This window comes from Gossypium raimondii, chromosome 8, assembly GCF_025698545.1.
Source record: "Gossypium raimondii isolate GPD5lz chromosome 8, ASM2569854v1, whole genome shotgun sequence".
NCBI classification, from domain to species: Eukaryota; Viridiplantae; Streptophyta; class Magnoliopsida; order Malvales; family Malvaceae; genus Gossypium; species Gossypium raimondii.
Window position 1 is genome coordinate 61,266,547 of NC_068572.1, and position 111,480 is coordinate 61,378,026.

Here is a 111,480-nt window from a genome sequence, read left to right on the forward strand (position 1 = left end):
TCCACATATACTTTTCGTTAAGTTTTTAGATTTTTATAAACTTATTTTAAAAATATTTTTATAATTTTTAAACTATTTGTTGTCATGGTATATAAGAAAAATAGTGACATATTAGAATGAAGGACACATGAACTATCACTCGAGTTACCATGCTAACATCGTTAAAAAATTGATGTTTTAATCAACATTTTCAATAAAGAAAAACGATTTGACCTTTTTGAAAGGTTAATAGCTAAATTTTGCTAAAAAGAATAAAGGTCAAATTGAAAAAGAAGTAAACATTGATAACTAAATTTATCATTATGCCAAGTAAATATTTGTCTTAACTTGTATGAAGCAATAGTTAAAATTTTTATCGAGATATATTTGACGCATGTTTAAATCCCGTCACCCCAATTCCCACCTGCAACATTATACCAAAATATATTTAAATGCAAAACTTAACTTAGTTATGAGGTGACATTTAAACAAATTTAACATTAAATTTCTAGCAAATTCGAATTTGAATCCCATTTTCTAACATCTATATATAATAAATACAAATTTGAATCTCAACATTAAAATATTTATTTTTCTAATAAATTTGAAATTCAATTTCATCATATTCAAATTTTTCTTAAATTGAAATTACAACTATCTTATTGTAGGTTCGATCATATTTATTTATTTATTTTACATGATGCTTAAAATTACTTATAATCTCTTCTCAACCCATAAATAGGAGAATAATGCACTTCAACGTACTTAAACCCACGTCTTCCTACGTTGATAACAATACACGTGTCAATCAAATTAAGATTTGATGGGCAAAATTAATTAAATTTTAAAACTAAAGATGATGACAATGATTTCAATTGATATTATTAATATTCTTAAAAGCCAAAAAGAACCTACCCAATGAACAAGACTTAACATCCACCTCACAAAGTGAAAACAAAAAAGAAAATTTGAGTTAATTGATGAATCCCCTTTGAGAGAAACCACACATAATGTCACATCCCCTTTAGCTACCTTACCAAACGAATTTACATTTTAAATTATTCAATTTAATCATAATGGATTTTTTATTTATTTGTTAATATATTTTTTTATACTTGTTAATTTGTCTATTTAATATTAACAATTAGGACCTTCGATTTTTATTTTTATAGAATTTTAAAATTTCACAAATATATTTACTGTTCTTTATTTTTATTTTTGCCTTTTAAAATTACTCTATCTTTTTCTTTTTAGTATGACGTGATTTTGATAGGTTTTTTACGTGTCACAAAGGGGTAAAGTCGAGAAATTTTTCTCTAAGGTGGGGAGAGGAGCAAAGTTAAATATTTTATGGGAGTTAAAATATAATTTTATCATCATATTAACTTATAACTTTATTGTTTTTAATAAGGATTAAAACATAAAATTATTATTCTTGGAGATAATTTGCAAATTTACCATATATTTTAAGTTTTACAAATTTTAAAGGGCTTAAAAGAAAATTTTCCATCCTGACCAGCTCCCTTAGCATCGCCGTTGGTGTCACAATTTGATTTGTTAGTTGATGAAGTAAGATTAACAATTCGTGCAAAATAAAAGTAGAAGCCAAAATTCTTTAGCACCAAGGGTTTTAGAACTTAACCTATCAGCCCACTAGTTTGTCGATTCAATCGGTTTATTTGGTTCGATTAAATAAATTATTAAAATAATCATAAAAATTAAAAAAAATTGAAATATTGATTCAATTGATTTGTATCAGTTACCGATCAACCATCTCAATACCTTTCTTCGAATTGGATACCCTTATCAATTTTTGGTCCAATTGGTCTGAATGGATGAACCGATCTGATTCAAACAACCTTGTTTATCACCAACGTAGTTTGAAAAAACGAACATGAGATTGAACTGATTGAACCTCTAGTTTTCAATTCAATTGGTTAAACTGGTTAATTCAATCATTTAGAAAATATAAAAGATATAAATTACTAATAATTTAAAAATTAAAGAAAAGATAAAAAATAAGAAAATTTGGAAAATTATATTTAAAAAAACCAAAGTTTAACATGAATAAAAAACAATGAAACGCTTATTTTTATAAAATATATTTAAAAAACTTTTTTTCCATTCCAATTCTCAATTTTTATTGGTTCCTATCAAATCTTTGATTTTATTTAATGAGTTATTAAAATTAATTAATTTTTAATTCAACCGATTGAAATAATCAGTTTAATTTTTACAACTCTGACTACTAAACTAAAAATCAAGTACAACTATAGGGACTAATTGAATATTTAACTTTTTTAATGCGAAAAAAGTTTCCAATTTATGATAAAATCTAAATTTATTAAATGTAACTCTTATTATTCAGGTTTTACTTAAACTTTCTTTACCAATTAAATAAAATTTATTCTCCCATCCCACTAAAATTTTCACATTTTGACTTTTAGCATCCAAAATGTTTCAACTTTGACTTACTTATTTCTTAAAGTTTATCATAGACAAAAATTGAAAAATATATTATGAAAACTCTGAATGATTTAGTTTTTAAATATGTTTTAAAAATTTTAATTAATTAAAGTATTTGAAATAACTGAGGTCAAAGTATGACCCAAAATGTCAACTATGGCAAAGAGTAATAGAATATAGATTAAAATATGCTATAGGTCTCTATATTATTCTAAAATTTAGAATTTAGTCTCTATATTTTTATTTCTAAAATTTTAGTCTCTTTATTTTAAAATTTTAAAATTCAGGTTCAATAATTAATATTGTAACTTTTTTTGTTAAATTTGTTAGTGTGACATTTTGAAATAAAAAGAATGCTTATTTGATAGCAATGTAACTAAAAGATGACGTTGTAATGAACCTAAATTTAATAAAATAATTTAACAGTGTTAACAATTTGATATGAATTTTTAGATTTAGAAATTAAAGAGACTAAACTCTTGGAAATAAAAATATAAAGACTAAATTTCAAATAATCAAATAATACAGGGACTTATAGCACATTTTAATCTAATATATATAGGTGTGCGAAGTCCAAATCAAATGGGGTATTAAAATAATTTTATTTTTTCCCCATAAATTTATATTAATGCAATTTAAATGTTATTAGTTGGTTTATTTGATTGCAACTTAAAGTAATGTTTTTAATTGGCAATGAATTTAATTGTTTTGTTGGTAGTGATTTTGATGTATTGTAAATTTCTCCCTGGTTTTGGAAATTTTAAAATTAATATCAACTTTTCCATAATTAAATATTTTTAACAATCAACACTAACAATGTTTTTTTTTTCACTAGGTTAAATACGAGAAATTATTTTATGCACCCTTCTCACCACATCATTCATGGTCCTTTTCCAATTATTTAACGACATTTTAGTAATTTTTGACCCTCAAATCTTAAACCCTGAACCTGAACTCGAGTTTCGAGTTTAAAGTTTGGGTTTAGGTTCAGGTTTAGGATTCGGGGTGAAAAAATTACTAAAATTATGTATTAATGATATGGAAAAAATTGTTAAAATATCATTAAATAATTAGAAAGAAACCATGAATGATGTGGTGGGAATGATTCATAAAATAACTTCTCAATAAATACAATACAATTGTAAACCTAATTAAAATATATCAATTATTTTAATAAATTAAATAGTATAATAAAATAAATTTTAATTATTATTAAACCATTTCTACGGTATTAAAAATTTGATATACTAAAAATTAGTACCGAGTGTTCTTCAATTCTCATTTTATTATTTTCTTAATAGTAAATAAATTTATCATAATAGTTTGTAAATAATATATAATTAGTATAATTATAATATATTAGATTAGATTATATAATTATGTTATTTCTAAAGTTTTAGATATGAAATATGAAATATAAAATTATTTATTATATAAATAACTAAAATTTGATACTTAAAACTAAAGTAATATAATATATATTTTAAATTTTCTAGTTAATGAAAAATTTAATAGTTTAAAGAAAAAAGTTTATTTAACTAAAATATTCTAACAAAAGCAGAACTCTCTAGTGTAATAATTTTTGGGTAACCTACTATTAATAAATTTATGTTTTGGTTATTTAATTTCAAAAATTACAAAGTAGTCGTTCAACTATTAAAAAGTTTTTGTTTAAGTCACTAACTATTAGAAAGTTTTTATTTAAGTCATTGAATCGTTCGAACATTTTTTATTTAAGTTATTGGACTGTTAAATTTTTTTAAAATTTCGGATAGCGAGTTCCAAGTGATGATTCAAGTTCGACGATCGGTATGGTGGATTAATACCCATTGAAGAGTAGAAAAATATAACTTAGATTTAAGCCGATTTGACAGTCAGTGTCAAAGATTAGGGAAGAGAATTGTTTGGGTTTTGGTTCGCAAATTTGTGACATTTAAAGTCGTTTCATGAAAAATAAACTATAGAATAAAAGGGGAATGAGCGCTTTCGATTGGTGTAGGCGATGCGAACAGAGTATACCATACAACAACGATTTTAACAGTTCAATGACTTAAATAAAAAAATCGAATAGTTCAATGTCCAAAAACGTAGAATTACTAATAATTTAGTAACACGGGATGTAGTTTAACGTAATTTTTTATCAAATAAATACGATAAGCTTCATAAGTAATAAAAATATATTTAAAATGATAAAATCAAAGGATGATATAATTTGTGGCTCATGAAATTGGCAACTAGGTCCATTTTGATACTTATTCCATTTTGGTCGTTAAACTTAGTAATTAGATCCATTTTGGTCATTGAACTTGGATACTGTCAATATCTAATGATGTGTGACTAGTGTTATTGGAATAAAACCAGATCTGACAAATTGTGAACTAATTAGTATAACAGTCCAAATAAAAAGTTTGAATCAATTGACTCGAAAACTACTTGAAATTGGTAAATCTCGAAAATTAGGACAAAAATCGACAGTTAAACAAGATGAACCGATTTAATAAAATCTCTTATTTTTTTCTTATAAAATTTTAATTATTGTTGGTTAGATGGTCAAACCAATCAAACTGGTTGAATCGAAAATTGATGGTATAACTTGTTCAACCAATTGTCCAATTATTAAAACACTGAATATGTCACTCTGATATTGTACCGCATTATCTTGAACCTAATTATTAAGTTAGGGGCTAAAAATTATATTATGTCTAAAATCAACCATATATGAATTAGTTATTTTTTAAATTCATCCTTTTATAAATTTATTAAATATTTCCTGAAAAACTAAATTAACAATAAATAAGTAAATAAATGTAAAAAAGAAAATGTCAATAAAAGTAGGTGGCGCGAAAACAACTGCCTTACTCAGTTTTCTTCTCTCTCTCAACTGAAAAAAAAAAAAAACAGTTTCCTGCCTTTTTCCCTCATCTTTTATTCAAACTTTTTTATTTAAATTTCTTTTATTTTTTCCTCGAATTTATCACTTTATTTTCGCCTTTTTTTTTGTGAGTTAAATCTCTCTTCTTTTTTTCTCTCGTAAAGAAACTGAAAATTTTTTTCAATACGTTTCCATCTCCCGCCGGAATATTCCTTCTCCGATCACCCTCCAGTTATCCGTCCTTTCTTCTCCGGCGATCACTCGTATTGGTTGCTTCTTCTTCTTCTTTTTATCTTGAATCTCAACGAATTACAGTTAATTCTCTTTGATTGAATCGCTTTGGAATATAAATTTTTTCCAGATCGGTAAGAGGTGAGATTTTATTTATTTAATTTAATAATTTTTTTTTCTTTCTTCTTTATCTTGAGATTTGTTTTACAAGTAATTTTCAGCTTTCTGCTTTAAAATTTCTTCTTGCTTTGTTGACTACTTGTATTAGTATAAAACACCAAAATAAATAAAAATTAATTAGTTTAAATTTATCGTGAGATTTGTTTTTCAAGTAATTTTCAGCTTTCTGCTTTAAAATTTGTTTCTTACTTTGTTAATCGCTTTGATTAGTATGAAAACACAATAATGATTACGAATAAAATTAGTTTAAATTTAATGTTTCTTTTATTTTGGTTGCTATTTTTAGCAGTTGGATTCAAATGAACAAACCTCTGCAACTTTGTCACTGATAGATTTGCATAAAACAGTTATTTTTTAATCACTCTATTTTTGTCTTCAATTTCAGAGACATAACACTGTCAAATCCAGACACTACATGATTTTGGATTCTTTTCATTTTAAAAAATTTAAACCCTCGTTTAAAATTTTAAAATCTCTACACTATCCTGTGATTTTCCATTGATTTTCGTTCCTCAATCAATAATTTTAAAAAATATATAAAAATATTTATACGGATGAATACTATGTTTTTATCTGTATATTTACAGTTTTTATTTATATAACAAATTTTAAACTATTATTTAAAGTTTTCACTGTTAATTCATGGGGATGGACACTGATCTTCTTGCACGTGGTCCTCCATCTCTTTCCCCATATCATTCACCAACATTAGCACCGCAAGAAAACTTCAATTTTGTTCTTTTCTTTATCCAATTATTTAATTTCTTAAACCAATTAGGATACAAACAAACAATCCTACATATTTTTCGTAGTTTGTTGAACTGCACTTAAAATTTTAATTTATTGTTAATTTTTACTGTCAGTTAGTTAATCAAACATGTGATCCCAGGTAAAAAAAAATCCCATGTGATCAATGTATGTATTTTTATGGGAAGATAGGACATTTAAAAAAAAATTAAAAATTGATTCGATTGTTTGTTGTGATCGTTTTCATTGAATTCCTTTTCATGGAAAGTGGGTGAGAAAGAAGGGAAAGAAGCCAGCGTGGGCTGTTTTATTTATTTTTGTGAGTGAAAAAAATCAATGAACCCTTCATTGTGGTTATTGTACCAGCCCCGCTGACCATGCATTCCCGTGACAAAAGTAGATATATTAACATTATAAAAATTAATTGACAATTAGAGTGAAATTGGTTTCTTTTTATGTTACTCAGGTACTTAAAATTTAGATATGTATTTGATGATTTCATGAAAAGTTAATTTAGATATGTATTTGATGATTTCATGAAAAGTTATACTTCATACTTTTATAGCGGTAATGCATCGAATTAGTGTTTTAAACATGAATATTTGAGGAAAAATGAAAAGTTGGAGTAATTTTTATATGTATGTATATATATATATTCTTTTTTCTCTCTCCCCTAAGCACCTTTCTTCTAGCTGTCTTCTTATCCTACACCCCCCACCACCAGGAAACAAAAGACCAGTGGAGAGTTTGACAGTATAGTTTCTCCAATATTCCCATAGGGGACCTCTTAGTGCAATTGCATTTGCAAATTTGTGTGAGATTTTGATTTAACCAGAAGCCATAGTGATGACCGTTAATCTATGTTGGATAGAATTCTACTGTAATTTCTGAACCCCCTCCAACCCCGATTGTGCCCGATGCTGTTTTATCTTCTCAGTCTCATTCTTATGGCTTGATCTGCTTGGATTTGGGCTTTTCTTGATTAATAAGCTATGCCCATTTCAGTTAATTTCTTGTAATTCTCTAATTCTTTTATCAGTCAGATCTGGGTATCTGTAAAGATGTCCTCTTTTTTTTTTTCCTATGGTGTTTGTAATTATAACTTTGCTTTCTGCCATTCTGTAAGCATCTAACTTTTGGCTTATGCATTTGTGGCAGATTTATTGAAGGGGAAAGCATCTTCTTTTTAAGCTGCTGGAGTTATTCCAGTTATGTGTGGGATTCATGTAAAGGTTAGGCTGTTAAATGTAGTTTAGTTCTATTTATAGAAAATCCCATCAATGTGGTCTAGTTTGGAAGGTTTGGATGGATATATGTGAATCAGAGAGACGATTGCCAAAGCTTGCAGCTGTGGATACCACAAGGCCTCCTCTTGTTCCTGCTGAAAAAAACAATGCACCACTCACGACTCGACAGCCTCGAACTAGGGAAGTTAGTTCGAGGTTTAAAGCACCTAGTCCTTCGACAACGTTTGGTCCCAGGCGTTGTCCATCTCCAAACCTTACTAGAGCAACCTCTACTCCTTCCCAGTTGCCGCAAAATAGAGCTGTATCGGCTGAGAGGAAACGCCCCTCAACACCACCTTCGCCTCGAAGTCCATCTACACCAGTTCATGATTCATCAATAGCTGTGCAGATACCATCTAGAAGGCTATCAACAGGCCGCACACCTGAAAGTTTATGGCCTTCTACTATGAGAAGTCTTAGTGTTTCATTTCAGTCTGATACGATTTCAATTCCTGTTAGCAAAAAGGAAAAAGAAAAACCAGTTACTAATGTTTCATTGGATCGTACTTTGAGACCTTCTTCAAATGTGTCTCATAGACAACAGTCTGAGAAATCTACCTTATCACGCAAGCCTACTCCAGAGAGAAAGAGTAGTCCTCTTAAAGGGAAGAATGCACCTGATCAATCTGAAAATGCTAAGCCAGTTGAAGGTTTGCCTGGCCGATTGATAGATCAGCATAGATGGCCTAGTAGAATTCGTGGGAAATTATCTTCCAATTCATTGAATGGAAGTGTGGATCTGGGTGATAATAGGATTGTCAAAAGTTTATCCACTCCAGTTCCAGGAACTGGGTTATCTTCACCGAAGAGAATGCCAATGTCTGATAGTTCGGGTAAACCTCTAAAGAAATTTGCTAACGACACTACCAGTTTGTTATCACTCAGTGAAATTAGTCGAATAAGACCTGAGGTAATTTCAATCGATGATAAATCTCTGCGAGTATCTGGACCTGCAAGGCTCCTTTCTGCAAGTTCATTGGACAAAATGGCACTGGCAACTCATGCGCTCAAATCTCTGTCTTTGTCTGCTCCTGGATCACGACCTCACACACCAAATAGGACCTCTGTTTCTAGGGGTGCCAGTCCTTCTCGGGCAAGACCTTCCACTCCACCTCCAAGAGGGGTCAGTGCAACTACAAGGGGAGTCAGTCCATCTCGGATGAGGACATCCACCTTATCTAGTCAATCCCACAGCTCAACTTCAGTTCTTAGTTTTATTGCAGATATTAAGAAGGGAAGAAAAGGTGCAAACTACATAGAGGATGCTCATCAACTCCGTCTTCTTTATAATCGATATTTGCAGTGGCGATTTGCTAATGCCCGAGCAGAAGCTGTGCTGTACATTCAGAAAGTTACTGTAGAGGTAGAATTCTGCTCTAAACAAACAACTCTGCCCTGAAAAATATTAGCATATGCAAGGGAGATAGTCTTTGATGGTTTGAATAGGATAAATTTTCAATTGTTTGCTTCTTTCTATCACGATCCACAATGATCAGCTTCCTACCGTGATGAATTTCTTGACAGTATAGTATGCCTGTATGCACTTAGAGTACAGAAATGGCATGGGTAGTGAATTTTCAATTCTATCCTATGTTTATCAATGAAAATTTTGATCTGTTGTTGCAGGAAATTTTGTACAATGTCTGGAAGGCTACTTTGGGTCTATGGGATGCCGTGATCAAGAAAAAGATCAATTTGCAGCAGTTGAAGTTAGAGCTCAAGCTGAACACGGTTTTGAATGATCAAGTAATGCCTGCCTCTATTTCTTCTTTGATAGCAAACTTTTATTCCCCTCATACATGTTCGATGTTAGAAGTGCTTTTATATTTATGTTTGAACTTGTACTAATAGTCTATGTGCATTTTTAGTTGTGCAACTCCTGGTAAAGATACAGGAAGTTATTCAGTGCATGCTTATGTATCTGCTTTATACCTTCAGGTCTAAACAGTTATATTTTAAGGAAATGAGGGTTCAAACTTGAATACGCCTTTTATGTGTCAAGTGTGTATTGGTGCCTTCAGTAAGGGAACAAATTTCGGTTAAATGTGATAACATATCGCAACTGACTCTCTGTTGCATAAACACGAAAAGTATGCAAGTCAAGGTGTCAAGTGTGTATTGGTACCCTTCAGTAAGGATTTTCCTTGCCAACCTGGTCTGGCCCTGCCCATGACACCTCCTTTCCGAAGTGGCCTTCACTTGATAACTATTATTATTATTCTAACTGTTACTGTTACAAGGACATCACAGTTACAACTTTTAGATAAACACCTTTTATGTTTATTGATATCGAATAGATGGAAGACAAAAAATTTATTATCTACATAAATTATATAGTCTTATATTTGGTTAAACAGTTTATGATCAACTGCTTATGTCTCCAAAAGTTCGATATAAGGTCTTATCTCACTCATTTTAAGAATATTTACTGACAGTTGGCATATTAGTATAGATACTTTTTCACTGAATTTCCATTATCTAAATGCATGTGTATCTGATTCATGCAGATGGGATATCTCAACAATTGGGCACTACTTGAAAGAGATCATATAAGTTCTTTAGCTGGAGCAGTAGAAGATCTGGAGGCAAGCACTCTGCGTCTTCCCGTAGCTGGAGGGGCAAGGGTAAGTTAGTTTACAAGAATACTTCGGATTGATATCTGAAAAGAGACAATATTGACATCAATACTGCATTTCGTGCTCTTCAGGCAGATATCGAATCATTGAAAGCTGCTATTTCCTCTGCTGTTGATGTGATGCAGGCTATGGGCTCCTCCATTTGTTCTTTACTCTCAAAGGTGTTTTACCTTCCTAATCTACTTATTTCCCCTGTTTCTCGACCTAAATCCCTGACATTATAAGGAGAGAAAACAAATATCAATGCCGTAGTTGATTTTATCCCGTGCTGCTCCAATGTGTGACAGATGGTTGATTCCGATATTAGCTTGAGGTTTTTCTTGCTGATTTATCTTTGATTTGGTTGTGGAAGCTTAATTGTATTTCAACATTATATGTGATGTAGGTTGAAGGAATAAACAATTTGGTCTCCGAACTTGCTGCAATAGCTACTCTAGAGAAAAACATGCTCGACCAATGTGAAGCTCTCATGGCTTCAACAGCGGCTATGCAGGTGAGGACACATTACATGCTTGCCGATCTCCAAATTCTTGGATTGTAAATATCATGCATGTAATGAGAAATATGGCAAGGCATGAGAATAGGATTGAAAGCTATTTTCCTCTTAAAGAGAGCGAGAAGAGTTAAGGAGGGTTGAATTTGATGTTTCAAGTGGTACTTGTCATCTTCCACATGGAACATGACATATTCGGATCCCTTTTGGCCAAAGCCAACCTTCTTGTGGAAGAAAGGCTTTAACTCAGTATCAAGTTAACTCAGTTTAGTTAATCATGCTGAAGTAGAAGTTTCTTTCATGTGTTAATGGGGGATATGAAAGAAAAATTTCAGCATGAAGCTTGATAGGTAATAGTTGGAATGCTCATACATGCGTGCCATGTGAGATCTTCCTTATGCTTACCTGATTAGCTTACTTGGACTCGGGTCTGTGTTAGATACGGATCTGTATCGGACACGAATTTATGGGTAAAAGTATCATGGAGGCTCTTATACTATGAGTTAGATTGCATTTTTGCCTTTTTTACTTAAAAAATAGACAAATTAGTTTCTGTACGTTAGATTAAAGAGTAAATTGATCGTTCTGTTAAAAATTTCATACATTTCTACTTTTAAAAATTGGTGCTTATACATCAGCATGAGGTACATGTGGCACGCCATGTGTCATTTATTTGGTTTTTAGCAATAGAAATGGATCAAATTTTTAATAGAAAGGATTTTTGCTCTTTGATTTATTGTACAGGTCTTAATTTGCACCTTTTTAAATAGAGAGGGCAAAATGCAATCTTGACATTTAGTATAGACTTCCATGGTATTTTTACCTGAACTTATAGTTCATAGAGGGTCAATATCTTCAAACTTATAGTTCATAGAGGGTCAATATCTTCATAACAATATTCAAATATAAATCGAACATGTATACTATTAGACATAGATACTTAAAGAAAAAATATGGATATCCATCCCCAATATGCCATCGCTATCGAATTGGCTGGCTGGCTATTGTCAGCTCATCCCATACATGTGCCACCTGAGCTGGCTAAAATGGATTTCTGCAATTTGCAAACTTATTCTAATGCATATAGTTACTTTGTCTTATTTCACATGCATGGATGGATGCATGCATGTATGTATGTATGTATTTGACAGTTTTTGGTGGTGTAATTGAACAGTTAGAAGAGTACAGTCTTAGGTCTCATCTCATACAAACAAAACAAGCTTTGGAGAGGAATAAGCAACCAATGATGGCAGCCAAAACATTATTTCCATGGCCATAAAAAAAAAACCAGCTGGTAAGCTAATAATATTCTGCCAATATATTATTATTATCATTTAAAGTGAGATAAAAATTAATTACAAAATCTCTGCTCTGCCAGCCCCGGTAAAATGTAAATTTCCCCCCCTTTTGTTTCTATTTTCCTTTTTTAACTTAAATGGTAATTTTTTCTTCTTTCATTTTTTTTACCCTTTCAAAAGATGGAGTTACTGGCTCTATTCTTTTTCCCTACGTGTAATTTTTGTATTACCATATGAAGAAAAAAAAAAGGCAAAGGAAGCAAAATATTTGAGTTCAATGCTGAGGTAAATTTTAATTCGAGTTTTAACCTAGTTAATTTATGTAGTTATTTCTAAAAAATGGTATTTAATAAATTTAAGGTTCGTATTTTAGCATTTGTAAAATGTATTCAAGTCATGAACCTAATGTGAATTAAAATTTCAAATCAACATTGAATTATTTTGTCATTAAATCAATGTAATTTGACGTATTAATTAAAATTAGTATATAAAAATTTTATGATTAAAACTAATTTTGACATAGAGTAAATGATGATTAAAAGAATTGAAGTTTTGTATTAAATTAATTTGGCCACCATCTCATTATTGAGAATTCTTCAAGCTTGAATGGTAAAAAGACTAATACAATTTTAATTTATTCAATTTTAGTATATGTCTCGAGGTAAGGTTAAATTATAAGAGGTGTTTATGAATGGAATGGTTGATTTAATTTGGTCAATTTAGTTTACTTTGGGTAGGGTTTGGGTTTTCAATATCTGATTGGCTTCGTTCAGCTCGTATTAATATTGAAAAATAATAAAACATAAAAATTATATATTTTATAATTAAATTTAAATTTAATTCAAGTTTGATTTGATTTAATTCGTGAACATTTCTAAACCACACAAAATTTAACTTATAATAAGTATTTACTCAAATTTGAAAACATTGAAGTCATCTCAAATAAACTTTTTGAGAAGATTAGTACGAGTCTTTTTATTACTTTCCAAAACTAATAACTCTGATTAGTCACATCAAGTTAAATTGGTAGTTCTCACTTTAAACAATTATCATTTTAGAATTTCCATCTAAGAGACTCATAGAATGTCTCCAAACCTTTTATCAAGGTTGTTTGAATCCAATTGTATCAATTAGTTGGATCAAGAATTGATCGAAGTATCAATTTGGAGAAAGGTAATGAACCGATTGATCTAGAACTGATAAGAACCGGTTAAATTGGGCAAAAATTTTGATTAAATCAAATTTTTAATATTTTTTATATATTTTTAATAATTTATTTAATCAAACTGATCAAATTGATCAAACTGAAAAATTGTTGGTCTAACCGGTTCAGCCACTAACTCGGTATCAGAAACCTTCCCCTTAACTAAAACCCCTGTCTTACAAGGTGGGCTTTCTTTATATCAATACTCTCTGCACATCTTGTCAACTTTTGTATCATCGGATTTTAAGTTATAATTGTGTTAAAAAGATTAAATAAAATTTTTATTCAAATTAAACTGATTGAAAAATCGAAAGTATGTCTTATACATTTTAAAGTAAAAATTGATTGGGCTGATTACCCTATTTTTTAGGTGAATTTTGTAAGTTTACAAGTAAAGTTAAAATTTATTATTTTTAAATATAATATAATATAAGGACTATATATCAATTTATAAACTTAATCAAAAGTCCTGCCCCAAAAGCTCAACTTATATTAACCTTAGACAAAAAATTCATAAGCTGGAACCCAGCACATATTCATATTTATTAATTAAAATTTTATTTAAGTCTAATTGAAAATATAAAAATATATTTATAAAAATAAAATTTTATAATAATAATTAAAAGTCTCCAACTGATTTTTCTAAAATTCCATAAAACTTGTTTCAATTTTTTCTATAAAACTGATCAGTTCATTTGGTCGAAAGCATAACTAAAATGAATATTAATAATATTTAATACATATTGGATTTTATTTTAATTGAATTAAAGTATTGGTTCTGATTTATTTCAGAGCATGCAAAATAAGGTTCTAACTATTAAGAATGAAGGGCAAAGTTGTCAATCAATGCCAAAGAAATCTACACAAACAAGGATAACGATAACGTATGAAAAGATTAATTTCACAAGACATGCTCAAACTATAATGAATATTTTAACTTGGTCCCTAAATTTTAAATTATTCTAATTAAATCCTCAAAATATTAGTGTTATATCAACCAGGTCCTTCTGTCCACTAGCCTAACTATCAATTTAGGTGTTTAATGGTTTAGATCTAACGTGATGCATATTAGAAGTGTATTATTATAAGGACAATTTGGATCTAACGAATTAAAGAAATAAAATAACATCATAAATTTTGTTGACACATTTTCTTTTAAACATATCATATCTAAGTCAATGATTTTTGGAACTAAATCAGTGGTCATATTGATTAGGCCACCGATTCTTGATTCAATCGACAAAAAAAACTGAAATAAGAAATCGAAAAAAAAATAAAAACATAGATACATATAACAATAATGACGTTAACATCAATTATACACTCCTATTTAAGTTAGTTTTTTCTCATTTTTAATATTTTTTAACATCAATTCTTTTATCGGTTTACCACTTGCGATTCAACTCCGATTCGGAGTGGTTCATTCTAAAATTGGTTTAACTCCTTCGTCAAAACTGATATATTGTTCAGTTCTTGTCTTTCTGGTCTAACTGGTTGGTCTAAATCAATTTAAACAGGATAGACACACATGTTTACAATACAATTCACATGTTTTAAATACACATAATGTCAAATATGGACCAACATTTAACACTTAAATTTATGGTTATGCTAAGTGAAGAACTTGAATTAGGTTGAACCGATATTGTACACCTATTAGGTTGATTGAAGGAACTTAAATGATACAACATTAATATTTTGAGGATTAAATTAGAATACATAAAATTTAGAGACCAATTTAAAATTTAGACAATAGTTTAAGGATGTCTCGTTAATTAACCCAAAATAAATTAAAAATAAAAAAATCCATTGTTTTTCATCTTTACCATCTTCGTGTAGCTCCTTTCTTCTCCTTTTGGTTCTTAAAAAGAGAAAGAAAGAAAATCACTTTCATCGCTTCTCTCTCTAGAATCCATTTTTAAAAAAAAATATTATTATCTTTCTATTTGTATTCAGATTCAGCGTTTTACAAATCCTCGATTTATCTGTTTTTTTTTTCTAAATTTTTGTTGTAATCCGACGGTGGAGATTGAATCTCACGTGAAAAAAGATCGAGGTATGCAGCAAGGTGATCAGACGGTGTTGAGCTTAAGGCCTGGTGGTGGTCGAGGGGGCAGACTCTTCGGTGGTCCTTCATCATCATCGTCGTCGTCGTCGTCTTCTTCCCTAGCCTTTGGTTCTGTTTCTTCTGATCTTCTTCTCTTTCGTCCTCATGGCGGTGCTTCCCCTTTCTCTATTAAGGTTCATCTCTTTCCCGATCTAATCCTTTTTGATGTTATATTCACATATATATAATATATGCATATATGTGATGTTTTTATATTGATTTGGATTTGATTTGAATTTTATATTTTCTTTGCTATTGGAATTAGTTAGGCTTTTTTTTTTTAATTTAAAAATTGTTAGTGTAGCTGCTATTAGGTAATGTTTTTTCTTTTTGGTTTAATATAAGATCCTTAGCAAGTACATTTTATTTTTATCATTAATATTGTTGGATTCTATATCTTCAATTGCCTGATTGATTCTTCTGGATTGTTAATCTGAATATTAACATGCTTTATATTGAAATATTGTTGATCAATTGCTTTACTGTTTTAGGCTGGAGACTCACGATTCGAGGGTCGTGAACGTGTGCGGTACACTAGGGACCAGCTTCTACAGCTTAGGGAGGTGATTGTCCAATCTTGTTCTTTGTACTATACTTCATATGTGAATCAGAAATATATTATTGTTGCATTTTTCTTTAGAAATCAACCAGGAAAGAACAAGAACATGTTTTTATTTGTATGCAAGGAAGTTGTCCAACATTTTTCGCATTCTGCTTCAGTTATATCGAGTTGGTCATGCAAATAAGTTGTTCATAGGTGTTTGTTTTTTGTTTCAGTTTTATTTGGTTGAGACCATACAATGGCACTTTGCTTGATACGGTATCTGATTATATCCTGCTTGCCTTCTCTTAGGCGGTAGAAGTTATTGATGAGATTCTTAAAATCAAAGGAGAAATCAAGTTGGAGCTCTTTGGTGAAGATCAAAACAGGGGTCGTGCTGAAAGCATTGTAAGCCTTCTCTTGCCTTCATGGAATTACTGTATTGCAAATATATCCACCAAGTCATCATTCTTTGTTAATACTTGTTGCTTTGGTTTCTGAACTTTTTGCTAGCCATCATCAAATCAGAGTCAGAATCGTTACTCTGAACCTGATAATCGTGATTGGCGTAACCGTTCAGCACAGTTTCCTTCTTCTGGAGAGGAGAGGTCCTGGGAAGCTCTTCGGGACAGAGAATCTGGAAACCGATATGACTTTAGACAACCCGAAGCTAATCAATTTAATCGTCATGATCAACTCAATTCTCAGTTCTCAAAGGCCTCTTATGATCAAAGGGTAATTAAAATAAAAAGATACAAACCTTTTTTCTCTATAGAGTTCCCTCTATCTTCAGATTTTTACTGTTTGCCTTTGACGTTGTCTGAATTATTAAAATGCTACTTTTTTTGTTCTTGGAGGTGTTGGGTATGTATTTGAAGCATCTTGCAACATATTACTTTGTCATTAGAATGTTTAAAAGCTAGGCATCATCGTGCTGGAATCAGCAGTTCTGCTCCACTTGATTCCTTAACCTCTACGTATTTATATGGAGTCAGAGTAATTGTTCAATAAGTTGAGTCTGTAATGACTACTCTGAATTTTATTTAAATGTGTTTTTTATGATGATGAGATGGTTCAGAACCTTACATTTTGGGAATTTCTTTCTTTTATTTGTTAACCCATTTGTTTCAGGGTCATTGCAATAGTATTAGTTATGAAGCATGTCAGGTACTTGGCTCAGACACCAATTCCCGTATTGATAATATTCAAGGAACTCTATCACTTGTAGTGTCTTGTTTTAATTTTTAGCTTTGTATTTATTCCTTTTAAGAACTGAGTTTATCCCCGTACACTATGGCTGCCATTTGGGTTTGGCATTTCATCTGGTTTCCTTTGTTGATATAGGGAGGACCAACTCCAACTTTGATCAAGGCTGAGGTACCATGGTCAGCTAGAAGGGGAAACCTTTCAGAGAAGGAGCGTGTTCTAAAGACTGTAAAAGGGTAAATATGTTGAAAATATATTTTCTGCATCATATATGTGTCTAATTTTGTTACAAACCATAAAAGCGTGTTTCTTGCATTATATATGTATCTCTGATTTCTATTGAGAAACCATAAAGATATATTTTATGCAGGATTTAATCTTAGATTAGGCATAATTACTCCCTAAAAATCTATGCAGCAAATAGACGTTGCAGTACATTTCTTTTTGTTTCTTAATAAGTTACTGAAACAAGGCTTTATTGTGAACATCTGCCATTCAAATTTATTAAGGTCTATGAAGTTCTTAAATTCAGAGTTTATTTATTTATTTCTTTTTACTGTAGTTGGTAACTAACACTTTAGTTTTGGAAGTTGCTAAATATGAAAAAGAGCAAATATATCATCTGATTATCCCTTGCAAGCATTGGATTCCATTGTAAAGAAAAAACTTACCAAACCATTTTTTAAATTCTATCGAGTTCTCAACTTTGGAGTCTAATATGTTTTCTCAGCATGTTTGGTATCTCTTTTTTTTTTTTTTTTGGAGCTACTGATGTGGGTGCTTTAATGATGACAAAATTTGTCAGTGGTTTTTATTTTGTTAACCATGCTTGATAGGAACCAAGGCAATTCTTTCCTTCTCACTGAATTTTGTGCAATTAACAATGAATTATTGGTTTTCTCTGAATGGATCTGTTCTCTGTGTAGGATATTGAACAAGCTTACTCCAGAGAAGTATGACCTTCTTAAGGGTCAACTTATTGATTCTGGTATCACATCAGCTGATATCTTGAAGGTTGTTATTTGCTTGATTCTGTTATTCTTTTTGGAAATGCTATACTGTGCTCTTTTCCTGTTACCAGCGCAAGATAAAACTAATGATGGTATTTGTGTGTGTTTTTTTACAGGAGGTTATTTCTATAATATTTGACAAGGCTGTTTTGGAACCCACGTTTTGCCCTATGTATGCTCGATTTTGTGCTGATCTTAACGATAAGCTTCCCTCATTCCCACCCGAAGAACCTGGTGGAAAAGAAATAACATTCAAGCGAGTCCTCTTGAATAACTGCCAAGAAGCATTTGAGGGAGCTGACAAGCTCAGGGAAGAAGTGAGGCTGATGACTGCCCCTGAGCAAGAGATGGAGCGTAGGGATAAAGAAAGGATGGTCAAGCTTCGTACCCTTGGTAACATTCGTTTAATTGGTGAGCTTTTGAAGCAGAAAATGGTACCTGAAAAGATAGTCCATCACATTGTACAGGTTATTGCCAATTCTTCCTTTCTCATCAATGGCACTTGGATTTCTAGAAAGTTATGGGAAATCATTTGTTGCTTATTCTGTCAAATAGGAACTTTTGGGGCCCGATACTAAAGCTTGCCCTGCAGAGGAGAATGTTGAAGCCATCTGTCAGTTCTTCAACACTATTGGAAAGCAGCTTGATGAGAGCCCAAAATCACGGCGCATAAATGATTCGTACTTCAGCAGACTGAAGGAATTGACTGCAAATCCTCAACTAGCACCAAGACTGAGATTTATGGTTCGTGATGTTCTTGATCTTCGCGCAAACAACTGGGTCCCCAGGCGTGAAGAGGTCAGCTAATAGATGCCATCAAATTTTTTGGGTTAGATTAGATAGAAGTTTCTGTTATGTCCTTGTGAACAGGTTTTAACTCCCAGCTATTTTTCGTATTTGTTTTTCTGCAGGTGAAAGCCAAAACAATTACTGAAATCCATTCCGAGGCTGAAAAAAATCTCGGGTTACGTCCAGGTGCTACTGCAAGCATTAGAAATAGTCCTGTTTCTGGTGGTCCTATAAGTCCTGGTACCTGGGGTATGATGCCTGGAATGCCGGGAACTCGAAGAATGCCTGGTATGCCTGGAATAGACAATGATAATTGGGAAGTCCCTAGGACCCGATCAATGCCAAGGGGAGATAAATCTGGAGGACATATCCCGTCACCATTAGTCGATAAATCATCTTTAATGAATCCAAGGCTGTTGCCTCAAGGCAGTGCTGGCCTAATGACTGGTAGGACAAGTGCCCTGTTACAGGGAAGTTCGACTCCTCCTGCTCAGCCATCCAACTCTCTTTTGGGTGCTGAGCCTCCAGCCCAACCTACCAGAACTGTGCCTGTGGCTGCTGTTTCTCCCGTTGTGGAGAAACCACTAGATCCGGCTGCTAAACTAAATACAGACGAGCTTTGGAGGAAAACACAGGCACTGTTAGAGGAATATTTCAGTGTTAGGCTGCTTGATGAAGCATTACAATGCGTGGAAGAACTAAAATCTCCGTTGTACCACCCTGAGTTTGTGAAAGAAGCTATCTCGATTGCCTTGGAGAAAAGCCCACCTTGTGTTGAACCAGTTTCGAAGCTTCTAGAATACTTGTTTATTAAGAAAGTTCTTACAGCTACAGACCTAGGGACCGGATGCTTGCTCTACGGTGCCTTATTGGATGATATCGGCATTGATTTACCCAAAGCACCGAACAACTTCGGAGAAATAATTGGGACTCTCGTTTTGGTTGGGGGATTAGATATTAAAGTGTTGAAAGAAGTTCTTAAGAAGATGGAAGACGACCTATACAAGAAAGCTGTATTTAATGCAACAATGAGGATCATTAGCTCAAATCCTTCAGGACAAGCCATATTGGATGCACAGGCATCCGAGGTCGAGGCCAGTCAGAATCTACTCTAATGTCTCGATACAATGAACTTCCACTTATCTCCACTTCAACACAACATTGTCCACGGATTTCCCCCTGTTTTTGAGGCCAGCAACTTGTATTCTGAAGTGGAACTGCACAAGGACAGGTAAAGTTCTTATCGAGTTGTACATTTCTCCGAGGTCATAGCGTATTATTAAAGAAACAAAAAAGAAGGAACGAACCGTAATGCCACAGAATTTTCGCTCGGCCTCAGATCTAGCTAATATATGCCAAAAAAGTAGTGAAGGGAAGAATGGATACCCCTTTTAAGGAATCTAGTTGTTTTGTATTTGATTAGTTTTTCTTTTTAAGTTTGGTTGACTTAAGAACTCAGTCCCATAAATCTCCTTAAACCACTGAATTTTCCTGGTTTTTTTTTTTTTCTTGGCATATGATGTTTCATTTTTTCACAGTTTGGGAATCAATGCATTCACTGAATCCATGACTTAGGGACCTAAAGGTTCATGTATTTGTTTTGTGTTTTTGAGATATTTTTATGTTTATGTGAAATTTTGATACGTTAATAATTTGTATTATATAAATTTTGAGATATTCATGGTATTCGAAATGTTATTTTCTCATGTCGCATTCGTTTTGCGGTAACTCGTGTCTACTTCTTGATGCATAGGGTCTTATTATGTAATATTTCGATTTTGATTTTGGTTATAATTTTAAATAAATAAATAAAATTGATTTTTATAGGTTTGGATTAATTTGGTTGGACTTGAATATCATTTATTTAAGAACTTAAATCTAACTTATTTGAACTTGAATATGAATATATACTCAAGTTGATATTTCAAGTGTATTTGTTTGTAAAATAAATTATATTATTTTAAAGATATATTTTATCATTTTATGTTTTTCGTATCTTTTATTATTTATATTTAACATTTTTATAATTTTTACTAAAACTAATTTCGACATCTTAAAATGGTAACAGTAAAATGTCAATCAAGGAAAAAGATTGGATGCTCAATAGCTAAAATAAGAGCACTAAAATGTTTTGATTTGAAACAAGAAAATATATCAAAACATAGAGAGAAGAAAATGAAGCCAACATACATTCATCTAAAACATAAATCAATCCAAGCCATAAGTGTCACATAGTTTCAACTGTTCCACACCATGTTAAAACTAAGGAATTAGCAACAAATATTAATTTTGAATAACAAAGCGGAGCCCCCAGCAGTATTTTTACAAAAAAGTTCCTAAAAAAAATTTAAAATTATCATCCATACCTGGTCCCATTACAGTCAAAACCAAGAAAAAAACAACTGTTTAAAAGGATCAAAGTAACAATCTTAGCTTTGCTCCTCGTTTTCCAAAGCATCCTCAGCCGCAGCAGCTGCCATCAACTCATCGAATTTCTCCGATTTCCCCAGAAGTATTTCAATCTATACAGAAAAATTGACCTGATGATGTTAGCCTCTGAATATTAAGGCAAAGTTCAACCATCTTTTGAGAATATAAGAGCAGAGCATATATGATTAACCCCAATGCTTTTGCCATAAGGACATAACTCGTCATGGACTTCGTACTAATACGAGAGTAAATGCATATCCAAAACAGTCGCCTAAGCTAATTAATAGAGGTATGGGTTTCAATGATGACAGCAACTGTTCAGCCCTAGTGCCTAAAACTTCTAAAATTTCTTTTTTACGAGCAGGTAAGTATCAACGGTTCCATCATGGCTTACAAGTGAATTTTCCAATCCCAATCCCAAAAGAGGCCAACGTTGTACCATGCCGTGAGTTTGAAAAGACCAACAAATGAGAAAAATAATAAATTGCTGTTTCATCCCATTTTTCTATTGCAGAAGTGATGTCTCAGCACTTCATGACAGCCATTGGTTTGATTTTATTGATACCCTACTGAAAGCAATGGGGTCAATATGATAGGCTACGTCGCTCCGACTCCTTATTTTTCTTGAAATAATGATGTCCAATGCATATCCGGACAATAGGTATATACAGATGAGACCCTTGAGGATTCTACTACTACATGCATACCGGTATGTATCTCCGTAAACCTATGTCTGAGTAACATCATATGAACCGGGTCATAAATGTAATTTAAAGTAAACCATTTCAATTATGTTAGCAACTTACTTTTGCTTTTTGAACAGGTCGTCCCCCCAATTCCTCTCGCATATCAATGGTAGAAGTCATAATTTCTGGTATACAATACATATAGTAAGTTCAAGTTCTCAACACGAGATTGAATGCTAAAAGCTATCTTATTAAGGTTAAAGAACCTCACTTTTCTCAATAGCCAGTCCGTTGTTCTTCAATATCTCGGCAATGGTAACGACCGTAGCAATAGCTGCAGCCAGCATTTAAATGCATGTCGTAAGGAAAAGAAATAGTAAAGCAATTTTTTTCCCAACACATTTTCATACGTGCACACCAACTCTAGTACACAAGCCGATGTGAGATTCATAGCTTCTCTCTAGGACCATGATACATAGCAACACATCCATGAATTACAAAACCACAAGCGATGTACACATATTTGGACATACGTTCGAGAAAATATAACACACGAAAGATGCTCGAAATACATAAAAAATAAAATTGAACATACATCCAACCAGGGGCGAAGGGAGGTCCCCCCCCCCTCCCAATGAAAAATGGCAGCTTTAGACCACAAAATTCATAAAATCCTAAGTTAATATATGGTAAAATTATAGTTTGGCACCAAAAATGCTAGAATTTCGATTTAGTCCTTTTGAAAACCACAAATATATAAAGATATAATCCAATATAAGGACGAAATTACATTTTAACTCTTCATAACAGTAAAAAAAAAAAGTGCAAAGAAGAATACCCATTCCAAGAGCAGAGAGTTCCACTTCATTGTATTGCTGCATATATCTCTGCCAAAAATGGAATCCGAAAAAAACATAAATAATTAAGAAAATTATGGGTTTTTTCACATCAAGCAATGAAATAAAATGACATTTAAAAAACCCAAAATCATATACTAAAACACTAACAACAAAAAATCAAAAACTAAAACACTGCTACTACAGTTCAAGCAGGCAAAAGCAGATCAACAAGGGGAAAACAGAGAGATTTAAGCAAAAATAAATAAAACCCAGAAAAGATAAGCAAAAAGGGTATTAAACAGTGAAACCTTAGCAAGATTAACGTAGAAAAAGAGGGGTTTTTTAGTATTGGAGACTTGAATACGGTTCTTCTTGTTGTTGTTGTTTGAAGCTGATGAATCCATGATGTTCAAGTTGTTTACTCCCTCTGTTATGCCCTCCATTTTTTGTTCCTTCAAATAAAAGAGATCCCCAACTAGCTATGTAACTGCTCCCTCACCAAAGTAAATGAAAAAAAAAAAAAAGCTTAAAGGGGAAGAACAAGGTTTCAGTTTAAAGGCTCAAAAACCCTTGAATTTGGCCCCCTTTTTCACCAGTTCTCCTCCTCCCCTTTCAACCTTTGTTCCCTTTTTCTTTTTCTTTTTTTTTAAATATTTGCACTACAAAACAAAGTCGTTTTAAGTTTATCTAGAGGCTCAACATTTATGAGCCTAGCCCTAGAGTTTTAAAGAATTCGGTAAACCACACCCAATTATGTTTTTTACCACTAATTATGAAAAATTATAAAAACGGTTATGTAATTATTTGATTTTTTCTTTTTTGATCACCCAATTATCTTAAATTTTTAGGTATTTTTATTTTAATATTAGTCAGCTGGTGATTAAAAAGACAAAATTCAATAGTTAAATGACTTTTTTGTAACGTTTCTATTAGAAGAACCGAATTATATTAATTATTTTATTATTAAATTGATTGATTTAGTATATTTATATTTAACATAATTAATATTTTGAAAGGAATCAACTTTTTTATTTAACAGAGTTAATATTTTAATTTTTTTTATAATTTTACAAATTTAAACTCTTTTTTTTATAATTTGGCTTTATTGCATTCATTTTAATATTAATTTGAAAGAAATTAATTTAATTCAACCGTTAAAAAGCCCTCATGGATCACCAGTGGGCTCCAATGTGAGGTGTTTGGCAGCACACCAGTGAGCATAAAGCTCCGGTAGACTGATTTAGAAGTCCAAAAACAGGGTAATTATTATTTTACTTCTCTAATTCTTCTTTTATTATTTATTTTATTTAATACACATGTCATAATTTTAATATGTCATTATTTAATATAATTTAATTTTTAATATTTTTAATATTTTTATTTATAATTTAACATAAATACAGTTAATTAATTGTATTATTTGATTTAAATATAATTTATAAAATATTTTATACATTTTAATTTAATATCATCAATAGTCGTTTTATATTTTTATTTCACGGCTAACGTTGTGTTTGCCCACCACTAGTTTTTATCAATTTGATTATCATTATTTAAACTTTAGTCAATTTGTATTTTTTTAGATGAAATTTTGATTAAACAATTAAAATTTTAATGACACTTATGTGACGGCCTGTTTAATAATCGATGTGTTTAAACAAAACTTTTTTCCCTCTTTATAGCCTTTTAATTTAACTTTCTTGTTTTGAAGTTACAAATACAAACAATACACATTTGAATCTCTAATCAAAGACCAACGACACAAAAGCACAATCAAATCAATAATAAAAATATATCTGAATATAATCTAGAATAAACATAGATAAAATGTACGCATGGTAAACAAAATTAAAATCTCGATTTACAAAATCCAAACATAAAATTTACAAGTTATCACAATTTCAACCTCTGCCATTTTAACTTTTAAATGTTAATGTATTTCAACTTTAACCTAATGTTTTTAAAACCAAAGGGTGGTTCAATCGATTAAACTGTTATTTATTAATCTAATCTATTTGTTCGGTTCAATTGATTAAAGTATTAAAAATATTAAAAACAAAAAAAATCAATTCAATCGATCCAACTAACAATTCCAATCAGTCTAAACTTTTCTTACGATTCAATCCTCAATCAATTTCAATCATCAATCTATATGGTCATGTAAATAAAATGTTTCACTTGAAATTGAAAATAATAAATTTCAAAATATTTAAATAATATAAAATTAAATTAATCAATTTGATAATAAAACAATTAATTTAATCCAATCCCTCACAAACTTGGCCAATACTTCTTCAATCGTATCGTCGAAACAATTTTAAAAATTTTTAACGTCAATGCCTTAATGAATGTGAAATAGATACTCTGAGGAGGATGTTGGCATTTCGTACTCTGCCTGTCATTCGTGAATCGTGACAATGGGCTCACTTTTCATAAATATTCAAATAAACAATACAATAAATAATATCTATTATTATTAAATGGTTAAAACCCTAAAATAAATAACCATTTTTTCCATTCCATCGTTCTATATAAATTAACTTTTACAAATTTTTTTACTTGTACCCAGTAAACGACAATATTTTAATTATTACCGAATCAATAATTAAATCATTAAATTTTTTATTCTAACAGAAATTTAATAATTAATTTAAAATTTAAAATTCATAAAATCTTCTACAACTTAATTTGCAAAATAATAATTAACGTTAAAAGCAAAATATTTGAATCAGACTAAACCAACCAATCAGAACAAAAATTGACAAAACACCAACCTTCAGAAAAATAATATCGAACCAATTGAAATGTAATGTAAATCATTACATCACGAACCATTTTTAAATAAATTTTTAATAATTAGCTTAGCCGATTCATCCACCTTCCGGTTTTAAAACACTAATTAAAATCTAAATTACTGGTCTACCTAAACAAAATATTAATGTTTAAAATACTTCTTTTAATATTTATAATATGATAAAATAAATTGATGCAAAAATCATAAATTGTAATGTACGTAGCATCTAAGATGATTATTATTTTCCCCAAAAAAGATGATTAATATTCTTTTGATAATTTACTTTTATGATTAAGATTAGAGAGAACCAAAGTTCCAATTGTCATGTTTTGCTACTTCATTGCATTGCTAATAGAGGTTTTTTTCCTAAAGCATAAAATTAATATATTTTTAAAAAATCCCTTTATAATTTTTTATACCCATGCATTTCCTTTAAAGGGTTCCATCAGCTGCATTTGAACTGCCATTTCCACCTCTCCTGCTAGCAGTTGTGTTCTTCACTATCTGCATCCACATTTAAAATATTTAATATTTAAACAAAATATTTCAATTTCACAAACATTTTAACTATTTAAAATTTAACGTCTAAAAATGATAAAAATACCATGAAAATTCTTATACTAAAAGCCAAATTACATTTTCCCTTATTTATGTTAGATCAAAGAATTATTTGATATTTTTAATAAAAACTTCGTTCATTTCTATTGTCAAAAATTAATCATTGCATATTAACATGATATACTATCTGAATTTTTCGTCAACCATACCGAACGTTAACTATAAAAATAGATTAAATTTGTATTAAAAGCAATCAATTTGCTTTTTATCTACTTTATAAGGATTAATTTACTTATTTTTAAGTAGAAAAATAAAATTCAATTGAACTCCTAATACTACTCTATAGTAATTTTACCGTTTAGCCCTTCTTCCTAACTTACCTAACTCCTGACACTGCATCTGCAATATGCTATTCCTATTTACTTTAGGAAATTTCTAAAAAGGAAAAACTCTTGAACTTTCCATAAGCTTAAAATTGGGTAAGAAATCCTATAATTTTATAAGAACATTACAATATTCATCGTATTTTTGAGAAAATCCTTAACTATATTCTATTTCAAGTAATGGATTTTAAGGTTGAAAACACTGTATATTTGTGTTCGAAATGTAATTTTCAACTTCAAGGTCCCGACAAAGAATACTAAATATCCCAAATGCTTCCAATTAGAATGATAATTATGAGGTGAAAGTGATGTTACGTGGTGGTGATGATGATCATGTTACGTTGATGTATGGATGGATTTAAAGAGAAAAAAAGATGATAAAAAATTAATTTACTTGTCGAAGCATCTGATTCTCATTGTGCAACGTGGATAGCCTCTCTTCTAGTTCAGAGTTCTTCTTCTCCAAGTCTCTAACTCTGGTTTCCAGTTCATTCAAGTACGCCTTTTTCCTTTCCCTTGCTTGTTGCGCTGATACTCTGTTCCTCAACAACCTATTTTCAAAACAATAAAATGTATATTGTTAATTTACCATAATGCCACTACCAAGGGTAAAACGGTAATTCCCAGATATAGTTTTACCTCTTTAAGCGCTTGTTTTCTTTATCCGCTGGGCTTCTCCCTCTCTTTCTCTGACCGCCTTCACCCGATGGTTGAGGCCGGTCCGGTCGGGTCAGTGAACAGGGTTCGCGACCGGCGGCCGGAGCTGCTGATGCTTCGCCTCCTATCTCAGGCACTCTCCGGATCTCTTCATCACTTTCCATACCTTTGAAACAAAAAAAAGAAAAAGAAAAACAAATATACAGATCAAATTTTCAGTGCAATCAATGAAAATGCGGTTGATCTGGATCGATTTTCTCGAGAAAATAAAAAGAAAAATACACAAAAAAGGCTAAAAGTTTTACAAATACCATTTTCTACTAACGAATTGCCGGGTGATGAGTTTAGTAACTCTTTTTTCATAATAAAGAACAAAAAAACGAACCATATAAATCATTTTCTCATGAAATTTTGAAATTTAAACGTCGTTTTATAGCTTAAAAAAATGGGTAACCTTCTTTGACTTCAACTTGAAGAGCAGAGCTTGAAGATCTTTCACTGCTTGAAGGTAAGGAACTAGCTGCTATTGAACTCGTTCCTTGTTCTTGCATTTCTTCGTTATAGAAAAAATAAAATAAAATTTAAAAAAAATCCGAGAGATTTTTTGGGGAAATGGGAAGAAAAGCGGGATATCTATTAATGTTAATGGAACAAAAATTAGAAAGTGTTTGCAGTGTTGCAGAAAGAATTTTAGCCGTTGGATTTGTTATGAATCTAAGGGATGTTAGTGAATGAACGTGGAGTTATGGTAGCCATGAGGAGTGTCGTTAATCAAAGGCTAAGGGAAGATAAACGTGGAGGAATGATATCCGTTTGATTTGGAATTGATCGTACGGTTGGGTGGGAACTGAGAGGATGGGATGCAATGAATTGGGACCACGTTGTGCTGGCTGACTTCTGCAAATATATTTTTTGTTACAATATGAGTCGAGACTCGAGTCCCGTTTTTTTCGTATCTTTTGGATTTAGTTTTTTTACTTTTGGAATAAGTATATAAAATATTTTATTAAATTTATATTTATTACAATATTATTCTTTTATTACATATATTCTAAATGAATATGTTTAACATTAAAATATTATACTTGCGAATTTAACAACAACAAAAATAATATTTGTGTATAATTTGATTAAAATATCCTTTTATTTAAGAAGAACAATATAAACCAATAATAAATCTGACTTGAGCCTATTACACAAATATTTTAAAGTTATAAATTTAATATTTTAACCAATATTTCTTTTAATTTTTATAAATATATTTTTACATAATTATTTTTGACCCTCAGTGTACCATAATTTAATCGTATATATTACTGAATTATTTTTATAATAAAAATTTCACGTACAATTTTGGAATGATGTACATAAAATAAATTAAAATACGATACAATAGGATTAAAACTAATATAAGTTGATAATTATATTAATATTAAAAATATAAATATCTTCAATCAAAATATATAAATATCTGAATTATTGATCCAATAAATATATATATATATATATATATATATATGGTCACGTGCACGAACGTGTTTTTTGCACTGTAAGATTTTTATTACAATAAAAATATATATAAAAATAACCTACGTTGTCCAAAAGGGCAAGGATTATTAAATATAATAAAAATAGGGTTTTATTTTTAAAATAAGTAAATTAATTTTTAATATTTTGATACTCAAAATTAAATTTTCCATTGAATGTCCTAAAACTCAATATTATCTGCATTTTTCTGAATATATATGTGCCCAAGAAAAATACATTTAATATTCATATAGAAATATATGCAATTTTATCATATGAAACCCCCAAAATATCTTTTGTTTTCTTTTATTATTATTATAAAATTTGTGTGATGATTTAATATGTCTAAATAATGAAGCCAGCTGCTGCAAAACCCATGATAGTTAATTGTTAGCTACAAAATTATGTATTCATCCCTATTCTAACTTTGGTAAGAAATTTTGGGGTTTAGTTGAAATTTAATGAATTTTTTATCGAGTTTAATTTAGTACAAAGATCAATTTGCTCGAGTTTGCTGGATTAAACTCATTTACCTAAAAACTTTTTCCTATAATCAACGAATTTTTAATATTAATTATTTTTAAAAGTTAAGTGAGAAAGAATTGAACCATATGCCAATGAAGTAATACATATATAATGCATAATTAAAATTTATATTTAAGATTAATGTAATTTTTTACCCTTAAATTTGAAATTAGATTCATTTTGATACCTCAACTTTTTTTGAGGGTTCACTTCGATACATATGTCTTTTTGTTCACTTTGGTACCTGAACTTAACAACTAGGTCTATTTTGATCCATAAACTTAGAAAAATGTAAAAGTTTAATGATGCGATGTTGAAAGATCATGCTATGTCACTACCTAAAAATAAAAAATTTTAAACTTTTCAAATGATAACTAATACAATCTCAGAGTGACATCACGTCGAAGCTTAACAGAATTCAAGTTTGAGAATCAAAACAGAATTAGTTGTTAAATTCAGATATCATAATGGACAAGAACATATAAGTATCAGAGTGGAACAAGTTGTCAAATTTAATGACTAAAATTGATATTAACCCTTATCTATATTGAATTAAGATTTTCATTTATGTTAGATAATAATTAAATTTAGATTTATATTAAAAAATAAATTAACAAAAAAGAGAAAGTTAAAAGAAAAATATTACGTCGATGCATCGAGTGATAAAGAGTTTAATATATTATTGAGTAAAATATCGAATTCAAATATCATAATTGAAAAAAACAACTCTGACGCCATTTATAAGTTCTATCCGGTTCAATTTCAAATTTAACTAAAGTTTGTACCCTTAAACCTTGAAATCAACCAAAAAGTGATTGAAATAAACTTCCTTTAAAAATTATAGCAATGGAAAAGCCATTTTTCACACCCCAAACCCTAAAAAGATTTGGATTCTTTTCTCATTGCTTGGATTTTTGCTTTTAATAAATCCAAACCCATTAAAATTTTCCCCAAAAAAGTAGGAAATTTTACCCATTTTATACAATTTTAAAGTCTAAATGAATGAATTATTTTGGGTAGAAACTTGCACGTGATATTTGGGCAATGCCATTAATGGCTATGACTTGTATAGGGAGAACATTATATGTTAAATTTGCAATTAGTTAGTTGAAACCTAAGATCCATTAGTTCACATGTAGTAATTAATATCGTATAAACGTGATATACGTAATAAATCAACACCACGTCGCGTTTTAAACACAGTAAAGTTATAACAGTTTTTACAAGCACTAAACTGAATAATTAACAACCAAATCAATTCAAACTAATTACACCAACTAACCAAAACAAATCCGAAAGAGAAATCGCATATTTACATGTTTAACACACGCATCATATTTATATTTGTGTTTTGATAATTTATATCGTATTTATATTAGCACCATTAATACGAAAAAAATTATAACACGTTTCATGCATATATGAATTGCCAATATACCACTTAAAAAAAGAACTAAACACGATAAACTTGCAATTACGACAAACACGAAATGAAAATGTGACTAATTTATGTCACTCAGACTCAGGTGTGAGGGCTAGATTTAGGTTTTTCTAAGTTTTTTGTTGTGTCTCGGACATAATATACTTCAAGAAAAATGAAGAGTACGAATGACTTAAACTATAACCCCCTAATTTAAATCTCCGCTCTTGAATGGAACTGTAGAGTTCTAGTTGGAAACGACGACATTAAGCTGAAACCGGGTTATCTAAGTTAGCAGAATGAGGTTAGATAAAGCAGATTTGGGAAACAAAATAGATTCGAATAATGAATATCTAAAGATTCGGTCAAAGTGTCATAAAAGCTCCTGTACTAAGAGTTAGATTGCATTTTGCACATCTATTAAAAAAATTGGATCAAAGAGCAAATTAATCATTTCTATAAAATAATTCATTTATTTATACTGTTAAAAACTGACGTGCCACGTGTACATCATATTGGTGTACAAAGATCAGCTTTTAACCGTAGGAACGGATGAAATTTTATCAGGACTAGCTCGCTTTTTGATCTAACCTACCAGAATTATTTTACCTATTTTTGGAGTAGAGGGCAAAATGCAATCTGACTCGGCTTCTATGATACTTTTACCCTAAAGATTCCTATCCGAATCCACAACAAATAATAAACCTTACATCACCACAGTAAAAGAACGCATTGAATAGTGTCGGTTACCCAATTTTTTACTATACATTGTCATCCCTAAACAGTAAACATCATTTTCCTGTTCAAATAGATTTGAGGAAACATAGGCTTTTCAGGAAATAAAGATTATTTACATTTCCGAGAAGCAGCGCACATGTAATGTAACCGCATTGTTCTAGATGCTGAACGTGCGGCTTGTTTCAATCCGAAAAAACTGTTTCAGAACCATACCTTCGATATGGCTGGCGATGCTCAGGAACTCCATCCTCGTTGCGCTTATCCTCGAACCATTTTACGACTCTTTTTCGGGGCAAATTTGTTACTTGCACGATGCTGCTAATCATTGTGTTCTGCATTGTTCATGGAGAGCATTTGATATGTGAGATCATGCTCCCACAAAACAAACTTTAAGGTCGAAAAGAGCAAAGAAAATACAGCATTTCTTCCCAGCATGATAAGCATATCGAAACAAACTAGGAAACCTGAGGCTTGACCGAACAGGCAGCATATATAGATATAGAAATAAGCATCATAGTATATGGATTACTCAAATGCTATGTTGCTCTGATTATTCATATTTGGACACCGGGTAATAGGGGTACAATCAGTTTACAAAAAAACTCAGAAAAATTGAGCTTGTATCCAATACTCAACCCCGAGTCAGAATTGTATTAGTTTTCTGATAATTCCCCACAGTTCGAAAGTACCCTAAATATAAACTTCTGAAATCAATTCCAATCCTCGAATAATATTAGCCCGAAACCACTCTATATTACTTCCAATAACTGCTCAGAGGCTCAAACACTCACCGACATTGACATGTACAATGATCAATTCAAGAACATAGATAAAGTGGTAGTAATATAAATGAATTTTCTTCAATTGGACTTACAGTAGGTCGCTTCGATCTTCGATAAACTTTTTCGAGGGTGTCGATTTGCACTTTCTTCAATCTCTTTTGAGCAGACCATCTTTGCTGCATCACATGGATAGGCTCTTTCACCTTGGGTTCATGTTTCACATTATCCATTGTTGTCTCAAATGCCAGAGTTTCTACATGTTTGGTTTCAGGCATTGGTTCCGGTTCTGGTTCTGATTCTGGTTCCGGTTCCTTCTTAACTGGTTCATCAGGCAACGTAGCACTTATCATTAGAAGCTCCGGGGGTGGCTCACGGAGCAATTCGAGGACCACAGCTCGGTCAAGACATAGCTCTGCAGCAAGAGTTTTAATCTAGGAAAGCAAGGAAAACAAAGATAGATTTAGCATTACAAAGCAACGATTTTTCAATGCTAATATGCTCCTTATATTTGAAGAATCAAACATAGATATCGAACATGGGTACTTTCATGAAGGAAAATGAAAAGTCCAAACAATAAGTATAATCAATGAAACAAGCATGATACTCCTTCCAGAGAAGTTTTTAAAGTATTGTCCGTCTAGAGTCAACGGATCTTTCAACGGGGTCGGGTTGGTATTGCTCCCGCCGTGAACTTGGCTCTTCAGGCAAACTCTTCAAGCATAATTCTAAAGGTAACATTCAAACATCTAAATTACTAAAAACAAGAAATCTGCCAAACCCAATTAAATTTGAGATAAAATTAACAATTGGGTTATCCGCTTTCAATTCATTGATTCACTTTGTGCAGCGATAAATGCAGTGTATACATGTATATATATATGAACAACTCACACTGGTTTTACGGCGGCCGACTTTGAGAGCAGCGGCCAATCTTCGAAGCTGCCAATTCTTAAGCTTGACAGGCCTTTCTTCTACTTCATCGTCGTTGCCGTCTTCCTCGCCGTCATCTTCCACCTCTTCTTTAGCATCGTTCGGGGCTGAGCTAAATCCTTCAAAATCGAAATCCCCAAATGCTTCAGCCAACTCATTCGCAAGCCTATCGATGTCTTCTTCATTTATCTCATCACCTTCATCATCGTCATCTTCCATGTCTGGATTATCATTCTTAAGGTCTTCTTCCAGCTGTTTGAAAAGAGCTTCGAACGGGTCTCCCTCAAAATCCTCCTCTTCCTTCTCCACTAATCCTTTTTTCTTCTCTTTCTTCAATCTCTTTTTCTTCTCAGTGCTGGCCGGCTGGTTGTTCCGGCGGCGAGAGTACGCCACCGTATATCGGCGGCGAGACTGAGGTGCCGGAAGAAGATTGAAATATCTCGGTTGAGCTACGGAAACGCGTCCTCTGTATGAAGATTGCAAAATCCGTACGGATATTGAAGAGTTCACTGACAAAGCAGAAGCCATTGAAGCAAAACTTGAAGAAATAAAAATAAGGGTTTATGGTTTATGATTTTAGCTTTATCCATTTGGTTAGATCGGTGGCGAAAAAAACCAAACCAAAATACGGTTCATAATAAATAAAAGCTTAATTGTAAATTGACCCCTAAACTATAATTCATTTCTTAGATTGGTCTTTAAAGTTTTTGGAGTCAAAAGTATTACCTAAACTATTAATTTGGTCTTATTTTACCAAAAAAGTTTATTATTGGATGCAAGGTTATAAATGAGACATTGGTGCTTAAGTTTGATTATAATAAATTTGAACTCAATTAGATAATTATCGAGCCAAGCTCAAGCTGAAATTGAGCTCAGTAATACTCAATACTTACCAACCTTATCAAATTAAATTTTATTATTGTAAATATTTATTTTATTAAATTATATTATTGCCTTTAATATATAAGGTAAACTATATCGGACTCATCATTAGTAAAAAATTGTCACCTAATTATGAAAAATTATAAAATGTTCACTCGATTATTCAATTTTATCTTTTCGGTCACCAATGGGCTAATAGTGACAACTTTTAAAATTGATAAAATAGTAACTTTAACCTTCAATATTTATAATTTTGTCAATTTAGTTTTTATTCCAAAAATCTAACTCTCAACATTTACATATTATGCAAATATATATATATTTTAGTTTTGATTTTGTTTATGACTTCAGTCACACAACATGTATAAGTTATAATCTAAATTGTTCTCACTCTTATTCCATGTGTCTTGTATCAATTTGATTCTATTTTATAAAGGTAAACTACGCCCAATCTTACTAAACTATGAATAAGTTTACGTTTTGATTATTCAATTTTACAAGATTACAAAATGATCTTAAATTGTTCTAAAGTTTTCATTCAAGTCATTCAATCTCAGATACCGACAATCGGATTAACTTGGATCTAAGGTATGTTATTGTACTAATTGATGTGTACCGATTCACTATACCGATCATTGAATCATCACTCAGAGCTCGCTAGCTAGACTTAAAAAAAATTTAATAACTCAATGACTTAAATAAAAACTTCCAAACAGTTTAGTGATTTAAATGAAAATTTTTGAATAATTTAGTAATCATTTTGTAATTTTTTGAAGTTGAATGATCAAAAAGTAAACTTACTAATAATTTAGTGACCTTGGTGTAGTTTACCCAAAAATAATTTATTATTTGTATTTATCGTTTCGACTCATTATCTTAATTTTATGTGAATTATTATTCGATCCAAGCATTGCTGTCATAAAACCAGCACTATTACAAGATCCATACCAAAAATCATCACTGTCGCTGTTTGTTCATTTCTGGGGTTTCTTCTATTTTTTCACTTCAAAGCTCTCTGTGAATGGCAGCTTCGGCATCATCATCATCATCATCAACAACAACAAAAACGATACCGGCGAGGAAAAGGGGATGGCTCAGCAACATCTCCTCAATTTCATCACGGATTTATTTCTTCCTTATCTTCCTTCAGATCCCACTTTTCAGGTCAAACCCCATTTTTTTTTCTCTTCTAAGTTCATATCCCTTCTCTCTTGGATGTTAATTTTAGCCGTGTTTTTAGCACCAGTTGTAGAATTTGTTGAGGATCTGTTTTTTTAGAATTGGATTTGATTAAAAGAAATAGTGAATTAGAAAAGGAAGCACCAAAAAGAAGCTATGAAATGTTGAAATTGATGCTTGATGTTTAATGGATCTTGTGATAATGTTGTTTTATGGTAATTTGTTGTGAGGGTTGACTTTTGGGGACTTGCCATTGTTATAAGAATTGGTCAACTGGTAAGGGCTTTTAAGGTTGTTCTAAAGGTTCTCCATGGTTCAAAGTACCACGGAATGGAGCGCAACAGTGCTTTAGGTTTGGATTCAGTGTTATTATAGCACTGAAAACGTGAATCGGGCAAAAAGATTTGGATCTAGTTGATGGACAACTTGGAATATGAACGATGATTCAATGTTCCTCAGTGATCATATTGAACATAAACCGAATCCTCGAATCACCATCAGTTCAGCTAATGCTAAATATTTAGTAAACCTAGTCGAAAGTGAGCCCGTGATTGTGATTTTGTTAACCAAAGTGAGCAATGTTTTGAATGTTACTTAGCGACAGAGGAAACCATTGTGTCTAACAGTATGTCCATAGGTTATGGAACACAAGATATGGAGAGGTGCCCTTGAGGATATATATTGAATGAATTCAAGGGTTCGTTTGTTTCACGAAAAATGAATCCTGAAAATTGACTTTTGAGAATTTTTTATATTTTCAGTAAAATATTTTCTGTTGGTTGGTTGTTTTACCAGAAAATCTGGATTGACGTAAAAGGAATGCGGTTTATTCTTATTTTCTTTGCTTCTGCTTCTATTCTTAGGGGATCAATCCATTTTTGCTTGGCTTTAGCTTCTATACAAGAAGGGATTGATTCCGTTAATACTTAGGTGGATGACATTTTTTTATCCTTTAGCTTTCGAATGTCTTATGGTTATCTGGTTTTTGTTCCTGAAAATGCAATTCTTGCTTTTATTTCTGAGATGCGGAATGGCACAAAGTCCTAAGTTACTGTTTTTTTTTTTCAAAATCCTTGTCTAGTGGCTCTACATGTATTCTACCTGATCTAGCATTCACTGCGATAAACCAGAATATGATTTCATGGGGCTTCCTTTATCACCTTTTTCTCTTTTGGCAGGATCCCATGCAGATCCGGAATGTGTTCAACTCCAATTCATGTCACATCTTCCCAGTTGATCGCAAGTGACATCTTTCCTGTACCTGTGGTGAAGGCAATCCTTCTTCCCGGAGCCATTACAAATGGCCTTGCCAAGAATTGGACTGTTCCGAGCTGGGACAACTTGTTAAACATGTATAACTTAACTAGTATAAAGGAATCCTCTGCATTACCCGATCTCCAGCGCTTAGAGGTTATTATCCTTGACTTTTTAATCCTTTTTTCTAATTTTTAGTTTTTAATGGATTTCCAGTATATGTGTGAAGAAATTTACTGTTATGTTACCGGTAGACCTTGTAGGGAAGCATGCACGTAATCTTAAGGGTCCCCACGATAGTTATTTGTTAACCCAAAAAACATCAAAGCCGAGCATGATTTGGATTTGAACATTGTCTCTAGGGGTGTGAGAACAAGATACCTATAATCAAAAGACTTGATTTGGATTTGGACTTGGACTTGGCTTTAGCTTGAAAGACTCAATTTAGATTTTGTCATTTTCAAGCAGAGAATAAGCTTTAGCAGCTCGAGCTAACTGAGTTCAAGTAACTTACGAGCCTAATTGAGTTTTTTATTTTAGTTAGTATTGAAGAAGTTTCCGTTCAATCTCTGATTTGAGCATAAGAATAGAGCTCGTTTTTTTGCTTAGCTAAATAAGCTTATTGGTAAAAAGACATCTTTAGTCCTTTTCAATTTCGATATTGAGCAAATTGGCCCCTCTATTAAAATTCGACGCAATTTAATCTCTGTCAATTTTGAAAGGGAGCAACTAAGGAAAATTAATCATGTCATCAATGTTTTTGTCAATTGTACATAATTTTGATTGGTATAATAACAAATTTATCCCTCAAAGTTTATGCATTAAATTTAGCCTGCATTATTTGTGTAAATGTGTAAATGTTCTAAATTTGTTGAATTTTTTTAGAATGAAGACTAAATTGACACAATATGTAAATATCTAGGGCTAAATTTGTTGTTATACCTATCAAAATTATGTATAATTGATGTAAGACAATAATGTTGCGATTAATTGTCCTTGCTCATTTTCAAAATTGACAATAATTAAATTGCTCCGATTTTTTTGAGCGGCACGAATTTGCTCAATTTCAAAATCGAAAGTTATTGGAGAGGTCTTTTTACCAAGCTTATTTGAGCTTAATCAAATGAGCTCGAGCAGTTCTGTTTTGATCTCAAATCGAACTTATTTTCTTCCCTTATAGTCTTCACCGTACTTGCCACAATAGTCATCCAAATTAGTTTCCTATAAAAAATACAATCCCATAACCACATCTTGTTTATTTTTTTCTCGTACAGGTTCTAGCAGGAAGCTACTTTTGTGTGGCAGGAGCACTCGTGGGACTTCTAAAACCCGGAAGAATGAGCATGTTTGGGACACTGCTCGTAATATGGGGTCTCGTCAAGGAAGGGATCATAGGAAAACCGGCAAATACCGATCTTACAAAAGCTGTATACGTATATCCAACAATGGTGCTTGCACTAATTTGTGCCTTGTCATCGATCAAGTACGACGTAAAGAAAGTTATGAGAACTGCCCCTGCACGACCAATGGCAAAGCCTCTTCAGAGCTCTTCCAAATCTAAGCTGAAATAATCGGAAAAAAAAAAAACCTCGAGTGAAAAGCTATTCTAACATTTACTTTTATACTGAACTCTTGTAACCTGTCAGCTGAAGTGTCTTTCCTTATAAATTCCAGAAAAAACCTCATTCGCTGCTTCGAGTTTATTAGTTTTTAACCAATGTTTTCTGGAGCTGCATACCATGCTTCAAAACTACAGATTCGAGCTTAAGAGATGCTGTGCATCCATGTTCGCTTACCGCAGGCAGGCAAGGCTGTGAAATAAGGGGCTAGAATCTGTAGTTCGAAGCTGTTGCTAGCAGGCATGGCATCGAGTTCAGTAATTTGCAGAAGCTTCCATCTATTTTCGTGCTTAGCCTCGATTTAGTATCTTGTTTTCAGCCATTGATTTTTGTTCATCCTTTAGCTTCTGTTTTTTTCAGGTTTCTTGCTTTGATATTTGTTTTGTGTTTTAAATTAATTAATTGTCATTGTGAGAATTTCATTAATTGCTTTTCTTAGCTGCATTGAGAACTTTCATTTGTGAGATTTTATACATAGCATCTAGCTGAGTCAAGCTTGTACTCGAGCTTAACTCAAAATTGGGAGCTTGATATTCAGCTCAAGTTCAACTGGACATCTATTTTAAGCTTGGGTTTGGCTCAATACGTAATCGAATTACTCGAGCTTGATTTAGTTCATTTATTAATTTTCGTATTTAAGCTCAACTAAGCTTGCACATATTCAAGCTCGGCTCGATAATTAAGTTTAGGGTTAATAATATATTAATAGCAATAATGTAATTTAATAATATAAAAAATAGAACATATATTAAAAACGAAAAGCTTAATAAAGTTTGCGAACTATTTGAGTCAAGTATTACTAAATTCGAATTTAGCTCGATTAATAGTTCAAGTTGCTTGAGGTCGAGCACAAGCTTGGCTCGATAATGATCAAATCGATTTTGACTCAAAAAAGAGTCAAACTTAAGTAACTTACCACCATTAGTGTCTCATTTGCACCTTTAATTGTGATGAGAGAAGTGGAAGAGTTTATAGGAAATAAACTAATAATTTATATATCACAAATTGACATTTAAATTATACTCATTTTATTATTTTAGTATATATATTTTTTCAATTTGATAGATGAACTATCATTTTTGTCTTAATTTATATCAAAAAATAAAAATTTCCATGTAAATGTTGTACACTTGAGTAATTTTCTAGAGAAAATGATAATTTAGGTATGAAATTTTAAAAAAATCAAATACAAAAATAAGAAAACAATTATAATTGAGGGCAAGATATGATTTATTCTAGCTAATAACCCATGACAAAGTTCATCATAGAATCTAAGTTCATGGATCAACTTGTTCAAAAGTTATCAATTTTTTAGACTAATGTGAATAAAAAAAGTTTTGAGACCAAGTTGGAAAAAAGTTTCCAAGTTCATGGACTGAGAACAAATTAGGCCTTAAAAAATTCAGACCCAACATAAAAATTCTTAATTTGATCAAAACGACACAGTGTCCTATATTTTGAAAGGCCTCGGGCACAGCTTAACTTGAACAAAAAAGCCAAACAAGAAAAACGCGGCGGCGGTTGATGAAGAAAGGGAAAGAAATGGCGGAAACCATATGTCAAAGCACAAAGGATCCATGGCGAGTCTTAGAATTCTATAGTGGCATTGGTGGCATGGTTGGTATTTCTTAAAACCCTCCTAAAACCCCAAAAATCTTAATTTGTTTCCTTTTTTTCAGTGAATTAGTATTTAATTTTTACAATGACATTTTTTTCTTTCACATTTCACTGTTTTAGAGGTATTCTCTAATGAAAGCTGGCGTCAACTATCATGTAATCGAAGCCTTCGAGATCAACGATAAAGCTAATGATGTTTATCAGCACAATTTTGGTCACCGCCCTTATCAGGTTCTCTGTAATGGGTTTTCTTGAATGATTTTTTTTATGTTTTGGAATTATATATATATATATATATATATATTAGAGTCAACCCAGTTTATTTAATTTAGTTTCTTTTTTCCTTTTTAGTGATTTCTGGTTATGGTTCACCGTAATTTTTTGTTTTCAGTTTCTATGCATTGGTGGGGGTAGAATTACATTATAAATTTTGGGGGTCAAAATGCAATTTTACCGTTACAAATTTTTTATTTTTGGAGGACTAAACTACAATTTTACCATTGGAGGATGGGTTGAAGGCCCCTTCCCCTGCTTAGGCTATTGAAACAATGGAAGTTCTTATTATTTACATGTTTATGTTTTCGAATTATGATTTTTTACTTTTAGAATCAACCCAATATATTGATTTAGTTTCTTTTTACCTTTTTAGTGATTTCTGGTTATGGTTCACTGTAATCTTTTAGACTTAGGGGTGAGTCAGAAATTTTATAGTGGGGACAGAATCAAATTGTAAATTTTTAGGATCAAAATGCAATTTCCCCAATGTATTAGCTTACAAAGATTTTTAATTTTTGAAGGACTAAACTACAATTTTACCATTGAGGGGTGAAGGCCCCTTGCCCTGCTTAGGTTACTGCAACAATGGAAGTTCTTATTATTTACATGCGCATGTTTTCACCTTTTTAGTTCACTGTAAATTATAATTTTACCAGTTTGTTAATTTAGTTTCTTTTCACCTTTTTAGTGATTTCTGGTTATAGTTCACTGTAAATTTCCACTCAGTTTCTATGCATTGGTGTTAGGCTCAGGGCAAAATCAGAAATTTTATATTGAGGACATAATTAAATTATAATTTTTTGGGGTCAAAATGCTATTTTATCTTTACAACTTTTCAATTTTTGAAGGACTAAACTACAATTTTACCATTGGAGGGTGGGGGAAGGCCCCTGCCCCTGCCCCTGCTTAGGCTACTGAAACAATGGGAGTTTGCTACAATTTTTTCCGTTTTCGGTTTCTATGCATTGTTCTTAGGCAACTCGAGCAATGGGAGTTATTATTTATATGTTTATGTTTTGTTGAACAATATTGGTCAAGACAGGGAAATATTCAGAGCCTAACTGAAGTCGATCTTGATAGTTATCAAGCAAATGTGTGGCTTCTTTCTCCTCCTTGTCAACCATATACTAGACAAGGTGAAGCTTACTAATGTTGCATATTACACTTTAAACGGATTATTCGAGTAGTTGATGGATAGCTCTTTGAATATGGGGAAACATGTTTTTGTGTTTTGTTTTGTTAGGTCTCCAGAAACACTCTGCCGATGCTCGAGCGTTTTCATTTCTTAATATTCTCGAACTTATGCCACGTATGTCAAAACCTCCAGATATGTTACTTGTAGAAAATGTTGTCGGATTCGAGGTATGTTTCTCGAGGACGTTAACATGACCCGTATTTGTAACATGAGGTGTTTTTACTTCTCATCTTTCTAATCTCTTTGTTTCGGTGTGCGGAAACGTTGCAGACTTCAGATACTCATGCAAAAATGGTAGAAGTATTGGCAAATTCCGGTCTTGTTACGCAGGAGTTTATTTTGAGCCCACTTCAATTTGGTGTTCCATATTCCAGACCACGCTATTTTTGCCTGGTTATCTCTCTCTCTCTCTCTCTCTCTCATATTTAGAATGTTCTATCAGTCATTCGACAGCTTATCTCTCAATATTTAGAATGTTTTCTGCCATATCGAGCACTGGAATGTTACAACGAACAAATTCATTTCACTTCAACCAATGGTTATGCTTTAATCCTGAACTTCATTTATCCTATGTTCTTCCAGTTTGTTTATTCCTGCATGCATATCGTTTCTTTTGCCGTGTGCGTGCACATGTGATTACTTGTTAATTTTATATTCGAAGAATTTCGTATAATTTATGGTGTACTTGTGCAGGCAAAACGAAAGCCTTTATCTTTTCAGTACCAGCTGTTCAATAACCAGCTTCTCTTGTCTCCGAGCCCGTTATTTGGTAACAATGAGAAGACAGTGATTGATGAAAACAGTCAATCACAAGAGAACTGGGATAAGTTAATTGATTCTTGCCAGCCAATAGAAAACTTTCTTGAATTTACATCTTCAAGTGATCAAGTAAACACGGAAACCGGTCCTTTCGCGAATGCTGAAGTTTCCGGAAATGACCAGGAAACTTCAGAGACATTTGTCGAAGGAGATGAATTCGATTTTGGTGCTATAGATCAGTTTGTAGTTCCATTAAGTCTAATCGAGAGGTGGGGAAGTGCTATGGGTATCTTTACGTCATCGTTTAACTTTTCTCGATCCCAACTTCTATTTTGATGCATTTACCGATTCTTTTTGCTTAAAAGTAATCCTTAATGAAGTTTAGATATTGTTTACCCGGATTCGAAACGATGTTGTTGTTTTACGAAAAGCTATTATCGGTATGTGAAAGGTACCGGCTCCCTTTTGGCAACTATCCAGGTAAAGTTTCCTTCTTAGGATACCGACGTCTATTATGGTATGCCCGTGTAGGTTTTGTTGGTAAAAGTATCATGGATGCCCCTGTGCTAAGAGTCAGATTACATTTTACCTCATTTACTTAAAAATTGGAAAAATTAGTCCCTGTACGTTAGAATAAAGAGCAAATTGGTCCTTTCTGTTAAAATTTCACCCATTTCTACTGTTAAAACCTAATATAGCTGATAGAATAACCAGAGAGTTACGCGTGATGTGTCACGCGTACCTCATACTGATGTACAGGAACCAATTTTTAACAACAGAAATGGATGGAATTTTTAACAGAAAAACTAATTTGTTCTTTGCCTATTTTCTTAGTAGAGGTGCAAAATGTAATCTCATACTGATGTACAGGAACCAATTTTTAACAACAGAAATGGATGGAATTTTTAACAGAAAAATTAATTAGTTCTTTGCCTATTTTTTTAGTAGAGGTGCAAAATGTAATCTGACTCCTAATATAAGGGCCTTTTTTGTTACTTTAACCAGGTTTTGTTTCTTTTATGATATGATATGATTTAATATGATATATATATATGTGAATGGTCAATTTGCAGCCAAAGAACAAGGGAAAAACATCTTCTTTAAAGGAGCAGTGCCTTAGATATTTTACTCCGAGGGAGGTACATGTTTCTCAACGTTTATATTGATCCCTGGTTTTCGGTTCTCATTTATGAATTCTAACGAGTTTTCTTCGAAAATGATCAGGTAGCCAATTTGCATTCTTTTCCAAAAGATTTTCAGTTCCCAAAGCACATAAGCCTTAGACAACGGTACGATGTTGGCATTTGAGACTATTTCCATTGTTTCAACAAAATCGGAGTTAATCTAAACTATTTTTTTGATGCAGTTACGCGATGCTTGGAAATAGTTTAAGTGTAGCCGTTGTTGCCCCCTTACTCCAGTACATGTTTGCTAACCGTCATGATTTTTCAGCACAAGAATTACATTAACACCGGATGCATATCTATTTCACTTCTTCAGACACACGACCTTTGCGTGTCCAAAGTTCTTAAGCAATGGCATTGGGGCGCCACTTGAATTTAGCCTGAGAAAACTATGTTAGCCGTTGACTGAGTCGTTGCTTCTTGCATCAGGTCGGTTCTCGTAGTTCATATATTCGGTAACCTGAGAGAATGTGTAGAAATCGTATTATAGGTAATGTATCTTAGATGGATACGGATACGGATTATAGAATACATTCTAAAAAAATCCAATTAATTGTTAGGCTCAGTTGATTTGCCTATACTCTCAAACTTTAATCATTCTATTAAAAACTCTATTTATTTTTACGGTTAAAAATCAATCTTTACATGTCAAATGAGATACATGTGTCAAGTCACGTGTAACTTTTTGGTTATTCTGTTAGCTATACCAATTTTTAATAGAAATGATCAAGTTGTTGATTTTTTGTATAAAGAGGATAAAATGTAATTTGAGTTTTAGTACATGGGGCTTTCATGCTACTTTTTATCTATTTTTATTTTAAAGTTCCAACGCATAAATGAGATCATTGTGCTAAAAATGACCATAAATGAGACAATCATACTAGGAAGTGATTTGGGATCGATTAACACCACCCCTCAAATTTGGTTCTGTTATTGTGGAATTAAGGTCGAATAACTCGAGTTATAGTGTAAGCTAAAATCAAGCATTTTTAATGGATTTTTTTATATTTAATTACATTGAAAAATATTTGAAATTGAATTTAAGCATGAGACGAAGTTTATGTTTTTAATTCTAGGTTATACCTTTTAAGATTGAATCTAACTAAACAAGTTTAAGTAGATTTAATTTTTATCTTCAATCAAGTTCAAGCTTTAAAGATGAAATTAGCTCACACTCAGGGGATTGTACTCAAATAAAACAAATGAAAAACATGGGGATTAAAATTAAAACATGAAAAGCACCACATCTGCAATGAAAAGAGACTGAAAATGAAAACAAGAGTAACCCTCCCTATTTTTGCCTTATTCCTAATCTCATTTCTCCCTTTTAGGTTTTTTATACATTACCAATAATTTTTATGGGTTCTTTCTTGGGGGGTGATTTTCTGCTAATTTATTATTGCAGCTTTGCTCTCCAGCCAGGGATTTTCTGGATCAGCTTGTAAATACCATTCCAATTTATTATTGCAATTTTGCTCTTAGCCATTCCTTGGATTCTCTGGATGAACCTGTAAAACCCAAAAATATAATCTATGTTACTCAAATTTGAGTATGAGTGTACTCTAGATACAATTCGTGTTAAATATTCGAATATGTGTCAGAAATGTTAAAAGATATACCTGATATAATCTGTCTTCTTTATAGCTTTTAGTTCTAAGCTTAAGCTCTCCTCTGCTAGTTGTCATTTCATCCAATATCTCAGCATCATGGAAATCATCATCAGTGCCTTCTGCGCCATTTGATGATTCCCCTTCCTGCATTCCGATCATCAATATACATACATGCATGCAAGCATATGTAGCCTCAGTGTCACCTATGGTGAAACACACAAATACATATGTATGCAGGGACAAATCCAGAAAATTATTTTAAGAGGGTTAAGATGAATCATAAGTTATAGAGGTCAAAGTGTAATTTTATCATATACTAACATATAACATCATTAAAATTTAAGGGATTAAATGACAAATCTATCATTTTGAAGGGTCTAGGCCACTGCCTACCCTTTTGCCTTCGTTCCTGCATACATGCATGCGTGCATATGTAGCCTTAGTGTCACCTATGGTGGAAACAACAAAAAGTCCTATAGAAAGATGTACCTGGAGTGATACTTTTCTCGGGGTACCAATGATTTCTTCGTACTCGGCGGCATCGAGTTCTTGAAGGTGTTCAGGCTGGAAAAATTTTGGGAGGACGTGTCGCCGGATACTGATGAGAAGGAAGAAAGGTACCGGGAACAATATCCCAGCAATAGGTATCCATGTGACCCCAAAACATATAATGAAATACGCAATTTGGAACAATGTGAACAACAAAATGGCCTTGAATGGTACCAACTCCAAATATGATGCATGTAAGGTTTCCAAGACCCTGTTTCCATACATAAGAAAGTTAGCTTAGTGCCTGAGTAATCTCGGGTTTAGGGTTTAAAGTGGGACTTACTTATAACGACGGCTCGGGGTAATGAAGAGTAGCAATATCCTTTCCCAAAATTGGCAACCTTCGAGACTATCGATGGCCATGTAGGCGAAATATCCCCATAGTACCGATGTAGGGATCATTCTTATTACGGGTACAATGAACATTGGTATTGCAACAAGGATTGATTGCAACAGGTTGCTCATCCGTTGCTCATTAACTCTAACGGGTAAATAAGCGTCGATGTGTTTCTCGGGATCGAATTTTTCTTTACCGTTGTTCCCGCCGTCGTCTTTCATCATGGCTTCTTTTAAGTTCCTCAATTCTTTGTCTGCTGAATCATGCTGCAATGACATTTCGATGTTATGTTGTAGTGAATCTCGAGATTGAATATGCGGTGGTACGAGTTTATGATACTTACAGCAGGGGATGCATCTAATTCAATGAACACGGCTTCCATTCTTCCGTAGATTTCGGATTGGCTTGCTTTTTGTTTCATGCCTTCCTTGACACTTTTCACCATTTTTTTCCGAATCATCTGCATATTCATCAGTTATATAGTCATCGAACAGACTTTAAATGGGAAATAGTTTCGAAAACTACGGAAGCATACCTGCTTGTTGAGAACCGCAAGGCTCTTGGTATGCATAGGAGATTGCGGTAGGACACCATTCGAAGGAGGGAGTCCAAGCAATCCGCAAACGAATGTCTGAAAACCATTTTGAGCATAAATTTAGTATGAAACAGAATGAAACTTGTACGACAAGCAATGGTTACGTACCGTAATCCCAAGGATCAAGATATCCCAATGGTAAGCAGAGGGTTTCTTAAGGTTAAACTCCTTTTGTTGTGCCAGCTGCGATGCGACACTGTGATCGAAGAAATATAAACCAGCTATCATCGATGCCGGTATAATGGCAGCAAAGATGTACAATGGTGGAACCCTTCCCATGTCCTTCACTACTGTCCAATGATATAGTGATTCGGGTTCCCATAGAAGTGGACAGTACAACCTTCTGGGAACTCCGGAATCGACTTTCCGGGGTACGGTATATGACAATGCTGTCCAAACCAAGACCATTAGTGGAACACCGTAGTCTGCGATTAAACTTCGAAGCCAACCTGAAAACCAGAGCCGATAAGTACATCATTCTGAAAGGACAAACAAACAAAAAAAACTGGTTCAACTGAACCTGTTCCGTAGCGCCACGATCTCGCGTTCCGTGTCATTAGAGACGTGTATAGGACCCCGAACGAGAAAATGACTGCTAGCAATCCATTAGTGTATAGCCAGTGGAACTGATGTGTCTCCCCATGAGACTCTCCACCTTCCGGCATATGGAATTCACTGACCACGCCTTTAATCGCTTCTTGAAGGAAAAGAACAGTGATCAACATGCCGAAAAGCTCGCCTGCGATCCTCGTAAACCGGTTGATTATGACGCAAGCGTTGAATATGGCGAGCAGAACGAGCATCATCGCGGTCCATAAACAGACCCTAGTGAAGGCAAAAAAACATAAAGACAAACTATCAAACATAGGGACAGAGGTGGACTGTTATGATGCCGTCAATGCGTAGGGAAAATATATTTCATTACCATGATGTCCAAGCCAAATAAAGTTCTTTGCCCAGTTCTGGTCTTTCTATACTGAAATTGTACAAGTAAGTGTACATTATAATCGTCGGTTCCGCAACACCGACTATCAACATAGGTTGACCGCCGATAATTGAGTGTATGATACCGCAGATGGCGGTGGAAGCCAATGTTTCCACCGTGCTAAGCGTGCCACCTAAAGAAAAAAAAAAGACAGTTTCATTAACGATTTCACATATGTATGATGATAGTAGCGGCATGTTTTACCTGTGTCTCGACTCAATTGCTCTCCGAAAGCAATAACTGGAAGAGCGGAAGCAAAGAAGATATAGGTCGTCGGAGCTAATATCCTGTTTGATAAAACGAAAATGAATAGGCACGGAAATATATGTAGCGGAGGAACATAAAAACGGTGATTGAATCGAATGAAAGACGTACCGAAAGCCTGAGCAGAATGCACTGGCCCAATCATGCCGATAACATGCTCTTCGTCCCTTGAAATCGCTGATTATACCCGAAAATGGACGTTTGTTGTTTTCCATAACTGAATTAAGGAAAGAAAAAAAAGGGTTTCATGTTTATATCTATGTTACTTGGATTCCAAGATAGTGTTCGAAGAAGCTTGTATGTATGTATGCATAATAACATCATATAATACAAACAGGAACCAACAATTAACTCTTTTTTTCTCAGATGTATGTATGCATGCATACGATGCGGAGGGAGGAGCAGGCAGGAGCTCTTGATCCCTTAAAATGGGAAAATTTTGCTTTAAATCCCTCAAAATTCAGTAGTTAATATATGATAAAATTACCTCACATGCATGTGATGTACATACGTAAACCAATATGATAATTATTAAGAAACAAAGACAGTGATGAATAAGAGTATATATTAAGAACCTTTTCAAAAGCTTCCTCGCCGGAGATAGAATTTTCCGATGCAAGAGGTGGTCGGAGATTTCACGTTGGAGGCTAAAAAGAAAACGAAAAAATGGCTCAGTTCTTTTGCTTCTTTACTACAACACAGCTATGCTATATATATATAAAAATGAAGAAAAGTAAAATTTACTAAAAAATTACAGTAAGTTAGAGAGATGGTTTTACAGTGTGTTACGGTGAGAGCAAGGTGGGTTCAAAGTTCAAACAAGGAGCGGTTTTTGCGGGGTCAATTTCCATTTTACCAGCCCTTAAGCTTCGGGTTTAACTTTTTTTTTAAAATATATATAATAGTAATAAATTTGTTTTATAACAACAAAAGAAAAAGTTAGCTATTTTGAGTATAATTACAGTACCTCAATAAATAAAAATGTGCTTAGAGATGAGGATGGAAACACTACTACATGCTTGGGGCTTAGGCGGCTTGGCCCGAATCAACTCCCATCCCATCAGGCTCGTGAAGGCTTTATGTTGGAACATTAGGGATATGGGCTGTACTAGAGTTGTGCATAGCCAGGGAGCACGACAAAAAAAAAAAGTTTTGGTAAAAATATATACTCGAAAAATAGATTTGTACAAAAAAATAAGGTTTATTTAGAAAATGAGTCGGTCTCGAGTAAGGTTTTTACTTGGCCCAACCCGAAATTTCAATAAAAAACCTGTTATTTTTACTGTTGTTTTCCCACTTTTTGTCATTGTTTTACTATCATTTAATTATTATATTGCTACTATTTTGTTATTAATGTTTGAATGTTGTATAACATTTGTTTTATTATTAATTTTGTTACTATTTTAGAGGCATTTGTCTGTTAAGTTACACGTATCTTAGTGTTATTTAAGTATAAATATTTTTTTAAAATTATTTTCAATTTGTTAGAAAATATTCATTTTAATATTTTTAGAGTATTTGGTGTATTATATTTTTTTATATAAAAATAAAATTAAAAAAATTAATATTGGCCAAATTCGAGTTTTAATATTTTTATCAGGATCTAACTTGAGTAAAAATTTAGGTCTATTTTTTAGGCCGAATCTAAACTTAACAATTAGACCTAAAATTTTATTAGGCCGGGTTTGACCCAACCCATAGGAAACTATAGACCGACCCTAGTTGTTCACTACCTTAAACAATGGATCTTCTTATTTAAGCTTAATTTATGTTTTCTTATGGAAACAAAAAAAAGAAGAAAAAAAGGTAAAGATGTTGAATGTTGGGCTAGCATTTTGGGGTTTTAGTAACCATTTAGGTGTTTCTTAAGAAGGTAGGAGTGATGGATTTTTGTCTTTTTGGAATAATTCTATCAATGTATTCTCTTCTCAATAAATAAAAATGTCACCAATTTTTTTAGTGTATTCTGATGGAGTACGAATGATTTTAAAGAAGTGGTTGCCAATTCATGACATAAGATTATGCATAGTAAACTAATGGTGTTAAAACTTTCATTAAAATTGAATTAATCGATCGAACCGATTTAATTCCACTAATTGGTTAGTTGTCGAATTTAACCGATTAATGATTTTTAAAATTTTGATTATCGATTAATTCAATTAACTTTATAGACAAATGAACATTATCACTGTGTAAAATAAATAAATTAAAATTATTTGAAAACAAATAGATTAAGTTACATGTTTGTTAATAATAAGCTAACTTAATAATAAATATCACTAGAAAATATCGAATTAAAATATATATCTTATTTGATGAAAGTAATTTTGGAATTTACTCACACGTCCCTAATGAGTGTTTAGTGAACCAAACATATTTTATATTTTTTCAAAATTTTAATCATATATCTGAAACATTGTAATATTATATTCTTAACGATCATATTATCATATATAACATTTCATTAAAATCTTAATACGAGAAATACGAATAAATAAAATTCAAATAAGACAACAAATATTTTTTTTTTTACAAATAAACAATAACAATAAACTTAAAATACAAACATCATAGTTTCAATTTCATGTTATGGCGTGAAGAGCATCAAGCACCAACTTTGTAAGAACAAAACATTCATGTTCCTCAGCTCTCACTCTCTTTAATTTCAAATCCCATTTTCTTATACAAATTTATGGCATCTTCATTGTTCGTCTCAACCCCAAATAAATTTTGGGCATGTAAAAATTAATAAAATAAACCGTATCAAAATTATATATAATTGATAAAATTATTAACATCGAGATTAATTATTCTTAATTATTCACTTTTAAAATTGACAATGATTAAATTATTTTAATTTTTTAGAATGACCAATATACTTAATATTAAGAAAGGAATTGAAGAAACCTTTTACCCCAATTTTCAACAACCAAAACCAAACGCATTTAATATAATAATATCTATCTTTCATCCACCATTTTGAAACTTGAATGTTATTTAACACAATATTCCTCTTTTACGTCAAGCATACCAAACGTGCCCTATTAATTTTATATGTTCTACATAATTTATATTACTTATGTATAAAACAATTTAATTATATGAAAATTACCATTTACAAGTACCCTAGTGAAATTAGTAACTTTTATTTAAATTTACTCAAATTGAATAAGTTTATACATTGTCCTATGTCATAAGAAACGCTAGTATACATCAATTTTATCTAATAACTTTATATCTTATTATATCATATATATATAGATGATAATTTATATGAATATGATTTGCAACCAGATGATATATATAATATAAATCTTACTTTAAAAAAATATGCATATAAAAAAACAAGTACTTTAAAAAAGTTCGAATAATACATATAACTTACAAGGATGGCCGCCAATGAAAAATCCGTATACATACGTATACATATATATATATGCATGTATGTATATCAGCACATTGACAGTAGCCATTTGCATGTTTTTCCCATGAATAAAGGAAAAAGTAACAATAATTTCAGGATTATGCATGCTGCTATGATTTTTCATTTTTTTTTTAATGTATCCGTGTCAGTGTCGAATGTATATTTAGATATGAATTATGAATCTATGATCTTCTAACAATCTCCCAAATATGTAAAAAATGAACATCGCGTATCCAACAAATACTACACTTGTACCTGAATAACATAGGTTCGGGAAAGCAGTGCACTTTACGAAATTGAGGTTGTCGAATGAGTTACCAGAGCAGCAGTATTTCTAGTTGTTGGTGGCCTGTGATTAGCTGCGTTTTCTAGCCGCTCCCATGCTTTTTTCCGTTTCTCGGCGGATTTGCTTAGCTCTGCTTCTTCTTCCTTTAAATGAATAAGGCAAGACATGAAAAATCCATCATCAATATCCATGAACATCTTCCTGACATTTAAAGTTAAGTTCAGAACCGATGGATTCCAATGGTTCCGGGCATTCTTTTCCAAGGCTGGAAGTATGATGGGAAAAATCACATGCCGGTTATGTGCGATTATATTTATGATATGTTCTTTATTCCAAAAGAGAAGTGCTCTTTCAGCCACCTGAAACAAGCAGATCAATTAAAATTAAGCTTATAATCGTTCTTTTCCATGTCCCGGATTGATTACAGCAATCAAGTCAAATGATTGAAATCTTATGATAATGAGTATAAAAACCATACAAGTATAGACAACTTTCAATCAATTACAGGTTGGATGATTGCATTATGTAGACATCTCCATTGTTGTAAAACAAAGACACGTAACTGAAAAGTTTAACAGCTACCCTCATTTTAAGACATCAGTAAGTCCCCACAAACTGTCGCTGGGCACGGAGTTGACCGACATATGTGACATTCAGGTCAAACATATGTAACTAAGTTCGGTCTTATTTAAGCCAACCATAAAGCTGCAAACCCTTAGTTTAGACGTTATGTAACTCGTTAAATTGGGGCCTACCCCCTGAGTTTTCTCGAGTTATGCTCACTTCTGGTCAAAACTCAAACATGGCGGTGGTGTATGGTAGATCAGTGTCAAATCATAAAACATATCATTAGACTAGAAGATACATCTAGTCATTACAGGTCAAACATAGAGATATAACTAAGCTCGGTCTTATTTAAGCCAACCATAAAGGTACGAACCCTTAGTTTAGACATTATGTAACTCATTAAATCAGGGCCTCCCCTCCCCCCCCCCCCCTCCCGAGTTTTCTCGAGTTATGCTCACTTCTGGTCAAAACTCAAACATGATGGTGTATGGTAGATTAGTGTCAAATCACAAACATATCATTCGATTCGAAGATAACATCTAGTCATTACATTTCTTAACAAGTTAATAGATAAGTGTTTTAAGGCAGTATCGTAAAAGGATCAAGATGAGAACATACTAAGTACGAGATGTATAATCAAGGCAATAATGAGATGCAAAGTGAGCATATTGAGGTACAGAGAAATTTACCTGGAAGTGGAAACTGTTAATGCAACGACCAATCTGCCAAGACAATGGGACCATAACTTTTTGGAATTCCACCATGTCGATTTCTTCCAAAATATCCTTCAACTCGTCGAGAAACATCACCTCCTTCTGGCTGTTCGTTATTGGCCAGTACTTCAATAACCCCTTTATCACTGTACTAGATAGCTTCGGGTCCTTATCAATGAACTGAGTGACACAATAAGACAATTGTTGAAAGTAAACTCCCAAAGTTTTTGGCTTGTGCAGCGGAATCAAAACCCTCTGCAAGAAGATCTTATGCTCCTCCTTTAAAGGCAGAGCGAATCCGCTGATTATACTCCCGAAAATGTCCAACAACTCAGTGATTCCATTATGTCTCTCCTCTTCGAAAACGAATCGATAAAATATATTGCTTATATCCTTTCGAATAAGTGGCCTATGAACCATAAACTTCCCATAAACCCTATGCAATATAGTCTTCAAACACTCCCGTTCTCTCGGATCCTCAGAATCGAACAAGTCGAGCAATCTCAAAATAAAGGCATGATCTATGTACTTTTTAGCTACTTTAGCATCGAGACACGAAGAAGTGATGAACTTGAGCAGCAAATCATACACAATTTGCAAATGTGGCCAAGCTGAACAAAATATTGGATCATCATCATCGTTTTCACCATTATTACTTGTAATAGACCGATAATTTGGCGGGAAAACCCTAAACAGATTCGTCGAACACATCCTACACATGGCCAAAATCGCAGGTTCGCTAAATCTAATAGATCCAGAAGCCACGAAATCTAATAGCTCAAGCAATGTCTGTCTCTTCACATCTTTTTCAATCGAATTTTTAGTCGCGTCACTGAAATCGAAAGTCGCACAACAAAGGCTAACCTTACTCACGAAAAGGTTCATCTTCTCTGAATTTGGCGCGTTTTTGAACGGCAACAAAGGTTCAATTCCTGCCACAACACTCGCCGGGAAAATGGAGGAGGACGTTCGTTTCGTGGCGCAGGGACGACCGCAGCCCGAGTTGAAACTGTTGGATCGGTGAGTGTGTAGACCGGCTGTCATGAATGAGTTCGGCCGAGTTAACTCCGGCGAATCCGAATTCCCGAAACTCCGTGGAATTTTACTGAGGAATTGCCTTAACATTGTAGAATTTTAAAGGTATTATAATTTTTAAAAAATATTAAATTGAGGACCAAAAAAGATTCTTAAATTTAAAAACAGCTACATTATCCACAACCCGATTTGATGAATCAATAAAACAATTTAAAAATAAAACACTAATCCTAGAATTTATTGATAAAAACAAAATGCTCTAAAAATGAGGAAAAATAATTTTTTTTTAAGATGATGAATCTGAATTTCATTATTCCATGATTAAAAAAAGAGAGAAAAAAAATTATTACAATGTTGCCTGTGATACAGAAAGATCCGAAAAGATTTTCTGAGAATGCAAAACTGTGTGTTTGAATAGAAAGGGAAAAAAAAAACGGATTATTTGTTCAAAGCTTGAGCGAGAGAAATTGTTGTTATCGCTTTTTTTTCTTTTTCTTTTCTTGTTATTATTTACGGTGGAGAAAATCTATTTAAACAATAATAAGGTTTGAGTTTCTTTGAATCTTTCTTTGTTGTTGTTGAAGAAAATGAAAGGAAAGCAAACTAGAAAAAAGAAGAGAAAAAATTCTGTTGATGAGAAAATGTGATTTTTTTGTTAAAATATGATATAGGTCCTTATATTCTTCACAAATTTAAAATTTAATCTATATACTTTTATTTTTCAAAATTTAATCCCTTTAGTCTATTGTTAACATTTTTTATTTAATCCATTAGTGTAATATTTTGAAATTAAATATACTATATTTTTTAAAGGATGGAATTAGAATAAAATATCAATCAAGAGTTCAATTTAATGAAAAAAATCATAAATAGATGTGTTTAATTATTTTAATTATTTAATCATATTCCCAATATCAACTTCGAATTTGAAGACCAATTAAGAATTTTATAACTAATCTGAATATTTATTATTGGAATACCTAATATAAATTTAAATAATGAATATCCAAATATTTATAGACATAAAAGAATAATTATTTTAAAATCTAAATTCACGATATCCAAATATAAAAAAAATATATCAAATAAATATCTTAAACCACAATCCGAATTAGTGTTTTAATATTAGTTTAGGGTTCCTACACAGCAAGCTCTTCAAACCCTCCCAGAGGTCTAAGGTTCCATAGAGCTTTTACCCTTATTTCCTCTAAGCGCTCAGTTTTGCTCTGCTACTCTCCATTATTGTAAGCTACCTTACTTCGAAACCCTAGATATTCACTTGACGAATCACTTATTTTTGGGTGAAAATTCGGTTACTTGTGTTTGATTTTAGGGTTTGAGATTTGATTCTGTTACTTTGAATCGTATTTTTACAATTTTCATTCTCTTTTGATGATTCTCGACTTTGCATGATAATTACAACTTGAAAGGAATTTTCACCTTTTAGTTCAATTTTGTGTTTTGAAAGGTTTGTAATTGGTTATACTTTCGTTATTGTTTTTATTTTGAATTTCTGTAAGCTTCCTTACTTCGAAACCGGAGATCTTTTCTTTGATTAATCACTGACTTTTTTTCTGAAACTTTCATTCGTTGTTTTGATTTAGGGTTTGAGATCTGAACACGTTTCTCTGAATGTGGTTTTGTACTCTTTTTCTTTTTCTTTTTCCTGTTTCTGTTCCGATTATTCCGATTATTCTCACAAATGACTAATGTTTTATATTTGTTAGCTTATTTTCCTTAGCAATTTGAAAGAAATTTTAATTGTCGATTCAATATTCTCTTATTATTGTTTTAACTTTCTGTTCCGTTCATTCCTCTCAATTTTGGACTTGGACAATAATCAAAGAGTATTTTTCCTTATGTTAAAATTATATCTACATCCAGCTGTCTTTTCTTTCTTTTGTTTTCTGTTTTTTTAAAATTATTTTAATAATTAATGTTGTGAAAAAAAATTAAATCACTATTTTGTATGTTCTTGGCTTGTATAGTCATTCTTTTGTTTCATTGATCAAGTGAACATGTAAGCTTTGATTTAATAGAATTACAATGGATTGATGATTTGTTTGGTAATTTACAAGGCACTTGTATTTATATGTGGTTTACTGTTCTGATCTAGCATGTCCAATTATCTGGCATCTCAGCAATTGATGGCACAGCTTGAACCCATTTCCGGCAAGATGTCCATGGGATTTGGGATTGATGAATCTTTACAGCAGCAGATACCATCGAATATGGCGATAGATCAGATGGGATCCATGCCTAATAATCGTGAGTCTCAGTTACCGTCAATATCAAATCAACAAGTTGGATATGTTGAGTCCCAAGCTTATACTCAGCTACCACAGCAGTATTTAATGTCTAATAAGCCAGTGGGAGAAATGATTCCCACCGTGTTGGATAGCATGAGACAACATCAATTACCAACTTTGAATAAGCGTAAGGAGCTGATGGAACCAATTGCCCCGAGTTCTCTTCCAAAGAAGTTATCACTGCCAAACAAACAAGTGGCACATATGGAACACAGGCCATGGTTGCAACCATTATCTGTTCCTAGTAAAAGACCTTTTCAAATGCAATCTGTTTCTAGCTCACTGGGATCAGAACCTTCTCTGGCATCAAATAAGAGATCAGTTCCAAGCAAAGTTGGGTCATCAGCTTCAAGGAATCAACCTGCACCTATACGGCCATCATCAAAGGTTCAGACTGAGTCATTTCAATCTGTGAGGTCCAAGATGCGGGAATCTTTAGTTGGTGCCCTGGCATTGGTTTCTCAGCTGCAAAGTGAAAATGCAATGGTGGAGAAGAACTCTGGGAAGACAGAAGTGGGTTCTCACCCATTTGATTCCGGTTCTGGCAAGTCTGATGCTGTCCACACTTTATCTGCAGAACCTCAGGGGATATTGCTTCCCAACCGACATGGTGGTACTGTCGGAAATAATAGTGAAGGTACACAAGTTGTGCAATGCAATGAGCTGCAATTTCAATCCAGCAATCTTTTACCTGATGAGGATGTTCAATTTACTGACAACTTATTTGCAAGAGATGAACTTTTGCAGGGAAATGGCCTTTCTTGGGTATTAGAACCCCAATTGAAGGTGGGAAAAGATGGTTTAAAACAATCATTACAGTCTCCACAAGAGTTGGCATATCAAATTGAAGCAGAACTCTTTAAATTATTTGGAGGTGTGAATAAAAAGTATAAGGAGAAGGGCAGGTCTCTTTTGTTTAACTTAAAGGATCGTAATAACCCTGAACTCAGAGAAAGAGTTGTGTCTGGTAAAATTACCCCACACAGGCTTTGTTCTATGAGTGCTGAGGAACTGGCTTCTAAAGAGCTTTCAGAGTGGCGGCAAGCAAAAGCAGAAGAGTTCGCTCAAATGGTAGTTTTGCCAGATGTAGAAGTTGATATTAGACGTCTAGTAAGGAAAACACATAAGGGTGAGTTTCAAGTGGAGGTTGAACAAACTGATAGTGCTTCAGTAGAAGTATCTGCTGGAACTTCAACTATTCGGCGACCAAAAACTGAGGCAAAAAAAACTCCTAGAACCATTAAAACTGTTGGAAAGAAAGATGAATCAGATACTGGAAGTGAAAAGAGTAATCTAGAGGACCCAAATCTTACCATTACCATTCCTTCAAGCAAGGGACCTGATCCAATGCAAGGGTTGATGGGAGAAGATGAAATCAAGAATGTGGATTTTTTGCCTCCAATTGTTTCCCTTGACGAGTTTATGCAATCTCTTGGTTCAGAGCCACCGTTTGAGAATTTACCTGATGAGGCTGGAAAAGTAACAGCAATTTCTGCTAAGGATGACTCAGAAGCTGGGTCTGACTCAAAGTCTTTTGGTCGAGCTTCACAAGTTCCTGAGAAGACAATGCCTGATAAACCTGGAACTAGTGATGCAAGCAATGTGAAATCAGTTTCAGATGTTAAGCTGAATGACATTCCTGCAAAAACAGAAACTATAGTTTCTACAACCACTTCGAAGGGTGAACGTGTCTGGGAAGGGATGCTCCAGCTAAACCTCTCAACCACGACCTCTGTTATTTGTACTTTTAAAAGGTATGTTTACAATTGCCTTGTTATGCAGAGCTATTTTTTTCTTAGAAATTTTTTTATTTAACATAATTGGTTGTTCATCCTATTTTGTTGCATCTGTCTCTCACTCATATATATATTCAATTTATCATGATTCTCCTTCATTTTAATCTGTATTTTAGTAAATGTACAGGAATATGTTTATGTATAATCATGTACTTTGTTGATAAGTAGACAGGGCTTAAATTGTTATTACCTCAACCTTGACGATGGCCGAGTATTCTAAATAATTTTAGAAATGAATTGGGGAACATTGTGGAGTTTGCAATATCTGAGATCTTTCCTAGTTTCTTATTGTTTAAACTGTAACTATGGTGGATATGATAGATTTTAAAAGCTTATTTCTACTTTAGATGACCAAATCAAGTACTTTGAGGGCTATGTAGAAGAACAACTTTTCATGAAGCAAGGATATTAGAGTGTCATGGTATATTGGCAGCTTGGAGACTCATAGGAATGTTGAACGTAGACTAATCTCGTAAGAACCCTTCTAGGTTGAACTTTTAAATAAGTTGGTGGAAGGTCTGGTATCTCTTGGTTGACGCATTTTAGCTATTTTGAATGGTTTTGTTCTGCATGAGATGTTGATTGTTGACTTGCTAAGTTTCATTGATTTTACATTTAAGGCCTGATTCACATACTTAACAATCCAATTTTGGGTGCTGCAGCGGTGAAAAAACCTCTACGAAGGAGTGGCCTAGCATTCTTGAAATCAAAGGCAGAGTCAGACTTGAAGCGTTCGAGAAGTTCCTCCAAGAGCTTCCATTGTCTCGGAGTCGTGCTGTTATGGTATCTAAAGTTTATTTAAATTGTAGTGAATTCCTGTACTTGCCATATTATGTCCAAAAAGAAGCAAAAATGAGGGAACAAAAACAAACTTATTTACCCAATTGCATCATCCATTTATTATTTTTGCGTTTATGGAATTTGGTAAAAGCTGAGTGTTCTATGTTCGTGTTTCATTTGTATAAAATCGCGAGTCAGTTATTTAATTTAGTGTTTGTGATGGTTAATTCTGATGGTAACCGTTGATCCAAGTAACAACAGACACCATATCAAACGAAAAAAAAGTTTTATAGTACTCCATATCAAAATCTAACATAAGAATCTGGTTTTGGATTAATGTTGCAAGTTGGACTGATTCAAGTATTTGGCCTTTCATTTTGCAGGTTATTCATATTGTTTGCAAGGAGGGATCGTCTGAGAGCGAACGGCAGAGCCTGGTCGAGGTAAGGGAAAAGGGAAATCGAAACATTGAACATTGAACAAAGAATTTGTTAGTGATGGTTTATAACTCAGATACCCTTTATGCAGACAGCTGATTCATATATTTCAGACGGGAGAGCTGGTCTTGCCGAGCCTGCTTCCGGGGTCGAACTTTATTGTTGCCCACCCCATGCAAAAACACTTGAAATGCTCACCAAGGTACTTTCAAAGGACCAAATTCAAGCTCTTAATGCGTTAGATAATGGTCTAATTGGTGTTGTTGTATGGAGAAGAACTCAATTAACATCACCGAACTCAACATCACACCATAAACACATCTCGAAAAAGCAACACTTCACTTCTCAAAAAAGCAACACTGACATTGATTCTAACTCTTCGTCGGTGCTGCCGCCGATGTCTTCTCATGGCGGACTTCCTCATTTCGAACCTCCTCCTGATGATGAGGGTGACGATATTCCACCGGGATTTGGCCCTGGGACAATGTCCCGGGACGAAGATGACCTACCCGAGTTTAATTTCTCTAGTGGCCCGAACACAAACCCGTCGGGGCCACAATACCCTGCCAGGTACCAATCCCAAGCCTCTCGTTTACACGCTCAAACATCATCTCGTCCTGTTGATCAAATGAGAGAGCTCATACAAAAGTATGGGCAACCAACTACTAATACTCCTCTAAGGGTTCCACTGCAACAGTGGAACGATAATGATGATGACGAGGACGACGATATACCGGAATGGCAGCCAGCATCCCAACAACAACCCCTACCACCCCAAGTCAATAGATTTCAACAGCCAATGCAAGTTCCGGATCAACAAAATACTGCTCAGCCATGGCAGCAACAGCAACAAGGGAATTGGTGGGTTCCTCCACCTGGTTCACAAGGCGAACAATTTGGTAATGGAAGTCAATACTATGGGCAAAATGTAAGAACTGGACAGCCTCTTTGGCGAAAAGATGTTTCTGACAATAGAGGGTTTTAGTTTCGAACTTTTGTACATACAGGCGTTTATGTTTTTTTATCGTAGTTTTATTCTAGCTTTTTGTAATCTTTGATGAAAATTTTGTTTCGTTGGTTTTTCTTTCTTTCTTTTTTTTTGGTTTTATTAACTGTAGTTCTTGTTGAAGCAAAGAGATCTAAGTTAATTTAAATATTTTTATTTTTGTAATTTAGAAAATAACTATTTATACATTGACTATTTATTCGCATTTACTATTATTTTATTTTTAAAAATTTTCTTTTGATAATTTTAGAATTAAATTTATTTTATAATGATTGAATCGAAATGTATCATCAATACAGTTACATCAATCCAGTTCTTATGCTCCAAACCTTCAATTAATTTTACTTGAGAGTGCATATGTTCACCCAAAGCTGCAACTTCCTCTCTTAAAGCCAACTTCATAAAAAGGGATTAATATACCCGATATTTGGTATTTAAGTTTCTTTCTTTAATCTTGATATTATGCTCTCATAAAGACATATATTTTATACAGAAGCACCTCATTATTGAAAATGGAATAAAACATTTATACCCAATCAAATTTTGGTACTCAATGAATGTGTCATTCATGACTCTAAAATCATCGTACATTTGTTAAGGTTCAAAATTCTTAAAATACCCTCAATGGTTCAAAAAGAAATAAATTTTAGGTAACATGAGTTGACACCAATTTAATTTTAAAAACCAACCAAAGATCAAATAGTAAAAACCTGCATTTAAAAAGATGATTCTGTTAAAAAGAAATAAAATATCTACTAGGCGTTCACTACAACAAAAATTTAATTTGTTTTTTACTAAATGATATAAAATTTTAATATAAATTAAAGCGGTTAAATATCCAAGTCTCATCAAATATAATATCTTTCATGAAAAAAAATCCAAAAAATAAATTTAGAACAGGATTTTTTTACCGCTAAATTCTTAACAGGGTTGGAAAGAAAAATCCTGATTAGATGGAATAATGAATCACATTCAACAGGACCGAATTTACAACACTGCTTTAAACCAATTCCTAAACCCTCAATTCTTTACCCATTTTAGCCTAATTTCATCATGTCTAACACATGGATATTGAAACTTCCAAGAATCTTGGATATGTAACGAAAACCTTTTAATAAATCTATACCCGTATCGGACACTGAAATCCAAGTCCGAGTAACATTGACTAATGGTGGATAAAAGTAACATATCTGTACTTAGACTGATCTTTTTGTTAAAAATTTCATCTATTTCTATTATTAAAAAATATCCATGTATGTTATCGTAAAGACCAATTTGCTCCTTAATCTTAATGTACATGAACTAATTTTTTATTTTTGAGTAAAGGGAAAAAATGCAATGTGACTCCAAGTACAGGAACCTCAACGGTACTTTTAGAGCATTGACAACTCAGAATTCAGATTACATGTTTCCTATTTCCAGCATACCAGGTCTCATCTAAAAAAACTTAGCAGCAAGAAAATGTAACACACAGAAAATTTTAAGTTCAGCTGTTGTCTGATGAAGAACTTTTTAGCAAACAAAACTGCCATAACAATGTGTTCAATGATAAAAAGAGCAAACAATACGAACCAAAAAGCTATAAAACCTAAAACTTTCGTTTAGTCCAACAGTGCCCTCAAATACAACTACATGGTCATTTTTCTAAGGAAGCAAACCCCGACTGTTTATTTTCGCATTGTCATATGAACAACAAGAAAGACATGTTCATATACGTATGTATGTCAAACAAAAAAGGTGATTTTACCGTACAGGCTGTTGGTTGTAACGGTTCTTCTCTTTCTTCTTTGCAGCAGCAAGCTTCGCACTCCTTGCAGCAGCCTCTTGTGCAGCAGCTTTTGCAGCAGCGTCCATCTCTTTACTAGATTTCTTCTTCTTCATAGATGCCACCTTCTTTAGCCGCTCTTTCACATCAACAGCAGCTACATCCTCCTCAGTTTGCTCGGTCCCGGCAAAGTCATCTGGCCCATTGGTAGTGTCTGCACTAGTAGGTTGATCTTGTGATTCTTTTCCTTCCTTTGATTTATCCTTCTTTTTCTTCTTCTTGGCACTTTTAGACTCTCCGGGTGGATTATCTTTCTTTTCTCCCTCTCCTCCTTTCTTTTCTTGTGCAACATCTGTAAATATAAGACATAAAGACCCAGCTTAGAAGAGACATTTTCCGCTATCGATATTTTGGAAAAGGACCAGTTCTCGATTAGAAATGCCAGATATAACTGTAAAAGGTTGCATGCATGCACTTGAGAGAGAATTCTGTATTTTCGAAGTTCGATTCACAAGCAACTCCAAGGTCTTTATGCAATACGTCTTGGGAAAATCAATCATCAAAGGTTGTTTGTCAAAACAGAAATAATCTAAGAATTTATTCTAATAATTTCTGATCTCAAAATAGGAATAACTAGCCAACTTTCAGCCAAAACAATGGGAACAATGTTAAAAGCAAATAATTACAGATCTACTATAGAAAGTAATCAAAGCACCAAGTTGGTTAAAATTACCACGCGACTCGTCATTGCTGTTGTTTTCCTTCTGTGTGACTCCAAAATCAGCAAGAAGAGCCTCCAACTCTTCGAGTTCTTTTTTCTTCCTCTCTTTCTTTGAAAGTTGTCTTTCTGCCTCTTTGGGCGGTGCAGGAATTTCAGGATCCTTTTTTAGCACAGGCTCTGGATGTACTTGAATTTCCGGTTCATGTTCATGATCTTCCTCTATATCATCATCTCCTTCATCTAAAATATCTTCTTCACTCTCACTGTCCTGTAACCACAGACAAAACAAGACATAGCTTGTCAATAAGTCAACTAATTTCCATCATTCGTTCTGTATGATTATTGCCATTCAATCATAGAAGATATATCATTTACACTCAAGGGTCTCATCCTCTTGGTAGAATAACAAATGAATAAAAAGGACTCAAGCCCTGTGAGCATGAAAGTAGATCATGTTCCGGGGGAAAAGCCATTGCAAAAGAAACATCTAGATGTGCCAAAGCTTATAACAACGTGATCCTCAATAGCTGCGAGCCCTATAATACTAACAATGGATTTTAAAACTAACTCAAATAAATATAAGACAAACAGATAAAACCAATATACACCACCATTAATTTCTATTATACCAGTAAAAGAAAAAAGACAAAAGACTTCATCCAGAGAGAAAGACCTATATATATAAAGCTTCGTATTGCCTTCTCCCATTTCTTTTTCAGAGGAAGGTTTCTGTACGAAAAGTTTTGATTACAGCATTTTTCTTAGTATTGCAATCAGGATAATAAGCATTCTAAGCATAAAAAGTACCCACAGTTCACCCTGAACTTGCATACAAACTGCTGGTAAAAATAATGAGTATCACTAATTAGAAAAATCATGCCAGTAATTTTATAGCTTAGTCATACTCAGACCAGCTTCTTGGAAGAGTATCGAGTTCCTATAAAAACATTTACAATATCTTGAACTCACGACCTCAGCTAGAACCTTTTCAGAAGAACTTCTGTTAAAAAATTTCTATCCAACTAAAGTATGCAGATATAGAGGCATTCTCAAGTATCACTGCTATTACTACAAATACCCAATAATCTATGAACCAAAATAGCTCCAAACTTGAACTCAAAATTGAGAACTACAAGCAGAAAACAATGAATTCAATCTAGAATTTATATGAGAACCCAAATCAATATCTCCACCCTCAAACAAGTATGCTATTGCTATCAGTTTCAGCCATCAAATCGTTGCTCAAATCATCTACTACTAAGCGTTTCTATAGCACAACTTCACATAACATAATCATCCACAATCATTCAAATAAGAACAAAAGAATATCCAAGCAGAATTTTAATATATATTAAAATTCACACTAATGGATTTGGAAAAGAAATGGCAAAAGATCGTTTAACTAATAAAACTATTCACCTCTACATTAGTTGTCTTCTCTTCGTGACTCTGAGAAGGTTCCGAGGATCCCCAAACGGACTGAGGTGGAGCAGTGGTAGCATAATAATCGTCATCGTCTTCATCATCAACATCGGCCCACGATTTGACGGTGAGAGGTGCCGGAGCCCAAAACACCTGAGACTCGGCTTCTTGTTGCGACTTCTGTTGTTGTTTTTCAGACTTGGAAGAAGATTTCTTCGACCGCCGGTCCTTGTCGGATTTCTTCTTCTTCCGGAGAGTTTCGAGAGCAGCGAACACGTTCGTGTTGGTGATCACTAATGATCCTTCGTCTCTCCTGCTACCTCCACCCACCATTTCACCACCAAAATCGAAATCGAAAAAGTTGAATCGACGAATATACGAATTTTTTAAAGAACACTGAGATCAAGATGTTAATAACGAGATTTGATTTAAAATGTTGAAAGAATAAGGAATGATTGATTAGGGTTGGTTGAAATTTGAAGGGAATTGGAGATCAGAAGGGAGTGATTGTTTCTCGAGAAAAATAAAATTCGAGTAGAGAGAAAATTAGGGTTTAAAAAGGAAGCGTATTTTGTTGCAGAGTAGGGGAGTTAGGGATTATATTGGACGGGAAGAGGTAACGCAAAATAAGTAAACGCTTAACGTCGCCGTTTCGTTTTGGTAAGAATAACATAATTTTTGGCCCTTGAAGTTGGCAACTAAGTTCATATTGGTACCTGTATTTTTTTTGTCCATTTTGGCATTTGAACTTTACAAATAGGGCCTTTTCGGTCCCTAAACTTGAAAATTGTAAAAGTTTGATGATGCAGCATTCTATGATTGTGCCACATCATGACTTGAAAATTAGAAATTTTATATAAAATTCTAGGTGATGATATAGTACAATTTTAAAGTGTCACATCTAATGTTTTAATAATCATATCAATGTTTAAACATGTCAAATCACCAATTTCCTATTCAATTAGTTTGATCAGTTCAATGTCAATGCAACAATAATAAAATAAATAATTAAAATATCATAAAAATCTAAAAAAACAGAAATAACAAAGTTATTAAATCGGTTCAACTTGAATCGATTGTCTCTGTTTTCGATTTTTACCAATTTCAAGTAATTTCTGAGTCAACCTATTCAACCCCTTGTTCAAACTATTATATCAATCAGTTCTCGATTCGTCCGATCCAATCTTGTTTTAGTAACACTGGCCACGTCATTAAATATTGACAGAATCCAAGTTTAAGAACCAATTGTCAAATTCAAATACCAAAAATTATATTATCTCTTTAGCTTGCAATGCAGCAATCAAGTTTAGGAGTATGATTACGTGTGAGGAATATATTAACAACCTCACAACGCCCATTAAAAAGAGGTGCCATTAGTCATGCGTTATCCTTAAATTTGAAATACTAAATTTAAATTAGATATTTAAAATAAAATAAAAATGAGGCAAAGCACTCAAAGAGAATTTAGGGAAATATGTCATGTTGGACGAGTTTTCTTGCAAACTAAAAATAAAATAACTAGCCTATTTGACCAATTAACAATTTTATTTTGACATATATGGCTAATTTAGCTCAACTTATCTTCCGAGTGACTAAAAAAATATCACACTGCATGATAATTTATTTGAATCTCCAATTTCATATAAAAAATATTTTAGTTATACATATGGAATTTATTTTTTAGTCTTTAAATTTATATTTTTATCAAATTATTTCAAAATATATGAAAATTAAGGTTTATTAACTTTCTTGACATAACATTTATGTGGCAGTTCACATGTTATATATGCTACATTAATAATTAATTAATTTTTAAATTAAAAATATTTAAAATATATATTATTTTATATTTTTAAATAACTTAAATATTTTTTAATTTTGAATTTTAAAATTTAATTAATGGTTTATATCCATGCTGGATTTACATGTATACCATGTGAGCAAAGTTAACAATATTAATTTTTTATCTATTTTGAGATAAATTGATAAATATTTTAAGTTTAAGATTAAAAGATAAATTAAATTAAGGATTAAAATTATATTTTTTTTGTAAAATTAGAAGGATAAGTAAGTGGTTACGTCAATTACAAAAAAAAATCAGCTAATTATTCATAGAGCAAAAAACGAAAAGCCGCCATTATAATAGTGTTGCAACTGCTACTTTAAAGAACACGTTCATGGAAACTCGAAATTTTACATTGAAGAAAAATGGTAAAAAGAAAAAAAAAACACAATCTTCAGGCTTAGCTAATCATGGCAAGAATAGAAAATAATAATAAACCGGCAAAAACAGTAGCAAAGATCAATGTTGCATTGCCATTTCTTTGTCTATCTTGTCATGTCTTTGCAATTGCATGTGTTTCCAGTTTCGAATGCAGCTCTTTGTCTCAAAAAAGATGATCCAACTGTGCAAGGAATTAGTAGAATACCGGTGGTGGTGGAGAAGAATAGTTTTTTCCGGCAAACGGTGGCAATAATGGACTATAACCTGTAGGACTTGGCGGTGGTGGTGGTGGTTGTAATGTCCAACATGGTGGTCGTGGTGAAATAGTTGGTGGTGGTGGTGGTGGTGAAATAGGGTAGAGTGGACACGGCGGCGGAAGCAATGGCGGAGGTGGCAGTGAAGGTGATGGACTAAGCTTCGGACTGCAATTAATGGCACTACAATTTAAAGGCACACAACTGAACATTTTACATTGTAATCTCGATCTTTGAAGATCTCTATTATCGAAACAGTTTTTCCGGTCATCGAATTCTTCCAAATCCAAACATGCCTGCGGCATTCCGGTGAAGAAATTATTATTGAAACTGAAGTTCATTAAGTTAGGTAACGAACAAACACGTTCATGAACAGTGCCCGACAACATATTATGCGACAAATCGAAATGTTCCAAGCTTTCCAATTTTCCGATCGATTCCGGCAATTCACCGATCAATTCATTGTTTTTCACATCAAAAACTGTTACGTTCTTCAATGATCCGATCTCTTCAGGCAAACATGAATGTAACCCATTGTTACTTAAAACGACTTCGTTTAAAGTACCCGACATGCTTCCCATACTCCTCGGTAAACACCCATGAAACCTGTTATTAGCTAAAACAATGACGGAAGCCGGCGAGTTCCCAATATTTTCCGGCAATTCAAAAGCAAACCTGTTATTATTCATAAAAATGGCGTCCAGTTTCTTTTCGAATAAAGCTTTGGGTACTTTACCTTCAAATTCATTGAACCTAATGTCGAGGAATTTAAGGTTTGGGATTCGAAGAACAACGTAAGGAAACTTGCCCGAAAATCGATTATTACTTAAATCAAGCTCGAAAAGACGTTTTAATTCTTTGAAACTCCATGGGATTTCGCCGCAAAACCTGTTAGAGTTTACATGAAATAATGCTATATCATTAAGGAGTCCAAGTTCTTCCGGGAGTGTTCCGGAGATATCACCGTGGTTAAGATCGATTCCGGCGACGGTTATGATGGCGGGGTCGTCGAGAGCTGGGGAACAGAAAACTCCAGTGTAGTTGCATACATTGGATCCTACCCAATCGGAGGTTAAATTCAAAGGGTCTGAAATAATGGCTTGTTTCCATGCTTGTAAAGCTATGTAAGCAGTTTTAAGCCTTGGGTTGTCAAAGGTTAAGGATGATGATGGAAGAACTGAGTCGAAATCGGCGCCGGATTTGAACTCGCCGCCGTAATAAAACACTCTTCTACGGTTGTCGGATGTTGCAGTGGTGAAAGGAATGACTCTGAAAGTAACGAAGAATGCAATGATAAGAAGAACATTGTTAACAACCGTGTTCTTCATCAGACACAACAATTGAAGATGTAATGGAAACTAAAATTAATGTCTGAAAAAACAAAAACAAAAAAAGATTGAATATTTTTTTAAAGCTTTGTTTAGGTCACTAAGTAAGAAAAATAATGGTGAAGAAGAAGAAGTAGTGAGGGAGAACTAATAAGTGTGCTAAAATATATAAAGTTAAATCACTTTTATTGAGAAATAAAATAAGAAATTCAATACGGATAGTAATTCGGTTCGGTGTATTAAGTTCGGTTCACATAAGAATAAAATTTACTCGGTCCATTAAATTTGCAAGTTGGGAGCTAAAAATTAAAGGTATAATATCAAATTTAATTTTAAATATTTATGTGTTTTGTCAATTTGATAATTAAAATTTTAATTAATTTCAATTAACTTAAAAGAAAAGTTAAATTTCCTTTTCTTTAAGGAAAATGTCAACTAAAACCTTATGTTTTTTAGGCATGAAGATAAATTTAACTCCTAATGTTTATTCATTTTGTCATTTTGGTCCTTTTTGTGTTATTTTGACACTCAACCTTTAAATTTTAGGTAATTTTTTTTACAAAAACTAACTGAACTATTAAAATTTAGTTTATATATGGATAATTTTTCTAAAATTTTTACGAAATTTTTATTTAAAAAATATTTTTATGAATTATACATGAACTGTCACACTAGTGATCACGACAATATTGTTAAAATTTTAACAATTCAGTCAGTTTTTCAGTAAAAAGTAAGTAATTTGACTAATTTTTAAAGGTTAAAAACCAAAATGACCCAAAAAGAAAAATGAATAAGAACCAAAATGAGTAAATGTTAGGGGCTAAATTTATCTTTATGCCTTTTTTTTTTTAAAGATGTTGGCATGATAGCCCATGTGTACTTCATATGCCACGTCAACAAAAAAATTCAAAATTAAAAAAATGAGTATACAAGTTTAAAAAAGATGCATGAAATACATATAGATTCCTATGCAGACTACAATATTTAAAAATTTAAGGTTTTAGTCGGTATTATTGTTTTAAAAATAGCATTTCAGCTATTTTGAAAGGTTAATGTTCAAATTTAATTTTTTAAGGTTAAGGGTTAAATTTAACTAAATAAAAATAAAACCAAATTAATAAAAGATGTAAATATTGAGGATTAAATTTAACATTATACCAAAATTAAACTTTAAATAGGTAAAATATTATTATCATGTGAACTAAATTATTAGTTTCGCGTTAAATATCGATTCAAATCTAAATTGCAAATAATTATGTAATTATTGTATGAACAAACCAAATCAGTTCAAATAATGATAATTTAACTCGGATCGGTTCAGTTACAAATTATAATTAAATTGATTCGATTTCAATTTAATTTAAAAATAAAACTAAATAGCTATAATATTTTTAAAAGAAATATCAAAAGGAGAAAACGATTAACACCTTTAATCACTCCACAAAAATAGGCATTAATTTCTAATCCATAGTTGGCTTTTAAATCTCGGTCAAATAGTTAAATCCCACTAATTTTAAGTTGGACTTTACACTAAATCAAAGTTGGACTCAATATTTTAACACTTGAAATAACTAATGTATATATTTATGGATAAAATATGTTCTAAGTCCTTATATTTTTATATGTTTAGAATTTAGTCTCTTTTTTTAATAGATTTGAAAAAGCAAGTTCAATTGTTAATACGATTAAAATCTTCATTAAATTTAAGTTTATTACAACGTCTTTTTCTTTGTTATGTAGCTACCAAGCAAGTTCTTTTTTAATTTCAATATGTCCTACCGGTAAGTTTGACAAAATAATTTAACGAGTATTAATAAGTGGACTTGCATTTTAAATCTGAAAAGTAAAGAAATTAGATTCTTTAAAATAAAATTAGGGGCTAAATTTTAAATGTATGAAAGTACCACAATTTGGAGGATATTTTAACCTAATCATATTCAAGGACGAAGCAAATAACTTCTTTTGATGGTCAAATATGAACTTTTGAAGAGGTCAAAAGAATATTTTACCATTTTATTAACTTACAACTTTATAGTTTCTAAAAGGGACCAAACTACAAATTTATTATTTTTAGGTATGGTTGTTAATTTTTAAAAAGAATTAAATCATTTTTAAATAAAATATGACTAAAACATTAATTTTAATGATTTAGCGTGACAACTCATATGATGATCCACATGTCCATCATGCTTGACATGTCATTATTTGTTTTATATTACACGTTAACAAAATATTTTAAAATTATAAAATTCCAAGTTCCAAAAAAATAGTTCATAAAATTTAGCATGAAATATATGTGTATCGCCATGCGAGCTATCATATTTAAAATTTTAACGTTTTAGCTAATATTTACATTAACAAACAACAATTTATTTCTTTTTAGAAGGTTAATAGTCAAATTTGACTCTTTTTAAAAGGTTGAAGGCTAAATTTAGCTTAAAAAAAGGTCAAATTGACAAAAAGTATAAATGTTGTGGGCTAAATTTGACATTACGTCATATTTTACCAAAGCATTTTTTTATCTATAGTATTAATAAAATCCCTAATTGAGTTGGTGTCGCAATTCAGCCGGGCACTAACTCGATTAAGGAAACTACAAAAATAACTTTTCATATTTAAAATAAGTTATATTATTCGAGGGTAGTTTAGTCTTTTCAATTAAAATAATAATAATAAATGCATGTGGTGAGATTTGAATCCATGTCAATTACATCCAATATTTTATTTTGAGTTATTTATACGTTCTAATTTATTATGCATACTTTATTACTACCATTAGTTGTATACATTAATGATATTATTGATTGAGATGGTGTCACATATTAATTCGACACCAACTTAGGATTGATGACAACACTACGATAAATAATTGTATTCATTTAGTATTCATGTGTTAAAATTTCGTTTTACATAAAGTTTAATCTAATTTTTATTTTAATATCGTACATATTTCATGCATTATTATAATTAATTTCAAAACATATATTTCATGTTTTATTGTATGTTTTTAAAACATACATATGTATTCTAAATATGTAATTTTCACAAGTATACGCGTGTGATAGAGTTTTAATATTATATTATAAATATATATATTTGAAAGTAAATTTATATGTTTTATATATCCAAAATTATATTTAAAAAATATTTATAATTTATATAAATTTTAATATATTAATAATTCGTAATTTTATTACATATTTTAAATATAATTGTTGTTGCTGTTGCCGCATATACCGTTCCATAAATAGTAACTACGACTTTCTATAAATAGAAACAATTTTCTATTACATTGAAAAATGTTAGCACATTGCAAAACCCTCCTTCACCCACCTGGTCCCATCTCACACACGCGTACACTAATACATTGTAGTGACGATCGTTAAATAATAATAAAAAGTTCGGAATATGGCCGTCGGAATTTCCGACGGCCTTTTCCGATCAATCTACGAAGGGTGTCTATCTAGTTATGACGTTGCCATTGAACGCAGGCCGTACCATCGTAATTGTGGTTGTGCCCTTCACGACAAATCACGCCGGAGTTGTCTCCACAAGTTCTCCAAAAGCACAAACGTGTCTTACCCAATAAGGAGACTCTGGAAAGAGGGATGTTTGGCTTTAGATGCGGCCACCATGGCTTCGCCATCTCCTTCGCCGTGCATTAAGAGTTTTCACAAGGCTTTAAAGCAATCATTGGAATTATGTAAAGAAGAAGAAGATGGTTATGAAGACAATTACTCTATGGCTAAGTTGTGGAATTGAAATATGGAAAGGGAATGAATAAATTTTTAGACCAATTTTTTTTAGAATTAAAGAAAAAAGATTAGAGGGTAATTTTTATTTTTGATGGCCTAATAAAAAATCTAGAAAGAAAAGTTTTTTGATTTATGCCATTTTTTATTAATTCCCTAAAAATTTGGTTGGTTGCTATGTAACTGGGGTTTAAAAATTTGTTCATCAATAAATCATTGCATTTTGCGTAGCTAGAAAAATTTTTGGGTTTGGAATTAAATTATATATCTTTACAGTAGTAAAAATATAATTTAATCATTTTAATAATCCATTCTTTATAATTTTAAAGGGTTAAAATCAATTTTATAAATTTTGAAGGCTAAAATATAATTTTACTATTACTAATTTAAATTTTATAAATTATAAAAGGTGTAAATTAAAATTTTACCATTTTAAGGAAGCCATGGCTCCTCTAGACCTCTACTACGGGTTTTTTTACAAAATTATTATAAAAAAATAAAAAATAACCAAAATATTATAACTTTTTTTATTTACCAAAACATTATAATTTTTTTTATTTACCAAACTATACAAAAAAAAACAAAAAAAAAACCTGACAACAGCCTGATCAGGCCAATCACATTGGCGGCACCAATGGTGCCAAAGGACTAAAATGTAACTATCTGCAGTTTCAAGGATTAAAATAGTTTGCTTAATTTTTTTAAATTAAAATAGAGTTATTAAATGAGAATAGTTTATTAAATTAAAATAGAGTTATTAAATGAGAATAATTTATTAAATTAAAATAGAGTTATTACTTAATTAGAATTCTAAGTATCTTAATTATCACTAGACTGTCCATGGGCCGGGCCGGGCCCGAAAATTTTTTTTGGCCCGCCTCCTAGGCCAGGGCCCGGCCCGAAATATGGGCCTGAAATTTTGCTCAGGCCCGGCCCGGGAAAAATATCATAAGCCCGAGCTCGACTCGGCCCATTTTTAAAATAAACATTAAAAAAATATTTTAAAAATAAAAATAAAAAAATAAAAATAAAAAATATATATTTATTATATTCGGGCCGGGCCCGGGTCAAAAAAATGGTGCCCGAGGCTCGGCCCGTTTTTTTGCCCAAGCCCATATTTTGGGCCTATATTTTTACCCGAACCCTCCCATATTTCAAGGCGGGCAGGCACTTTGCCCATGGATGTCTAATTATCACTTAACTAATATTAGATTTAATTAAAAAATTAATAGAAATACTGGCATGCCTTATTGAAAACCAAAAGTAATAATAAAACTGATCACCCATAAATGTAATCCAAATAGAAAAATAAATTATAATTATAAACTATTCTCATCAAATTTAGTAAATTTTTAAATAAACTATTCTCATCAAATTACCAAAATAATACATAAAATTTGAATTAGTTTATACTTTTTAAAATAGTTTTACTTTAGGTAAAATATATTTACTTTAATAATAAAATAAAGGGCTTTTATGAGTAAAAACCATAGATTAAGAGCTTATTTAACTACAAAAATAGGTTGAGGGCTTGTTTATTAAATAAAAAAGTGAGTTGAAGGGAAATAAAAAGAAAATAATAAATAAGGAGGGCTTAGAAGGTAATTAGCCATATTTTAATTTTAGTGCCCAGCACACGCACAGCAGCAATTCACTTTCAAAATTCAAAATAGTACATTTGCACGTCAGGTCCTTGAAACTACAGATAGTTATATTTTAGTCCTTTGGCATCATTGGTGCCGCCAATCTCTTTGGCACCATTGGTGCCGCCAATCTCTTTGGCACCTTTGGTGCCTCCAATGTGATTGGCCTGACCAGGGTGCTTTTTGCAGGTTTTTCTTTTCTTTTTTTTTGTTTTTTTTTGTATATTTTGGTAAATAAAAAAAATTATAATATTTTGGTTATTTTTTTGTTTTTTTATAATAATTTTGTAAAAAACCCCCTCTACTACGCTTTGCCAGTGCGTATATATATTCTTACTTATGCCTTTGTTTTAATTATTTGAATTAATTAAATTAAAATTGATGTTTCTTCGATTTGATTTTTTAATTATATCAGTATTTAATTATTTTTTCGATGACATAATGATCTTTCACTTACTATATGAATCAAACCAACTAAAATTTGAATTTATTTTGGTTGATCTAGTTTAAATAATTATTGACTTTTTTTTATCGTGTTTTGGTCAAGACGTGAACAGAAAAAAATTAAAATATGAATTTATCCGTGAACACATATGAACATTAAATAAATTAAACTTGATTTTGTGAGCCTTGAAATCTTTTTCATAATTGATTTATTCATCTTGAATATAAACACCCCACATTCCTACCTTTGAATGTTACTAGTGCTAGTGAAACCGAACAAAACCAATCAATTGGACCAAAAATCGATTGATATATTATTCGGACAAAACTATTGAACCCATCTACAAGTAAATAGTTTGAAAATGATAAAATAAAAAAAGAGACAAAAAATCGACAACATTACACCATTCAAAAAGAGATAAAAGTATTAGGAATCGATTGGATTTTAACTCAAAAATAAATAAATCAACCCCTATGCATTAGATCAAAAAACAAAATGATCATTTCTATTAAAAATTTACCGTTATAAATTGGCTTGGCTAATGAAATAACTAGACAATTAAATATTACATGCCACGTGTACCTTATGCTGACATACAAAGATCAATTTTTAACAGTAAAAATGAATAAAATTATTAACAGAAACAAGTTTGTCATTTGATCTAATGTATAGGGACTAATTTATCTATTTTTTCAGTAGAAGGGTAAAATGCAATCAAACTCTCCATGATACTTTTACCTTAAAAAAGATGACATTTCCTCAATGCCAAACAGCCGCACAATAAGGAAAATAAGTTACCAACATGATAGAAAAACGATAAAGCATATAACGTTCGTATGAGAATCCACCACCATTTAGCTGTAAATTTACATATATATACAGTTTTTTTTTTCAAAGAGAGGGAACCTCGGAGTTCGGGACAGACGAGTCCATACCCTGACGAACATCGCCTCGACAAAGCGGGCAAACCCTGTAAACCGAAGATAGAGACGTTAGTTCCCGAACAAGATGCAAGGGAAATGAATGGTAATGGCAATTATACCCGTGTATTTCTTTAAGCCATTTATCGACGCAAGACATGTGAAACTCGTGTTGGCAAGGCAGAACTCGTATTTTCTCCTCTTCTTCGTATTCAGCCAGGCATATATGACACCTATATATACACGATAAGTTATAGCAGCAGTGAGAGTAATAAAAATAATCGATGTGTGATAAGATATGAGGTTTATTAAGGTATGATTAAACTGAATATAAGGACTCCTTTCCCGATCCACGATTGTTAAGAAATAACTTACTGGTCAACTGTGTCCCCGACCTTTGATGCATCCACTTTTTTGTGATTTCTGAGAGGGAAAGAATCAACTACAGATTCGGGAGCCGGGAGTGAGACCATTGATAAGGAAAGTGATACCGGTTGACGATGAATTTCATCCAAAACCTAGAAATTTTCGTTTTGACAGAACAAAGAAACGAGATTAATTTGCAAAGCTTCACATTATCGAATATTTAATGCATGGAGAATTGAAACGTAAATCATTATTGCATTCCGTTTTACCTAGGTATTTAGTACAAAATGGAGTTTTTTTAGGTGAAAATACCGTGGAGGCCCTTATATTAAGAGTCTGCATTTTGCCCACCACTAAAAAAATGGACAAATTAGTTCATGTACGTTAGATCAAAAGAGCAAACCGGTCATTCTATTAAAAATTTCATCAATTTCTATTGTTAAAAAATAGTCTTTGTACATTAACATGAGGTACACGTGGTATATGACTATTCCGTCAACCAAACCAGTTTTTTATAATAGAAGTGAAAGAAATTTTTGACAGAAATGACCAGTTTGCTCTCTTAATCTAATATACAAAGACTAATTTATCCATTTTTGAGTAAATGGGACAAAATGCAATCTTGCTCTAATACAGGAACCTTTATGGTACTTTACCAAGTTTCATGTGATTACAACATATTTGCGAGTTAGCAGGGAAAATATATATAGGCAAGCTATCGAACTTACTTTTGCTATATGATTTGCAACATGGGGCTAATGAGAAGCAACATAATGACAGATGAGTGTAGACGAGATGCAAATATTAGGATAGATGTATGACGAGATAAAAGGAAAAGTACCTCAAATAAAGCCTCAGCGAGCATAACTATTCGTGAGATACTTGCACGAGCACTAGACTCGTCAGTTAACAAGAGAGAATCGCACGAGCACGTGCCATCAGGGTGGAGTCCAGATGGACAAAACGTAGTTTGCTGACTATTTTCGTCATGGCCACCGAGCAGCCTTTCCCAGATCTGAAAAAGATTCAAAATTGTAAAGAGATATTGATAAATGTTGTCACAAGTTTAAAAAGATTAAATTTTTCATGCATGCATAATACCTCTGATCTCGAGTGCCGTCTTCGTTCATTCAAGCTATGGATTCTACTGGTGCTGAGGTAACCAGAATCACCTCCGGCTCCATCATAAAAGAAATCACCACTGAAATCTAGGAGCCATCTGTCTTGAGATGCTACATCGTTCCTATCATCGGATGGGGAATCATTAAGTCTTCTAGAACTGTGTCTCGAAAATGCATCCCAGAACAATCTTCTACTGTTCCTCCTGGCTTCACGATTACTTGTATCAGCACCGCCATCGGATATAATATTGGAAGAAATGCTCACAACATCAACGTGAAGCACACCTCCATCGCCGTGGCCTTGTTCCCTATTGGACACGAGAAATCCTAAACCCGAAGGTATCGATTCTTCTCTAAGGGAGTGTAAGGTCGCCAGTTCAGAGTCACGAGGAGCGGAATCAGAACCTGAGCTATGGACTGTCATTACTTCACCCAATTGATTCTCAACAGGTATCCGATGTGAATCTTCAAGCCCTTGAGGAGATGAAATACTCGATTCGGGACAAAACCGAGATGAACCCTTGTTTTCACAGCCACTGACTGCATCCTCATTAGTTGAAAGATTTATTGAGTCATGGTCGGAAGATTGTTGTTCTTTAAAGGAAATGCTAGCTGAAGTACTACTATCCCTACGAGATTCACCATGAGAGCTTACCTGAGGAACAACCAAATCCGTACTTTCAGTCAAGCATTTCCTACAATCATTTGCTTCTACATCTCTTGAACCACCATCAATCGACAGATCCCCACCGGCTTCGTTATTGCTTTCAGCTGAAGTTCCGGTTTCAGTACCAGTGCAGCTGAGCCCCATTTCCGTACTGCATATCGAACCAGATTCCTCTAAGGGAGTTTGGACCATGTTGGAAAGCGAGTCACGGTGTTCCGAACTCTTCACTGGGATTTGGGTGGGATAATCTTCCATCTAAATCAAAAGAACGTTATTCTATCATTCCCTGCAACATATTCTCGAGCTCCCGAGTGAAATATTATAACTAAAAACAAAAACAAGAAATAAAACAATAGCTTCCAAAACATAAACATGTTCTTGAACATGCAACCGGAAACACAAGCATTGTTGCTAATTCACTCGACTATTGCATCCTCGATGAAGACAAAAATGACGAGATGTTCAACCCGCAGCCATAATGAAGATTAAATACTGCCTTTCTGTCTACATCTTTGAAAATTAAAGCTACTTGATGAAAATTTTTAACTAAAAATGAACCTTTTTTTCGGGTCAAAATATCAAGCAAACATCAATAGAGAAAACAATCAAACCAAGAGTAAAAGTATCATGGAGACCCTTGTACTAAGAGTCAGATTACATTTTGCTTAATTTACTCAAAAAATGAGCAAATTTAATCCGTTTACATTAAATCAAAGAGCAAACTAGTCCTTTCTATTAAAAATTCATCCATGTCTACTCATAAAAATTGACATGATTGACGGAATAATCATACATGTTTATTACATTTACACATGTAAAAATAGATAAAAATTTTAACAAAACAACCCGCTTGCTATTTGATCTATCATAGACTAATTTAATTTACTCATTTTTAGTGGAGGGAATAAAATAGAATCCGACTCCTTGTACAGCAGTCTCAGTACTTTTTAACTCTAAGCTATACTTGCTAAATTAACTCTAAGCAAGTAATACTTGCTAAATTAATGTCCATCTCGATGATTAGTTGTTGCTAATTTAAGCTATGAGCTACCATAATTTACAAAAATACTACTAAAGAACATTGATCTTCTTTATAAATTCATCCTTTTAAATAAAAGATACACAGAGAACAGACCAATAATTTATGAACTATAAAGATACACACGAAAAAATTCAGAAAATAAAATTGTAGGAATTACCAAGCATTTAGCCACATAAAGACCAAAAATTTTACAAATAAAATCTAAAATAAATTAACAAAAAAAAGGAGAGAAACCGAATATTAACATACTAAAAAGTAAAAAAAATACCCAAATTTATCTGAAATAAGTGATTTTCTTATGAATTAAGCAAAACCCAGGTCGCTAAAACGTTTATTTAATTAAAAAATTTTTTAAAAAAATTGGGTATTGAATTTATCATCAAAAAGTCCAAAATTAGAGATCTTTTTGTATATAAATAGCAAAACTCAAATCATTTTTTATAGTTAAAATACCTCAAGAGGAGCATAAGAAGAACCGCTACTGCAGGTGAATAAAGAAGATAGTCTGGGAAACCGGTTGAATCGGCGGTTGAGTCTTCCCTGTGATGGGTTCAACCCCGGTCGACTGCTACTCGAACCCATTTTCAAGCTCTTTCTTTTTTTTCAAGCGATTTTTTGAGGGAAAATAAGAGGGAGGTTTTTTTTTTCTTCCTTCTTCGAATTGTTAATGGAGTTTTTATGTGTTAACAATCAATGACAAAGAAGACCCGATTCAAAGTTTTTACTTTTTATTTAAGTTTAAAAAATAAAATAACAGTGGCAACGAATCATTTTCCGTGGGCTTACGTATGGCTTCCTATGTTTGTATCGCTTCCTTATATGGAATTCAGTCCTTGTAATAGTAAGGAAAAAGGTCTAATTCTATATTCAGTCCTTGGTTCTTTTCTAAATATTTGAAATCCAGTCCCTAATTCTTAATCGCTCTACTTATTTAATTTCAAAATTAAAATTTGATTGATGATGTAGCTAATTAGAGGTGTTCATGGTCAAGTTGGGTTTAGGCCCGATTCCAAAAGAAATTAAGTTTGGGTGGAAGCTTGGCTTGTTTTACTATTTAAAAAATAATTTATTTTTTATTTTAATTTAATTATAAAAATATATAGGTGTTAATATAAATTATTTTTTATGTTTTTATTATTTTAAACAGTAAAACAAGTTGGGTCGAGGCGAGGATGAAAAACTTAAGCTCATGTTTGACCTAAAGCGAGTCGAGTTTGGTCCGTAATCACCCCTACTATTAACTAGCTTCCATAAGATTCTAACGTGCTTTATTAAATAGATTTTAATTTTTAAATTTAACATTTGAATATTAAAATGATACATATTTAAATTTAACGAGAATTTATTAACAATATTATTATTTAGATTTTAATTTTTTAATCAGACAATTTAATAAACTTAATTTTAGGAAATAAAAACAAAATTTTAAAAGTTCGAAAACTATAAAACTAATATTAAACCTAAAATTTTAATTTTTTTATTAATATCCAAGTTTAATGGTACATGCTTTTTAAAATTTATAAAATTATACATTAATATAATGATAAAAATATATTTTGATTCCTTAAAATTAATTAATTATTTCTAACTCCTAAAAATATTTATTTAATTAATAGAATAATCTAATAATTAATCATTAATCATTAAGAACTTGCTTAATGAACTATAAATTTACTTAATTGATAAAATAATTTAGCTCAACATATCATGAATTTAAATATTATGTTTATCGATGGTCGGGGTTCGATCATCGTCCTAATTATGAAGTAGTTTTAAAATTCGTGATCAGTATTTATCCCCAGATAAGTCTACAGAATGTGAAGAATTAATTATTAGGCTGTTCCGATAAATACATAAAAAAAATATATCTTATGTTTACAAAAAAATTTTATGGGTGGCACGTTCTTGTGCCATGCTTTGAAATAAATAATAATTCTTAACACATTATTTAAAATTTAATAATAAGATAATTCACATTATATTATAGTATTATTTTCCACTCATTTGAGTGCACTTTAGGGACATTACATGTGAGTTTATCATCTTTGTTATGAAAGTGGTGGGAAAATTAATTAGGTTGTAAAAAAATTAAATAAAATCTTTATTATTATTTAAGAATTTGATCGAGCTAGTGTCATCTATCAATCGAGTTTCAGTTCAGTTATGAGATTATCAAAAAATCTATTATTTTATGAAGCAACAAATATTATTTTGAATTTATTTTTATTTTTATATAAAATTTAAGAAAATACATGATATTTAAATTTAATATATCATAATTTATATTATATCAACTTTATCATTTCAATAAACTCGTATTTAGTTTTTATATCAAATTTTATAATTTTATTATATAATTTTTTACCCACGTTGTGAATCTAATATCCAATAAAACCTAAAAAAATCTATAAAATGCAAACTATAACCTAAGATTTAATGCTTTGCTTGAAATGTTTGATAATTAATAATTTGGTTTTATTTATTTAACAATAATTAATTTATTTTTCACATGATTAGTGACAATAAACTCTAAAGATAAGAGTTTATTACAATATCTAAATAAGAAGGAGAAAGTAACCCATCAATGTATATAAATTGGTGTTTGCATTTGATTTTTTTAATGTGATATTTATGTTATTTTTCAATCCAATATAATATATGTATTTGGCAAAAGGTATACATTTTATACCTAAATGTAAGGTGTTAACTGTTTAGTAAAACTGATTTCATGAAGATTCATAACTAACTTTTATCAAATCAACTCTAAAACTCGGATTAAATCAAATCCATTGAATTGTATTTGACAAATTAGATGCAAAATTAAACAAATTCATAAATAAAACTAATTTTATTCTATCGATTAAATAAAACAAAAATAAAATCTAATAATATTAACAATTAACTTCCATCAAATCAATCCTAAAATCTGAATTAAACACTAAAAAAGCTAACATCGTTACTATTGGGTACCAAAATATGTATTTTTTTAAATGCGTACAATATTAAATAAAAATAATACAAATATCATAATAAAAAGCATTACCAAACTTATGCAATATATATATGTAGGTTGATTTGGTATTGTCTAATTTAGTGATGACATTGCTATTCCAACTTAATTTTTATTACAAAATCAAAATTAATGACATTTTGTTTTCTTGGTTTCAAATCCAAACAAGTTAAAAGGTTGTTTTCTATGTAGAATTCTTACCAACTAATTGTGTTTAGTCCATTTCATTAACAAAAACTAATCAACTAATCAATTCTAGAAAATGTAAAGCAAAAATGAATTGTGGATCAAAGTGGTTTAAAAATGATTTTTTGATTAAAAAAAACAAAATTTAACCTACTTAAATATAGTGTAAAAATGTGAAATTACATGTCAGATCCTTCAATTACATGGAGTGGATCAAATTAGTCCATCTATTACTAATTGGATTAATTTAATTATTATACTATTGAAAAAAATCAAACAAGGCCAATTTGTGATAATGTTAACTTTTATGGTTTAAAAAACCAATATTAACATTATTAACCGTAAATGTTAATTTTGTTGAAATTGAACTTATTTGATTCTTTTTAATAATACCGAGATTAATTTAATCGAATCATTGTAATAGAGAGACTTGGTAAATACATTTACATAAAAATATACATGTAAATTTTACTGAACCGAGCGAATGAAGTGGATTTGTCTAAGTTCTGTTCAAATAAAACTTAAGCTATAATTTAAAACCTCATTTAATTATATGAAATACACTTGTTTTTCATTTTATTTTTAACAGTACATATTATTTTAAAATTTTAACATTTAAGTCCTTTACCACAATAAGAAATTTACCTTTTAACTTATCTGTAAATGATAAAATTATAAATTAATATAAATAAGTTGTAGTTTGCCCTCTGGAAAATAAAAATTTCCACATTTAATCCTTTCAAAAATAATGGAGTCATAAATTAATAAAACAGGACTATTCTTTGACTTAAAAAAAACTACAATTAAATTCCACCCTCTTTAAAAATCACAGCTTCACCCTAATATTATAATATTAAAAAATAAAATAAGTAGATTTCAAAAAATGTGGGAAAATGATGATGCTAAAAACTTATTTTGAACAATTTTATTATAAGTTCTGATCATATCTGCTATTTTTGAGATAATATTTAGAACTACTCATAGTCCATCCACAATGCATAAATAGAAGAATAATGTGCTTCAGTTCACTCAAACCCACGTCCTCTTACGCTAGTAATAATGCACATGTCAATCAAATTATAACTCAATCGACACATTTATCCACAATGTTTTTTCTTTCTCCTTCATAAAGTAATGCAAAAAAAAAAGGACAACCAAAAATATATTATATGTTGCATAAAATAATGCCAAAAAACATACAACCAAGAGTATGTATTATATTCTATATATAAAGAATATGGTTTTGCCTTTATTATATTGAGAGGGACCAAAATGTATGAAAATGATGGGTGTTTATGGCTAAACCACAACTTTTTTATTTCCTGACTAATGTTGTTGAAAAAACCATGTGAATTCTCATCCACAAACACATAGAGCATAATCATAAGGGGGAATATTTATTTAATTAGACATGATAATTTGGAATAGGGTTATTGGCATTTTACTATACTCTTTTTAGTTAATTATTGTTATTCGTCCCTATATTTTACTGAAAGCTGTGGATTTAATCTGGTTTTTTAATTTTGTACTTTTGGATTATAAAATTTCAGTCATTGACAAATGATGATTTTAAATTCATTAAATCATATTAGTTTCAAAATCTAACATTGTCGTATGTGTAATGCCATATCATCTAGCTAATTAATGGATTATCGACTATCATTTTATGTTAATATTGAATTTCAAAATTTCAAAAGTATAGGGACTTGAAATGATTCATTTGGAGAATATAAACTAAATCTACAACTGTACACGCAATATATGACTAATAATTGAATTTAACTAAATGGACTTAAATTCTATTTTTGGGTCGTGACTAAAGTTTTGAAAATTTAAAAGTACAAGGACTAAAATGGATCAAATTAAAGTATAGGATTAAATCCATAACTTTAACAAAGTATAGGAGCTAATAAAGAATTTAACCTACTGTTTTTCCCACTACCTAAAGAATTTTCTTTTTAAATATACCTTTTTTATTTGCCAAATCTTTTAAAAATATACCTTAAATAGTGTTCCGTTGTTAACAATGTTGAGGCGGCATGATAGTGTTGATTGAGATACAGACACGTGGCGAAATGTCATGTCAACACTATTGGATATTATTAAGTTAAATAATTGAATTACTGAAAAAGAAAAGAAAATCAAATTAAAAATTTAAAACACATGGAAAATTTAAAATTGTAAATTAAAAAAATCATAAAATCGAAAATATAAAAATAATAAAATTTATTTATATAATTATTGTCTTTTGAATTTTATAAAACTTATCTGTTATAAATATTTTATTTTTATATTATAAAATAATATGAAAAATTATAATATTTTAAAAGGTGAAAAAATTACATACTTCTTTCTTTTAGAATTTTAACATATTTTAAGGAACTTGCATTGCAGGTCAACAAACACACTTATTTTTTATAAATTAAATATAAATAATTTTAACGTATTTAATTTAATGTAAGTAATATTTAAAATAAATAATATTTTATAAATAAAATATATGAATTGGAATTAGGATACCAAATTTAATAATTGAAAATTATTATTATTATTATTTTCATTTTAATAGGTTTGACCCAAACTAATTCATTGTTTTATCATCTTCACTTTTACAAACCTACTTTTAGTGAAAATAATTTTAAAATTTTCAAAATTTAAATTTTATATAAAAATAATATGAATTTTAATAAAATTTAAAAATATTTATTCTTTATTTTATTTATATTAATTAAAATTACATTTTTATATTACAAACAATCAATTATTAAAATTCAAAAATATATTTTTACAAAATATTTAGAATGTCTATTGTTACTTTGTTTTTTTGTTTTTTTCGAAAAAGTTGAATTATTTTGCTTGTAATGCTTTGCAATGTTTATCCCTATTTGTTTAATTTTGTTTGTGGAATTAAAAAAAACAACAACAATGGAGATAATAATAACCTATAAATATTTTATTAAAAAATAAAAATAAACTATAATTATATATGAAAAACACTTAAAATTTTGGTATCGAAATGATACTATTATGTATATATAAAACTTCATTCTAAGGTAAAAGTAGTACGAAAGTTATTATACTAAGAGTCCAATTGTATTTTATCTCTTTTACTCAAAAAATGAGTAAATTAGTTATTGTATGTTAGATCAAAAAACAAACTGGTATTTTCTGTTAAAAAGTCATTCATTTCTACTATTAAAAATTGACATGACTGATGAAATAATCAGATAGTTCCACACAACACGCCAAGTGTACCTCATGCAAACGTACAAAGACCAATTTTTAATAATAAAAATAGATAAAGTTTTAACAGAATAACTAGTTTGCTATTTGATCTAATATGCATAGATTAATTTATCTATTTTTTGAATAAAGAGTGCAAAATGCAATTTGAATTTTAGTTCAAGGACTTCCATGGTCCTAAATATAATATAATCTTATAAATGATATTTGGGCCTAAGCCCACGTTTGTAAAATTAAGAAGGATCTCTCTTTTTCAATTATGGGTTGATTGATCGTTGAAAAATAGCCCTAATTTCTAAAAAAGCCCAATTTTCATTAGCTAATCCCAATTCATCATCCCTTTATGAAAGACTGAAAATCGAGCTATTTAATTAGGGTTAGGGTTTTATCAGTGCAAGCCTCTCTCGCGGTTTTCATTTCCCCTCCGCAAGTAGCCAGCCGTTTCACACACTCAAGAAGAGAGAGAGCTAGTAAATCATGGCGGAACAGGTTCACTTTCAGATCTACTATCTATCTCTTTGCTTTGCTTCTATTTTGTTTCTGATTTTTTTTTTTACTTTTTTTTGCAGACCGAAAAAGCTTTTTTGAAGCAACCCAAAGTGTTTTTGAGGTAATTTTCAATCCTCAAAACCATGAAAGTATTTTGAATTTAGGGTTTTATTGATTTCGAAGCGTTCTTTTTTTCAGCTCGAAGAAAGGTGGGAAAGGGAAGAGACCAGGAAAGGGTGGGAATCGCTTCTGGAAAAGCATTGGATTGGGCTTCAAGACTCCCCGTGAAGCTATTGAAGGTTCTTTTTCTTTAATTTTTTTTAAAAAACTATCCATTATTGTATGTAATTTAAGCTTAAAATTTAATTAAGCTACATGGTTAGGGTTTTTATTTTGTTGTGCCTTTGAAATATTCGAAAATGGGTCCTTTATATAATGGTATACTTATAGGAAAGAAAAGATGAATTAATTGATTGATTAATGTTAGTTTATGATAAGGAATGTGTAGAATGTGTTTTTGTAATGTCTTGTTTATTTGTTTCCTAAAGGAACCTACATCGATAAGAAATGCCCGTTCACTGGCACGGTTTCAATCCGGGGTCGTATCTTAGCCGGTACTTGCCATAGTGCCAAGATGGTCAGGACAATCATTGTTCGACGGAACTACCTTCATTATATCAAGAAATACCAAAGGCATGATTCAGCTTCGTTTTAGTCAAATCTTTGTGACGAGAATGGTCTTTTGAGAGTGAATGTTTTTTGTTTTTCTTTTCAGGTACGAGAAGCGCCATTCAAACATCCCTGCACATATTTCACCATGCTTCCGTGTGAAGGAAGGGGATCATGTCATTATTGGGCAATGCAGGTTAAACTTCTGAACCTGATGAGTATAATATTAATCCTTTTTTATAGTTGGGTGTCGGTCAGCATGCCTTAGACCCCTTTGGGGTGAGACACATTCGCTTAGGTGCACTTGAGCTCGCAAGAAAAGGGTTTTCGCGAGTGTGCCTCCTGCCTTTGATTACACTCGAAGTTGTTAATATTGGTTGTTTATAATGTGTGTATATATCTTTTTTAATGTCAGGCCGTTGTCGAAGACCGTGAGGTTTAATGTTTTGAAAGTGATTCCAGCAGGATCTTCCGGTGGTGGGAAGAAAGCTTTCACCGGAATGTAAGCTTTTCTATGGTAGTCCATGGTTATAGGAACCAATAGAGAAGATAATCAAAGAAATTAAGTTCTTAAACTGCATTTAGCTTTGAGGATATTTTACTGTTAGAATTGTTTTCTTTTTTGGGTTATTTTCTTGTTTTGATTTTGTCGAATTACGAAATCCGGAATTTTGAAGATATCTTTATTTAAGTTTGGCTTTGGAATTTTTGCTTCATTCCTATTATTTTGCTTTCTAAGAATGAATTTAGATTTATGGGTGAACTATGAATGAGGGCATAAATTCTTCAATTCTTATGAACTTGCTTTGGACATATGGGTCAAATAAGATTTTGGTCCTACAATTGTACTCGAATTTGGGATTTAGTCCATGTTCTTTTGTAATTTGGTTAGATTTATTAGATATGAAAATGGTTAGATTTATTTTATTCTAAATATATTAGTGCTTTTTGTGCTGAACGTCAAATTAATTTTCTTTTTGCTTTTAATGAAAATTTTAATTTAAAAATAATAAATAGTAAAAAGAAATAATCTATTTATTTTTTCTATCAGAAGCAAAATTATTTCAGTCGGATTACGCATTGAATGATAATTAAATCAAAATAATCTTATATTTCTGTTTATTATTGAGATCAAAGTTTTTTATTAAAAATGATAAATTACATTTGTAGTCCCTTAACTATTATTAAATTTTATTGTCATAAAATGTTGATTCAACAATTTGAAATTTTTATTTTGTCACTAACCATTATTTAAAATTAAGATAATAGAAACTTTTAACTTTTAATATTTATATATTATATATTGTATATACATTGTATTAATTTAGTTTTGATTTTAAAAATTAACTATTATGTATTTTCTTTTGCAGTTTTACTTTTATTTATAATTTGGATTCTTTGGGTGATTCTAGTTTGGTATATCTCTGAAATTTAGTTGATAGATATGTTTTTTAAGTTTTTAGGTGAAAAATTACAAAGAAAGACAAAATTGAAAAAAAATTCAGTTGCCACATTGTGTAAATTTTTTAGAATCAAAGTCAAATTAATACAATGTGTAAATGTTGAGGTTAAAATTGTCATTATTTCAATTTTAAAGGTTGTCGTGTTATCTTTTATTTATTAACCATTTAATAGTGGTGATAAAATAAAATTGAATAGTAAGGTGATCATTTTGTAATTTTTAAAGTTGAGTGATTAAGAAAAACTTACAATATTAAGTTTTCGTTATGATCATTAAACTATAAAAATTACAATTTAGTCACTAAAAATTTCAAGATTTTTTTTAGTCACTCTTGACGGAATGGTGATGTGGCATTGGCTAAGATAAATTTAATCCTCATAATTTCCACATAATTCCCTTGTTAAATGAAACGGTGCGTTTTGCATGAATAAAAATATAAACTATTCACCTTCTGCCTACTCTTTACAAAGTTGATTGGAAAGTTAAACTAAATCCAAAATTTTAGGTCACCATACCTCCACCACAATTCCAAGAGATATGGAAAGAAGTTGTCGAAGAAAAGAAGATGCATTTACAGTGAAGTAAAAGAAAGATAACACCAAATCAGTTTTTAGACTAATATTACAGATTTCCATTTTAGTTTTTCTTTTGTCTTTGATTCTTTTTTTGTTTTTCTATCAATCTTTCGCTGTTCTCTGCAAGATTTTCGAATTTATAAATAAACACACGCACTCTTCTAATAATGATCACTATATCATAGCTTACGTTTTCCTTCTAATGTTTTCGAGTACTTATAAAATAACTTTAAAATAGAGGTTAGATTTAAAGAGTTTAGGCAAAAATTATTATAGGTTAAAGTTTTGGATCGACTTGTGTTGGGGTACGGTGGCCTGAAATTTGTGGGTGTTGATTTTAGGTTTAGTTTAACTTTGCAATCAACTTTGAAAAGAGCAAGTAGAGGTGGATTAAATTTGTCTTAATCACCGCCACATTGTCTTTCAATGTAATTTATCTTAAAAAAAATCTCATTTTGTGAATCGAAGTGCGAGAATATATCTCTTTCGGTTTGATTTATGAATAATTATGTTCCGATGATTTCGATCATAAACCTAAAATCCAATGAGGAAACTGATTGATTAACCGATCAAAATAATTAATTTGATTAATGATGAAATCATCCGAATCAACTCAAATGAACGGAGTAGCTGAGGGGGATATTATTGCTCACAAGAATCCTATCCAAATTTTACTTCAACCACATTTTCAGACTCAGTGAGCTGGCCTTTACTGTTTACATTTCTAATTTTCTATCCACCTTTCATGGCGATTGCTCCACCTTCTCTTCACAAATATTTGTACGCGAAATACCCTTGCGTTTCTCATGATTTCCGGTTTCGTCATTCCCTCCGTTTCTCTTGTCGACCGTTCCGGTTCACTGCTAGGGCTAGCTCCACTGTCTCTTTGGAGACGGTAAACTCTATCTCCCCCTTTTCTTTTTCCCGGTTTTTTAATTTCATTTTTTCTTGTTTATACTTTGATGAAATTTCGACTATTTTTAATAACTTGGACAAAAAAGATGTTTTAAATAATAAAAATTTCAGATTTAATTATCAAAACTGAAAGTTAAAAATCATTAATTATTTCTTTTATTTGCTGAAAATATTGTGATAATTATTTTTGATCAATTTATGCCAATTGAGCATTAATTCAGATGGCATCGTAGTTGTTTTCAGTAGAACGCGAATTTAAACTCACTTAAATGCCTATAATTCTTGAAGATTTGAGTGACGGATGTAAGAAATGCATATAATTTTTCAGGATTTAAGCATTCAGAAGAATCAAACAGAGGAAACAGATTTGTTTTCTTGCCCTGTGTGCTACGAACCACTTATACGAAAAGGCCCGCCGGGTTTAAACTTGTAAGTTAGTACGTACTGTATGTATTTGTTAATCGTTCTATCAGACTCGAGTATGACTATCAGACGCATTTTGCATAACTTGCAGGGCAGCTATTTACCGGTCCGGATTTAAGTGTAAACAATGCGACAAATCGTATTCGAGTAAAGACACGTATCTCGATCTGACTGTTACTGCCGGATTGAGAGACTACACTGAAGTCAAGCCAGCCGGGACCGAGCTATTCCGGTATGAGTAGTTTCTACTTTCTATATACACATGGATTTAAATTGAAGAATATTTATACGTATCCGACACTTTATTTGAGTCTTGAGTAATACAAACTCTGCTTACTTCTGTAGGAGTCCTTTTGTATCATTTGTCTATGAAAGAGGCTGGCGTCAAAATTTCAACCGCCGTGGATTTCCCGGGCCTGATGAAGAGGTAAATCTTGATCGGATTTGTATAATGTTTGAATTTGCCGATGTGAACATGACGTTGTTCGGTTTGATGTATCGAGTTTGTAAACCTTGTGATTTTTGTCGAATTATGCAGTTCAGAATGGCTCAGGAGTACTTCAAACCTGTAGAAGGTGGCATTTTAGTTGATGTTAGCTGTGGAAGTGGTTTGTTTTCCCGGAAATTCGTGAAATCCGGAACTTATTCTGGTGTTATAGCACTCGATTTTTCCGAAAACATGCTCCGGCAATGTAATGATTTCATCGAGCAAGATGCTTCTATTTTGGCTAGGTAATGCCTACCTACCACTTTTATATTTCTTCATAAGCAAGGAACTGATCCACACTTTCAATCGGTGAATTTTCAGCAATATCGCTCTTGTTAGGGCCGATGTTTCCCGGCTTCCTTTCTCATCGGGTTCCGTTGATGCCGTACATGCCGGTGCCGCCCTGCATTGCTGGCCATCGCCTTTGAATGCCGTAAGCATTCTTTCCCAATATGTTCTTTGTCACAAATTAGAGCTTGAACTTGACTTGAAATTTGAGGTTTGACGTTTGGCTCGAGCTTTAATTAAGTTTTACTTTTAACATTCAAGCTCAATTCGGGATGAAGTCTCGATTAGGCTCGTTTACATGGTAAAAAACATATTCTTAAAGCATTTGCTTGTTTTGATCATTTTCAGGTTGCCGAAATTAGTCGTATATTGAGAAGTGGCGGAGTCTTTGTCGGAAGCACTTTTCTCCGTTATACGTCGTCTACTCCCCGTATAATCCGACCTTTCCGAGAGGTACAAGCGAATTCATTCGGATTTCTTTTTAACTTTATACCAAACATCTATGCTACCCCGATACTTTTTCTTCAAGTTTCAATATCCGACACCCGTGTTCTTGTTTTTTTTTAGAGGATTCTGCAAAATTACAGTTACCTTACGGAGGAAGAGATCGAAGCCTTGTGTACATCTTGCGGTCTTACCAACTATACAAGAAATATTCAACAATCTTTCATCATGTTTTCGGCTCAGAAGCCTTAAAGCAAGATTCGGGTTCAGATCATTTTAGATATATATATTTTCAATGCACCTCCGATCATGATCCGTAATGATTAGTTGCATAACATTATTGATTACACACACATAATTTAAAACTATATTCTAGTTCTCACATCAACTCGAATAAATAGTTCAAGTTGAATAATTTAACTCTGGTTTAAATTAAACAACTTAAATTATTCGAACAACTTAATATTTATATATGGAATTTCTAAGTTCATTTATATTTATATTAGATTTTTAGTTCTATATATATAAATAGGAGAGTGTTGATGGGGCAAGTCGGACACTGACTTGTAAAACTCAAAACCTAGAGGAGACGGGAGGGAGGAGTTTGGGGCCTGGCCCTCAAAAATTAAAAAATTGCATTTTTCTTTAAAATGTATAAAATTATAAATTAATAATAATAAAATTACACTTTAATCCTTAAAAATGATGAGATTTTAAATTAGTTTTTTAAAGATATTATCTAATACAATGGTGAAATTGTATTTTAATTCCTATAAGAATTTATAACTTAATTTTACCTGAATAACCATTTATTATTATTTTTTAAAATACATTTATATTTTAAAAAATAAAAATGAACAAGTCCATCTTTGGACAAAAAAATGATATCAGTTTTTGTTAGGGTTTAACCTAAGAAAATAGTAGAGAGTCTCTCTGTTTTTCACTGTCATGCATAGTTGTTCCAATTTAACTAAAATTTCTGTGTTTCTCATTTAACCAAAATAACTAAAAAAATCCCCTACTAATTTAAACACTGCTTCTAAAGCTATATAAAAGCCCCAACTAAAACATAAATCATCAACAATCTTTTATGGTGATAACAAAATTTCATGTTCAAGTTTTTCAATTGACATGCATTCTCGATTCCATCTCTGAACAATCTTTACGTTGCATGGCGTCAAAAATCTGGCCATTGAACACCAAGATGCAAAGCCGTACATGCTTGTGTTCGCCCACCAAGCACCCTGGTTCCTTCAAGTGTAGCTGCCATCGGCATTCCAACGAGCCGGTTTCATCCGGTTGTCGAACCGTGCCGGTCTGTGCCGCCTTTTTGAATTATAGGGGATTGGGTTCCATCAAGAAAACGAATTTCAACACGGTGAATTTGTTGCAAATGGTGAACCCGTCGTCGAGATCGAGGGTGGACATGCAAAGGATAAGGAATTTCCATCCTAAACCTTCAAGGTTTTTTTTAAATTAATTTTTTATTCAATGCCTAAAATTAACTATAGTTATTTCCAAACATTTAGATAAGAGAATAATACACTTCACGCACTCAAATCTACGTCTTCTTGCACTGATAATAATGCCAATACCAACGGAACTAAGACTTAATCGACATAAACTTTAATTTTTAAATAGAAAGTTTTCTAGTTTAATTTTGGTTTTACCATGATGATATGAGTAATTTCATTCATTCAAACATCAATATAATATAATGATTACTAGGGTCAACACAACTCACTACAAGACACTAACTAAGTACAAAGTGTAATGAGTGATATATATATAATTCTGTTGTTGTTTGTGACATTAAAGGTTAATTTTAAAATGATTAAAAAATATAAAAATTAATATATTGTATTTTTGTGTTTTTATTTTGGTATATTTTCAATCAAATTTAATTAATAAATTTATTTTTTTAGTTTTTAGGTGAAATGGATAAAAAGAAAAAAAAGACCAAATTACACAATGTGGAAATGTTGGGGTTAAATTTTTAGAATCAATATTAAATTGACACAATATATAAATGTTAAAGGTTAAAGTTGTTATTATGCCAAATATAAAAGTTGCCACATCATTTTTACATTAGCCATTCAATACTACTGACCAAAAAAACGAAAGAAATTGGATGACTATTTTGTAACTTTTCATAATTAGATGATCAAAATGAAACTTATCAATAGTGGAGTGAAATTATATAACTTAATTATTAGGTTATAATTATATGTCCCACTATTAACTTAATTTAATTACATTATATAACTATTTAGTTTAATTTAATCACATTATATAATAATTAATTTAGTTTTTATCATATTATATTACTCACATCATATAATAATTTAATTTTGATTTAAGAATAAAATATAAATATAACATTTATTTTTTCCCCGTAGTAGTAGAATCTCTAAGGTTTTTTTTTTTTTGCTTTTTCGTTTCATTTAAGGGGGTGAATGGTTTTCAAAATGGGAGCTTCGATGTTACCGGACCTTGGAGCCGAGATACTGATGCCAGTTTGTGCGGTGATCGGCATAGCCTTTTCGCTGCTGCAATGGGTATTGGTTTCAAAGAAGCTCTCGCGGGGATTCTCCGGGAATGACGGTGCAGATTGAGAAAACGGGTTTACCGATCGCCTCATTGAAGAAGTAGTCTTGATGATCACCATATGGTTTTTGGACCTTATAATTGTTGTCGAGGAAGATCGCTTTCTAGGCTTGTCTTGAACCTTTAATGAAAGAATTGTTCTAGGGGTGTTTATGCTCGATTTTTGTTTTGAGTTTTTGTTTCCCGCACTTCGAATTCAAAGAGATTCATGGAGTTTAGTGGGAATGCCTGGTTCAACAAGGAAATGTTTTTTTAGCATTTTGGCCTAGGTGGACTAGATTATCTCGCCGAACTCCATGAACCCTTTGAGCTTGAAATTCTCTCAGGTGTCCTCGCTGGATCCCTCGTCTCTGGTGTCCAGGTAATGTTAACATGTCTTGATATTGCTTGTATCCCAAGTTACATCTTTAATGTCTTTTCCGTCTCGTAGATCGCTATCTCCGCTTCAAACACTGGTGGTGCTTGGGACAATGCTAAGTACATTGAGGTATATACATTATTTGATCGAGTCACTTTCTACAATCCATGATCGATGTTTTGAAAGTAATGGTTCTATATATACACTTGGATTTTGTTGATCACAGGCTGGTGCTTCGGAACATGCAAGAACTCTCGGTCCCAAAAGATCCAGTCCACATAAAGCGGCCATTGGTGACCCTTTAAAGGATACATCCGGTCCATCATTGAACATCCTTATCACGCTAATGGCGGTCGAATCGCTCGTCTTTTCTCCCTTCTTTGCTACACCGTGGTTCACCAATCCCAGTCTCTACCAGTTCTTCTCCAGAGATGCCATATCAAGGTTCAAACCGGGCATCGAAAAAATTTTCCCTTGAAAGGGTTCACGTACGGCGACATCAATGACGACAACAACAACAATGATGATTTCGGGCATTGATTTGTATCTATTTCATTAGGCTTTGCAGTAGTCCATGTAATGTAAATTTGAAGCTCAAATTTAGTAGTAAGCTCGGTAGTGATGGTGGGATATTATTCACAAATATTTCAAACACAATTCTTTTTTAATCCAAATTTAAATGAATAAAATATTTTCCAAAAAGTTTCAATATCTCAATATAATTATAAGAATATATATCTTTAAAAATACATATAATAAAAATAAAATATATAGTTTGAAATTAATTAATTATAATAACACATAAATACATTAGATTAATACTATTAAATTTCAAATATATAAAATTTATAAATTTTTACGCGCGTGGAAACCATAATATAAAAAAAGCAAATGCCAATTATATAAGAATTTGATCCTAATCAATGTATAATTAAATTGATCATAACCTCAATATATAAAAGAGTGACCATGTTGTATTAATTTTATAATAAATTATTATTTTTGAAAGGAATTGAGGTGTTGATGAGCTGTGTAGTATCTAGATGTAATTTTAAAAATATATTAATATTAATATAAACTTATTTTTATATATTTCTAAATTTTTAACAACAAATCAGCCCAACTCGAGGTTGAAAAAACTAAATTCAAGCCCGACAAAAAGTCGATTCATCGTTCAGCCCGTGAACACCTCCACAAAATAATATATGTTTGAGCAATTATAATCAACATTAATTTAATAAAAAATAATCAAATCGAAAATCGAAAATAAATCTAAACATTCCTACTTAAACCCAACAAATATATGAGTGTAATTTTAAGCCACATCTTAAAATCATTGCCTATTATTGTATTGAGCTACATCCACCCATCGTTGTACAAGTAAATGGCAGATTAGGCAAAATACCTAACAATTTCCAATAGAGAAAATACTATGAGTTTGGACATTTTAACAATTTAATTTAAACTTTTTAATACATTTTTAAAAATATTTACTGGGAAAAAATTAATTGTTATCTCAGCCTCATAAATTTTAGAGTAAACTGTACTAGTAGTCACCCAATTATTAATAATTTTTTTATCACTTAACTATGTAATGTTATAAAATGATCATCCAATTATTCAATTTTTTCACTAATCATTAAATGGCTAATGGAAAGACAATCGACAAAAAAATCGAATAATTGAATGATCGTTTACAACTTTCATAATAATATGACCACAAAAAACATACTAATAGTTGGGTGACTATCAGTATAGTTTACCCAAAACTTTATTCTTTACTTTGCCTCTAACTATTACCATTGTAATGTGGGTTAAGATTCACTTCATTACTTTTTCATCCATTAATATTCAATACAACAATCATCATTCAAATGTATAAGTCCCAGCTATTCAATGTGAAAATAAATTTATAAATTGTGATTAAATATGTATTAAATACTAATAAATGAAAAAGTAACGGAGTCCGTAATACCAAACCCTACATGGTACTCTTTAATTGAATAAACCAATGGCTGATAAGGGATGAACACATATACCCACTTTAGCCAAGCTTTACTAAACAAGGGTGGTGCACACTTTAGCCACAAATATTGGACTAACTATGCAAATGAAAATATAAAAATAATTTAAGTGACAAAAATAAGTTAATTTTGGTTTACTATTCATATGCATACCTTGATAATTATATAACAGAAAATGCAACATTTTTTTTTAAATAATTTATTTTTGGTGATAGTCGGAATTAATTCGAGACAAAACACATTAGATTGAAAATCGAAATATATCAAATTACAATGCCCATACATTGTGGGACTTAAATCTAAAATAATCTGGAGGAGAATCCACATACGATATTTGTGCATGGTAAGGCTCGAATATGGGCACTCAAGATCTCTGAGTGTTAGCCTTTATCAATACTACCAAAGCCTCGTTGACAATAATATTAGTGATTTTGACTATGGTCAAGGGCCGCAGGAAGGGGGAAAACAAGGCCCTGAACCCTTAAAATTGAAAAACATATATTTTTGTCCTTTAAAATGTATATAATAATAAATTTACACTTTGACCCCCTAAAAATGATAAAATTTTAATTTAATCTTTTAAAAAATTATAAAAATATTAGCTAATATGATGGTGAAATTGCATTTTAACTCTTATCAAAATTTATACATTAATTCTACCCTTCCAAAAAATTTCTAGCCTCACCCCTGGTTATGGCGATTATTAATAATAATAGGAGGACCAAATTATATCAAATCAAAAGTGTATGGACGAAACATCTACATTTAAGCATAGTACAAGAATGAAAACTATAATTTTATGGATTATTAATTAATAGTTTTAATGAGTTAAAAACTTAATTATCAGTATATCAAATAATTATTATACTAGAAATTCTATCATATACATATGTGTGTGAAAACCATAGATTTAGAATATAGGTATGTGTTTAAAATAACATAAAATAAACAATGAAACATATGGTTCAAACTAATTATAATACATTAAATATGTACGATAAAAAATAAAAATTAGATTAAATTATGAATAAAACCACATTTAAACATATAAATACATCACATAAATTATACCATATTATATTTATGGAATTGAGGACTTTTAATTTTAGTGCACGTGGTCTACACATGACTTGAACATCATAGGGTTTGTTTTATAGCTTTAAATAATGGGTTTACGTAAATAGGGACTGGAACGTAACTACGTAAGGCTCTTAAATTTTGAAAAATTGTCATTAAGTCCTTTAGTTTTTTAAATTTTACTATACCTTCTAAAGTTTTTAAATTGTCAATTAAGCTTTTAAAACTTTTTGAAAATTTTAATTGAACTTTATAAAATTTACTGCTAAATTTCTCATTAATTTACTCAAAATTTTTAAAAATTTTAATTAAACCCTCAAAATTTTTGAAAATTTTATTTATATCCTCCAGAATTTGATGCAACTTGCCTTGTAACATAATCTGATTAAATCTAAATTTCAATTTGTGGTTTTATATTTCACCTTTTGTCAACTTGCCTTGTAACAAAATTCAACTGCGAAAGTAATAATAAAAATATTTTAAAATTATAAAATTTAGTTCAATCAATTTTTTAGCTCGGTTTAACTAGTTCATGAGTTAATCAACTTTTTTTATCTCTTCTCAATCGATTTTCGATCTAACTGATCCAATCAACGTACTATATGAATATAGAAATTTATCACCATTCATATTATATGAAATTTTATATGTGAAAGTTAGTATAATTTTGTAATATCTAAAACACAAAAAATTTAAAATTTTTGTCAAAAATTTAAAAGTGGTTTGCAATATTTGTCTTTGGGTTAATTTAACCAATTGTCCCTAGAGTATTACTTAGATTTCAAATTAGTCCTTAAACTTTAAAATATTTTAATTGAATCCTTAAAGTATTGGTATTGTACCAATCATATCATTATGTCAACTTAGCCGTTAATTTAGATGTTGATTACTAGTTTGGATTTGACATAGAGCATATTTAAAATACATGCAACAAATTATAAACACGTGTATGCTTACCACATAAACATATTGGATATGAAAAACAAACAAGATAAAAGAATTTAGAAGAGTATTTTTTTTAATTTAAAAAAATCAAATCCAAGTTATTGACGTGATAGTCACACAGATGTTTACAATTTAACCCACATATTTTAATTATGCTCCACGTCAAATTTGAACTAACATTAACTCCCAAGCTAAAGACTAGGCTAATTGAAGGGCATATTTGATACGATATCAATACTTTCAAGATTCAATTAAAATATTTCAAAGTTTAAAAACCAATTTAAGATCTAAGAAATTACTACAATGTGTCATATTCATGTTAATTTTCGTATAATTTCATACTTTGTGTAATATCTTGTTTCACATATCAAATTTTATATATTTCACTTCTATTATTTCATCCACATATTTTTCAAGTTTAACAATTTAATCCTCATCATCATAAAAATTTCATATTTTCCACAATTTCACTTTTACAATATTATATGCATATATCATCATTTCATGACATATTTATTAAATTTTATCATAATTTCCTTATTCACATATTAAATTGCTTCACACTTAAATTTTTAATATATTTTTAATTTAGCCCTATTACCATGTAATTTATTTTTACTAATATCTCATTTCATATAACAAATTTTCATGCATATCACTTCTCTTGTTTCAATTATAAATTCTACAAAATTTACAATTTAATCCTTAACATCATAAAATTCATTATTTATTATAATTTCACATTAACATCACATTGTAATCAGTTTACTAATATTTTCAGTATATCTACCAAACAACAAAAAATATTTATACATATTCATCCGAACACCAAAAAATATATTAACTTTTCTAGAAAAGTCATTTTCCAAAAATCAATTTCGAAATTCAATTTCAATGAAACAAATGGAACTTAAAAAGATTTGAATACAAATATAAAACCCGAAGAATAAGTTTAAAATGGGCTGGGCCTATTTAATCCGAGTCCATTTTCGGGTTTTAAAGAGAAAAAAAATACCCGCATCCAAAACTTGTATCCTAAACATTTCAGACACGGGTATATGAGGATACGACCCTCCAAATACGTAGAAAAACTTTGAATATATATAAATAAAATTGAACTGGAAAAAGTGAAGCCTCTAAATCATACAGGTGAGTAAATATATCTACATATTTACTTTTTAAGCTTAGCCACAAATGACACTCTGAGATACTTGAAGCAAGAAAACCAGGCAAAAGTTCCATCACAGCTTCCGGCTAAATACGAATTCCGGTTTTTACAGAAAAGCTTGAACCGAGGGCAGAACAAATTAACAATCAAGGGGAGAGAAGACTACTTTCAAAGCCTCTCTTTGTGCTTAGCCTCATCTCGAACTCCGACGATAGTCGGCTCTTATTGCCCACAAATGTTCTACCACGAATTTCATCTCCGGCCGATCGTGTCTTATGGGTGCTGCACATTGAAATGCCAATGCAAACATCTTCACTATTATCTCCGCATCAACAGCTTCTTCCATCATAGGATCCACTAGTTCCACGGCTTGTCCTTCGTTAAACTTACGGAATGCCTATATGACAATAAAACCATTAATGATGTGAATAACAACCTCGGGTTTTTGGAACTTAATGATTTGAATGCAATGAAAGTTTACCCATCTAAGTGTGATGCGCTCTTCAACAGGTCTCCTTAGATCCACAGGACGACGGCCGGACAGAATTTCGATAAGTAAAATCCCAAATGAGTACACATCACTCTTGGTCGTGAGTTGATAGGTTTTCATGTACTCGGGATCAAGGTAACCAACCGTTCCTTTCACTTTGGTTGAAATATGTGTTTGGTCCGAATCCATGGGACCAAGTCTCGCGAATCCAAAATCAGCCACTTTGGCTCTCATGCTTTCCGTAAGAAGAATGTTGGACGACTTCACATCTCGATGAATAATTTGCTTCTCTGATTCACGATAAAGAACGACATTGCTTAGAAATAAAGGAGTAAGGCCAAAACCAGCTAATTCTGCAAGTTTTATCTTACCTGCATAAAGATGGAGATAGGTAAGGCCATGAGCAACATCAATGGCAATTTCAAGTCGCTGATTGAAATCCAAGATTTTGCCGCGTTGACCTGCCAAGGAATAGTAGCAGTTACCGTTTGTAAGATTTGAGCAATATCGTTGAAAAATTGGCAGTTATTATGGTCTTAAGAGAGCTTACCATCCAAATGATCTCTTAGAGTACCATTCGGTACATATTCCGTAATAATAAGCCGTTCATTTCCTTTATCGACATAACCAAGAAGCCTCACAAGGTTCCTATGATCAATCTTGGATAGAAGTTCAACTTCACTGCTGAATTCAGTTTGCAGATTCTCGAAATGTTCCTAGACAATATTCTATGTCAACCGAAACAGCACGATCGGAAAAATAAGATGGGTTTAAACCTTAATCACAAAAAGAAGCACTACAAAAGAAAGAAGCCAAGAATTTAATTTAAGCCAGTTCCAAGTCCATCACCGATAAAGACAGTTAACATGTCAATGTATCCGAGAATCCTTCAGAAAACCAGTTTCAAAACTACTCTACTAGTGGGTTTACTTACCTTCTTTGCTCGTTTAATGGCAACCACCTGACCGGAATCTAGCTGAGCCCTGTAGACAGTTCCGAACCCCCCTTCACCTATCTGTAGAGCTGGTGAGAAATTACGGGTAGCTTTGGTGACCTGTGCTAGATTGAGATGCACTGACCCAGTTCTATTGAGGTTTGGAGACACTGAGAATACTGAAGAAGTAGGAGGAACCTTTTCATGAGGAACATAAATATTCACATCTAAAGGGGACGTCGAATCACCTGCAAGAACAGAACCATTTGTTTATGCCACATTAACAGAGAAGCTAAATTAATGCCAAAATGGACAAGATGCACGGCTTAGGTAAGTTAAGACTCACTTGAATTCGGCTCCTTTTTAAGAACAGTAGAGGCGGTTTCTCTCTTTTTCCTATAAACACATGGGCAGATAAAAACACAACATGTCAAAACAATTCCCGATGCTGCTATCCCGACTTTGGACGAGGCTGAATATTTCTTCCCCTCCGGATTATCATCTTTCTTCTTTTGCTCCCGCAAGAATTTTCTTCTTACCACGGACAATTCAACTGGAAAAAAATCCGGAATTTACTTCTATCAAGCACTAAACATTTCGTAAACCCGAAACACGTATTACAGTGCATACCTGATGAAAGGTCCAACCCACAATAATCAGTTCCGATATAACCTTCAAACGCACAATGCTCTGCATGGTGAAACTGCAGGGCCTTACAGAACAGAACTTTATCTACCAGATTACCATTCAAATAAAACAGTACACGACCGAATGAATTCGAATACTCTAAGCGATCAGTGCCGCAAATCTTCGACTTTACTTCGAGACCGGAAGCAAAGGATCTCGATACTTGCATGAACAACAGTAGACTAAACATAAAAGCAGTCATTCTCAATGAATTAACGCACTCAAACTTCCATAAAAGAAACCCGAATTACTAACGAATCAACGATTATTCGGATCAATACAGTAATATAAACCCTAGTAAGCTTTGATTCAAAGGTTATCAAACAAAAAAGCTCAAAAAATTGAAGCTTATAGTATCTCCAACTCAACAAATTAACAAAGAACAAGTAAAAAATTGGACCAAAAATCTTGAAATTTGAATTGATTGAATCAACAAGAACAGTGAAACCCCTGCAAAAAAGTTCAACTCAAAGTTATAAACTTTATGATAAAAGGGAAAAAAAAAACCTTTTTAGCCGAAAACTAAAAAATGAAGGTCCCATAGTTCTTGGAGACAAATTCAACCTTTCTAAAAACCCTAAAAGAATACACAACAGATGAAAAGAATCAAAACGACCCAGTTCACCAAATTGAGAAATGAAACAGACCCAGATAGCAAAAACGTATAAAAACCTCAAAAGAATCGGAAAAAAAAAACCATAGAAATGTGGCAGGAAACCGAACCTGAAAAAGTGACAAAAGGCGGCCAGTTATTTAAGGTCGTTGATGGTGTAAGTATATATGTATGTATGTAATTGCAGTCGTTGAACCGAACCTGACTTTGCCTTTGACAAGGAAGAAAGAATATATGGCGTGGGGTTTTGAGATTTGACGATTCGCATGGCTGTAAAATAGATTTTTTTTTTGATATTTAGTCCTTCAATTGGTAATTGTCTTCAATTTCATCTTTTAACTTATTTTTTGAGTCTATATTAATCTTGAAACTTGAAAATTTTTTTAATTTGGTCCTAGGGTTCTAAATTAACCGAGCTTAAATAAATGGGCCTCTATTAACGCTATTTTATATACTTTTACACTTGTTCGTGTTCAATTCGTGTTTGTTAATAATTTCAAAATTTTTGTTTATGTTCATTTATTTAAAATTACACGTGTTCATGTTCGTTTGTTTAACTTAAACGAACACAAACATATTCATTTGTTTGTATACTTTAGTTCATGTTAGTCTCAAAGCTTGACGATTTTTCTCAATTTGATCCCTGAACTTGGATTCCGATAAGATTTGATGACAACAGAGTGCCACATCGTCTCCTAAATTTTTTTGAATATATATAATTTGGAAAATACAAGAAAATTTAAAATTTATATTTAAAAAAATTATGCGATGATATGGTATAATCTTAGAGTGTCATGTCATTATACTTTAACGGAAGTCATTATACTTTAACGGAATTCAAGTTTAGAGATCAAATGGGTTCATATTTTTTATTTTTATTTTTTAATTTTAAAATACTTTTAAAATAATTTTTTTTATTTTTAAATTTTAAAATAATTTTTTAATGTTTATTTTAAAAATGGGCCGTGTCGGGCTCGGGCCTAGGAGGCAGGCCAAAAATTTTTCCGAACCCGGCTCGGCCCATTGACAGGTCTAGTATGAAGTTAGAAAGGTGAAATTCTGCTACTACTCATCGTAATGTATGTAAGTTATGGATTTAACCATTAATTTTATTTTGGTCAATTTTAATCCTATATTTTTCGAATTTTATAATTTCAATTTTAACCCAATGGTAGTAATTAGATGCATTTGGTTAAATTCGATATTAGTCATATACTATTTGTAAAGTTGTATATTTAGTCTATATTCTTTAATTTGATTATTTTTAATCCTTATACTTTTCAAATTTAAAATTTCAGTCTTCATGCAAGCATCAACCATTAAATTCATTAACCAACTTTTTTGCGAGTAATACGTGAAAACATCAAGTTTACATGATTTTATAATGTGATAATAGTTTAACATATAAGGTTTTGGAAATACTAGATTTTAAAGAATTTAACTGCTACGGTTTGGACAGGACTGAAATAAAAAACTAAAAATGACCAAATTAAAGTGCAAAGGCTAAATCTACAGCTTCTGTGTAGACCTGTTCATGGGTTGGGTCACCCGGCCTGGCTCAAAGGCCCACCCGAAATGTGGGAGGGTTTGGGCAAAAATATAGGCCCGAAAAATGGGTTTGGACAAAAAAGGCCCGTTTAAAAAATGGGTCGGGCCTTGGGTAAGACATTTTTGGCCTAGGCCCGGCCTGAATTCATTAAAGGACAAAAAATCTATTTTTTTAATATTATTTTCTGATTGTTTTCTCCCTATTTTGCTACCATTTTACTATTATGTTGCTACTATTTTGTTGTTATTGTTTGGATATTGTATAAAACTTATTTTATTGTTAATTTTTGTTATTATTTTAGAGGCATTTGCTTGTTAAGTTGCATCTATCTTAGTATTATTTAAGTATACATGTTTTTTAAAATTTATTTTTAATTTGTTGAGAAATATTTATTTTGATGTTTTTAGTATTTTTGATGTATTATATATATTTTAAAGTATATAAAAATTAATATAAAAATTAAAATGGGCGGGCCAGGTCGGGCGAGCTTAGGCAAATTTTTTGATTCATTTTTTGAGATGGGCCCGGGCCTAATAAATAGGCCTAAATTTTTAATTGGGCCCGACCTGGTCCATGCACACCTCTACTTCTGTGTAATCTATAAGCTAATAACAAAATTTAATCGAAAAAAAAATAGCCAATGGACACATCACATGAGAGAAAGGAAATGGAGAAGAAACAAATAAGGTTAGGCAAATGGCTATCCTTCCTTTTTCTCCCTTAAAACAATATCTCTTTATCCATGTATCCCATTCATGGACTCACTCTCAACCCACAAATAACAATTACAAGATTTCTCCATTTTTTTTCCATTTATTTGCTTTTGATAGATTATAGAATAAAAAGAATGGTATATGTGTTATATTTTTTTATTTTCTTTTTATGTTATAATTGTAACAAAAATGATGTAAATCGTCAATGAGACATCAATTTAATGACAATATTAAAATTCTAGTAATTGTAAAATTTTAGATTCGAGTTCTACCCATGTAAATGTATATGGGTTCTCGTTCAAATTTATTCTATCTAAGAGCTAGATAGTTTGTCTGACTCAACCTTGGTCGACTTAGATTTGGACGAGAAAATTTTAATTTGAAGCCAATCCTATAGGCTCAAATTATAATTTATTAAATAAGAGTTAACTTTTATTTTAATTTAATTTAAAAATTTATAAAAATTGATAGATATTTTCATTATTAGTACTAAATAAAGAATAAGTTCGGATTGATTGTAAATAAATAAAATATTATAGCGTTTATAGGTGTGAATTAAACACTTATTTTATTATTTATTTCATATTAATTTTATTTTTCGTATTTTTTATTATTATTTTATCTCAAAATTACTAAACTGAACTCTCACCTATTCCCCACCATCTCTTTCAGTCCAACCATCATTTCACATGCTTTTGCCTTTTCTCTTGCAATTCCTTTAGGATATGTATACCTTTTTCTCTTCGTCCTTCTCTCTCACGACAAAGGTACACCCATTCTTTGTTTCTTGCATATGGTACGTTATATGGTTAGAAATTACAAAAGAACTCACTCTTTTCGGTAAAAATTAAGATATTTTTCATGTTTATTTTATAATATATGAAAATTAATTTTTTGAAGTTTTTCGACAGTATCATCTTTAAAATTCAAACATGAATTATCTTTCTGAAACACTTTATGATCACAACAGTACGTTTGATACGTACAAACAAATCTCACTAAGAAGTATAATTCTTTTCATATGTATACTATCATGGTACAAAAATTCCTACACAATATTTAGCTAAAAGGAAAATGCCCAATTAGATCCATTAGTTCTAAATATATTAGCTAAAATACAAAATATATGGGAAAAGAAGGACCAATAAAAGAAAAGGTTAGAGACTATGCTATTGTGGTATACAACTGGGGACCAAAAGTGACAAAAAGGTGTAACATTTTCCTACTTGAGTGCAGTAATATCATCTAAAAATTTTGATAAAATCTATATATTCTAATAAAATATAGTTAATGTTAAAAGCATATGCCAAATTGACAAGTTGATAAATAATTGGAAATTTTAATAGTATTAAATTGGACCAATATAAATATTGAGTACTTGGTCAATAAAATTGTTATCTCCATAGGTCCGAGGTTATATCATTAAACTACCTCGATAAGATTGTTGTTACTCGCCGTTAATCAATCAATCGAGTTACATTGTTGAACTAACAAATGACGATTAAATGACAAAGCTACCAATCAAGGAAAGCTCTAAGCCTTTCCCTCGACCTGTTTCACTCAGCTCTCTTACTCCCTATTGTTTCTCCATTGACGACTGGAGTGAAATCACGAAACAACCTACATCCATATTTACCCCACAATAGATCATACGAAACTAAAAGATAAAAGAAAAACTATGTACGAATGGTGGCCAATCTTTTTCCAAAGTTATAAAAGCAAAGGCGTATGTAGATTTTGGCATTGCCAACTAGCAAAGTTTGGCTGTTGTTGGCTTTGGAGACGTATAGCTCATACAAGTTCACGTGATCTCCTTTCTTTAAGGGTTTTTAATTTTTGTTTTCTTTCTATTTCACTCACTACATATAATTTCTCTATATCTATATATATTTCCTACTTCATTGCAGATAGATTTACACATTAGCAATGGATTCCACTAAAATCTCAGCTCTTCTTTTCATTTGCATGCTTTTCATTTCCTCAGCTACTCCAGCTCTTGGTTGTCGTTCATGTCGTAAAGCACATCCCAAGGCTAAGCCTATTAAAAAGCCCCATCCTGTTAAACCCCCAATCCATGTAAAACCACCAGTTACAGTCCCTCCGGTCACTGTCCCACCAGTGACAGTCCCACCAGTGACAGTCCCTCCAATAGTAAAACCACCAGTTACAGTCCCACCAGTGACTGTTCCTCCTGTGAAGCCACCAGTTGAACTCCCTCCGATTGCAAAACCACCCATTACAGTCCCACCAGTGACTGTTCCTCCTGTAAAGCCACCTGTTGATCTCCCTCCAATTGCTAAGCCACCCATTACGGTTCCACCAGTGACAGTCCCTCCAGTGACTGTTCCTCCTGTAAAGCCACCTGTTGATCTCCCTCCAATTGCAAAGCCACCCATTACAGTTCCACCAGTGACTGTTCCTCCTGTGAAGCCACCAGTTGATCTCCCTCCGGTGACTGTTCCTCCTGTGAAGCCACCAGTTGATCTCCCTCCGGTGACTGTTCCTCCTGTGAAGCCACCAGTTGAGCTCCCTCCAATTGCAAAGCCACCCATTACAGTCCCACCAGTGACTGTTCCTCCTGTGAAGCCACCAGTTGACCTCCCCCCAATTGCAAAACCGCCCATCACAGTCCCTCCAGTGACCCTCCCAGTCCCTCCAGTTACTGTCCCTCCAGTGACTGTTCCTCCTGTAAAGCCACCAGTTGACCTCCCTCCAATTGCAAAACCACCCATCACAGTCCCACCAGTGACTGTTCCTCCTGTGAAGCCACCAGTTGACCTCCCTCCAATTGCGAAACCACCCATCACAGTCCCTCCGGTGACAGTCCCAGTCCCTCCAGTTACTGTCCCTCCAGTGACTGTTCCTCCCGTAAAGCCACCAGTTGACCTCCCTCCAATTGCAAAACCACCCATCACAGTCCCACCAGTGACCGTCCCAGTCCCACCAGTGACTGTTCCTCCTGTGAAACCACCTATCAACCTCCCCCCAGTAACAGTGCCACCAGTTACTAGCCCACCAAGTGGGAAACCCTGCCCACCTCCACCATCAACCAAGGCCACTTGCCCCATCGACACACTGAAGTTGGGTGCTTGTGTGGACCTACTAGGAGGGGCTGTCCACGTTGGTGTCGGTGACCCTGTCGTAAATGCATGCTGCCCGGTCCTTAAGGGACTCGTTGAACTCGAAGCTGCTGTGTGCTTATGCACCACCCTCAAGCTCAAACTCCTCAATCTCAAGATTTATGCACCCATTGCTCTTCAGCTTCTCATCAGTTGTGGGAAAACTCCCCCTCCCGGTTACACTTGCTCTCTCTAGACCTAAGTTAAGCACTTTCATCACTTCATCACTTCATCACACACACACTGTGTGTACATACGTATTCATGCATGCTTTTCTTTAGGTTGGATTTTCCCACTAGAATGCAAATAGGTCAAATTCAGTTTTTAGTTCCTATACAATGCTCAAATTTAAGATTTAGTCACCGTATTTTTATTTGATATAATTTAATCACTTTATTTTTATAATTGTTATTAGTTAGTCCAAATAATTAATATTATTAACTATTTCGATTAAAATGATGATGTGAATTTTTCTTGAAAACACTTCTTCCAACAACAACAAAAAATTCATGTCAGCGTGATGAGTTGGAAGAGATATTCCATAACATTGTTTAATTTGAAATGGATAACAATGTTACTGTTTGGATTAAGTAATGACATTATAAAAATAAGTAAATTGAAATATGCCAAATTAAAGTATAGTGACACACCAACAAGTGTTGGATACAGTGATAAAATATATTGTACTCTCAAAAAGAGAAATCAGGTTTAAATTTTAGAGGCGACGTTATTAGGAGAGACAACACAAGCCCTGAAAGCAGCTGTCTTCATGGACCACAAAATGAAAATCGAAGATAACTTGATTTATATAAAAGAAAGACTAAATCCTAAATTTAAACTTTGTAGAGGGACCAAAATCAGAATTTGACCTTAAAAATACAATACTCATTGAATTCCATGTCGTACGGATTTTGCAGGTTGGTAGGTTCTTATGACGAAATAGGACAAATGAGAGGGAGTCACCATTTTATCAATTGAATTGGAAAGCTATGCTGGCTAGGCTCTTATTTTTAATACCAATTCTTTTTTTTTTTAGTTATTTTTAAAGATTATTGCAGGTGTGTTTTTTTATTATTATTATAAAAAACAGTGTTATTTCGTATCAGTTAACTCTTGAATTATTTGTAATTTTATATTTAAATGAATGTTTTGAGTTGTTGCTAATTGATTTTTAGTCAAATGCTTAAGATTGTATCGATACATCCTATACATGTTATTCATATAGCACGATATTACTTGGGCTGCTGTGAACATCCTTTCGGGGATCGGTAGGATTGGAGGTTTACTGGATAACTCGAGTAGCAAAATTCTTATACCTTTTTTTAAGAACATTGGTGAAACTGAGCTTGCGACGCTGTCAAGGAGGTTTTGTACATATTTAAAGCTTCGTTATGGTTTCAGTCGCATGAGTTGATGGTGGAATCAGACTGCTCAAATGTAGTTAAGTGGGTGCAGCTGTTTAATAGTCTCAGTTTTGATGGAGTTGATAGGAAGTTGCCTTTGCTGCTATAGACTTGATCAGGGTTCGATTTTTGTGAAATAAAAAGTTCCCAATTATTGTAAAATAGAGATGAAATTCAATTTATCGACAAAAAGCCTTACCTTATTCTTACAATATTATAGTTTGTTATTTTGTGTTTTTTTAACTCTTTTTACCATCGATTTACTTTACCCTAACGGATGGTAATAACATTTATTACATTTGCAACTAACAAAAACAGATAAGAGTTTTATCTGCTCTCAAGGAAATGATAACCACAAGGGGCAATTGGAAGAATACAGCATCAATAGAAAATGGCTAGCTGTAAGGTTGAAGGGGACCAAGTTTTTAAGCCATGGCACATGAACCTCGTTTGTCTCTATGTTCTCAATAACATGTGGTGTGTGTTGAAATGGTCCTATACATATATATCATCAAATCTCAAACAATCAACTAAAATATATATGCAGGTTAAGTCTTAACGCGGTTGGTATGGGCATTGTTGCCAATACAGGAGAACGTGGGTTTGAGTGCTCTAAAGTGCATTATCCTCCTAATTATGAGTAGTTCTAAGTATTGTATATATATATATTGACAGATTAAATACACTAAAAATTTAGAAAAAAAATTTAGACATATCTATTTACAGGTGATTATTTAATATCTTTTGTATGAATGTTTTTAATGTTTTGCATATAAAACAAAATGTACAAATAAATATTAAGTTACGGGCTATCTAAAGTTTAACCAATATTTATTCACATTAAATGATCAGATTTTAATGCAAGAAAACTATGAATTCGTTGATTTTACCTACCAAAATTTCGTTAGCTAAACTTGGCGTAACCAGACCATCACTGTTTTATGCTTCGCTATAGTCTTTTTTATTGTTGCTTTGTTATCAACATTGGAATCCTTATTCAATAAAGTTTGATTACGTAATTTGAAAATATTCTGCATTTGCGGGGTCTTATTCAGAGAGTAATTCACTCTAATAAAAACTATATGATAAAAATATTCAATAAAAAATGTTGAAAATAATAAATAGATAAGAATTACTTATTTATAATTAATATATTTAGTTTAATAAACATATAGAAGTTACTTGTCACCTAATAAATAATATATTCAATTTTTATATATTCAAAGGAAAATATAAATAAGCTGATAAGGGTTTTGCTCATGGGTCGAGTCAAACCATGACCCTTAAAAAAAATGAATAATTATCCCGATTCGATATATAGCTCATTTTTACTATTTATATATTTCAAAAGGAAAATTATTTGGCAAGTTGCTAGTGGAGTTTTTAGACTCCATAAGTAGGGTTGAGGAGCTGAGTGTCTCATAGAAGTATAGAAAAATATTTAGAAAAATAGAGACACATGTAAGCTTTTTAAAGCTGCTTGTAGAATAAAAAAAATACACTATCATTATATCAAATACTTACCCATTTTAAAAAAATTAAAAATTCATGTTAGGATTTATATATCTTTTTTCTAACCCGATCTGGGAGGGTTTTGGTCCTCATGCGCTCGAAATTGTGTTAGGTTTTTAGAATTGTTCATTAATCAAGTTGTCCACGATTGACTTAATTCGAAATATTCACCTTAAATATTATCCAAAGTTATTTATATTTATAAATAATTAACATGAACTTGAAAATCAATTTTGAAAATAAAAAGATTTCGTTTGCCCAACGCTTGGAGCTCTCAATTTTATTTTATTTTTTTGAAAAATCTCATTATAGATTCTAATTATATATGTTATTTTTTGACATAATATTTAAAGTTACCCATAGCATCTTCTCAACCCATGAATAGGAGAATAATGCGTTTTAGCGCACTCAAATCTATGCCCTTTTACATTGACAACAATACTCATACTAATTGAGCTAAAATTCAATCATCAGACCTCTCAAACTGTTTTTTTAACATTAAAGAAGTATTTTTTTTTTATATTTTAAGACCTATTCTATAAGTGGTTTATAATAAATTTATCATCCGAAACATGTCCCATAATGATTTTATTATACAATAGAATTAGACAAATTTGCGAGTTTAAATAGAATGCTCCAATGGTGTCGGGTCTTTGGGACAAACAGAGAGTGTCAACAATATACTGACAACATGGTACATGCATTTCCATGCAATTGTCGCCATAATCTTACACGTGGTCTTATCAGTCTGAATTTGTTGGAGAATTAGGGATAAATTCTTTTCTTTCCCTAAAATTAGCAAAAAGAGAAAATATATTAAATAAGAAAAAATATATTTTTTATGAGTTAGTATTTGATATATTGATAGTGAATTTTTTTTTATTCTACAAGCAGCTTTTAAAAATTGATATATGTCTTTTTTTTTAAATATTTTTAAAATATTTTACTATGCCCCGATAGGACACTTGTCAAACCTTTGATCTTACTTGTGAAATCTAAAAACTTCACTAGTGGCATGCTAAATATTTTTCCACATCTTATTAGCTTAATATGTGCATAAACAAAAAAAAAATTAAGGAAAATATTTGGTACAATATTTAAACTCCACAAATAAAGTCAGAAGGTTGACAAATGTCCTATAAGAGTTTAGTAAAATATTTATAAAAAAAGACGTTACAATTTTTAAGATTGTTTATGGAATAAAATAAGTATACTCCCGTGTACATTTGGAAATATATATAATTTTAAAATATTAAAATATGCTCCAAGTCTTTTGTACTTTTGTACATTTGGAATTTAATCCTCCTATTTTTATTTTTATTTTATTTTAATTACTTTTCATATTTCAAAATTTAAGTCTATTTATTAAAACTATTAAAATTTTCTAGTTGAATTCGTTAGTGCGATATTTTAAATTTTAAAAAAACTCACTTATTAACCATTTAACACGCTCTAATAAACTTGAATTTAATAAAATATTTTTAACGGTATTAATAATTAGATTTATATTTTTAAATATGAGAAATAAATTGACTAAATTTATTGAAATAAAAATAAGAGGCTTAGAAGCATATCATGTCATATATATATATACACACTATAGCAATGTGGGATTTAAAAAAAAAGAAACGATTCCTATATGACATAGTTTATAAACTGCCATTTGTCACGATAATAATCTTCCATGTATAATTGTTGACTACATTTAAAATAATAATTTAAAGTAAATTCTTTATAAAAATATAACAAAAATTTGGAAAATGAAATTCCATATATTTTATTTGTTTATATACATATATTCGGTTAATATCTCTAGCATCCTCATTGTATAATAAAATGTTTGAGATTATATTTGATATAAAAAATTATTACAGGAATAAAAATTTCAAATTTCAAATTATAATTTTATTTTATACAAAATCTAAAATAGAAACTATATAATTTTTAATAATTATAACAATATGAGATGACACAATATTAACAATATATGTTGCTATATTTAATTCATTAATTATTTTTAAAATTATTTACATTTATTATTCATGATATTGATGCATTTAGATTTATTTTATTTTTAATATATTATTATACGTTATATTTTATTGAATAAAACCAATAAGATTGTGAATATATTTCTTTTCTAAACCATTAATTAATTTAAACAAAAAACCAAAATTATAAAATATTATAATATTAATACACACAAACATCCCGTTGCATTGGAATCCCACTTAGCTTTAAGTATTTTAAAAAGGGACAATGGTATATTTGCCGCCTATACTTTAGCAAAACTTTCAATGTGGTACCTAAGGTTTCTAAATGTCCAATGTGCCCTTTGTACTTTGCTTTTGTCTTCCAATCTGGTAGCTGAGTCTAACAGCGTTAATCTGTTATCATGCCACATGTCAATTTTTGCAAAAAAGAAAAAGAGGGTTTTTGTTGAAGATA

General features: G+C 31.7%; 18 protein-coding genes across 23 annotated transcripts; 9 read left to right on the forward strand and 9 right to left on the reverse strand.

Annotated features, from left to right (window-relative positions):
* The first annotated feature begins 5,344 nt into the window (after nucleotides 1-5,344).
* LOC105792832 (AUGMIN subunit 8) lies at nucleotides 5,345-12,466 on the forward strand. Of its 2 annotated transcripts, none has more exons than XM_012621633.2 (7): nucleotides 5,345-5,689; nucleotides 7,634-9,124; nucleotides 9,388-9,507; nucleotides 10,269-10,385; nucleotides 10,469-10,558; nucleotides 10,783-10,890; nucleotides 12,065-12,466. In XM_012621633.2, exons 2-7 carry the CDS (start codon nucleotides 7,781-7,783, stop codon nucleotides 12,167-12,169), a joined length of 1,884 nt encoding a protein of 627 aa, XP_012477087.1. In that variant the 5' UTR covers nucleotides 5,345-5,689; nucleotides 7,634-7,780; the 3' UTR covers nucleotides 12,170-12,466. The 2 variants fall into 2 exon arrangements, with proteins under 2 accessions (XP_012477087.1, XP_012477088.1); XM_012621634.2 differs by lacking the exon at nucleotides 5,345-5,689 and adding an exon at nucleotides 7,145-7,490.
* Nucleotides 12,467-15,243: 2,777 nt separating this feature from the next.
* On the forward strand, nucleotides 15,244-20,751 carry LOC105792834 (eukaryotic translation initiation factor). Its single transcript, XM_012621636.2, has 9 exons — nucleotides 15,244-15,633; nucleotides 15,991-16,062; nucleotides 16,353-16,448; nucleotides 16,554-16,775; nucleotides 17,385-17,482; nucleotides 18,173-18,260; nucleotides 18,373-18,723; nucleotides 18,812-19,054; nucleotides 19,168-20,751. Exons 1-9 carry the CDS (start codon nucleotides 15,451-15,453, stop codon nucleotides 20,158-20,160), a joined length of 2,346 nt encoding a protein of 781 aa, XP_012477090.1. The 5' UTR covers nucleotides 15,244-15,450; the 3' UTR covers nucleotides 20,161-20,751.
* A 462-nt stretch (nucleotides 20,752-21,213) lies between these two features.
* LOC105792835 (uncharacterized protein At2g34160) lies at nucleotides 21,214-23,660 on the reverse strand. The gene is made up of 5 exons (XM_012621640.2): nucleotides 23,309-23,660; nucleotides 23,000-23,048; nucleotides 22,433-22,495; nucleotides 22,282-22,346; nucleotides 21,214-21,567 (listed from the first exon to the last, which is right to left on the reverse strand). Exons 1-5 carry the CDS (start codon nucleotides 23,441-23,443, stop codon nucleotides 21,475-21,477), a joined length of 405 nt encoding a protein of 134 aa, XP_012477094.1. The 5' UTR covers nucleotides 23,444-23,660; the 3' UTR covers nucleotides 21,214-21,474.
* A 2,400-nt stretch (nucleotides 23,661-26,060) lies between these two features.
* On the reverse strand, nucleotides 26,061-28,032 carry LOC105792837 (transcription factor HY5). Its single transcript, XM_012621642.2, has 4 exons — nucleotides 27,847-28,032; nucleotides 27,375-27,558; nucleotides 27,130-27,286; nucleotides 26,061-26,298 (listed from the first exon to the last, which is right to left on the reverse strand). Exons 1-4 carry the CDS (start codon nucleotides 27,941-27,943, stop codon nucleotides 26,227-26,229), a joined length of 510 nt encoding a protein of 169 aa, XP_012477096.1. The 5' UTR covers nucleotides 27,944-28,032; the 3' UTR covers nucleotides 26,061-26,226.
* Nucleotides 28,033-31,584: 3,552 nt separating this feature from the next.
* Nucleotides 31,585-33,891, reverse strand: LOC105792836 (protein OVEREXPRESSOR OF CATIONIC PEROXIDASE 3). The gene is made up of 3 exons (XM_012621641.2): nucleotides 33,276-33,891; nucleotides 32,477-32,815; nucleotides 31,585-31,934 (listed from the first exon to the last, which is right to left on the reverse strand). Exons 1-3 carry the CDS (start codon nucleotides 33,840-33,842, stop codon nucleotides 31,785-31,787), a joined length of 1,056 nt encoding a protein of 351 aa, XP_012477095.1. The 5' UTR covers nucleotides 33,843-33,891; the 3' UTR covers nucleotides 31,585-31,784.
* Nucleotides 33,892-35,086: 1,195 nt separating this feature from the next.
* On the forward strand, nucleotides 35,087-38,674 carry LOC105792838 (uncharacterized). Its single transcript, XM_012621643.2, has 3 exons — nucleotides 35,087-35,360; nucleotides 36,554-36,785; nucleotides 37,904-38,674. The coding sequence occupies exons 1-3, from the start codon at nucleotides 35,218-35,220 to the stop codon at nucleotides 38,198-38,200; spliced, it is 672 nt and encodes a 223-aa protein (XP_012477097.1). The 5' UTR covers nucleotides 35,087-35,217; the 3' UTR covers nucleotides 38,201-38,674.
* A 1,033-nt stretch (nucleotides 38,675-39,707) lies between these two features.
* Nucleotides 39,708-43,913, forward strand: LOC105792840 (tRNA (cytosine(38)-C(5))-methyltransferase 2). The gene is made up of 10 exons (XM_012621646.2): nucleotides 39,708-39,865; nucleotides 39,986-40,096; nucleotides 41,184-41,277; nucleotides 41,385-41,503; nucleotides 41,607-41,729; nucleotides 42,030-42,381; nucleotides 42,481-42,575; nucleotides 43,169-43,234; nucleotides 43,320-43,384; nucleotides 43,462-43,913. Exons 1-10 carry the CDS (start codon nucleotides 39,773-39,775, stop codon nucleotides 43,562-43,564), a joined length of 1,221 nt encoding a protein of 406 aa, XP_012477100.1. The 5' UTR covers nucleotides 39,708-39,772; the 3' UTR covers nucleotides 43,565-43,913.
* Nucleotides 43,914-44,648: 735 nt separating this feature from the next.
* Nucleotides 44,649-47,834, reverse strand: LOC105792839 (probable boron transporter 7). Of its 2 annotated transcripts, none has more exons than XM_012621645.2 (11): nucleotides 47,731-47,834; nucleotides 47,560-47,642; nucleotides 47,296-47,488; nucleotides 46,891-47,195; nucleotides 46,479-46,819; nucleotides 46,311-46,406; nucleotides 46,119-46,235; nucleotides 45,722-46,041; nucleotides 45,379-45,649; nucleotides 44,899-45,033; nucleotides 44,649-44,787 (listed from the first exon to the last, which is right to left on the reverse strand). In XM_012621645.2, the coding sequence occupies exons 1-11, from the start codon at nucleotides 47,832-47,834 to the stop codon at nucleotides 44,758-44,760; spliced, it is 1,995 nt and encodes a 664-aa protein (XP_012477099.1). In that variant the 3' UTR covers nucleotides 44,649-44,757. The 2 variants fall into 2 exon arrangements, with proteins under 2 accessions (XP_012477099.1, XP_052491306.1); XM_052635346.1 differs by having other exon boundaries at nucleotides 45,722-46,031; nucleotides 46,115-46,235.
* A 3,151-nt stretch (nucleotides 47,835-50,985) lies between these two features.
* Nucleotides 50,986-54,131, reverse strand: LOC105792842 (serine/threonine protein phosphatase 2A 57 kDa regulatory subunit B' kappa isoform). 2 transcript variants are annotated; one of them, XM_012621650.2, is made up of 2 exons: nucleotides 52,586-54,131; nucleotides 50,986-51,472 (listed from the first exon to the last, which is right to left on the reverse strand). In XM_012621650.2, exons 1-2 carry the CDS (start codon nucleotides 53,732-53,734, stop codon nucleotides 51,332-51,334), a joined length of 1,290 nt encoding a protein of 429 aa, XP_012477104.1. In that variant the 5' UTR covers nucleotides 53,735-54,131; the 3' UTR covers nucleotides 50,986-51,331. The 2 variants fall into 2 exon arrangements, with proteins under 2 accessions (XP_012477104.1, XP_012477103.1); XM_012621649.2 differs by having other exon boundaries at nucleotides 50,986-51,688.
* A 606-nt stretch (nucleotides 54,132-54,737) lies between these two features.
* Nucleotides 54,738-60,202, forward strand: LOC105792843 (uncharacterized). 2 transcript variants are annotated; one of them, XM_012621653.2, is made up of 5 exons: nucleotides 54,738-54,888; nucleotides 55,761-57,707; nucleotides 58,412-58,532; nucleotides 58,913-58,972; nucleotides 59,058-60,202. In XM_012621653.2, the coding sequence occupies exons 2-5, from the start codon at nucleotides 55,762-55,764 to the stop codon at nucleotides 59,949-59,951; spliced, it is 3,021 nt and encodes a 1,006-aa protein (XP_012477107.1). In that variant the 5' UTR covers nucleotides 54,738-54,888; nucleotide 55,761; the 3' UTR covers nucleotides 59,952-60,202. The 2 variants fall into 2 exon arrangements, with proteins under 2 accessions (XP_012477107.1, XP_012477109.1); XM_012621655.2 differs by having other exon boundaries at nucleotides 55,786-57,707.
* A 1,248-nt stretch (nucleotides 60,203-61,450) lies between these two features.
* LOC105792844 (histone deacetylase HDT2) lies at nucleotides 61,451-64,452 on the reverse strand. The gene is made up of 3 exons (XM_012621657.2): nucleotides 63,878-64,452; nucleotides 62,471-62,726; nucleotides 61,451-62,089 (listed from the first exon to the last, which is right to left on the reverse strand). Exons 1-3 carry the CDS (start codon nucleotides 64,211-64,213, stop codon nucleotides 61,716-61,718), a joined length of 966 nt encoding a protein of 321 aa, XP_012477111.1. The 5' UTR covers nucleotides 64,214-64,452; the 3' UTR covers nucleotides 61,451-61,715.
* A 1,845-nt stretch (nucleotides 64,453-66,297) lies between these two features.
* Nucleotides 66,298-67,686, reverse strand: LOC105792846 (leucine-rich repeat extensin-like protein 4). The gene has a single exon (XM_012621659.2). It carries the CDS (start codon nucleotides 67,684-67,686, stop codon nucleotides 66,298-66,300), a length of 1,389 nt encoding a protein of 462 aa, XP_012477113.1.
* Nucleotides 67,687-74,235: 6,549 nt separating this feature from the next.
* On the reverse strand, nucleotides 74,236-78,398 carry LOC105792845 (uncharacterized). Its single transcript, XM_012621658.2, has 6 exons — nucleotides 78,096-78,398; nucleotides 75,914-76,855; nucleotides 75,654-75,827; nucleotides 74,822-74,964; nucleotides 74,569-74,679; nucleotides 74,236-74,496 (listed from the first exon to the last, which is right to left on the reverse strand). Exons 1-6 carry the CDS (start codon nucleotides 78,222-78,224, stop codon nucleotides 74,418-74,420), a joined length of 1,578 nt encoding a protein of 525 aa, XP_012477112.1. The 5' UTR covers nucleotides 78,225-78,398; the 3' UTR covers nucleotides 74,236-74,417.
* Nucleotides 78,399-84,406: 6,008 nt separating this feature from the next.
* Nucleotides 84,407-85,955, forward strand: LOC105792847 (40S ribosomal protein S11). Its single transcript, XM_012621660.2, has 6 exons — nucleotides 84,407-84,570; nucleotides 84,651-84,691; nucleotides 84,769-84,869; nucleotides 85,119-85,263; nucleotides 85,346-85,435; nucleotides 85,655-85,955. Exons 1-6 carry the CDS (start codon nucleotides 84,559-84,561, stop codon nucleotides 85,743-85,745), a joined length of 480 nt encoding a protein of 159 aa, XP_012477114.1. The 5' UTR covers nucleotides 84,407-84,558; the 3' UTR covers nucleotides 85,746-85,955.
* Nucleotides 85,956-87,936: 1,981 nt separating this feature from the next.
* On the forward strand, nucleotides 87,937-90,327 carry LOC105792849 (uncharacterized methyltransferase At2g41040, chloroplastic). The gene is made up of 8 exons (XM_012621663.2): nucleotides 87,937-88,171; nucleotides 88,520-88,620; nucleotides 88,706-88,846; nucleotides 88,960-89,041; nucleotides 89,153-89,346; nucleotides 89,423-89,534; nucleotides 89,738-89,842; nucleotides 89,957-90,327. Exons 1-8 carry the CDS (start codon nucleotides 88,022-88,024, stop codon nucleotides 90,083-90,085), a joined length of 1,014 nt encoding a protein of 337 aa, XP_012477117.1. The 5' UTR covers nucleotides 87,937-88,021; the 3' UTR covers nucleotides 90,086-90,327.
* A 677-nt stretch (nucleotides 90,328-91,004) lies between these two features.
* LOC105793750 (uncharacterized) lies at nucleotides 91,005-93,447 on the forward strand. The gene is made up of 5 exons (XM_052634910.1): nucleotides 91,005-91,229; nucleotides 92,283-92,391; nucleotides 92,710-92,801; nucleotides 92,871-92,927; nucleotides 93,025-93,447. The coding sequence occupies exons 1-5, from the start codon at nucleotides 91,005-91,007 to the stop codon at nucleotides 93,274-93,276; spliced, it is 735 nt and encodes a 244-aa protein (XP_052490870.1). The 3' UTR covers nucleotides 93,277-93,447.
* Nucleotides 93,448-97,927: 4,480 nt separating this feature from the next.
* On the reverse strand, nucleotides 97,928-101,004 carry LOC105792850 (calmodulin-binding receptor-like cytoplasmic kinase 3). The gene is made up of 8 exons (XM_012621665.2): nucleotides 100,847-101,004; nucleotides 100,067-100,573; nucleotides 99,783-99,989; nucleotides 99,437-99,684; nucleotides 99,053-99,218; nucleotides 98,874-98,963; nucleotides 98,494-98,792; nucleotides 97,928-98,409 (listed from the first exon to the last, which is right to left on the reverse strand). Exons 2-8 carry the CDS (start codon nucleotides 100,323-100,325, stop codon nucleotides 98,206-98,208), a joined length of 1,473 nt encoding a protein of 490 aa, XP_012477119.1. The 5' UTR covers nucleotides 100,326-100,573; nucleotides 100,847-101,004; the 3' UTR covers nucleotides 97,928-98,205.
* A 3,782-nt stretch (nucleotides 101,005-104,786) lies between these two features.
* On the forward strand, nucleotides 104,787-107,281 carry LOC105792853 (repetitive proline-rich cell wall protein 2). Of its 2 annotated transcripts, none has more exons than XM_052634477.1 (2): nucleotides 104,787-105,596; nucleotides 105,705-106,522. In XM_052634477.1, the coding sequence occupies exons 1-2, from the start codon at nucleotides 104,925-104,927 to the stop codon at nucleotides 106,311-106,313; spliced, it is 1,281 nt and encodes a 426-aa protein (XP_052490437.1). In that variant the 5' UTR covers nucleotides 104,787-104,924; the 3' UTR covers nucleotides 106,314-106,522. The 2 variants fall into 2 exon arrangements, with proteins under 2 accessions (XP_052490437.1, XP_052490436.1); XM_052634476.1 differs by adding an exon at nucleotides 107,035-107,281 and having other exon boundaries at nucleotides 104,793-106,319.
* The last annotated feature ends 4,199 nt before the right edge of the window (nucleotides 107,282-111,480 follow it).

Bases quoted from the DNA above. Each gene is read 5' to 3' on its own strand.
- LOC105792832 (XM_012621633.2), top strand. From the start codon at position 7,781: ATGGATATATGTGAATCAGAGAGACGATTGCCAAAGCTTGCAGCTGTG. The intron at 9,508-10,268 runs GTAATGCCTGCC...TGATTCATGCAG, and splicing joins ACACGGTTTTGAATGATCAA to ATGGGATATCTCAACAATTG. The intron at 10,386-10,468 runs GTAAGTTAGTTT...CGTGCTCTTCAG, and splicing joins CCGTAGCTGGAGGGGCAAGG to GCAGATATCGAATCATTGAA.
- LOC105792834 (XM_012621636.2), top strand. From the start codon at position 15,451: ATGCAGCAAGGTGATCAGACGGTGTTGAGCTTAAGGCCTGGTGGTGGT. The intron at 18,261-18,372 runs GTTGTTATTTGC...GTTTTTTTACAG, and splicing joins CATCAGCTGATATCTTGAAG to GAGGTTATTTCTATAATATT. The intron at 19,055-19,167 runs GTCAGCTAATAG...GTTTTTCTGCAG, and splicing joins GGGTCCCCAGGCGTGAAGAG to GTGAAAGCCAAAACAATTAC.
- LOC105792835 (XM_012621640.2), bottom strand. From the start codon at position 23,443: ATGGAGGGCATAACAGAGGGAGTAAACAACTTGAACATCATGGATTCA. The intron at 22,347-22,432 runs GTGAGGTTCTTT...ATTGTATACCAG, and splicing joins CGGACTGGCTATTGAGAAAA to AAATTATGACTTCTACCATT. The intron at 21,568-22,281 runs GTAAGTTGCTAA...TTTTCTGTATAG, and splicing joins GACCTGTTCAAAAAGCAAAA to ATTGAAATACTTCTGGGGAA.
- LOC105792837 (XM_012621642.2), bottom strand. From the start codon at position 27,943: ATGCAAGAACAAGGAACGAGTTCAATAGCAGCTAGTTCCTTACCTTCA. The intron at 27,559-27,846 runs GTTACCCATTTT...TTTGTTTCAAAG, and splicing joins TCAAGTTGAAGTCAAAGAAG to GTATGGAAAGTGATGAAGAG. The intron at 27,287-27,374 runs GTAAAACTATAT...TTTTGAAAATAG, and splicing joins GAAAACAAGCGCTTAAAGAG to GTTGTTGAGGAACAGAGTAT.
- LOC105792836 (XM_012621641.2), bottom strand. From the start codon at position 33,842: ATGGCTTCTGCTTTGTCAGTGAACTCTTCAATATCCGTACGGATTTTG. The intron at 32,816-33,275 runs GTGAGTTGTTCA...TTGCTTTCCTAG, and splicing joins TCGGCCGCCGTAAAACCAGT to ATTAAAACTCTTGCTGCAGA. The intron at 31,935-32,476 runs GTAAGTCCAATT...TGAACAATGCAG, and splicing joins GAAGATCGAAGCGACCTACT to AACACAATGATTAGCAGCAT.
- LOC105792838 (XM_012621643.2), top strand. From the start codon at position 35,218: ATGGCAGCTTCGGCATCATCATCATCATCATCAACAACAACAAAAACG. The intron at 35,361-36,553 runs GTCAAACCCCAT...CTCTTTTGGCAG, and splicing joins CTTCAGATCCCACTTTTCAG to GATCCCATGCAGATCCGGAA. The intron at 36,786-37,903 runs GTTATTATCCTT...TTTCTCGTACAG, and splicing joins CCGATCTCCAGCGCTTAGAG to GTTCTAGCAGGAAGCTACTT.
- LOC105792840 (XM_012621646.2), top strand. From the start codon at position 39,773: ATGAAGAAAGGGAAAGAAATGGCGGAAACCATATGTCAAAGCACAAAG. The intron at 41,504-41,606 runs GTATGTTTCTCG...GAAACGTTGCAG, and splicing joins AAAATGTTGTCGGATTCGAG to ACTTCAGATACTCATGCAAA. The intron at 43,235-43,319 runs GTACATGTTTCT...GAAAATGATCAG, and splicing joins GATATTTTACTCCGAGGGAG to GTAGCCAATTTGCATTCTTT.
- LOC105792839 (XM_012621645.2), bottom strand. From the start codon at position 47,834: ATGGAAAACAACAAACGTCCATTTTCGGGTATAATCAGCGATTTCAAG. The intron at 47,196-47,295 runs GTAATGAAATAT...TGCCTTCACTAG, and splicing joins TATTTGGCTTGGACATCATG to GGTCTGTTTATGGACCGCGA. The intron at 46,042-46,118 runs GTAAGTATCATA...ATGTCATTGCAG, and splicing joins AATTAGATGCATCCCCTGCT to CATGATTCAGCAGACAAAGA.
- LOC105792842 (XM_012621649.2), bottom strand. From the start codon at position 53,734: ATGTTAAGGCAATTCCTCAGTAAAATTCCACGGAGTTTCGGGAATTCG. The intron at 51,689-52,585 runs GTAAATTTCTCT...TGCTTGTTTCAG, and splicing joins TTAACAGTTTCCACTTCCAG to GTGGCTGAAAGAGCACTTCT.
- LOC105792843 (XM_012621653.2), top strand. From the start codon at position 55,762: ATGTCCAATTATCTGGCATCTCAGCAATTGATGGCACAGCTTGAACCC. The intron at 58,533-58,912 runs GTATCTAAAGTT...TTCATTTTGCAG, and splicing joins CTCGGAGTCGTGCTGTTATG to GTTATTCATATTGTTTGCAA. The intron at 58,973-59,057 runs GTAAGGGAAAAG...CCCTTTATGCAG, and splicing joins AACGGCAGAGCCTGGTCGAG to ACAGCTGATTCATATATTTC.
- LOC105792844 (XM_012621657.2), bottom strand. From the start codon at position 64,213: ATGGTGGGTGGAGGTAGCAGGAGAGACGAAGGATCATTAGTGATCACC. The intron at 62,727-63,877 runs GTGAATAGTTTT...CTGTGGTTACAG, and splicing joins AGAAGACAACTAATGTAGAG to GACAGTGAGAGTGAAGAAGA. The intron at 62,090-62,470 runs GTAATTTTAACC...TTATATTTACAG, and splicing joins CAGCAATGACGAGTCGCGTG to ATGTTGCACAAGAAAAGAAA.
- LOC105792846 (XM_012621659.2), bottom strand. From the start codon at position 67,686: ATGAAGAACACGGTTGTTAACAATGTTCTTCTTATCATTGCATTCTTC.
- LOC105792845 (XM_012621658.2), bottom strand. From the start codon at position 78,224: ATGGGTTCGAGTAGCAGTCGACCGGGGTTGAACCCATCACAGGGAAGA. The intron at 74,965-75,653 runs GTACTTTTCCTT...GAAAATTTCTAG, and splicing joins TCGCTGAGGCTTTATTTGAG to GTTTTGGATGAAATTCATCG. The intron at 74,497-74,568 runs GTATAATTGCCA...TTCGGTTTACAG, and splicing joins TGGCTTAAAGAAATACACGG to GGTTTGCCCGCTTTGTCGAG.
- LOC105792847 (XM_012621660.2), top strand. The intron at 84,870-85,118 runs GTTCTTTTTCTT...TGTTTCCTAAAG, and splicing joins TCCCCGTGAAGCTATTGAAG to GAACCTACATCGATAAGAAA. The intron at 85,264-85,345 runs GCATGATTCAGC...TTTTCTTTTCAG, and splicing joins TATATCAAGAAATACCAAAG to GTACGAGAAGCGCCATTCAA.
- LOC105792849 (XM_012621663.2), top strand. From the start codon at position 88,022: ATGGCGATTGCTCCACCTTCTCTTCACAAATATTTGTACGCGAAATAC. The intron at 88,621-88,705 runs GTAAGTTAGTAC...CATAACTTGCAG, and splicing joins GGCCCGCCGGGTTTAAACTT to GGCAGCTATTTACCGGTCCG. The intron at 89,042-89,152 runs GTAAATCTTGAT...CGAATTATGCAG, and splicing joins TTCCCGGGCCTGATGAAGAG to TTCAGAATGGCTCAGGAGTA.
- LOC105793750 (XM_052634910.1), top strand. From the start codon at position 91,005: ATGGCGTCAAAAATCTGGCCATTGAACACCAAGATGCAAAGCCGTACA. The intron at 91,230-92,282 runs GTGAACCCGTCG...GTTTCATTTAAG, and splicing joins CGGTGAATTTGTTGCAAATG to GGGGTGAATGGTTTTCAAAA. The intron at 92,802-92,870 runs GTAATGTTAACA...TCCGTCTCGTAG, and splicing joins CCCTCGTCTCTGGTGTCCAG to ATCGCTATCTCCGCTTCAAA.
- LOC105792850 (XM_012621665.2), bottom strand. From the start codon at position 100,325: ATGACTGCTTTTATGTTTAGTCTACTGTTGTTCATGCAAGTATCGAGA. The intron at 99,990-100,066 runs GTATGCACTGTA...ATTTTTTTCCAG, and splicing joins TGGGTTGGACCTTTCATCAG to TTGAATTGTCCGTGGTAAGA. The intron at 98,793-98,873 runs GTAAGATAAAAC...ATCGTGAATCAG, and splicing joins CTATCTCCATCTTTATGCAG to AGAAGCAAATTATTCATCGA.
- LOC105792853 (XM_052634476.1), top strand. From the start codon at position 104,925: ATGGATTCCACTAAAATCTCAGCTCTTCTTTTCATTTGCATGCTTTTC.